Source organism: Pygocentrus nattereri, chromosome 2 (assembly GCF_015220715.1).
Source record: "Pygocentrus nattereri isolate fPygNat1 chromosome 2, fPygNat1.pri, whole genome shotgun sequence".
NCBI classification, from domain to species: domain Eukaryota; kingdom Metazoa; phylum Chordata; class Actinopteri; order Characiformes; family Serrasalmidae; genus Pygocentrus; species Pygocentrus nattereri.
In genome coordinates, this window is record NC_051212.1 from 44,212,156 (window position 1) to 44,332,763 (window position 120,608).

At 38.5% G+C, this 120,608-nt stretch overlaps 1 protein-coding gene, 2 long non-coding RNA genes and 4 gene segments (V, D, J or C); all 7 read left to right on the plus strand.

The window, feature by feature from the left end:
- The first annotated feature begins 26,563 nt into the window (after positions 1 to 26,563).
- Positions 26,564 to 30,455, plus strand: LOC119262093. Its single transcript, XR_005129417.1, has 4 exons — positions 26,564 to 27,696; positions 27,930 to 28,082; positions 29,463 to 29,555; positions 29,837 to 30,455. It is a non-coding gene; the product is annotated as an uncharacterized LOC119262093 (long non-coding RNA).
- Positions 30,456 to 35,965: 5,510 nt separating this feature from the next.
- Positions 35,966 to 37,096, plus strand: LOC119264963. The segment is given in 3 exon segments: positions 35,966 to 36,044; positions 36,130 to 36,421; positions 37,093 to 37,096. Coding segments are annotated over 3 exon segments (351 nt in total).
- Positions 37,097 to 70,436: 33,340 nt separating this feature from the next.
- On the plus strand, positions 70,437 to 73,725 carry LOC119262030. Its single transcript, XM_037532838.1, has 4 exons — positions 70,437 to 71,039; positions 71,731 to 72,704; positions 72,793 to 73,109; positions 73,280 to 73,725. Exons 1-4 carry the CDS (start codon positions 70,797 to 70,799, stop codon positions 73,462 to 73,464), a joined length of 1,719 nt encoding a protein of 572 aa, XP_037388735.1. The 5' UTR covers positions 70,437 to 70,796; the 3' UTR covers positions 73,465 to 73,725.
- Positions 73,726 to 85,843: 12,118 nt separating this feature from the next.
- LOC108415442 lies at positions 85,844 to 102,456 on the plus strand. The segment is given in 3 exon segments: positions 85,844 to 85,928; positions 86,077 to 86,357; positions 102,385 to 102,456. Coding segments are annotated over 3 exon segments (393 nt in total).
- Positions 102,457 to 103,483: 1,027 nt separating this feature from the next.
- LOC108415847 lies at positions 103,484 to 103,987 on the plus strand (the record flags this gene model as incomplete). The annotated part of the segment is given in 2 exon segments: positions 103,484 to 103,532; positions 103,701 to 103,987. Coding segments are annotated over 2 exon segments (327 nt in total), but the record flags the coding sequence as incomplete, so codon positions are not given.
- Positions 103,988 to 112,353: 8,366 nt separating this feature from the next.
- LOC119262059 lies at positions 112,354 to 113,699 on the plus strand. The segment is given in 2 exon segments: positions 112,354 to 112,986; positions 113,236 to 113,699. Coding segments are annotated over 2 exon segments (417 nt in total).
- A 1,230-nt stretch (positions 113,700 to 114,929) lies between these two features.
- LOC108415440 lies at positions 114,930 to 119,646 on the plus strand. 2 transcript variants are annotated; one of them, XR_005129427.1, is made up of 3 exons: positions 114,930 to 114,964; positions 117,963 to 118,113; positions 119,561 to 119,646. It is a non-coding gene; the product is annotated as an uncharacterized LOC108415440 (long non-coding RNA). The 2 variants fall into 2 exon arrangements; XR_005129426.1 differs by lacking the exon at positions 114,930 to 114,964 and adding an exon at positions 117,695 to 117,865.
- The last annotated feature ends 962 nt before the right edge of the window (positions 119,647 to 120,608 follow it).

The window sequence follows — 120,608 nt, forward strand, 5'->3', positions numbered from 1 at the left end:
GGTTTGGAACACGAAAATAATATCCCAGCGGAAATGTCAGCCGTTTAGAGTTCAGCTATCGTTTGTCATCAGTACAAACACAAACCGAAAGAAATCAAGTCAGTAGACTCAAATACACTGATTAATGTGCTTTACACATTTAAAAAGTGCTTCAAAAATGTTTTTCTGTCTTTGCTGGATCGGTTTTGGCTTTATTATGTCATTATAAACCGCCACAGCACCGCTGAGTGAACTTGAAGTTGACAATCAGATTGGTGGTAGCGCGACTGTGACGTCATCGGAATACTATCTGTATGAAACTGCAGGCATTAGAATGTTGGGGTTTGCTGCAGAATGATTGGATAATACAAATAGTTATAGTGAATGGCGTCAGAATGGCCGTTTGTGACATCATTCGGAAAAACCTATATATTCGCCAGTAGAACATCAATTCTTGAGTACCTAACAAACTATCACAAGATAAAGAAATTAGGCATGACAGCAGCATATTGTAAATGAATGCATCAAGGAATTTAAAGAGCATAAAAAAGGCTGCTTCTACATCATATACCTGTATATGCATCACACTGATTATAACGATCACTCAGTTTGAAGTAAAGAAAAGAGTAAAATCAAAATGAAAATACACACATCATACCACTATATGCAGTTTATGCAAAGTGTAAACCAAACACATCAGTCTCTGCACCACAGTTGAGGCAACCCATGAAATGAGAGAAAAAGCAGGTTAACTTCTTTTTAGCCTTAAAAAAAAAAGAAAAGAAAAATACAATCTTAAAAATTAAGCTGCCAAAAAGGAGTTTTATATATTAAGGATACCCACGGTGGAATGAATAAAGATCACGAAAAGAATGAGCCACCTGCCCTGGCCGATCAAGAATAATGAGTAACTGAGTCCAGACTTGACCGAAGAGGGTGCTCATCATAGGATAGAGTCTCACACGGACATGATGTTGGATGATTACTGGAACTTAAAGTGTGCACTGCCTCCAGTTCTGCATGAGAACACATTGTCCATCAGGAGTTCACTAGGGACTTGCATGACCCTCTCTGTAGCCAGAAAACAAAAACAAAGTAAAAGTTAGATGCTTTGCTTGAGCATGATGCCCACACAAAGATAAACACAAGGCCTTCTGCTGTTAAACTGAGCAGTGTAGTAAATATATGAGAAATCAGCATTCAGCAACACAGTTCTGCAGGTCACTTTTTGGGAGTGAAACGTAAACAAGCACACATTTCAACACGACATCATCAGCAATTGTTCCACCTCTGTCGACTAGTAGACTAAATCCGCAGATGCCTCCAGTCAGTCACCTAAGCAACAACTTAGAATCATCCCAGCTGCCAATTGGTAAATCCTAGTATACACCCTAGCAACTGCCAACAAACACAGTAGTTCACCTTAACAGGCATAACAACCTGGCAGCCACCTTGTGCACCTAAACTGTAAAAAAAAAAAAAACCCTAATATCAATTAAACCCCTGGCTTTATCTTGTTCAGTCAACTTCCATAAATGACTGGCTTTACTGTCTGATATGTCAGCACTAAAATATTTATTTGAGCTAACATAAGAATATTTACTAGTTTATTTAGTACAACTAGTCTCAAGCAAAGAGGAGAAGAAGAAGTACAACACAGGTGAACACAGTTAATTCATATCAAAATCCAAATACAAAATAGAAAACATGAGTAAAGTGTCTTAAAAATCACAAATACATAATCAAGCTTCAAAATAGAAATGTAATGTCAAATATGAAGCAATTTATTTTATGTTTTAATTCGTCTTCCAAGTGAGACAAAGGTGCATGACACACTGGACATGTTAAGGTGGTACAAGTAGCAGCTAATGAATGCATGATTTACTCTCAGCTGTGTTGAACTGTTCAGGGCAAATTATGCTGTTTCACTATATCATTCAATAATTTAAATATACAATAATCATGAATTTATAAGACATCAAAACCTTTTGACAATCCAGAAACTGTATGTGTGTGTATGTGTCTGAGAGAGGGGGACTCTTTGTATTGCTGTGTCCAGCAAGCCACCGTGGCATCATCACATTCAACCGTCATACACAAACCTGCAGTTCTGAACAATAAACCTAAAAATGCACACATTTAGTATTAAGTCCTGCACACAAAGAGCTGACAAAAGCAGCAAATATATTCATGTCTTAATTTCATCTTTTATAGGAGTAAAAGTCGTATGCCATTTAATCAAAATATTGAACAGTTTGTTCTGTCATAGAAAATGTCCTGATTGAAAACCTGCAGTGCTGAATTAGTACTAAATTCCAACTGAAGACAACTTACAGAGCTCTGCAAGAGTTATTAAAAGCTGGTGATTCTGCTATGTGGTTACACCTGTTGGGGAATTCTGCAATTGTTAAAATTTGATTTTCTGCTTAGGTTCATTTACCTAATGTTTTGCTTCTGTTTTTATTTATATTTTAATTTTCCACAAAGACAGAAAGCTCAGTGAAGCAGTTTCCCAGAGCAGGAGTTTCCTGTTGTAGTTTCTCATAACTGCGCTCACTTCAGAGAGATTCACACTAACACTCAGATCAGCATTAGAGCACTGAGAGCTTAAACACACTACTGACTCCATCTGATCACATTCACAATGAAGAGAAACCTCCTCATCATCCTTATCATCACATCAGGTACTCACTGTGAAGATGTGCTCAAAACTTTAGCATAATGACATTTTATTTAAATCTATTTGTTAATTCTATTCCACTTTTAGGTGTGTTTGGTGCTGATGAAATTTGACCATCAGAAGATCAGAAGACTGATGTTTTTAGAAAAGAAGGAGAACCTGTTGCACTGAAATGCTCTTATAAAACAAGTAGACAGTATGTCTATCTCTACTGGTACAGACAGTATCCTAACAGAGCTCTACAGTATTTACTGTACAGAGGTGCTCGATCAGGCACTTGTGCTGGCAACACTGCAGACCATGGATTTGAGTCTACTGCAGAGGTGGACGAAGTACACAAATCATGTACTTGAGTTAGAGATACCAAGGTAAAATATTACTCCAGTAAAAGTAGAAGTCCTTACTCTAGACGTCAACTTGAGTAAAAGTACAAAAGTATTCAATGTACCTTCAAATGTACTTAATTATCGAAAGTAAAAGTACTAAAAGATTAATTATGGCTCTAATGTCCTGTTATCATTTTTATAACAAGACTCGCTTCATGAACTCATTTTAGGTGAAAATCCTCCAGTGTCTCTCTTGTTAAACCAGTCTTTTAATAGAATGTCATTAATTAGTGACGTTGACATCTATTAAAATGATCATAAGCACAAAACACTGAAGGCAAACAGTTTCCATCAGGGAGAACTGAGTGGCTCTGAAATCACTTCATACAAACAAGCAAAGTTTCAGTTTAAGATTACTTTGTAAATTAGTTACAAGCTGAATAAAACTGTCTTTAAACTCTTTTACGTTTACTGTATTGATGTATAGGTCTCTGTCTCTGAAAACAAAATGCCAGTCACAACTGCATATGTGTACATATTTCTATATTGTGCTCTATTTACACAAAGTTAGGTTAGGTCCATCATTTAGGTCGACGTATGTGCTCCCACATTTTTACGTTGCTGAACTGACATTGAACCGTGTGCTTGCACTTGAGAAAGTGACCACTGTGCCCTGATTAGTGTTCACTTTTTAATTTTGACATGTTACGTTTTTATACACACAAAAACCAAAAGGAACGACAGATTTCTCAAAATGTAGTGGAGTAAAACGTCAGATATTTGACTTTGAAATGTAATGGAGTGAAAGTAAAAAGTCACCCAAAATGGAAATACTTAAGTAAAGTACAGATACACAAAAAAACTACTTAAGTACAGTAACTAATTACATTTACTTAGTTACTGTCAACCAAGTTGAGGAATGCTCAAAAAACACCTGTTTGGAACATTCCACAGGTGAGTGTCATGACTGGGTACACAGGGAGCATCCCTGAAAAGCTCAGTCATTCACAAGCAAGGATGGGGTGAGGTTCACTACTTTGTGAAGAACTTTGTGAGCAAATAGTCCAACAGTTTAAGAACAACGTTTCTCGACGTGCACAACGATATTACCACATGGGCTCAGGAACACTTCAGAAAATCATTGTCTGTGAACACAGTTCGTCGCTCCATCTACAAGTGCAAGTTAAAACTGTGCCATGCAAAGGGAAAGCCATATATCAACAACACCCAGAAACACCGCCGGCTTCTCTGGGCCCAAGCTCATCTGAGATGGACTGACGCAAAGTGAAAGAGTGTCCTGTGGTCTAACGAGTCCACATTTCAAATGTTTTTTGGAAATCACGGACGTCATGTCCTCTGGGCCAAAGAAGAAAAGACTGTCCAGTGTGTGATGTAACACAGTGGTAAACATGCTCCTGTCTCAACTTCTTTGGAACGTGTTGCAGTCATCAAATTCAAAATGAGTGAAATTTTTACAAAAAACTACGAAGTTTATCCGTTTGAACATTAAATATCTTGTCTGTGTAGTGTGTTCAATTGAATATAGATTGAAAAGGATTTGTAAATCATCGTATTCTGTTTTTATTTCTGTTTTACACAACGTCCCAACTTCATTGGAATTGGGGTTGTAACTGTCCTGCATTTTGATCTTCCACAAAGACAGAAAGCTCAGTGGAGCAGCTTCACAGAGCAGGAGTTTCCTGTTGTAGTTTCTCTATAACTGCACTCACTTCAGAGAGACTCACACTAACACACAGATCAGCATTAGAGCACTGAGAGCTTAAACACACTACTGACTCCATCTGATCACATTCACAATGAAGAGGAACCTCCTCATCATCCTCATCATCACATCAGGTACTCACTGTGAAGATGTGCTTAGAAATATTTAAACAATGACATTTTATTATAATTTCAAGTAATCGTTCTACAATGTTCTACTTTTCTTTCAGGTGTGTTTGGTGCTGATCAAATTGAACTATCAAAAGATCAAAAGACTGATGTTTTTAAAAAAGAGGGAGAATCAGTTACACTGAAATGTTCTTATGACTCAAGTAGTGATTATGTCTCTCTCTACTGGTACAGACAGTATCCTAACAGAGCTCTACAGTATTTACTGTATAGAGGGGCTCGATCAAGGAGTAGTAGTAACACTGCAGACAGAAGATTTGAGTCTACTGCAACCAGAATATCCACTGAACTCAGAACAACAGAACTAAGACTGTCAGATACAGCTCTCTACTACTGTGCTCTTAGAGTTGGAGCCCAGTGATACAAAGTCTCAGAGACGCTTTACAAAAACTCACACACCATCTGTTTGCTTTGAACACAAGTAGATCAAAGTAACATTCAAACCACAATGTATTATCTGTTATTACACTCTCTCTGAAATGGCTGTGGTAAGAAAAACAAAAAAAATTAGCTGCTTTTTTGGTGGGACAAGGTTTCCCATTGTCAGCAGCTAAAAGAACAATACATATCTTGGCCGTGGAGTTCACAGACCTTTACAAGGCCAGGGGCTGTGTTGTTTGAAAAGAATAATAATAATATTCTAACAACAACAACAACAATAATAATAATTAGTATTATTATTATTAGTAGTAGTAGTAGTAGTATTTTCTGTAACAGGGAGCGAGGAGGCAGATGCATGTGCTGAGATAAGCAAGATTTTTTAAGAGTAAATCCAAAATCAGGGTCGAGACAGTCCAGGGTCATAGAGCCAACATGGATAGATCGGGGGGCAGACATGACATAAACCAGAATACAACAGAGCAAACAGAACATCCAACACAGCATATAACAACTAACAAAGACCAACACAAAGACCAGCGAAAACAAAGGGCAAACACAGGGCTTAAATATGACACCGGGAAGACGAGGGACAGGTGAAAACAATCAGGGGCGGGGTTACAAAACAAGGGGCAGGACTACGGATACCAAAACAATGAAGCACGTGGACTATACCAAAACACAAACACGTACAGGACTGGGAGGGGCCAATCATGACATTTTCAGTATTTGAAAATTAGAATATATTAAAATTATACTCAAAGTTACTCTGTTCTTCTAAGCAGATCTGTTATTCTGTAAGCAGATCAAATTCTAAATTGAATGTGAATGTTCGAGTAATTTTTCTTTTTGCAGGAATCAAGAAAAGACCTAATCCTAAAAATACCCTTTTAAATAAACAGTTAAAATGTAATATTAAAATTCCCAGGCTAATTACACACTAAGGCTTATTAATCAGCCTTCAACTACAACTACAGGGACTCCAATGCAAACTTGAAATATTTGTAAGGGGGAGCGAGGAGGCGGACGCACACGCTGAGATAAGCGAGATTTATTAGGGGCAAATCCAGGGTCGTGGTCAAAACAGTCCAGGGTCAATGAGCCGACACGTACAGATTTAGGGTATGACATGACACGGACCAGAACCAACACAAACAAAGACCAGGTACACAGATACAAAGACTGGCAAACGCAAGGGGCCAACACAGGGCTTAAATTACATGGAACAACGAGGGACAGGTGAAAACAATCAGGGGCGGAGTTACACAACCAAAACAGAGCACATGGACAGGACTGGGAGGGGCCAACCGTGACAATATTCTTATGTTATAAAAGTTTGTAATAAAACTGGCCTTTAAAGGGGTCAATTAGATTATAGCTTGCTTGTCATTCAACTATTATTATTAGAAAGTGATAAACACTGCCTTCATCTTTTCCGACTAGTTTTTGCAACCGTTTTGGAAATGGTACTGGAAAAAAAGGCAGTAAATATCAAAACTTTCTTGATACACCTATAGACTTGATAGTCATTATCCAAAGTCGAATCAAAGGTATGTGTTAAAGCTATAAAACTTATCTTTAAAAAACACAACACATGCACACACACATGCACACACCCTAGCAAACCCCTAGCAGTCTCTAGATACAACCTAGCAATGGTGTAGAAACATTTTAGCAATTACTTGCGTGACATGACTCTGTGTTGTACATGAAGTGAGAGGTTGTACAGGTTGAAATTTTATTTCCACTTTAAAAATGACTTACAGTAGGTCAGCATTAGACCAATATTGTGTCTCACTTAAATTTAGAAACAAGTCCTTAAACAGACTGTCTGAGTTATTTAGTTCTCCCCTTAGAGAACTGTGTTATATAACCTAAAGAGAATCATAAGCATTAGAGCCTGTTTAGTTCAGTGAGATTTGCCCAGTAATCATTGTACACCTGGAACAACGTGTCCCCTTAAATAACATATTGAAGTCATCAATTTTGAATATCACCCTGTGTTTCTAATATAGTCAGTCATAAGAAATGTATCACCCATATCACTGAGCCTAATTTCAAAGTCTGATTTGTGGACAAATGAGATGCCTGTTTATTAGCCAAATTACCTTGCGTGCTCATGTGTCTGAACAGCGTTTAAGTTTATAGATAAGTCTAAGACCTGAATATCACAGTTTAATAAATGTTCGCTAACGACACAAATACCAAACTCTACTAACAACCCACAGAAGACTCACACGTTATCAGTTGTATTTCAGAACCCACCACCCCATCATGTAGAGTGACAGATGGTCATCGTACCCACCCAGAGAGAGAGAGGCCAGTTGTGATCTCTTTCACTCCTGGTCACAGACAGCTGTAGTAATGCTACTTCTTTCAGTTTTAATAAAACAAGCTTTAATAATGCAAACTCTAACATCACTAGAGTGACATACAATGAAAGCTTTATTTAAACACAAGAATACGAACGTATCTGGATATTGATGCTACATTTGAAAAGGGTTAGTGTAAACCTGCCATATCTGCACTAAATCATGATCCAATATCCACAATAAGTAGCTGCATGCTGTATTTACACCATTACATTTACTTAGGTAACTCTCTGAATGAACTGTACTTAGACAAGTCATTTTAGATGATAATTTATATTCTTCAGTTTATGGCAGTTTCCTATTTGGGTTACTCTACTAAGTTGTATGTGTCATATTAAAGCTATATGGGTTTTTGCTTGTACGACTTCTGGATGTTATTGTAAAAAGCGAATCTGAAAATTTGAATCAATACAAAAACAACACTTTTTAGAAATTGAATTTTGAGAGACTGTAGATCATCATCTGTAAATTCTAGTTAGAGATTTAATATTACTTTATTGCAAACCCTAATTCAGTTTCAGTTCAGAATTCAGATTTTTTATTTCAAATTCAAATTTCTAATGAAATGAGTCTCAACTCCATCTCATTAGCTGTGGAAAATACCCAGCACTGAATCATATGCTGTTTTGATGTGAACGTTCTTTTCATTCACAGAGGCATAATTACAGGAATCTTCCAGCAGAGGGCAGATTTCTTTTAGAAATTCTTTAAGAACTGACAGATGTTGTCATGTGTTCCTGTTTTAGGGGAAACTGAAGTAACATGAAGCACACACAGCAAAACTGATCTATAATCAACTGCTGTTCAGTCATGGCATGCCTTGGTGGATGGTGGCTTCTTTTTCTCATGTTAGGTAAGATACATACAACTAATGCAGCACTTTTTATGCAAAAAAGTTACATCTCCAAACATACAGTGGAAAAAGGGTTTAATTTTCTAAATGAATCCTTAAACCTAATTTTTAAAAATCTTATTGATGATAGATGATTTATCTCTTCAGCAGGCAACACGTCTGGTGAGGGAATAAAACCAAGTTCTTCCACTGTTAATGTCCTAGAGGGAGATTCTATAACTTTGTCCTGCAAATACAATGGATCTACTGCAACTGATGAACTGCTGTGGTATCGTCAGTATTCCAGATCCAGACCTGAGTTCCTGATCTGGGTCAATGAAGCTAACTTTACACAAAAAGCTGTTCCTCCAGTTGCAGGAGTGTCTGCGAAAGTAAATGAACAGAAAAACCGTGTGGATCTGTTGATCTCCTCTGCTGCAGTATCAGATTCTGCACTCTACTACTGTGCTCTGAGGCCCACCATGACAGGAAACCATGAAACACTGTACAAAAACTCTTTGGCACTCAGAACTCAGAAGCATTTAAGAAGGTTTCTGTCTTGTTTAATCCCATGCCACATGTGTGCTCAATCCTGGTCCTGAAGATCTACCACCCTCACTCAAGCTTGCATGTACCATGTCACGTCCCACCTCAGTACACTATGGATCATATACAGCTCATCTTTAACCAAAATGTAGTGTAACTGACGTGTGACGTCTGGTGTCAAATTTAGCTCTTCAGATCAGATTTTCTTTATCTCTCAATGTAGTGTCATGTTTATGTTTTCTTTTTTAACACACAATGTGATTTTGGACAGTGTCATTTTGGTTAGTTATTTAGAAAGTAAGCCAACTTGCTTAATTTAGTAAACAATTAAGCTGCTCAGGGACTGAAATAGCCAGATCTTATTAAGTTCAGTCATTTGATCTGACTCACTGAGAAGAACTACAACAACCACATAGTCAGTATTTCCAGAATTTCCACTGATTTTCATAAACTCATAATTACACTCATAATGACGCGCATGCGTGGAGCAGCGTTTAGAGTAACCGTTACCATGACAGCGAACATCCCGTGAGGTCCAGTTGTGTTGAAGGGAATAAACCTTTCGCTATGACACGACGCGCATGCGCAGAACGTACTCACACATTCCGTTTGGAGTGTAATCGGATTCAGGCGTTTACATGACTAATATTCTTCTATTTAACGGGTTATTTTGAGGTTTACCCACCTCATTCAATCAGACAGAAATTGTATTCCGAATGGCCTCAATCGGACTAGACCATTCCGATTAAGGTGTTTACATGGACGTATTCTATTCCGATTGAGCTATTATTCGGATTATTAACGCATTATTAGGCTGCATGTAAACGTGGCTAATGAGTAGCCACGATTATATGCTGTTTACAATGCTTTAGCACTGTGGTATGACACTACATGTTTTTAATGAAGTCCAACTTTGTGTAATTTTTTTTGTTTGCGCAGGACTGTGAAGTCCTATAGGCTGTGACTGAATACAACTTCAGCACAATTGAAGTTTTATGTAGTTTTTATTTTCCTTTGTTACACATATCTGAGCTGAGACACAGTAGTATGTGACTACATGTCTTATATGTGAGACTACAGCTCCACAATCTATTACAAATCCAATTTTGTGTTTTGTAGGTTCAGTATTACTGCCTAGTATGTGAGTGAATAAAACTCCCTTACAGTTTTCTCTTGTCCCAGCAGTTTTTAATGTAAGTACATTTAGCATAAAATGAGTTCACCATTTCAATTGTAACATTTCACTTAAAAATCCTTATTTTCTACAACATTTACACAGATTTAAAAAAAAAAAAGTGAGATTAATCAAATTAAAATTTTTAATCATTTGACAGCCCTAATATATATATATATATATATATATATATATATATATACACGGAAAGAAACTTGAGAATATGGAATGAAATCTGACATCATCAAGGCACTTGCTGCACCGTCTTGTGTTTTCGATGTGTGAGATTCTTTACGGATGCAGCCAGAAAGTTGCTTTGAGTGAGTCAGCAGGAAATCTAGTAGCAGCAATCCTAAATAGTGAGGAGTTAATACCCTGGTGAATGCATGCGCAAGCCAAAATAGTACTGGTAACCATATTTAATACTGTTCAACTGATTAAGTTCAGTCACTGTTTTACTGTGAAAGGCTGAATGCAGTGAACTTTACAGGCCAGACAGTTAACATTAATCAGGCAAATGTTAACGCAGACAGAAAAAGCAAACATTCTTCATTTTTAAGGCGGGTTAATGTAAAGAGATTTTGAGATCATGAAATTTTCACACACTGTTCACCATGAAAAAGTATTCGCACCTGATTTCCTTTATTTTTGCTGGTTTGTCACATCAGATAAAGACAACATGATTAAACACAAGAAGCAGCTTTTAAATGATTAATCTATTCATTGAAGATAAAGATTTCAAAACCTGTATCACCCATATGAAAAAGTAACGATTGTGGCACCATTGTCGCACACACACACACACACACACACACACACACACACACACACACACACACACACACACACACATTTTCTAAGCCGCTTCTCCATCAGGGTTGCAGGGGGGTGCTGGAACCTATCCCAGCGGTCATCAAGCGGAAGGCAGGATAGACCCTGGACAGGTGCACTGAAGACATTGTACCAAAAATCAATGTCAGATCATTTCCCAACCAGAAACCCTGGATCAATGCTGAGGTTCAAGGCAAACTAAGAGCTCGGGCTGCCACCTACAACTCTGGTGATCCGGCTAGCTACAAGAATGCCAGATATGACCTTCGAAGAACCATCAAGCTGGCCAAAAGGAGCTACAGGGACAGAGTGTAATCCAGCTATCTTGGCTCTGATCTCAGACGTATGTGGAGTGGCCTGTGCACCATCGCTGACTACAAAGAAGGTGTGATCTGTGATAGGGGCTCTTCCTCCTCACTTGCAGATGAACTCAATGCTCATTATGCTCATTTTGAGGCAACTAACACCTCACCTGCTGAAGAACTCCCAGTAGATGAGGAGAGCTGTGCTCTAGCCATTCCCCTGTCTGTGGTGGTAAGATCCTTCAGGGCAGTTAACCCATGCAAGGCACCCGGTCCTGACGGCATCCACAGCCGGGTGCTTAAAGCATGTGCCAACCAGCTGGCTGAGGTTTTCACTGACATCTTTAACCTCTCCTTAGGACTGTCAGTGATTCCCAAGTGCTTTAAGGAAACCACAACTGTTCCAGTCCCCAAGAAATCATCTGTCCCCTGCCTGAATTACTGCCGCCCTGTTGCACTGACATCTACAGTTATGAAATGCTTTGAGCGTCTGGTCAAAGCTCACATCTGCTCAACGCCCTCCTGTACTCCCTGTATACACATGACTGTGTAGCCAAACACACTTCTAACATCATCTTCAAATTTGCTGATGACACCACCATCCTAGGCCTCATCACTGATGGAGATGAAACAGCCTACAGAGACAAGGTCAGCGCTCTGTCAGAGTGGTGCCATGACAACAATCTCTGTCTCAACATCAGCAAAACAAAGGAGATGAACGTGGACTACAGGAAGCTGCAGAGGGGTGGTCACTCTCCCCTGTCCATCAATGGATAGAGTCCAAGTGGAGAGAGTCAGCAGTGTGAAGTTTCTCGGCATACAACTCACTGATGACCTCACTTGGACCCACCACACAAACACTATTGTGATCTGCCCATCAGCGTCTCTTCTTCCTGCGTAGGCTTAGGAAGTTTGGTCTGCATCCTCAGATCCTCACTAACTTCTACAGGTGCACCATAGAGAGCATCCTCATGGGCTGCATTACTGTCTGGTATAGCAGCTGCACTGCCTGTGACCGCAAGGCCCTTAGAGGAGTGGTGAGGATGGCAGAAGCCATCATAGGCAACAGACTACCAGCCTTACCGCACATCTACCAGTTCCGCTGCCTCATCTACCAGTCTCGCTGCCTCAGGAAAATCAAAAAGATCCCGTCAGACAGCAGTCACCCAGCACACGGCCTGTTCACCATCCTGCCATCAGGCAGGAGATTCCACAGCATCCAGACTAGAACAACTCAGCTAATGAACAGTTTCTGCCCACAGGCTGTCAGGCTTCTGAATAAGCTGTGAAGCTGTGGCTCTGTCCCCAACTACCACTTCACTCAGTCACTCTGTCAGTATTATTATAGTATCATATCATCTCTGCTATGGACAATAACAGTTTAACACTAAGCCACTTTAAAGAACAATAGCACAGAGTCACTCAAGTCACTTTTAATGTACAGTATATTGTCTCTGTGTCCTGTGTGTATTGTGTCTATATTTAGTGAGTATTTTCTCTAGATATTGTGTAAATTTAATATATTTCTTTAACATATATTTTACTTTCTGTAGAGTGATTATCTGAGCCTCAACACAAGCATTTCAATGCATAAATGTTCTGACATATTGTGCAAATAAACTTTTGCCAGCAGCAACTGCAGTCAAACAATCGCGATAACTTGTAACGAGTCTTTTTTACATCATTGTGGAGGTATTTGGACTCTTTAATTTGGCTACGCTGGAGGCTTTTCAAGCACGAACTGGTTTAAGGTCTTAAGATGGGATTCAAGTCAGGACTTTGACGCGTTTGGTGAAGATCAGCTAGATTGTTGGGCTGGATCCGTATAACCTGAAACTCTCCAGACTTCAGAACATTCCAGTGTGTGATATTTTATAATAACTAATAAAAGTGGCTACCAAAGCTCATTAATAATAAAGCCATGCATAGAAATCAAGCTCAGCTCAGTTTCTCACTCGCCAGCTTCTCATTTGAATTTTCCGTTCCACCTTAAATGTTGCTGCAGTTACTCTGAGGTGCCTTAAATGTAGAATGAATTTAAAAGTTGGCGAATACGAAGCCACAGCAGCTCAATAAATACATCAGTTTACCTCAATAAATAATCCTTGATCAACAAATGACCTCAGACTTTTGCTCGGGGACGTTTACTGAGCAGTTAATGTGCAGCACAGCGAAGCTACAATCAGCCGTTCGAGCTGCTGATCGCGTCTCACTGGCTGATCTAACGCCAAACCACACACTGCTGTACTTCACCTACTACACTAAAGTGTATGGTATAGGCGATATGTTTGTACACTATTTAGGGTGCTAAGTGTGCGGTTTGGAACACGAAAATAATATCCCAGCGTTTAGATTACAGCTTTCGTTTGTCATCAGTACAACCACAAACCGAAAGAAATCAAGTCAGTAGACTCAAATACACTGAATAATATGCTTCACACATTTAAGTGTTGCAAAAATGTTTTTCTGTCTTTGCTGGGTCGGTTATGACTTTGTTATCTCATTACAAACCGCCGCAGCACCGCTGAATGAATTTGAAGGTGACAACCAAATTGGTGGCAGCGCGACTGTGACGTCATCGGAATATTATCTATAAGACACTTCAGGCATTAGAATGTTGGGGGTTGCTGCAGAATGACTGAGTAGGACAAAGTTCTATATGGAACTACGTCATAATGGCTGTTTGTGACATCAATTGGGAAAATCTATATGTTTGCCCGCTTCTCGTCCAGTAACAGTAAATATTTCTATCGAACAATAAGGAAGTTGTGGCTGATTTAACCCTGAGACTCAATACACGGAAATTTGTTCACAAGCAGATCTTGACCGCTCCAAAATGGCGGACGCGCAGCCGTATCGCACACCAGAACACCAGAGATTTCGACTTATGCAGAAAATATCTGGAAGTGAATGAAGTGAGTAAGTTTTGCTGGCTGGGCATGTTAATATCACGGGTACCCGGGTGTTAGTCGAGCATTTGGGCCAGAATTCGGCTTACATTCAAACCAAAGTCTCAGCCAATAAGGTTTGAGATCGGCGTGCAGTATTGGGCCGAGATGTGGCCAGAAGGAATTTTAGTATCTGCCAGTTTATAGTTTGAAAGGTAAGACATTGAATAAAAAAGCTGGGTCTATTACATTGCTGTTATCTGGATTCAGGTTACAAGAGTAACTATAAATTATCTTCTTATTCTGCAGTTGGCCTAGCAGCCTACTGTTCTTCAGATTTTTCTTCATTAATACTTTACACTCAAAAATCTGTAAACAAAACAATCTGTAAAACAATCTGATGTACAGTGTTCACACAGTGACTGTCCAAACTGTTTTTTTCTTAAATGAAATGAATGACAGACAGTTCAGAAAATCCAAATCTACCTGCCACAATGTCACAATGGACGACCCTCACAATGACCTTCATAGACATTACATGTGTGTGTGTGTGTGTGTGTGTGTGTGTGTGTGTGAGAGAGACTCTGCTGTGACCTGAGTCACTGTGACATCATCACAATCAACCCCACAAGCCCACAAATAAACCCATTAGCTTCATTTTACAATCAACGTACAATCCACATATTCAGTATTCAACCCTGCTTAAAATGTCTTCAATGTTGTTGTTTAAAAAATGCAGCACAATCCAGGATTTAAGATTCTATTTCTGTGATATGAATTAGTAAATATCTTTGTTTTCTTTTTAGCAAAATATGTCTGTCCTCTGTACTTTCTATAGTATTCCTTAGTCTCCCAGCCTCTGAGACCAGTAAGAGTTATAAAAACATGTATAATCAACATAAGCTGAGCAGTTAAACATTAAACTGAAACTCTATGCTGATCAAACTGCTGGTCTAACAAACGGCCAAACGGTCAACTGTACCTGCTTTTCATGTTTTGATGGGAAAATGTGCATCAGTTTTTACTGGTGATGCCAACACTAATGGATAAATGTAGGAAGCAATCAGTATTGTTTTGTAACAAGAGTCATTGTGTGTGTGTGTGTGTGTGTGTGTGTGTGTGTGTGTGTGTGTGTGTGTGTGTTTGTGTGTGTTCTTGTTATGCCCATTTTAGAAACTTGGGGCCTAAGGGTTTTAGAGCAGTCACCTCTATTGATCCTGTGTTAAATAAAAATCTTCAGAATTTTTGTCTACATGCAAATTTGATGTCACTAAGCTACACAAAACTAAGGTGGGCTGTAGCGGTGCTCTGACGAGCTGTGCTGTCTTATCAAAATGTTCTACTTTAGCACATTTACAGGTATACTAATAAATAAAAACTCTAGGTGGGATATTTTGTTAGGCTAAAACTCATTATCAAAAATACTACCCGCGTTAAAAACTACAAGGCTGAATTTAAGCTTTAATAATGAAACCTCCCCATATCACGCCTTTCAACCCTCCATGAAGCTGAAGTCAGCTTCTTTTTCGCCAGGTGCTTGTCATGTTCTGAACTGATGCGCAATTAAAGGTGGAACAGGAAAAGTCGAACAAAAAGCTGGAGAATGTCCTACCAGCATTAAAATAATAATTAGGATATTCTGAGAGCCTAAACCAGTTTATCAGTGGTGAGCAGTGATATTAAACTGGGACTTACTGGATCAGCCAGATGAAGGTATGTTTGAAGATCTTTTCAATTCAAACTAAAAGGAGAGATCTATCGTGTTTCAGTGAGCATCAGATGAAGAACAGAGAACTGCAGGGAAACCTCCTGATTTTGTTCTGACTTCTGTTCAGCTGCCCTCAGTCTGTACATGGAACTGTACGCTGCCAAAACCCACTTAAGGTGGCTGCCAGTCAAATGATGTGAATTCAGTGCACAGTAGCTTTAGCTCACATGTAGCAACATTCATATTTTATCTTTAATGACATCGTAATTCAGAAATAATTGAGAGAAGAATGTTCACAAGACAAAACGTATCAGGTTCTGAACATTTGTATTTAACAGGGGGCGATAGAGACAATTTTTTAAAAACCCTATGAATTCTGGCCATAGAGAAATGAAGCTTAGACCCAGAGTTCCTAATATGGGCATAAGAACATGGCACCAACTACAAAATGACAACACGACTACAGTGGTCTATTGGGTGCAAGAAAGGCACAACTACCATGAGTGCACAAAGGTCTGTAGTTGTTTGTGGTAGGGCTTTATGAGATCCTGTGTGGAAAAGGTCCAAGACAATTCAGAGCCAGGTGGAAAAGAATGTATATCTGAGTTCTTTCTGTACTTCTGAATGTATCTGAGTTCTTTCTGTACTCTGGCTGTAGCTTCCAGTAGAGAAAGGATTTTACTGAAACTCAAGATTTTCCAATTGAATCTCTGCTCCAGTTACCTTGCCAATACTGCCCCAAGTGTAATGTATTAGTGGTCCTCCAGTGTGGATAAAGACACCAGGATATCAGTGATGTTCCTCAGTGGGTCTAAAGTGTCCAGCATAGTTTTCTCTGCAAAAACATACCTGAACATGAACCAGCAGGTAATGATCAAGTTATTCATCAGATTCATTCTTATGCTAGCTAACATGTTCTTCAAAAATGTTAGCTAGCAAAGTTTCCTGTCTGAGGGTGAATTTAGTGATGCACAGTCAAACAAACACTGACACTGTTCATCACAAGATTTATATAGACCTGCTATTAACATGACATGAAAGGTAGTTTTAGTCCGTTGAATAATTGCATTTTCTTTTCTTTCTTTTTTGTCCTTGACTTATAAAGACTAATAGCAGCATTTTAAGAATCTACTTTACAACATTGTTAATTTAACATTCAGCCAAAACAGTCTAAAAGGCATCAAATGAAACTACAGCTACAAAAAGGCTTTAGTCTTTAATAAGGCTACAAGATGGCTTTGACCCCTGTGCATGTGGCCATAAAACCCATGGGATGATCCAGGCCTGACCCAAACACGTAAAAACAAAAGACATTCGTTTTTTATGACCTGAAAATAGAATATAATTTTCATATTCAGCAAACATATTATAAAATATAATATTCTGAAGTTATATTGTGTTTTTTCACCTCACATGTACTCAGCAGCTTATCATTCCCCTTTTTGAGCTCAGACTAAGAACTGAAGAAGTATATGATGTGCCAACAGAGGGAGCTATTTTAACATCTATCATACTTCTAGCCTTGAAAATGCTGCTCTAAAAGAATGTACCTCAGTAAAGAATAAACATAACAGCAGACAGACAGAGAGCAGCTTGCATGGTTTGCTGTTGATGGGTTTTCATGATGAACTGCTTTACCAGGACACATTTTCTGAGGACTCTGTTAATACTTCTTGCATGTTGTTTAGGTAATGTATGATCTCCATTAATAAAGTACTGCTTTACTGTTCATGTCAGACACTGCAGTTTTAGAAACACTAACATATTTCATCTTCACAGAATGTCGAGGAAAGGACACAGTTCTTCAGCCAAGAAGACAGCAGTGGGCATCTGAAAGAGAAACAGTGACTTTTGATTGTGAATACAACACCACAGACACAGGTCCAACTCTGCTGTGGTACCAACAGAAAGATCAACACTCTCCAAAATATATTTTACTGAAACGTACATTTGGGGCTGGAGATACAGCAGCAGAGTTCAGAGAGAGATTTCACTCCAAACTCAATTCCAGCACAAGAAGAGCTCCACTGATGATCCAGAAGCTGAGTGTGAGTGACTCTGCTGTGTATTACTGCGCTCTGCAGCCCCCAGTGACTACATAACACTCACAACTCCAACAAAAACATAATCAGCTCAGCTCACTCTGATGATAAGATACATGTAACATTCAAACCAGCAGTGTGTGTGGAACTCTCCAATAGGAAATAAATTATTATTCTTTATGTTTATGATATCAGAAATTACATTGATTATTCTTATTTTACTTTATATGTATTATTATTCATATCAGTTCTATCATCATTCCATTACAAAAATATGTAAATACCATTAATTTTTAATACAGGAATGACTTCACTATAAACACCTTAGAATGTCTAAGTGTGAATATTTGTGAAAGGGTGAAATGAAACCAGTAAAACTGACAGTTACAGTTACAGTAGAAAAGCACAAACTATGTTTAAGTTTGCTGAACTCAGTGTAGAGAATCTATACAGGGAGCAGAAAGACAGTAGCAGGGTAGCAGTCAGTACTGATCAGTGATGTTCGATACCAGCGATTTCCTTTCCGATCCGATACTGAGTAAAACTCAGGCTGGTATCGGCGATACCGATCCGATACCGATACCTTGTGCAACTACACTTAATGTGTCTCGTAAATCTAAAAAAAGTAGTGTATTTCAAGTCATAGCATCATAAAAGAAATACAAGATATAAGAGTTATTTATTTATTTTAAATAAAGTATATTGAGGTAGCAGCCTCATTTACAATATAACAGAACTAATTCAACAGAAAAAACAGAGAACCCTCACACAAATTGTTTTCAAACATGCAAAAAAAAATTAAATAAGTAAAATAATAAAACAATTAAAATAAATTAGTGTTTAATTATCTAGAACTCCTGAAATATTGCATTAACATGAACATACTGAATATCTAAATAACACTTAATTTACAGGTTTTTGTTGAGGAACAATATCATATTTACTGTTTTCCCCTTTAGTCTGTTCCGTTTTTTGCTCAGAACCTCTCCTGCCTTTGAAAAGACTCTCTCTGCTGGGACAGAAGTGGCAGTAATTCCCATGTATCTCACTGCTAGTTTGCTCAAGGCTGGGAAGGTTGGTTCATGTTCTTTCCACCAAACCAGTGCATCACTATCTCGGGGAATCACTTTCTCTTCTGAGTACCGACGTATTTCAATGAGTACATCACTGGCAGCTGACCTGTGATGTTGTCCTGACAAAACCTGCATGTCAAAATCAGTCCATATGCCTCCTTTTGATACAGCTGAACCTGAGGGGGCAGGACTCTGGTTTGGCTCTGAAGTAGAAGGCCCTGAAGTGGAAGTATATGGGGAAGAGCTAACAGTAGCTGTTGAGCTTGGGGCTAGAGTGGGAGCTGCCAGTCTTGTCTGATACACTTCCTGCATTTCTGAGAGGAGACGTTTTTTCATGACTTCCACATTGTCCTTGTCTCGAAATCCAAGATGTTTAAATCTAACATCCAGAAATGTACTGGCAGCTAGACAGTAAATGCTCTCAATACCCCTGAATCTGCGCTGACATTGCTGTGCCAGTTGTGCAGCAAGTGAGCTACCTTGACACTCACAGGCTGCTACAGCCCTGTGAATGAGTGATACAAGTGGAATAACTTTGGAGACTGAAACATACTTATCAGCCGAAACTTCCCGTGTCACTTCCTCAAATGGTCTTAATGCATCAACTGTTTGCTTGATGAGGGATAGTTCTCCCTGATTTAAGCACAGTGCATTCCTCCCTAAAAGGCAGATGGCAGTGCTCACAGCTTCATTTTGTTCACATATCCTCTCCAGCATGTAAAAAACTGAATTCCAGTGGGTATCTACTGACTGGATTAGCTTGTGCTCTGCCACTTTCAACTGTTGTTGAATACCCCTGAGCTTTTGTGTGGCCTGTGTGCTGTGGTCTCCAGCACTTTCACCACTTCTGGGACAGTTTTTATACTGTCCTTTACAACTAAATTTAGTGTATGTGCAAAACATGGATGATGCCTCCATCCAGCCTTGTGCACTGCAGCTACCATATTTGCACCATTGTCTGTCACAACTGCAACAACCTTGTCAGTTATGCCCCATTCATCTGTGATTCGTTTAAGTGTTAAACAGATATTATCTGCTGTATGCTGCCCTTGGAAAGTGTGGGTTTCCAAAACAAATTCCCTCATTTGCCAGTTTTCAATTAGATGACATGTTACAGTTAAATATGCCTCTGTGGAAACTGAAGTCCACATATCAGTGGTAATTACAACACTAGAAGCATTTTGCAAAGACGCCCTTACTTTGCCTTTGCATTCATCGAACATATTAACAAGATGAGTCTCTGTCAGTTTTTTTCTTCCTGGGAGATTATATTTAGGGTCAAGAGCTCTCACAAATGCTTGGAAACCTTGGTCTTCCACTATGGACAGAGGCTGGAGATCCTTCACAATCATCTGTCCCAGGCATCTTGTGAGTGTGGCTGCTCTTGGGGAATCATCTTCAAACAATATAAAATCACAGGGCAAAACAAATTAAATACTTGCTGTTTTAGAATACTGGGTAACTGAAATTGAAAGTAAAATATTTAGTTAAATAAATAAATGCCACAATAATTGCAGAAGGTTGACAATACCTACATTTTTATATGTTCATTTAACAGCAAATTAGCCTGACTGTACATAATAATAGATACATTTTAGGAAATGTTCACTGAAAGTTCACCATGGCTGTTTTATCACAATTACTATATCTTAGTGACACCTAGTATATGTAATCTACTTTAAATAATTTATAGTTATCAATTATAAATACTTATCAATTCGTTAGCAAACCTTACCTGAATAAATCACCCAGTGATGCACATATTTTTTACTCTAAGCTAAACTTATGCAGCTTTTTGTTGAATCATGTATTTATTTCGTTATTTACTTTATAACCATATTTATGGTATTGATTTGAACAACTCTTAACAGTAACAGCGCTTAGTGCTGCTTAAGGCTTCACATTTTCTCCCTCTGTACCTGGATAGTGTCTGCCTGCGGCACCGAAGCCGAAGGACTCTGCTAGAGATGTCTGTCTTGCCCTAGCATTAGCAGCATCTGACACAGTGCTCTCCTCTTCTGTCCGCCTAAGCATGAAAGCCTCATATTTGGCCTTATGGTTTACCCTAAGGTGTTTAACAAGGTTTGTTGTGTTGCCACAACTCCTTATAGTTTTTTTACACAAATCACAAACAGCATCTTGGCTGTTTGTGGAGCTGAAATAGCTCCACACATGACTTCTCTTGCGTTCCGCCATAGCGTACGTACAGCGCCGTAGACTGAGTGAGCGTCTGTGTGAGCGTGCCGCAGTACTTACGCATTATGCACTGACCCAGGCGGAAGAAAAAGTAGTTCCCACCAACCGCATATCATTTAGACAAGATCTCAATATTTTAGTTACTTCCACAGTGTTCCTGTTAGTGCTTTGCATTACCTCAAATGACTGAAGTATCAAAAGTATCGATATTTTGATTTGAAAATCGATTTTAGAACATAAAGACCTGGTATCGATGGAATCGATATTTCAGTATCGATCCGCGCATCACTACAGCACGGCAATTCGGTTTACTGGTATCATGGCAGACGGTCGCCCAGATGGACCACAGCTATATACACTGATATATATACAGGTATATACACTGATATATATATACAGGTATATACAAGCTGAGGAACTACTGATGACAAGTTGTAAGCCTTCTGTGCCGAACCATGTCTAGGTAGAAAGTGGTAAATCTGCACGTTCTGGTGTCTCCTTCTGCATCACACACACACTTGAACACAATAAAGGCTTCATGACCATCTAATTAGTTCGGGTGCTGACAAAACACCAACATGTGCAAGACAGGAGTACTCCAGGACCAGGATTGAGAACCACTGGCCTGATTCAGTAGACCAGTAGTTTTCAGCTCCAAGTGTGTGTGTGTGATGCAGAAGGAGACACCAGAACGTGCAGATTTACCACTTTCTACCTAGACATGGTTCATATATCAGTGTATATAGCTGTGGTCCAGCTGGGCGACCGTCTGCCATGATACCAGTAAACCGAATTGCCGTGCTGTGTAACGGTGGCTCCAACTGATGACGCGTAACGTTCACGACACGCCTTTCGATCTTGACCACGCCTATTTCCCCGCCCCCACACAGAGGGTAAAACCGGAGCAAAGAAAAGAGAGAAGCGCAAAAAAAATGAGGAACGTAAAATGCGAGACGCAAAGAAAAGCAGTGTGACGCGCAAACAAAAGAAAGAAACGCAAAAGGGAGAAAGTATTGCAAAAACAAGGAACGTAAAATGCAAAATGCTAATCTTATATTTGCTATATATTTTTTTTCTCGTCACCATTAAAGACCCTAATTTGACTCCATATTGAGGTGGCCCGAGTGACCAACGTTCAACTGAGCAGGAACAGCGTTTAGAGCCGCTTCTGGAAACTTCGTAAGGCTTCAAAACGCGTTTGGTGAAGATCAGCTAGATTGGTGGACTGGATCCGCATAACCTGCAACTCTCCAGAGTCCAGAACATTCCAGTGTGTGATATTTTATAATAACTAATAAAAGTGGCTACCAAAGCTCATAAATAATAAACCCATGCATAAAAATCAACCTCAGCTCAGTTTCTCACTCGCCAGCTTATCATTTGAGTTTTCCGTTCCACCTTAAATGTTGCTGCAGTTACACTGAGGTGAACGAATTTAAAAGTTGGCGAATACGAAGCCACAGCAGCTCAATAAATACATCAGTTTACCTCAATAAATAATCCTTGATCAACAAATGACCTCAGACTTTTGCTCGGAGACGTTTACTGAACAGTTAATGTGCAGCACAGCGAAGCTACAATCAGCCGTTGGAGCTGCTGATCTCATCTCACTGGCTGATCTAACGCTGCGTCCCAAACCACACACTGCTGTACTTCACCTACTACACTAATGAGTGGACTTCTAATGGTTTATGCGCTTTAGGGTGCTAGTGTGCGGTTTGGAACACGAAAATAATATCCCAGCGGGAAATGTCAGCCGTTTAGATTACAGCTTTCGTTTATAAGTAATAAAAGCGCGAATTGAAAGAAATCAAGTCAGTAGACTCAAATACACTGATTAATGTGCTTTACACATTTAAGTGTTTCATAAATGCATTTTACTCACTTTGCTCGATCGGTTATGGCTTTGTTTTCTCATTACAAACCGACACAGCATCGCTGAGTGAACTTGAAGTTGACAATCAAACTGGTGGCAGCGCGATTGAAACGCCATCGGAAAACTATCGATAGGAAACTGCAGGCATTAGAATGTTTGGGTTTGCTGTAGAATGATTGGACAGGACAAACTTGCACATATAATTACATCACAATGGCTGTTTGTTACATCATTTGCACTGTAAAAAGTGTATTTGAGCAGTAGTTGAAGTAATGTAATTTTTGAGTTAGTCTTATTCAGCTTCGTGCTTTAGTGATGGTAGTCTACTTTCGTGGATTGTATCAACTTAAAAATGACACCATGTTACCCCAACCTGCGATTCTTATTTCAGTAAAAGCTTGTCAATTAAGTTTCTTTTGTGCGTCTGACATGACGTTAATGTCATGACGTCTACGTCATTTCCAGAACGACGCAGCGAAGGAGAGTCCGAATACCAAAGCACACCAAACGCCGAGTCGCACGGCGGTTATTGCTCAGCTAAGCGTTACCCAGCCCAGTGATGCTGCGCCAGTGTGGTCTGTGTCAACTTAGTAGTAGTAGAGACTCTGTCTAACTTAAGAGGTTACTATGTGGGGTAATTAGCTGTGATAGCCATGAATAATATTGCTTAACACACACATGTAAAGCTCAATACTGAATAGACACATTTCCCATTCCTTTTATATTAATTTTAATGTAATTTAATTTTCTTAATTAAAAAATAAATCTTCTTGTGATTTTTTTTTTTTTTTTTCAGGACTGATCGTGGTTACTTCAGGCAGTGATTCAGTCCTCATTGTTTTACCTAAGGTAAGCTAGCTAGGTTGTACTCCTATAATAGAGTACTACACTGCTACAAGGCTCTAATATGGCTGTATATACAAGACGAAGTGTTATCAAATGTACAAAATGTTTGGATTAACTAACAGAACTAAAAGTATTTTCAACTGTTGTAAAGGTGAAGTTCAGGTGGTGCCATGGCTGCTTTAACTTCAGTTTTAACAGGTTTTGTTAATGTAGTATTAATTCATAAATTAATTGTATAGTGAAAAGAATTATATAGCAAATCACACAAATAGGTAACCCAAGCCAGCATGAACTGCCTGTAAATCAGACAAATCTGTTTTGTAAAGCTCATCAGTGCCATGAAATTATTTTTACCTTTTTTTTTTAATACTAATCTCTTGGTACTGTTCAGTCCTTGTATATTTTGTCTGCTTTTTATTCTTGAAGGATATATTACTATTTTTTCATATGTATGTTGAAAGCCATGTTCCTTGTAATTGTTTCTCTAGAACATACTGGCCACAAACATCAGCTTTAAAATCTATTTCAGTATAAAAAATGGGGTACAAATTCCATTTTTTTTTCTGTGCAAAAATGAATTCTACAGTTCAGCCAAAGCTAAGACTTTCATTCTGATTAAACTTCCTCTTTGTTACTGTACCTATGCCTGAGCAGTGAAAAACATTGGCGAAACAATAGATTTTATTAACTCAGACTGCTGTAATTTTGTTGTAAGTTTACCTGAACTTTTAAATTCAGATTTACACAGAACATGCATATTGTTCCCATCTGTTTTATATTGAAATCTTTCCTAAAGTATGGAGAGAAAAAACAATTACAATGACCAGTAACAATTTCACTGTACATTTGGGCATATGTGTATTGCTTTAAAGTGTGAACTTGTCCATTAATGTCTTTTCAAAGAGGGCTAGCTACACTTTGATAAGATGGAACTTTATTTAAACGACTGCATCCACTTTTCCCTCAAATTATTTATTAGAAGATATGCCATAGTACAGCCCACCTCTTTGTTTTTCCAGTGTTGTGCTGAATGTGGAGATGCAAAAGCTGTGGGAGAGCGTTTACAAGAAGATATGAACTGCTCAAGCACTACAGACTGATTCATAGGCATTATGGACGGGGCCATTCCTGTCCATGAGCTGTTCGTATACATTCAAGACCTGGAACACCTTACTGAGCCATTTGACAAGAAATCATCCTGCCCAAAGAACAGCCACCAAAGCCACGTTCAGATGTCATGTTTGTGGATATAATGAACTCTCCACAGAAAGGGAATATTTTCAACACATCTTTCAGCATCTTAAAAATAAGGAGACTGTAACGTGTGTTCCAAAACTTTGAATATAAAACCAACATCTATGAGAACTTCAAAAGTCATAAATACAGAAAACATTCTGGCACAGAGAATGTCTTTAAACCTGGGATAAATTCTGTTGAAGAATCTTGTGCCTGTTTTGTGATATTTCTGGTGGGGAAAGGGTAGAGAGCAATGTCAGTTTAGGTTCTACTTTTGGTGATGGGGATTCTGAAAACCTGGAGAAGGACATTGAACTTAAAATTGCTTCAGTCCTCCTCAAGTTAGAAAATATCTATCTTGTGTTTAATGCAGCTGTAGATGAACTTTTGCAGGAGTTAAACTATTTGATAGGTTCTCTTACTCTGCCAGTTACTCAAAAGACTATTAATCAAGTACTACAAAATTGTGGATCCCAGTTTGATCAGTCAGTTGTTGAAAGGCTAGCCAGTGCCCACTATGAGACAAACTCTCTTAAAAAAGCAATTGGAGATAAAGGTCCACTTTTCAATGCTTGGAGGCGAAAGGAATATCAGGTGCTTCAAAAAGTGCTCCTCTCTCTTTCAGAGAGGCATCAGTATCAGATTGCGTATCATTTGCATACATGTAGCTTTACCAGACCTCCATTGGAAGTGACAAATGTTTCCACTCTTCACATTGATGTTCTTAACAAGGAAGTCTCAAATGCTCTGAGACAGAAGTGTTCAAGTATAGAAACAGTGTGCCTGGCCAAATGTGTGACGTACAATGGAACTAAACTACAGATGTGGGATGATCTTGGTCCATGGCTCACTGGGAGGACTTCCAGAGTTTAGTGAAATCATTCAAATGGTGATTCTGCAAGACAAATTGATCTTCATTGTGAAGAAGCTTAGTGGATGGTATATTGGACACTACAGAGCTTACGATTTGAAAATATTACCTACAAATACAAAAGCTTGTCTGGTGAAAGCCTAACTGGCTTATGTTTTAATAACCTATCAGAGCTTTCAAATTTCAGCAGTCAAGTTCTTCCAGATTTATTCAAGTGTAACCACTATAGCTTTTGTTTATTTAATGGAACTCAAGGCTAAGGCATTATGTCAGGGTGTTATTATTGTTTGTTTATATAAATAAAATGTTTATGTGAATATTAACCTTATAAATTAAATGAATCGTTGCTACAGTTGCTTAACCCTACAAAATAACGTGTCTACTCAATTTCCAGTTTATTAGGTCCAGCTAAAACTAATGCAGTCTATTACCACAGTCCTACGTAAATTCTCTCTAAAATTATCTTGCTCCAGGGAAGTTAGAAATTTGACAGTGGTACTTCTAGAGAGGATTTGCCTGACATGTTGAACCTTACTAACTATGCTTCTGCTCTCTTCTCAGACTGCCATGGCTAGTTTGACATCTGCAAGACTGAAGGTGATTTTGGGGGAGGGCAACATCGAAAAATGGACTCTTCCGAATGGCGTACCAGAGTCATTAGATGACCTTCTCAGCAACATAAAGACTACTTTTGGGTTAAAGGGCTACATCAGACTGCAATACATGGACAGAGATTTTGGCAATGACTTCTTCAATCTGAATTCTACTGCTGAACTTCAGGATTTGGGGACAATCAAGGTGATTCACCAACAAATAAGTGCACCTTTGCTCAGTGCTACTGAGAGCACATCATCTAATTGGCTTTCACTTGAGTCTGATGACTGTGATTCATTGACTGAATTATTCTCTCTTCACCTGAGTCTGTATCATCTCAAACAGCAGTGGCCAAAGGATTTTCCAGTTCCCAAATTTTCATATGACACAGAGCTGCAACTATCCATCCATCCATCCATCCATCCATCCATCCATCCATCCATCCATCCATCCATCCATTTTCTAAGCCGCTTCACCATCAGGGTCGCGGGGGGGTGAGCTGCAACTAGAGAAGGGAAATTCTGAGTACCATGTGAGCCACAAAATGCTGACTCTCAGCTCCAGAATCAAGTCTGGTATCCTGAATAAACTAGCAGAACAAATTTACCAGTACAAGGCCTACCCAGAGGATGCACATTTCTTTATAGTTGCAGAAGCTTTAATCAAGAAGCACCCTTGTTTGAAAGAACTTGGCTCATTCAGGTAGCTATGGTTGGAAGCAGCAACTGAAGTACAAAATGGGAAAGTGCAGGGTTGTCCAGAGCTATCAGTAAATTCCCTGAAATCCAAAGCTGCTACAGATGCTTTCCCTGCTAAAAAAGTGAAGAGACCAAAACGAGCTGAAGCTAACTTTTATCCATCCTTCCCTGCTGGTGAGACTTTGGAGAAAGCCTTGAGAAACGGAGACTTGAACTTCTCACAGGGATCAGAATAAGGGCTCGCACATTTGCCTGCAGAAGACAGGAGGTGGTGAACCAAGAACCCAGCATTAAAGACTTCAAGGAAAGATGGCCTGCACTGTTCCAACAGAAAAAGGTAATAATGGAACTCAAATGAAGTCTGTATCTGTTTTGTTACAATGAACTTTCATTAATTGTTGATGATTTGGTGTAGAAGTTAACATTGTACTTGTAAACTGGCTTACGATTTCCATATTTGTTATACCTTTTGGTTGATTGACATTTTAGCCATTGTGCAGGCATGCTTAAGTGTTTACTCTGTCTTTTGATTCAAGATATCCACTGTCATTTGTTTTTTTTTTCTGTTAGATTAATGCAGAGTTCCAGAGGCTCATGGCCATTCATCAAGAGAAGTTCATGGCCCAGTTAGACATGCACTCAAGTGAGCTGATCAAAGTCATCCATGCCAAAGGAGGAGCAACACGGCAAAAGACAACTGACATCATGGATACTTTGGACAAGGTAGATCTGCATCATAAAAGGAGGCCTAGAGTTTCCTTGGTATTTGGCAGTGGTGTCAGTTTATCTCTATACTTATACATTAAAGGTGCCATAGAATGCATTTATTCAGCTTTTTAAATGGTTCTCTGATGTCTGTGTAGAAGGTTCGGATGATTAATGCCCAGATATGGTTTTACATGCCCTTTTATAATCCTTAATGTGGTCCTAGTATGAAACAAGCCGTTTTTCCTTTTATGGTGAACTCATAAATTTATTAACTCTCTTCTGATCTGCTGATTGACAGCGAGACATTGTGATGATCACACAGAATAAATATGTCGAAAAAACCATAAGCCGGAAAATCTGAACCCCAACAACACAAAATTAAAGTTGTTACTCACTATGATTAACTTTAAAGTTAAGGTCATCTGGCTTCAACAGTCAAAAAGGGGATAAAATCACACATCATGGCTGCTACCTACAGCTTGTGGCTGGGGTTGTGATGCTGATAAAGGAGAAACTACTCATCTCTTCAGTCTTTGATGTCAAACACTCAGCAAAGCCTGGTCAGTACTGTCTAAGGTCTGAGAATCTGCCTGGAGTGCAATGTGCACAGCAAACAAACAGTTGTCCAGGATGTTGTTAAAGATGTGGGAGCTGAAGTTGGATTCCTTTTCACCAGCTTGTTTTACAGATTTTCTGTAAACCACCTTGAATTTTAGTGCATTAAGTGGTAGCATTTAAGGTGGAATTGAGCATTTAGTTAAAAAGCTGGTGAATAGGGAGCCATCTTCAGCCTCATTTAAAAACACCACCTATCGTGCACTCTGATGTTTTTTTTGGGGAAAGGTATGAAAAGTATTGACATCCGCTTCATAGCCTGGACAGGTACATTTCTGTATGTATAGTCTGCCATTGCTGTTGTTCCATTGCCATAGTTTCTGCTAGGCTGGAATGTGAGCTGGCATATGTAAATTTTGGGGAGTTAAGACTTACATGACATGATTTTCAAAGGACTTTTACTGTCCTCTTTTGTAAATACAGGATATGTATATGAAGGAGGAGCCAACAGTGTTAGAGGTTCACAATGTATATCTTCAACTATGCCAATGTAAATGATGTAAATAGAGTTTTCCACTGTATGGCACCTTTAACATGGACATACCTATAGTGACTGTGTTTCTATATGTAGAGCATGGTTTCAGACAACTTAAAACTTACACCATTGAGCTCCTTTTATTGAGCTCTCATACTCCTTTTTTAGTGAAAATCTAGCACCATAATGTCCGCCTTTTTTTTTTTTTAAACAAAAGGAAATGTAGGAGTTTAGCTGTTATATTAATGATGTATGTCTTCAGTGGGTTTGGCAAAACAAAATTAATCAAGATTATGTTGTCCTAGACCGAAGACATTCATGTTCGGAGAGAGTGTGTCCTGAAGGCTCTCATCTTCTTCCTCTGAGAAAATGCAGATGACCTGATCAAGGAATATACTGTAAGTCTCAACTGTAATATTCACATCAGCACATCTTGTCAAAGGGACACACAGTAGCCTAATAGGGCTGATGAATAATTTTAGAATTTTATATTTAGAAATTTTTTATTTTATATTTAGAAATAATTTTATCAATATCACAATAATACTGATAACTGATTGTTTTGGTCACTGTAGTGGTTAAATTTTCATACTCTTTAATCTTTAGTGCACAGTTACTACATAATCGCACAAAGTGATGTCAGTGATGTTTTGTGTTTGTGTCATGCACCCTTCTGTAGGACGATTATGCTCAGAGGGACCTAGAGCAGCTAACCATGGCAGTGTGTGCCATTCGCAGGGAGGGGGAAGGGCTGCTGGAGCCACCTGAAGACATTGGCATTGTCATTGAGGGCGTGGAAGTGTTGCATGAACTGACCTCATTCGCCTCAGCTTGTGCCTTGCTTCTAGGTTTGATATATGTACTCAACCTAGCTTATCCCAAACCTCTTCGTTTCACTTTTGAAGTGCTTCAGAAAATCATCATGCAGCTTGACCAGCATAAGATGTCCCACAAAGTTCAAAATCTGTATGGCAGACTTCAAAGCTTGCAGTAACAACACAATGAGACAGTTTTTGTTTGAAGCATGTAGAAATTCAGCTGCTTTCAGATATTGGTCATTTGTATTCTTCAAGATACTTGAGTATAAACATGCTATATTCCTCAAACCACAATTTGCAATGATACACTGATTTGCAACAGTGTTTTTTGTAAGAGCAGCCATTTTTCCTTTGATGTGTTCCTAAAATCAGTTAGTGGTGGCAGAGTAGCATGGAAGATTAGGTAGCTTGATTTTCTACTGATCTTGATTACTCATTTAGTATGAAATATCAAATCATGATGAAACATTTCCATTCACATTTGAGAAGCTAAAATCATTTGGTTACAAATGGGTGGGGGTGGGTGTGGTTACATCAATATAAAATATTTTAAAGTAAAATTTGCTACTATTTGAGGATTAAACAGCTAACATCACTTTGCTTTGTTGACATGTTGGGTTAAAACCATGTTGGTTTCATTGCTTTGACTTTTCAGCATTACAGATATTATGTTCTTAAACTTGAATGGTAGTTAAGATCAGTCATATCCTAAAGTTTATAGATACTTATAGAGGGGAAGGGAGGAATGTTTCAAAGTTGAGATCAGATCAATTTTCTGACTTTAACATATTTTTAATTAATGGTTGTTTCAGCAATCCCAAGGCCTAGATCATCTTCATGACTTGATGTCTACTGTAAAATCTATGACTTTCAGAAAGGGCAGAAGGAGAATGAGCCAAAGAAATTTGTTTGGGTTGCATATGCAAAAATCTGTTACTTTTAAAAAAGAGTACATTTAAAACACATCACATCCACACAGGACAGGACATAATTAACAGATCTGTTTATATTTGTTTGTACACATATAAGCATATTTTATGTATCTTGTATTTTTACTATGTACATATTTACTGCACTGGATTCATAAAATAAAACTATAATGAAATCAAACATGAATAGCAGGCATAGCATGGCAGGCAATTTGTCTCTGCCCTTTTCTCCTTGTTGTCTTTGCATATATCCCCCAGCATGGTTTGCTCTGCTGCATGGAGATGCTTCAATCGATTGGAGAAAGAAATAAAAATGTTTGGTTTCTTTACTGACACAGAGAGAGGAAAGAAGGACAATTGCTGGCTCAAGTCAGCAGGAGCCATTACTAAATTACTTACCACCACAAAAGATAACAACAACAACAACAGTGTGGCACTCCATTTGCACGCTTCACAAACAAAGGCCACACCACTGGGAAGCTTAATGTTTTGTTTATTAAAAATAATGAGCAGGCAAAGAATTGCAAGACCTGTGTCTGTGTGCTTCTGTCTTAAACCAGGGCTTCATGTCTGTAGCCTTCTTTAGACACAGGCGGTCTGTCATAGCGATCTAATTAACACAGGCATCCAGTGCTAACGCTACTGTGCAAGCAAGGTTAGCTATACTTAACCTGATACTAGCTACCATTACATGTCAAGGTATTTGACAGAGCGTGGTTTAAATATATTGCTTTCACGGCTGAACCTGATGTCTCCAAATGTAATGTTTCCATTCAGCTTGAGTTCTACCTGCTGATTTTAAACGACAGTTGTGGGTGGGAGGAAGGCGACTGGTGCCTGTATCAAAGAGAACAACAGGGTAGAAGTCGCTCGTAGAAATAATCGTCATTATTTCATTCTCAAAATAGCAGCTAAGAAGAAATGGGCTCTGCAGTGGAATTATCTATGCATTGTTTGGCTTCACAATACCAGCAGTACAAAATGGGACTATTTACGGCCTAGCGCTGTTGGGGTTTTGCTATTTGGTAAGGCATTTTCTCCTAGCGAGCGAGCTCAGAGTGTGAATGAGGACAGAGGTTGAATCAGTTAGTTTGGTAGCTAATACATTAGTCTAGTGAGCTAAATGGCTAAACATTAGTGAGCTAACTCGTGTGGATGAGGATGATGGCTCATCCCTCAGTGTGTCCCAATTCAGGGGCTGGATCCTTTGAAGGATGCGGTCTATGAAGGTGTGTCCTTTGAAGGCTGCTTATATCCTCTAAAACTGATCCAAAATGAGATGGTCTGCCCTACAGCGTATTTTCTGTTTGCATCACAGCACCTCTGTTCCCACCCTTACCGTTACGCCCCCAAGCAACTCTCTTGTCAACCTCTTTTAATGTTCTGTAAAGATGGAACCAGAAACTTTGGTTTACTTTTTCTTCTTAGAACGGACAGCTAAATAGCACAAGAGCACAATTATTAAAGTAATAAAAGCTACTGAGAGCAGTCCATGCAACCTACACTAATCAGAGGTGGACGAAGTACACAAATCATGTACTTGAGTTAAAGTAAAGATACCCAAGGTAAAATATTACTCCAGTAAAAGTAGAAGTCCTTACTCTAGACCTCAACTTGAGCAAAAGTACAAAAGTATTTGCCTTCAAATGTACTTAAGTATTGAAAGTAAAGGTACTAAAAGATTAATAATGACTGTCATGTCCTGTTATCATTTTTATAACAAGACTAGCTTCCTGAACTCATTTTAGGTGAAAATACTCCAGTGTCACTAATAGTGATAAACCAGTCTTTTAATAGAATGTCATTAATTAGTGCCGCTGACGTCTATTAAAATGATCATAATCACAAAACACTGAAGGTAAACAGTTTCCATCAGGGAGAACCGAGTGGCTCTGAAATCACTTTTACACACAAGTAAAGTTTCAGTTTAAGATTACTTTGTAAATTAGTTAAAAGCTGAAAGAAAAACTTGCTTTAAGCTCAGGATCACAAAGTTTTCCTTTACTATATAGATCTGTAGGTCTCTGTTCATAAACTATGTCTAACTAAATCTACATCTAACTAACCAAAACTAATTTACTATAAAATGAAAGTGTTTGTATGAATTCAGAAAAAAAGAAACATGCCAGTCACGACTGCATATGTGTACATATTTCTATATTGTGGTCTATTTACACAAAGTTAGGTTAGTTCCATCATTTAGGTCGACGTATGTGCTCCCAAATTTTTTACGCTCCGGCACTGATGTTGAACCGTGTACTGCACTGGCTTGGTGTGACCAACAGGTCAAAACAAGCTCAGAACAAAGTGACCGCTGTGCCCTGATTGGTGTTCTGGCTTTGCACTTTTTGTTTTGACATGTTACATTTTTACACACACAAAAACCAAAAGGAACGACAGATTTCTCAAAATGTAGTGGAATAAAAAGTCAGATATTTGACTTTGAAATGTAGTGGAGTGAAAGTAAAAAGTCGCCCAAAATGGAAATACTTAAGTAAAGTACAGATACATGAAAAAACTACTTAAGTACAGTAACTAATTACATTTACTTAGTTACTGTCCACCACTGACACTAATATATGTCTAATGATTATAACAAAATAAATTTGATGAAAATAGGTTGAGCAATAAGGAAGTCATGGCTGATTTAACCCTGAGACTCATCTCTCAATACATGTGAATTTGTTTACAAGAGGATCTTGACTGCTCCAAAATTGCAGATGTGCAGACGTATCCCACCAGATAAAGAACAACAGGCAATGTGGCATCTAGATATGTATTTATAGTGTAGATGAGGATGGTGGTGTTTCAAATGTGGTTCTTTAGTTATTTCTTTAGGTACACAGTACATCTACGACATGCTGGAGTTGTGACAATGATTATTTGTCTAATTTCAAATGGACAAATGGTGAGAAACATATTTACTGATTAAAGCAAGTGCAAGTCGGGGAGCTTTCAGCATCCCAAAGTGATGTGGGATACTTGTTTAAATTAAATGTTAATTTTTCATACCAAAATACTTTATCTTCGTGTAATATAACATAATTATACTATAACACAATTTTAGTTTAACCTATCCTATGTAATTAATTACTAAATTATCATCATCATCATCATCGTCATCGTCGTCGTTAACTGCTCAGTCCAGATAGGGTCGCAGTAGCAGTTAAGAGAGCAGAGAATCCCAGACTACCCTGTCCCCTGCAACTTCCTCTAGGACGACCCCAGGGCCCTATCCCGGTAGGCCGTGCCCGGTACACCCCCACCAGGAGGCATCCAGGGGGCATCCGAATCAGATGCCTGAACCACCTCAGTTGGCTCCTCTCAATGCGGAGGAGTAGCGGCTCTACTTCAAGCTCCTCCCGGATGGCCGAGCTCCTCAATCTATCAAATAGTGTGTAGCCTGCCACCCTGTGAAGAAAACTCCTTTCCCGCCGCTTGTATTCGCAATCTCATTCTTTCGGTCATTACCCACAGCTCATGACCACAGGTGAGGATCGGGATGTAGACCAACCGGTAAACAGAGAGCTTTGCCTTATGGCTCAGCTCCCTCTTCACCATTACAGTCCAGTACAGTGACCGCATTATTGCTGCCACCTGTCCCAGCCTGCGCCCAATCTCACGATCCCTCTTCCCATCACTCCTGAACAAGACCCTAAGGTACTTAAACTCCTCCACCTGGGGCAAGTCCTTTCCAACTTATTTGGAGTGGGCATGCCATCCTTTTCCGGGCTAAGACCATGGACTCAGATTTGGAGGTGCTGATCTGCATACCAACCGCTTCACACTCAGCTGCAAACCACTCCAGTGAGCACTGGAGGCAACCATGTGATTCAACCAAAAGAACATCATCATCTGCAAACAGTAGAGATGCCACCCTCCAGCCTCCACACATAATGAACCTCCTGGCTGTGGTTTGTGTTTGGGGATTTAACCTTTAGTCTCCCACTGCTGACATATACGCAGTGAAATCTTCAGTGCTGAAGCCCATGTTTACAGAACATGTGTTGCTTTGATTGTACTACAACTTTTATAAGGTCTAGCACTTGTATGCATTTAAGAGTTGTTGGTTTTTGAGTTAATGAGTTGTTTCATTTTATATTGAGTTATTTTATTTGGCTACAAAGTTGCACTAAGTGTGAAACACAGGCCAAGTTGAGCTCAGTTATAGCGGAGTTTCGTTCACTTGTAGGCCGTGTGGAGCTCAGTGATGTGGCACTCAGTCTACAGCCTAAATAGTTGCTGGCGAAAGTGGCTAAAGTTCATTACTGAACCAGACTCACCAGACTCGTCTACCTGAGAGTGACCACAATAACAGCAGCATGATATTCCTCCCCTTCAACACTGCTAGATCTCATAGATTATTAATCCTACAAGTAATACTTTACTAAAGAAGAACAGCATCACACAATCTGTTTCATATAAGAAAGGAGAGAACACTGTGTGATAGACTGGTTCTCCTGTCAGGGAGAGGAGATGAGGAGGAGCTCATTCAAGCTATTTTTGTTTATCTGCTGACAATTTATTTTACTAGAACACGTCTAAAGCAACTAACAGAACTGCTGTACTGCTTTGTGACACAAGTATTTACAGTGATTTAGAGCTCAAAAACAGGTTAGTCCTCTAAGAGAAGTGAATCCACTGTAATCTGAAATAATAGAACTGGCTTCACCTTGAATTGAGTAATTCTATAACCTAAAAATAAGTCAGCTAGTTTGCACTGAAGTCTCAGCAGTGTGTCTGTTACTGAATAAAAAGCCTTAGTTTGTAATAAGTCTGGGATTTTAAGGGATTAAAGATGGAAGGAGAGAAGGAGGCTCTTCAGATGTGAACACACCCGTCTTCTTATTCTGTGCTCTCTGTTTTTCCTCTCAGCTACATCCAGTAAGTTAAATCACGGTTTCTCAGACATCATTAGTGTGTGTGATATGTAGTTCTAGTTACAGGGTCTCAAACACGTTGGAGGTGCAGCTTTCTCACAGCTGTGATAGATGTCAGATGGTAGACCTCAGAAGAGAGTCAGAAGGTGGAGCTGTGAGTTTAAGACATGAAAGTGTTACAGAAGACATCTTGCTGTCATTTAAGATGAAGATATCCAACATGTTCTTCTGTGCTTTCCTGATTCTCTCAGTATTAACAGGTAAGAGATGCTTTTAAGTCATGTTTGAATTCAATTCATCATCAGAAATTCTTGACATTCGCGTTTCCACTTTCTTTTCTAACAGGTGACTCTTTTGAAAATGTGATAACATCTCATGGGTCTGTTAAACAAGCCAGAGATGGTGAGACTGTTACTCTCTCCTGCAACTACAGTGTTTCTCCATTTGGCCTATTTTGGTATCGTCAATATTCCAGATCCAAACCAGAATTCCTCCTCTCCACCACTGAATCTGGAGGAACTGTTAAAGCTGATCCAACTGCACCGTTTTCTGCTACAGTTGATAAAAGTCAGAGCAACAAAATTCTGAGCCTGGAGATCTCCTCTGCTGCAGTATCAGACTCTGCACTCTACTACTGTGCCCTGCAGCCCACAGTGACAGGAAACCCAGCTACACTGTACAAAAACCTGTGTACATGTAGCAGTTCAGCTCAGATTACATGTAGTCTACAGACTACAAAAAAAGCTTGAATGCTTTAAAACAGAAGAAGAAGATACTAAGGACATACTGTTATTTATTAAACACTTTATCCCCAGTGAATAAAAAGTATTGTGAAAGTATATAGGAGATGTGCAGATAAGCCAGCCACCACAAGGTGGCAGCACTAAAATGTTTCTTCATCTCAATTCCTCTCCAGAACGCAGAACTTTAACATTCCTGCAGTGTCAGAATAAAAACAACCATGAAGAGGGAAGACGATTTTGGTTCTTTCTTATGCTGGAAACAATTTCAAATGAAACAACTCTTGGTAAGTTTCTTGGTAAGAACTGATCATTCTAATCATCCAGCAATGATGCTTTTAAGCTCACCCTGAACAGACTCCATGTTGGTGAAGGACATAATAAATCTGGTTCTAGCAGGAACAGATTTAAAGCACATTATGGTTCTTCAAAAAGCTTATCATCACTGATGATCCACAAGCTGCCTGTCTCTGTAGTGCAATACTGTGTGTAAACTCTGCTGTGAATGACAGTCAGACACACAAATGCTATTCACAAACCTCAAACTCTGAAACTCTCATGTCTACAGGTGAAGTAACTGATATTACTGAGAAAAAGAGTTTTAGTATCATTTAATCACATTTACTAAAGATCTTGGAATAAACAAATGAATTGGAACTACTTATTTTAAATTAAATACATTATTCTGTTTAATATTAGTCTCCATCACATTCTCATCATTATAGTGATTAAAACACTCAGCTATGAATGTGACTTCCTAATTCTTAAGATTACAATAAACCAAAATGACCTTTTAGGTCTTATAATAATAATAATAATAATAATAATAATAATAATACACACACATTTTCTAAATCACTGCCACTGAAGTAGACGCAGCAGTTTTGAACTGCAAGTACAGCACTGTTGATCAGTCACCGTATCTCTTCTGGTACAAACAACAGAGTAAAGCATCTCCTCAGTTTGTTCTGATGAATTTAACCTTTGGACAAGGACACACTGGACTGGAGTTTAAAGGCAGATTTAGTGCATATTTAGATTCAAATTGAAGTTTAGTTCCACTGACAATCCAGAACCTGCACATTTCTGACTCTGCTGTGTATCACTGTGCTTTGATGTCCACTGTGACAATAACACGTTCACCTCTCATACAATAATATCATACGAATGTCAGACAGCCTGTTGGTTGCAGAAGTTTTTTCTTGTTTGAAAGAACAATTTTCTTTATTATATTTTTCAGTTTCAGAACAACACATTATACTACAGCTATTTGAACAATACTGTCTCAGTTTTTTATTACAGTATACTTTATGTAAAAACAAACCATAAAACCATATAGTAATAATTTATAGTTGTCTTTTTAAGAACACAGTCTATATGCACTAAAAGCTGCGTTCATGGAGATGCATCATTCTGTCATGTTAATACGGCAGGTTCCTGAAAAAATCTGGAATTCTTCTCTATTGTGCCACTGGTTCAGTTTATAGACACAGATGCTGCTGAGTGAAGATCTGTGCTGTTATACTGCAACACAAGCACTTCCTGACTTACTTCCTCCACTGAGTTCAGCACATAAATCACCACTATTACACAGACAGACCTCACACAGCTCTGTTCCAAAATGCCTCAACTATACAGCTTACTGCACATGAGGAGATTCATACCACTGATTATCACTGTAGCATCAGGTAAACAACTGTGTTAATTACATTTGTTTATGTTTGCTACACATAAATTTACACAGCCACACACAGAAGCAACAGCGCACCTCAGATTCTATGCAGAATGCAACACTTAATTTAAAACTGTCCAACAATTTATAAAAACCCACTTTTGTCTCTGTATGACGGACACAGAGTTCATACGATCTGATGTTTGAACCAGTTACACACTGCAGTGCCCAGTCGAAAACATATTTAACATTTCTGTTTTTCTGATGAAGTCTGGGTTTGATTTTATTCAGAGATCTCGTTAGAGCAAAATGTATGAATAACCAAACACAACACACAAGACCAGTACTGCACACTGACAGTGTTGGGCAACTTTTAAAAGGTAGTGATGGCAGATACTTTCCAAAACATGAATTCAGTAATATATTCCATTACAATATACATAAAAAGCTAAGATATTCAGAATACATTTTGAATGCATTTAGAATCATATTGATATTGTGCACGGGAAAAACATTGTACATTTTTTTACCAATTCACACTGTTCCTCGCTGTGACTTGTTAGCAGTTTCCTTCCTGTAATCCTCATTAAAAAAAATATAATTTAAATGAAATTTTTTTTTCATATTACCTGGTTCAGTATACTACTCCCATAATCCCCTGCGAAGAAGTCTGATGCTAAGCTTATCACTTGCAAACATTTCCACATTTCCAGCTGTATGTCAGTGGAACTGACCATGGACTCTGGGTCAGCTGTGTCCATGCTTCCAAATCACACATGTAAAGAGTACTTTTAGAACTTTTCCACCCAATTGGATCCCAGTGTTGGAATGTTTTTCTGAATGATTCCTTAAGACTGACATGTTGGTCTCTAAGGGTCTCTGTGGTTATCACTGTGGTCCAGGCTGAAACTTTAGCTGCAAATTAAGGGCTGGTTAGGTCTGTAGAGTACTGCATGCACAACCTACAAGTCTTTCTGCTTTCCAGAAAATGTTGGCAGTTGTCATTTTATGACATCACTCATTGGAGTTACTTGTTGTAAATGAACAGTCAAGAGCTCAAAGACTACAAGAAAATATTGTAAGAGAATGTGGGAGCCTAAGAAATTAAAGCTGTAGAAAAACTCTTTCAACAGGACAACGATTCCAAGCTCAAGGCCAAAGCTTCTACCAAACTGCTTCTTATTTTAGCTTTAAAAATGTAGTTACATTTTTCAAATATTCGTTGCAAAATATGTGTGACTAGCATTTATGAAGAGCAGCATTTTACAAGGCACTGCAATTCTCTATTTCATGATTTTGATGTCTTCACTATTATTCCAGGATTAAACTCCATCTGTGGATGTCTCCATACTTTAGAACTAGTATTATGTATAAACAGTTGTTCTGTATTGAACTGATGGCTCAGTTAATAGGTACAGACTCTCAGAGCAGCCTGTCACATGATGTAATACTTCAGCACAAGCACTTCCTGGGTGGGTTTCCAAGAGTCTAATTTTCTCATGTAAAGAGCAAAGCACAGAGACCACTTTCATACACAGAGACCACTATGTCCCAAAATGGCTATAATCTTCATGCACATGGAGCAATACATAACACTTTATCTCATTGCAGCATCAGGTAAACTAATAATTAATTTAAATGTAGCTAGACATGTTACAATATGTAGTTTCAGTTTGTCATTAAATATGATTTTTTTGCAGGTGTTTTAGCTGATATGATTGGTCCAATGGAGGAAGATGCCAACCGTTTCAGTAAAGAAACAGACACTGTTACTCTGAAATGCTCTTATGATTCAACCAGCAGTGAAATCAGGCTTTACTGGTTCAGAGGGCGTGTTAATGAAGCTCCAGAGTATTTACTGTATAAAGGAGCAAAATGGTTCAGTAGTCAGAAGAGCACCCCCACTGACACTCGACTCGAAGCTAAAACAACTGATACATCTACTGAACTTATTATCAGTGGACTAAAGCTCACAGACTCTGCGCTCTACTACTGTGCTCTTAGAGTAGACCCAGTGATACAAAGTCCCTGAGAGGCTGTACAAAAAGTTATTTCCTTATTACACCATGACATCAGTGAACCACAAACCCAGATAAAGACACCACTAACACCTGCTGCTGGAACAAAAAAGAAAAGGAAACTTAAATGTGTTTCAAAACATGACAACTATACTTAAACCTCAAAACTGAAGTGCAATTAACATCTGAAGTTATTCCTTTTATAGTTTACTTAAAAAAAACTGTATAAGTCTGTATGAGTCTGTCTAAAACTAAGCACAGACACCACTAAATGTATGAAGGCATATTCTGTATTACAAAAGTAATTATTATTCTGTATTTCCTAAAGTATTCAGTCATCTGTCTTCACACACATATGAAATGAAGTGAGCTTTTGCTGACAATGTCTTTTTGAGGGAAGGCCTTGTTTATTTCAGTTGGACACTACCAACACATTATGCATTATTACGACAGTATGACTCTGCCAGTGGTAAACTGGCCAGCCTGTAGTGCAGACCTGTTACTCACTGAAAATATTTGGTGTATTATGAATCAAAAGAATACAGCAAAGGAGACCTCGAACTATTGGGAAGCTGAAATCCTATATCAAGCAAGAATGGGAAAACATTTCACTTTCAAAACTACAGCAGTGTCTCTTCAGTTCACAAATGCTTACCGAGTGTTGTTAAAAGAAGTGATGATGCAGCACAGTGGTAAACATCACCTGTTTTAAGTGTTACTGGCATCAAATTCAAGATTAGGCATATATGTAAATAAATACATACATACATACATGCATACATGCATGAATACCTTAAATTTCTCAGTATGACAGCTGTTATTGCCACACATTCAAATATTATTGAACAGTTTCTTGGTTTATACTCGTAGTTTTACATGTATTTATTCTTTAACCTTCTACAAAGACAGAAAGGTCAGTGGAGCTCCTCCCCAGAGCAGGAGTTTCCTGTTGTAGTTTCTCATAACTGCACTCACTTCAGAGAGACTCACACTAACACACAGATCAGCATTAGAGCACTGAGAGCTTAAACACACTACTGACTCCATCTGATCATATTCACAATGAAGAGAAACCTCCTCATCATCCTCATCATCACATCAGGTACTCACTGTGAAGATGTGCTTAAATATATTTGAAAAATTGCACAAATGTTAATTATTCTGTCTCTTCCACTTTTCTTTCAGGTGTGTTTGGTGCTGATCAAATTGGACCATCAGAAGATCAGGAGACTGATGTTTTTAGAAAAGAGGGAGAACCTGTCACACTGAAATGCTCTTATGAAATAAGTAGTGAATATGTCTTTCTCTACTGGTACAGACAGTATCCTAACAGAGCTCTACAGTATTTACTGTATAGAGGTGCTCGACTAAACAGTTACAGCCATACCTCAGACAGCAGATATTCATCAAGTACATCCAGATCATCAACTGAGCTCAGAGTTACAGAACTAAGACTGTCAGATACAGCTCTCTACTACTGTGCTCTACAAGTTGGAGCCCAGTGATACAAAGTCTCTGAGATGCTTTACAAAAACTCTCACACCTTCTGTTTGCTTTGAACACAGAGAGATCAAAGTAACATCCAAACCACAATCTATTATCTGCTGGTACACTCTCTCTGAACACAATAAACGTGGATGCACATGTGGCAGAAGCAAAATACATTAAATCATGGTTGCAAGACATTGCAGTATTCTTCAAATTAAAATGTATATAGTTTACATCCCAATCTAATCAACAATAAATCATGCAATAATAATGCAAACTCTGACTAACCTGACTAGAGTTACATAAAATTAAAGCAATATTTAATTACAAGAATACAAACATATCTGGACACGGATGCTACATTTGAAAACAGCCTGACATATCTGGACTAAATCATGATCTGATATCCACAACTGGATCACGGTGTTAATGCCAAGTGTAAACAGGACTTGAGTTGTGCAGATGTGATGCTATATTTACACCATTATATTTACTCAGGTCACCTTCTGAATGAACTGTAAATGGACAAGTCATTTTAGATTATACTTTATACTCTTTCTTGAGTTTGTGGTAATTTTCTATTTGGCTTACTCGGCTAAGTTGTATGCGTCATATTAAAGCTGTAGGCATTCGACTGTTTTTGCTCGTAAGACTTCTGGATGTTATTGTAAAAAGTGAGTCTGAAAATGTGAATAAATACAAAAACTGGACACTTTTTAGAAACTGACTTTCAAGAAACTGTACATCATCAACTGTACATTTTAGTTACAGATTTAATGTTACTCTATTGCAAACCTTAATTCAGTTTCAGTTCAGAATTCAGATTTTTGCGTTCAGATTCAAATTTCTAATGACATGAAGCTCAACTCCATTCATTAGCTGTGGAAAATACCCAGTACTGAATCATACGTTTACTCTAAGCGGTACTGCACGCATGCGCGACTGAGACTGAGGTGTTTATTCTCACTCTGCTCAACAATCTGATGAAAATCTTCGTTTACATGTCACTACAAGTAATCCGATGCAGAATGACGCGCATGCGTGGAGCAGCGCCGAGAGTGAACGTTACCATGACAGCGAACATCACGTGAGGTCCAGTCGGCGTGAGATGAGTTTCCATTTGGCGCGCTTGAGTATTTAATGGCTTTAAACTGACGTCAGACTCAGAAAAACGTCCTTCACATGCACTTATAAAGAAAGACGTCGTGCTCTGAGACACATAAGCTGGACGTCCGTCCCGCCGCCGTCTTTTGAAGCTCAGAGTATAAACCTCGTCTCCTCTGCAGACCAGTTTCTGCTCCGCCATGTTGGAAGGTATAAACTTTTCGCTATGACGCGCCGCGCATGCGCAGGACGTTCTTACACCTTCCGATTGGAGTGTAATCGGATTCGGGCGTTTACACGGATATTATTCTTCTATTTACCTCGTACAATCCGATAGAAATTGTATTCCGAATGGCCTCAATCGGATTAGTCTATTCCGGTTGAGGTGTTTACATGGACGTATTCTATTCCGATTGAGCTATTAGTCCGATTATTAACGGATTATCAGGCTGCATGTAAACGTGGCTAATGTCAGTTATAATTTTAAGTTCTGAACATTCCGCCATTCATTCTTATTGGAGGTTTTCAATTTTTAAACTTAATTTTATTAAAAACTACCAATCCGATCGACTCCAAAAATACATAGCACAAGTCACAGCGCCGAGGCCTTCGGTGGAGTTGGGGAGTTAGGGAAGACTGACTGTCTTTTGGGTCTTGTCTTTGTTTTCTCCTGTTTTTGGTGGAGTTGGGGAGTTAGGGAAGACTGACTGTCTTTTGGGTCTTGTCTTTGTTTTCTCCTGTTTTTGGTGGAGTTGGGGAGTTAGGGAAGACTGACTGTCTTTTGGGTCTTGTCTTTGTTTTCTCCTGTTTTTGCTGGAGTTGGGGAGTTAGGGAAGACTGACTGGCTTTTGGTTCTTGTCTTTGTTTTACATAGGTAAGTTAATTTTCTGAACCCCTGCTAGGCTGGTATTTGTATTTTTTTTTGTTTATTTGTATTTGTTTGCTGTTTTGGCGCATGCCCTCTATGAGGTTGTACTGTGTCATATATACAAAAGAGCAGCCAGAAGAAAATAACAGACTTGATCTGTTTCAATGTCATCTGGCTCTCTTGTCCTTTTTTTATGATCACAAATCCCTAGACAGGTCTTTTACACAATTACAGTCACTAATGTTGAAAACACAAACTCACAGGTTGAGACATTTGAACCCAATAATCCATCCATCCATCCATCCATTGTCTAAGCCGCTTCTCCGTCAGGGTCGCGGGTGATCCCAATAATAAACAGTAAAAAATTAAGAAGTAAAGAAAGTGTAAGATTTTTGTCTTTACATGATTAAAAAAATTTCACATGTCTGCTCATGATCTGTACCCTGGCATCATTTTGGTCCTTGGGTAAATAATCAGAAAAAGTTCATGAATTGTATCTGTTTTTCTTGGAAAAGATCCTTGAGACCACGGTTAGTTTATAATTTACACTTTATTTTTCAATGCCAGCTCTTTCCATTGAAAGATAAGTGTTGAAATATATTAAAATGGCACATAACATTTAAACAAAGACAAGTAGCCATGTTTGGCAAAAGTTTTGACTGCAAACAGAGAGAGCACAGTAGCTAAAGTAATTAGCTGAGTCAAATAGGTTGTGAACAGCTGTGAATCTGTATGAATTTAGTATGAAGCCTTAAAATAACTCACTAAGTGTTCAGTGCTGAAAGAGATCCAGGTTAACCTACTAAACATGGTTAATGTCCGTGACCTTCGATCCCTCAGGCGGCACTGCATTAAAAACCGACATCATTCTGTAATGGATATTCCCACATGGGCTCAGGAACACTTCAGAAAACCACTGTCAGTGAACACAGTTCGTCGCTCCATCTACAAGTGCAAGTTAAAACTCTGCCATGCAAAGCGAAAGCCACATAACAACACCCAGAAACACTGCCGGCTTCTCTGGGCCCAAGCTCATCTGAGATGGACTGAGGCAAAGTGGAAAAGAGTCCTGTGGTCTGACGAGTCCATATTTCAAATTGTTTTTGGAAATCATGGATGTTGTGTCCTCCGGGCCAAAGAGGAAAGGACTGTCCAGATTGTTATCACCACAAAGTTCAAAAGCCAGCATCTCTGATGGTGTGGGGGTGTGTTAGTGCCCATGGCATGGGTAACTTGCACATCTGTGAAGGGACCATTAATGCTGAAAGGTACATACAGGTTTTGGAGCAACATATGCTGCCATCCAAGCAACGTCTTTTTCAGGGACGTCCCTGCTTATTTCAGCAAGACAATGCCAAGCCTCATTCTGCTCGTGTTACAACAGCGTGGCTTCATAGTAAAAGAATGCGGGTACTAGACTGGCCTGCCTGCAATCCAGACCTCTCTCCCATTGAAAATGGCGCAAAATATGACAACGGAGACCCCAGACTGTTGAGCAATTGAAGTTGTACATCAAGCAAAATGGGAAAAAATTCCACCTACAAAGCTTCAACAATTAGTGTCCTCAGTTCCCAAACGCTTATTGAGTGATGTTAAAAGGAAAGGTGATGTAACACAGCGGTAAACATGCCCCTGTCCCAACTTCTTTGGAATGTATCCCAGGCATCAAATTCAAAATGAGTGAATATTTGCAAAAAACAACAAAGTTTATCCGTTTGAGCATTAAATATCTTGTCTTTGTAGTGTATTCAATTGAACATATGTTGAAAAGGATTTGCAAATCATCATATTTAATTTTCATGTTTTACACAATGTCCCAACTTCATTGGAATTGGGGTTGTATTTTATGTGTGTGTGTGTGTGTGTGTGTGTTGTGTGTGTGTGTGTGTGTGTGTGTGTGACTCTACTGTGTGAGCCACTATGACATCACAATCAACCATCATACACAAACATGCAGTTCTAAACAATAAGCCCACAAATCAACCTGTCAGCTTCATGTTACAATCAACTTACAAACCAGATATTCAGTATTCAACCCTAAACACAAACAAATGATTAAGACATCACAATATAAAAACACCAATGCAACATATTTCCTGTGTAATTTCAAGACCACCCTTAAACTGTTTTTAATATTGTTGTTTAAAAAACAGTAACATAAGCCTGGATTACGGATTCTAAATTGATAAAATTGTTCTTATATAATAATTTGTTTTATTTTTAGCAACATATTTCTGTCCTATGTATTTTCTATAGTATTAGTTCATCAAGCCACTGAGACTAGTAAGAGTTATAAAAGCATGTATAAGTTAGATTAATCTTAATAAGCTGGTAGAGCAGTTAAAGCATCAAACTGAAACTCTAAGCTGATAAAACAGCTGGTCTAACAAATGGTCAAATGGTCACCTGTACCTGGTTTTCATGTTATGACTGGAAAAAATGTGCTTTGTTTTTTTACTGGTGATGCTGACACTAATTGATCTATGAGGGTTCCTGCAGAGTGGAGGTTTGTGTTGTGAGGTGGTGAATGTAGGAAGCTGTCTGTATTTTTTTGTAACAATACTGCTGTTCTTTCAGTATTTATTGATCATTATCTTTTAGCTTATGCTTGTGGTTTTACTTCCATTTCTGCTTTGATCTTCCACAAAGACAGAAAGCTCAGTGGAGCAGCTCCCCAGAGCAGGAGTTTCCTGTTGTAGTCTCTCATAACTGCACTCACATCAGAGAGACTCACACTAACACACAGATCAGCATTAGAGCACTGAGAGCTTAAACACACTACTGACTCCATCTGATCATATTCACTATGAAGAGAAACCTCCTCATAATCCTCATCATCACATCAGGTAATCACTATATAGATGTGCTTAACAAGCAGTGAGAATTTACGATGTATTACAAATGTAAGTGTTATTTCTCATTTACTTTTCTTTTAGGTGTATTTGGTGCTGATGAAATTGTTTCTAAAAAAGGAGAATCTGTTACATTGAGTTGCTCTTTGGGAAGAAGTGAAGCTCTTCGCTGGTACAGACAGTATCCTAACAGAGCTCTAGAGTATTTACAGCGCCAGCGTGAGTTCACTATTACAGAACTAAAACTGTCAGATACAGCTCTCTACTACTGCGCTCTTAGAGTTGGAGCCCAGTGATACAAAGTCTCTGAGATGCTTTACAAAAACTCTCATACCTTCTATTTGCTTTGAACACACGGAGATCAAAGTAACATCCAAACCACAATGTATTATCTGTTATTACACTCTCTCTGAATTGACTGAATGTGGTAATAAAAAAAGTCTGTATGCACATGGAGCAGACAAAGTAACATCCAAACCACAGTGTGTTATCCGTTATAACACTCGCTGTATAATGACTGAATGTGGTAATAAAAAGGCGTTATGCACACCTGGCAGACAAAAGGAGACATTTAAGCTTGATGCACACTGCAGGACTTTATGGCCTCAATTGCCACTCCTGAAAAAAATTTCAACTCTCAATCTGGACTGACATTTGGAATGGATTGTTGTGGAGTTTGAGACCTCCCACAAATCATAAGCCTTTCATTCAGGCATTCAGAATCTTTCAAAACTTATATAAATCTTCCTTGGGTAAGATAACTACCACAAGCCATAAACACCATGAGTACACAGAGGTTCAAACCTTGACTATTTTTGAAGCGTTTTATGAGATTCTGTGTGGAAACAACATCAAGACCATTTAGAGCAAGGTTAAAAAAAGTATATATGTACCAAGTCCAGTTGTGAAATTTTCTCGCTACTTAATATTACCTAAGTACTTATTATAACAACATGGAAGCGACTGGGAATGACAGTAACTCAGCCACGAAATGGTAGGCCACATAAAATGACAGAGCAGGGTTGGCAGATGCTGAGGCGCATAGTGCGCAGAGGTTACCAACTTTCTGCAGAGTCAATCACTACAGCCCTCCAAACTTCATGTGATCTTCTGACTGCACTGACAGCTTAAATACTACTAACTCCATCTGATTATATTCACAATGAAGAGAAACCTCCTCATCATCCTCATCATCACATCAGGTGCTCACTGTGAAGATGTGCTTAAAAATATTTGAAAATTTCTCTTTTATTCTACATTTGACATTTCTTTCTACTTTTCTTTCAGGTGTGTTTGGGGCTGATCAAATTGGACCAAATGATCAGGAGACTGATGTTTTTAGAAAAGAAGGAGAATCTGTTATACTGAAATGCTCTTATGAAACATGTAGTGAGAATGCTGTGCTGTACTGGTCCAGAGAGTCTCCTAACAGTCCAATTGAAGACTCTGGGTTTGGCGGTTGCCAGGAACAGTACTTGTCTGACTGCACTGTGCCAAATGTGAAGTTTGGTGGAGGGGGGATTATGGTGTGGGGTCGTTTTTCAGGAGTTGGGCTTGGCCCCTTAGTTCCACTGAAAGCAACTCTTATTGCTTCAGCAGACCGAGAGATTTTGGACAATTTCATGCTCCCAACTTTGTGGGAACAGTTTGGGAACGGCTCCTTCCTGTTCCAACATGACTGCGCACCAGTGCACAAAGCAAGATCCATAAAGACATGAGTGAGTTTGGTGTGGAGAAACTTGACTGGCATTCACAGAGTCCTGACCTCAACCCGATAGAACATCTTTGGAATGAATTAGAGCGGAGACGGTGAGTCAGTCCAACATCAGTGTCTGACCTCACAAATGTGCTTCTGGAAGAATGGTCAAAAATTCAAATAAACACATTCTTAACTCTTCCTTTGACATATATATATATATATATATATATATATATATATATATATATATATATATATATATATATATATATGTATATATATATATATCGAACTTTTATATATATTGAATGAACATTGATATACATGGAGCGAACATTGACAAACGAATGAATAATATAATTCATAAAATGTTTTGATCAGACACAGAGGGACTTTAGGGGTTGTGTGTGTTCTAGCCTTGGACCTCCCCCACCCAGTAAACAGACTGTTTATGTTGTTGTTCTTCAGTTACTGTGTGTGTGTGTGTGTGTGTGTGTGTGTGTGTGTGTGTGTGTGTGTGTGTGTGTGTGTGTGTGTTTACTGTGTGATTTTGAGTCCAGCTCGGGGTTAGTTAAGAGTGTGTTTGTGTTTGCTGACCATCAGAAGAAAGAGTAGGGCTAGGAGTGACCTACCTCAATTTTCAGTTGCTTTTCAAGTGGCATTGTTTTCCCTTGCTCTCAATAAAAGAGCATTTTTCAAAAAGAAATCATGGCTTCATCTGACTCTTCTTCTGCACCATGTCAAATTATGTACATATTGAAGCTCCACCCATCTGTAGCTTCACATCATATATCAGCCACTATCAGATCACTCTGGATAATCTCAGGATCACTGTGTATATATACTGGTCACTTTATCAGAATTCCCTTCCTTTAAGCTCCACCTGCAGTTTGTTAATGGCCATTTATTGATGCACAGTTTTTGTTGTCCATCCTCAACCCTTCATTCAATATAAAGTTCATTCCATAAATATCAAAGTTCATTCAACATATATGTGTAGCAATTGAATTTCATTCATGAAATGCATTCACATACTTATAGACTAAGTACTTGGTTAATAGTTATTGGAAATAAATGGAACTTTAATTTGCCACTAGGCACTGCTTTGGTCAACATAGCTGAGTCCTCTGCTAAAAGACGCGAATTTGCTTATCAGTCATGGCAGAAAGAGCTCGGGAGTTGGTGGCATCGCTTCTCAACGACAGGAGGTTTATAGACACTATTGCAAATGCGTGTAGTAGTAGTGCTCCTAACGCACAGGTGTCATTTGTTTATGTAGAAGATGAAGTTCGTTTGTTTTCCAATGCCTGGTCCAAATGCATGTAGCGTTATTCACACCACCAGTGATTTCAACCTACACCTGAGTGGCATGTCCTGCCCACCACGCCTGCCCAGTCGTATAATTTAAGGCGTCTGCCGAGGGTTAAGGTCGGAAAACAAACAAGGTAAGCTATCTGTGTTACAAGACACGACACTGACACTTGATTTATGCACCTATTAAAGGAAAAAAAGGTCCTATTCTGCCAAAGTTATGCTAGCTAGGTTAGCACACTTGCTATTCAGCTTGCTTCATGTCAATAAACTGTCAACGAAATTGTAATTGTAGAAATAGCAATCGACATGTCAACATAACTATTTTGGTCTGAACGTTGTGGTCATATAGTGCTTGATAACTGTAACCTGCCCTGCCCTCAAAGCGTTTATAGCCTTATAATGCATTGGTAAGCGTTTTATATCATCAGGGGTTTGTGAACTGACCGTGTCGAAAGCATTTTTAAGGAATAACTTACTGTAAATCACTGAGGCGAAGTGAGAAGAGTAAGAGTAAATTATTCAGGATTAACTAATGCATCTGCCTGCATAAGAATGTAATAACGAAGGCCTTTTCAGCTACCGTTCATGTTTTACTATGCATGATAAAAGTTAATAAGTGTAGGGCTACTAAAGCTGATCCACTGATTTATGTTCACGCAGTTCATAGTTACTTATGTAGCCTGTAAGCTAATGCCAATGTAAGTTGTTTATTTGTGAGAAAATGGGGGAATATCACAAAGCAGAATTCCCCAGTTTGCTAGCTAAGTTCGCTTAGATAACTTAAGACCAAATATTAGGTTTGTCCAAGAGGAATGTTCCTCAGCTCTTTTCCTGATGGACAGGCTTGATGTTGGGCTTAAATTGTCTGTGTAAACTGAGAAAGCCTACTTTGTGAAATACACCCTATTACTCTAACACAATCAACATTGTTCAGACATGTACCGCTATTCTTTCTCACCAGTAGGTGGCAGAATTCACAACAGCATATATCAAATAGCCACAGAGTCTCCCATGATTCTGTTAATGTCAATACAGCTTGAATACTGAATACTGGGACATCAATTGGTCTTAATAAATTAAGTTGTTCCTGCTTATTGACTCATTACTTTCCATAAGATCAATAATTGTTGGTTAAAATACCTTCACTAGAAAGTGTAAACAGCAAAACATTTCCATAAGACCCATTTTGTCTCTTGGTGAGCAATTTTTGCCTCTCCTTTTGTGAATTGTATTTGCTTAATCCAAGTTTATAAGCTAATGGACCCTTTTTTTCCAATGTCAGTCTAATTCGATTACCGTATGCTGATGTTACAATAAAGTAAAATGCTATGAAACTGTGAGGGTTAAAACTTGTAATCAGTTTGCTTTCTCATGCAATACATCAAGCGGTTTTCTGTGCCAGTGTAATGCAGTGCTGCATTGTGCTAACAGGTCATTTTTTCCTCTGAATTTTTATTTATTTATTTTTTTACTGCTTTTTTGAAAAATAGAAATGTTCAAGGACCTTCTCAGCTCAAGACTTTTACAATGGAGGTTGTGCTTCTTCCAGACAACACCACTATCCCTTGTGCCACAACGAGCAAATAAAGCCTGGTTATTTGATAATGGCCATGTGAAATCTGCAGTAGAATTTAACATTCAGTGGAGTGAGTCAGAGGTGATGTCTACAATTCGGAGGCCTTTTTAGCCACAGGTCGATGGCTGTAGGTGAGTGTGTAAAATGTTAACTTACTTAAACCATGAATAAAATCTCACTGCTTGCTGTATATTTGTCACTAACTTTAATATCTGGTTGTGTTATTGCAAATTTTCTCATTAATCTGAGTGTGTAGTTTGCAGTTACTAAAGTGTTGCCACAGCAAACTTGTGAAACCATCTCTAGCACCCCATCAAGAAATGAGTGGGCTTATGTTAAAGTAGGTTTTCAACCAACGCTCAGTATATGTGCAGCCTGACAAAGTACTGCTTGTATCTGTGAGTTGGCCATTATTTCAGTATGTTTATTTATCAATGCTGCCTTGTATAGTTAATTAAACTATCCATTTATTAATTTCATTCTGACATTTAATTTCATTCATGTCAGATTTAGACAAAGAGACAACTAGATCAAATCAAATCAAATCATATTTATTTGTACAGCGCTTTTTACAACGGATGTTGTCACAAAGCAGCTTTACAGAATTTCGGAAAAGACAAAGTTTTAACAGGACTGTAAGAATGTACAACATTTTCTCCTTTCATCAGGCGAAGTTCCATCAACTTTCAAGACTGCAAGAAAACTTCCCATCTTGAAGAAACCCATGCTTGACAGCTCTGATGTCAACAACTACAGACTGGTATCACTTCTTTCTTTCCTTTCAAAAATTCTTGAATGTGCAGTCTATAATCAACTTTCTCTCTTTCTCACACAGAACCAGCTCCACGACTCCAACCAGTCTGGCTTCAAATCAGCACACTTAACAGAAACTGCCCTCTTAGCAGTGACTGAGAAACTATGCCAAACTATCATCTGTCCTGATCCTTCTTGATCTCTCAGCAGCTTTTGACACAGGCAACCATATGATCCTTCTGGACATCCTCACCAACCTTGGAATCACTGGCTATGCGTGGAAGTGGTTCAAGTCCTATCTGGAGGATCGCTCTGATCAGGTAACATGGAGACTTTCACATCCTCTCCATGCAGGCTCTCTACTGGTGTCCCACAAGGCTCGGTGCTCAGTCCACTAGGACTCTTGGGGATGTAATATTCTCATGGCTTCTCTTATCATTGTTATGCTGATGACACTCAACTAATGTTTTCTTTCTCACCCTCTGACACACAGGTTTCCAGTCGCATCTCAGCATGTCTGTCTGACATCTCTTCATGGATGGCAGCTCACCGCCTGAAGCTCAATCCTAGCAAGGCTGAGCTGATATCATGATCCTCATCTGATCCTTCCTCACCCAAGAGGCTGCCCAGGTGCTAGTGCAGTCTCTTGTCATGTCATGGATTGACTACTGCAACTCGCTCTTGGCTGGTCTTCCCATGCAGTCCATCAAGCCTCTGCAACTCATCCAGAATGTGGCAGCACAGCACGTCTTCAATCTGCCCAAGTTCAGCCACGTCACCCCACTGCTGCGCTCCCTTCACTGGCTTCCTGTAGCTGCACGCATCAGATTTAAAAATCTAATGCTTGCCTACAAAGCCACAAATGGACCAGCCCCTACCTACTTGATGGCAATGGTGAAATCCCGAACTGTACCACGAGCCCTTTGAGCTTCGAGTACAGCTTGGCTTGACCCGCCATCCTTCAAGGCACGTGGAAGACAAGCGTCGAGCGTTCTCTGTACTGGCCCCCAAGTGGTGGAATGAACTCCCCCTGGCTGTCCGAACAGCAGAGTCTCTTGCTGTCTTCAAACGCAGACTGAAGACTCATCTCTCTACACAGCACTTAAATGAGCATTGAATTAAGTATTGTTTGCAATATATTGTGCTCCACTTGTATATCATATTTTATTGTATTGCACTGTTTTGTAGTTTACTTTATTGTTGAAGGCACTGTGTATTGTAGTTTATTGTGTTGCATTGCATGGTGCTGCATGGCACAGAGTTCTGTGCTCAACTGTATTCCTTTTTCTGGGTATCTACACTAACTTTTGTATCTAGCAGTACCTGAGCTCAGCACTGTCTTTTTCTGTAACCTATTGGTAACTAGCAACGATACTTTCTCTAGATAGACAAAGCACTTCTTATAAGTCGCTCTGGATAAAATGTAAATAAAAATCCATGCAATGAAATAAATGAAAATATTGTTCCTGTCAAACTGAATAATATTTTAAAGCATACAAATAATAACAATTCTGATTGAACTGGGACGTATTTAACCTTAAGGAATATATGTATGATCTCTGTATTATGCATACATGTCCATTATATGATGTTTACATGTGTGTACACAAATGTATGAGCCTCCGTTTCTGCCTTTGTCTGCTCTGTGTGTGGCTTTTTGTTTTTCTAACACATGAAGTCGTTTCTAACTCATGAGCTCCCAGGATGAAGGTCCAAACCCTGGACTTCCACAAGGTTCCAGCTCCGGCAAACGCGACTGAGTGATTTACAGGCAACGCTCGCCATTTGTACCCGCCGCAACTGTGACGTCACAGCCAACTGGACGCCCCGCCAACATTTCGTCACCATGGTGACGGGTGCAGCGATGTAAACAGACCAGCAGCGTCAGGTTGTTTACTGTAAATTAATGATTTCCCGGACACGATCAGCCGCTGGATGCGCGCTGGGTCGACGGTAAACGGCCCACATCAACTCCAGCGAACAACAACGATGCTGATTCTTCATGTATTCGGGGCTGCGGCCTTCGAAAGTCCCACTTTCCTGAGAAATGTTCTTTCAGAGGAGCTCTGAGGAGCCTCCTCAGACCCGAGCTGCCAGGAGCCTTTGCTGCCTCGTTATATCAAACTAATACAGGCCTCTTTAAGACTAAAAGCCATTAAAGCTGTTAAAGCACTTCTGGGTGAAACGCCCAACGCTCAGAGACACATTACCCTTTTACAACACAGTAGGGTTAGGGTTATTCATTTATTTATTTTTTTAATTAAGTTATATTTTAAAATAAAGCAATAAGTTAACAGTTACACCTTCTTGAGCTGTTAATTTAACAATATTGGTTTTTAAATCGATTATCTAGAACTCCAAACACCACAGAAGAGCTTGTCCCCACAGTCATGTGTAAGGGGTGACGCCGTATTTTGAAGATTAAAAAACACATTTTTCTGCATTTATAACGGCAATAATCTAAACATGGCTGTGGAATATAGAAATTAAATGACATTGAAGAAAACATGATGAATAAACATGATAAAATATGCAATGAAAGACGTTTCTCAACGTGCAATTGCAAAGAATTTAGGGGTTTCATCATCTACAGTCCATAATATCATCAGAGAAATCTCTGCAAGTAAGCGGCAAGGCAGAAAACCTACATTGAATGCCCGTGACCTTCCATCCCTCAGGCGGCACTGCATTAAAAACCGACATCATTCTGTAACGGATATTATCACATGGGCTCAGGAACACTTCAGAAAACCACTGTCAGTGAACACAGTTCGTCGCTCCATCTACAAGTGCAAGTTAAAACTCTGCCATGCAAAGCGAAAGCCATATATCAACCATACCCAGAAACGCCACAGGCTTCTCTGGGCCCAAGCTCATCTGAGATGGACTGACGCAAAGTAGAAGAGTGTCCTGTGGTCTGACGAGTCCACATTTCAAATGTTTTTTGGAAATCACGGACGTCATGTCCTCTGGGCCAAAGAAGAAAAGACTGTCCAGATTGTTATCAGCGCAAAGTTCAAAAGCCAGCCTCTCTGATGGTATGGGGGTATGTAAGTGCCCATGGCATGGGTAACTTGCACATCTGTGAAGGCACCATTAATGCTGAAAGGTACATACAGGTTTTGGAGCAACATATGCTGCCATCCAAGCAACGTCTTTTTTAGGGATGTCCCTGCTTATTTCAGCAAGACAATGCCAAGCCACATTCTGCATGTGTTACAACAGGGTGGCTTCGTAGTTAAAGAGTGCGGGTACTAGACTGGCCTGCCTGCAGTCCAGACCTGTCTCCCATTTAAAATGTGTGGAGCATTATGAAGTGCAAAATACGACAACGGAGACCCCGGACAGTTGAGCTACTGAAGTTGTACATCAAGCGAGAATGGGAAAGAATTCCACCTCCAAAGATTCAACAATTAGTGTCCTCAGTTCCCAAATGCTTATTGAGTGTTATGTAAACACGGTAAACATGCTCCTGTCTCAATTTCTTTAGAACGTGTTGCAGTCATCAAATTCAAAATGAGTGAAAATTTACAAAAAACTATGAAGTTTATCCGTTTGAACATTAAATATCTTGTCTTTGTAGTGTGTTCAATTGAATATAGATTGAAAAGGATTTGCAAATCATCGTATTCTGTTTTTATTTCTGTTTTACACAACATCCCAACTTCATTGGAATTGGGGTTGTAACTGTCCTGCATTTTGATCTTCCACAAAGACAGAAAGCTCAGTGGAGCAGCTCCCCAGAGCAGGAGTTTCCTGTTGTAGTTTTTCTATAACCGCACTCACTTCAGAGAGACTCACACTAACACACAGATCAGCATTAGAGCACTGAGAGCTTAAACACATTACTGACCCCATCTGATCATATTCACAATGAAGAGGAACCTCCTCATCATCCTCATCATCACATCAGGTACTGACTGTGAAGATGTGCTTAGAAATATTTAAACAATGACATTTTATTACAATTTCAAGTAATCGTTCTGTTCTACTTTTCTTTCAGGTGTGTTTGGTGCTGATCAAATTGAACTATCAAAAGATCAAAAGACTGATGTTTTTAAAAAAGAGGGAGAATCAGTTACACTGAAATGCTCTTATGACTCAAGTAGTGAATATGTCTATCTCTACTGGTACAGACAGTATCCTAACAGAGCTCTACAGTATTTACTGTATAGAGGGGCTCGATCAAGCAGTAGTTATAGAAACACTGCAGACAGAAGATTTGAGTCTACTGCAACCAGAATATCCACTGAACTCAGAACAACAGAACTAAGACTGTCAGATACAGCTCTCTACTACTGTGCTCTTAGAGTTGGAGCCCAGTGATACAAAGTCTCAGAGACGCTTTACAAAAACTCACACACCTTCTGTTTGCTTTGAACACAAGTAGATCAAAGTAACATTCAAACCACAATGTATTATCTGTCATTGCACTCTCTCTGAAATGGCTGTAGTAAGAAAAACAAAAAAAATTAGCTGCTTTTTTGGTGGGACAAGGTTTCCCATTGTCAGCAGCTAAAAGAACAATACATATCTTGGCCGTGGAGTTCACAGACCTTTACAAGGCCAGGGGCTGTGTTGTTTGAAAAGAATAATAATAATATTCTAACAACAACAACAACAACAATAATAATAATTAGTATTATTATTAGTAATAGTAGTAGTAGTATTTTCTGTAACAGGGAGCGAGGAGGCAGATGCATGTGCTGAGATAAGCAAGATTTTTTAAGAGTAAATCCAAAATCAGGGTCGAGACAGTCCAGGGTCATAGAGCCAACATGGATAGATCGGGGGGCAGACATGACATAAACCAGAATACAACAGAGCAAACAGAACATCCAACACAGCATATAACAACTAACAAAGATCAACACAAAGACCAGCGAAAACAAAGGGCAAACACAGGGCTTAAATACGACACCGGGAAGACGAGGGACAGGTGAAAACAATCAGGGGCGGGGTTACAAAACAAGGGGCAGGACTACGGATACCAAAACAATGAAGCACGTACAGGACTGGGAGGGGCCAATCATGACATTTTCAGTATTTGAAAATTAGAATATATTAAAATTATAGTCAAAGTTACTCTGTTATTCTAAGCAGATCTGTTATTCTGTAAGCAGATCAAATTCTAAATTGAATGTGAATGTTCGAGTAATTTTTCTTTTTGCAGGAATCAAGAAAAGACCTAATCCTAAAAATACCCTTTTAAATAAACAGTTAAAATGTAATATTAAAATTCCCAGGCTAATTACACACTAAGGCTTATTAATCAGCCTTCAACTACAACTACAGGGACTCCAATGCAAACTTGAGATATTTGTAAGGGGGAGCGAGGAGGCGGACGCACACGCTGAGATAAGCGAGATTTATTAGGGGCAAATCCAGGGTCGTGGTCAAAACAGTCCAGGGTTAATGAGCCGACACGTACAGATTTAGGGTATGACATGACACGGACCAGAACCAACACAAACAAAGACCAGGTACACAGATACAAAGACTGGCAAACGCAAGGGGCCAACACAGGGCTTAAATTACATGGAACAACGAGGGACAGGTGAAAACAATCAGGGGCGGAGTTACACAACCAAAACAGAGCACATGGACAGGACTGGGAGGGGTCAACCGTGACAATATTCTTATGTTATAAAAGTTTGTAATAAAACTGGCCTTTAAAGGGGTCAATTAGATTATAGCTTGCTTGTCATTCAACTATTATTATTAGAAAGTGATAAACACTGCCTTCATCTTTTCCGACTAGTTTTTGCAACCGTTTTGGAAAAGGTACTGGAAAAAAAGGCAGTAAATATCAAAACTTTCTTGATACACCTATAGACTTGATAGTCGTTATCCAAAGTCGAATCAAAGGTATGTGTTAAAGCTATAAAACTTATCTTTAAAAAACACAACACATGCACACACACATGCACACACCCTAGCAAACCCCTAGCACTCTCTAGATACAACCTAGCAATGGTGTAGAAACATTTTAGCAATTACTTGCGTGACATGACTCTGTGTTGTACTTGAAGTGAGAGGTTGTACAGGTTGAAATTTTATTTCCACTTTAAAAATGACTTACAGTAGGTCAGCATTAGACCAATATTGTGTCTCACTTAAATTTAGAAACAAGTCCTTAAACAGACTGTCTGAGTTATTTAGTTCTCCCCTTAGAGAACTGTGTTATATAACCTAAGGAGAATCATAAGCATTAGAGCCTGTTTAGTTCAGTGAGATTTGCCCAGTAATCATTGTACGCCTGGAACAACGTGTCCCCTTAAATAACATATTGAAGTCATCAATTTTGAATATCACCCTGTGTTTCTAATATAGTCAGTCATAAGAAATTTATCACCCATATCACTGAGCCTAATTTCAAAGTCTGAATTGTGGACAAATGAGATGCCTGTTTATTAGCCAAATTACCTTGCGTGCTCATGTGTCTGAACAGCGTTTAAGTTTATAGATAAGTCTAAGACCTGAATATCACAGTTTAATAAATGTTCGCTAACGACACAAATACCAAACTCTACTAACAACCCACAGATGACTCACACGTTATCAGTTGTATTTCAGAACCCACCACCCCATCATGTAGAGTGACAGATGGTCATCGTACCCACCCAGAGAGAGAGAGGCCAGTTGTGATCTCTTTCACTCCTGGTCACAGACAGCTGTAGTAATGCTACTTCTTTCAGTTTTAATAAAACAAGCTTTAATAATGCAAACTCTAACATCACTAGAGTGACATACAATGAAAGCTTTATTTAAACACAAGAATACGAACGTATCTGGATATTGATGCTACATTTGAAAAGGGTTAGTGTAAACCTGCCATATCTGCACTAAATCATGATCCAATATCCACAATAAGTAGCTGCATGCTGTATTTACACCATTACATTTACTTAGGTAACTCTCTGAATGAACTGTACTTAGACAAGTCATTTTAGATGATAATTTATATTCTTCAGTTTATGGCAGTTTCCTATTTGGGTTACTCTACTAAGTTGTATGTGTCATATTAAAGCTATATGGGTTTTTGCTTGTACGACTTCTGGATGTTATTGTAAAAAGCGAATCTGAAAATTTGAATCAATACAAAAACAACACTTTTTAGAAATTGAATTTTGAGAGACTGTAGATCATCATCTGTACATTTTAGTTAGAGATTTAATATTACTTTATTGCAAACCCTAATTCAGTTTCAGTTCAGAATTCAGATTTTTTATTTCAAATTCAAATTTCTAATGAAATGAATCTCAACTCCATCTCATTAGCTGTGGAAAATACCCAGCACTGAATCATATGCTGTTTTGATGTGAACGTTCTTTTCATTCACAGAGGCATAATTACAGGAATCTTCCAGCAGAGGGCAGATTTATTTAAGAAATTCTTTAAGAACTGACAGATGTTGTCATGTGTTCCTGTTTTAGGGGAAACTGAAGTAACATGAAGCACACACAGCAAAACTGAGCTATAATCAACTGCTGTTCAGACATGGCATGCCTTGGTGGATGGTGGCTTCTTTTTCTCATGTTAGGTAAGATACATACAACTAATGCAGCACTTTTTATGCAAAAAAGTTACATCTCCAAACATACAGTGGAAAAAGGGTTTAATTTTCTAAATGAATCCTTAAACCTAATTTTTAAAAATCTTATTGATGATATATGATTTATCTCTTCAGCAGGCAACACGTCTGGTGAGGGAATAAAACCAAGTTCTTCCACTGTTAATGTCCTAGAGGGAGATTCTATAACTTTGTCCTACAAATACAATGGATCTACAACAAATGATGATCTGCTGTGGTATCGTCAGTATTCCAGATACAGACCTGAGTTCCTGATCTTGGTCAATGAAGCTAACTTTACACAAAAAGCTGTTCCTCCAGTTGCAGGAGTGTCTGCGAAAGTAAATGAACAGAAAAACCATGTGGATCTGTTGATCTCCTCTGCTGCAGTATCAGATTCTGCACTCTACTACTGCGCTCTGAGGCCCACCGTGACAGGAAACCATGAAACACTGTACAAAAACTCTTTGGCACTCAGAACTCAGAAGCATTTAAGAAGGTTTCTGTCTTGTTTAATCCCATGCCGCATGTGTGCTCAATCCTGGTCCTGAAGATCTACCACCCTCACTCAAGCTTGCATGTACCATGTCACGTCCCACCTCAGTACACTATGGATCATATACAGCTCATCTTTAACCAAAATGTAGTGTAACTGACGTGTGACGTCTGGTGTCAAATTTAGCTCTTCAGATCAGATTTTCTTTATCTCTCAATGTAGTGTCATGTTTTTGTTTTCTTTTTTAACACACAATGTGATTTTGGACAGTGTCATTTTGGCTAGTTATTTAGAAAGTAAGCCGACTTGCTTGATTTAGTAAACAATTAAGCTGCTCAGGGACTGAAATAGCCAGATCTTATTAAGTTCAGTCATTTGATCTGACTCACTGAGAAGAACTACAACAACCACATAGTCAGTATTTCCAGAATTTCCACTGATTTTCATAAACTCATAATTACACTCATAATGACGCGCATGCGTGGAGCAGCGTTTAGAGTAACCGTTACCATGACAGCGAACATCCCGTGAGGTCCAGTCGTGTTGAACGGAATAAACCTTTCGCTATGATGCAACGCGCATGCGCAGAACGTACTCACACATTCCGTTTGGAGTGTAATCGGATTCAGGCGTTTCCAGGACTAATATTCTTCTATTTAACGGGTTATTTTGAGGTTTACCCACCTCGTTCAATCAGACAGAAATTGTATTCCGAATGGCCTCAATCGGACTAGACCATTCCGTTTAAGGTGTTTACATGGACGTATTCTATTCCGATTGAGCTATTATTCGGATTATTAACGCATTATTAGGCTGCATGTAAACGTGGCTAATGAGTAGCCACGTTTACATGCTGTTTACAATGCTGTAGCACTGTGGTATGACACTACATGTCTTTAATGAAGTCCAACTTTGTGTAATTTATTTTTGTTTGCGCAGGACTGTGAAGTCCTATAGGCTGTGACTGAATACAACCTCAGCACAATTGAAGTTTTATGTAGTTTTTATTTTCCTTTGTTACACACATCTGAGCTGAGACACAGTAGTATGTGACTACATGTCTTATATGTGAGACTACAGCTCCCCAGTCTATTACAAATCCAATTTTGTGTTTTGTAGGTTCAGTATTACTGCCTAGTATGTGAGTGAATAAAACTCCCTTACAGTTTTCTCTTGTCCCAGCAGTTTTTAATGTAAGTACATTTAGCATAAAATGAGTTCACCATTTCAATTGTAACATTTCACTTAAAAATCCTTATTTTCTACAACATTTACACAGATTTTAAAAAAATGTGATTAATCGTGATTAACTATATGAAATTCTGAGATTAATCAAATAAAATTTTTTAATCATTTGACAGCCCTAATATATATATATATATATATATATATATATATATATATATATATATATATATATATATATGGAAAGAAACTTGAGAATATGGAATGAAATCTGACATCATCAAGGCACTTGCTGCACCGTCTTGTGTTTTCGATGTGTGAGATTCTTTACGGATGCAGCCAGACAGTTGCTTCGAGTGAGTCAGCAGGAAATCTAGTAGCAGCAATCCTAAATAGTGAGGAGTTAATACCCTGGTGAATGCATGCGCAAGCCAAAATAGTACTGGTAACCATATTTAATACTGTTCTACTGATTAAGTTCAGTCACTGTTTTACTGTGAAAGGCAGAATGCAGTGAACTTTACAGGCCAGACAGTTAACATTAATCAGGCAAATGTTAACACAGACAGAAAAAGCAAACATTCTTCATTTTTAAGGCAGGTTAATGTAAAGAGATTTTGAGATCATGAAATTTTCACACACTGTGCACCATGAAAAAGTATTCGCACCTGATTTCCTTTATTTTTGCTGGTTTGTCACATCAGATAAAGATAAAGACAACATGATTAAACACAAGAAGCAGCTTTTAAATGATTAATCTATTCATTGAAGATAAAGATTTCAAAACCTGTATCACCCATATGAAAAAGTAATGGTTGTGGCACCATTGTCGCGCACACACACACACACACACACACACACACACACACACACACACACACACACACACACACACACACACATTTTCTAAGCCGCTTCTCCCTCACAGTTGCAGGGGGGTGCTGGAACCTATCCCAGCGGTCATCAAGCGGAAGGCAGGATAGACCCTGGACAGGTGCACTGAAGACATTGTACCAAAAATCAATGTCAGATCATTTCCCAACCAGAAACCCTGGATTAATGCTGAGGTTCAAGGCAAACTAAGAGCTCGGGCTGCCACCTACAACTCTGGTGATCCGGCTAGCTACAAGAAGGCCAGATATGACCTTCAAAGAACCATCAAGCTGGCCAAAAGGAGCTACAGGGACAGAGTGGAATCCAGCTATCTTGGCTCTGATCTCAGACATATGTGGAGTGGCCTGTGCACCATCGCTGACTACAAAGAAGGTGTGATCTGTGATAGGGGCTCTTCCTCCTCACTTGCAGATGAACTCAATGCTCATTATGCTCATTTTGAGGCAACTAACACCTCACCTGCTGAAGAACTCCCAGTAGATGAGGAGAGCTGCACTCTAGCCATTCCCCTGTCTGTGGTGGTAAGATCCTTCAGGGCAGTTAACCCATGCAAGGCACCCGGTCCTGACGGCATCCACAGCCGGGTGCTTAAAGCATGTGCCAACCAGCTGGCTGAGGTTTTCACCGACATCTTTAACCTCTCCTTAAGACTGTCAGTGATTCCCAAGTGCTTTAAGGAAACCACAACTGTTCCAGTCCCCAAGAAATCATCTGTCACCTGCCTGAATTACTGCCGCCCTGTTGCACTGACATCTACAGTTATGAAATGCTTTGAGCGACTTGGACCCACCACACAAACACTACTGTGATCTGCCCGTCAGCGTCTCTTCTTCCTGCGTAGGCTTAGGAAGTTTAGTCTGCATCCTCAGATCCTCACTAACTTCTACAGGTGCACCATAGAGAGCATCCTCATGGGCTGCATTACTGTCTGGTATAGCAGCTGCACTGCCTGTGACCGCAAGGCCCTTAGAGGAGTGGTGAGGATGGCAGAAGCCATCATAGGCAACAGACTACCAGCCTTACCGCACATCTACCAGTTCCGCTGCCTCATCTACCAGTCTCGCTGCCTCAGGAAAATCAAAAAGATCCCGTCAGACAGCAGCCACCCAGCACACGGCCTGTTCACCATCCTGCCATCAGGCAGGAGATTCCACAGCATCCAGGCTAGAACAACCCGGCTAATGAACAGTTTCTGCCCACAGGCTGTCAGGCTTCTGAATAAGCTGTGAAGCTGTGGCTCTGTCCCCAACTACCACTTCACTCAGTCACTCTGTCAGTATTATTATAGTATCATATCATCTCTGCTATGGACAATAACAGTTTAACACTAAGCCACTTTAAAGAACAATAGCACAGAGTCACTCAAGTCACTTTTAATGTACAGTATATTGTCTTGTGTGTATTGTGTCTATATTTAGTGAGTAATTTCTCTAGATATTGTGTAAATTTAATATATTTATTTTTTTAACATATATTTTCCTTTCTGTAGAGTGATTATCTGAGCCTCAACAAAAGCATTTCAATGCATAAATGTTCTGACATGTTGTGCAAATGACAAATAAACTTTTGCCAGCAGCAACTGCAGTCAAACAATCGCGATAACTTGTAACGAGTCTTTTTTACATCATTGTGGAGGTATTTGGACTCTTTAATTTGGCTACACTGGAGGCTTTTCAAGCACGAACTGGTTTAAGGTCTTAAGATGGGATTCAAGTCAGGACTTTGACTGGGTTTGGCGAAGATCAGCTAGATTGGTAGATTGGTAGACCGCATAACCTGCAACTCTGCAACTTTACTGAGCAGTTAATGTGCAGCACAGCGAAGCTACAATCAGCCGTTGGAGCTGCTGATCTCGTCTCACTGGCTGATCTAACGCTGCGTCCCAAACCACACACTGCTGTACTTCACCTACTACACTAAAGAGTGCACTTCTGTTGGTATAGGCGATATGTTTGTACACTATTTAGGGTGCTAAGTGTGCGGTTTGGAACACGAAAACTATATCCCAGCGTTTAGGTTATAGCTTTCGTTGGTCATCTGTACAACCACAAACCGAAAGAAATCAAGTCAGTAGACTCAAATACTATAAGACACTTCAGGCATTAGAATGTTGGTATTTGCTGCAGAATGACTGAGTAGGACAAAGTTCTATATGGAACTACGTCATAATGGCTGTTTGTGACATCAATTGGGAAAATCTATATGTTTGCCCGCTTCTCGTCCAGTTACAGTAAATATTTCTATCGAACAATAAGGAAGTTGTGGCTGATTTAACCCTGAGACTCAATACACGGAAATTTGTTCACAAGCAGATCTTGACCGCTCCAAAATGGCGGACGCGCAGACGTATCGCACACCAGAACACCAGAAATTTCGACTTATGCAGAAAATATCTGGAAGTGAATGAAGTGAGTATGTTTTGCTGGCTGGGCATGTTAATATCACGTGAGTCGAGCATTTGGGCCAGAATCCGGCCTAGATTCAAACCAAAGTCTCAGCCAATAAGGTTTGAGATCAGGGTGCAGTATTGGGCCGAGATGTGGCCAGAAGGAATTTTAGTATCTGCGAGTTTATAGGTTGAAGGGTGAGACATTGAATTAACAAGCTGGGTCTATTACATTGCTGTTATCTGGAATTTGGTTACAAGAGTAATGTTGTACTTAATTTCTATACATTTGTCACTTCATGCATAAGTGTTTATTCATATTTTATCATTGAATCTGCACAAATTCTTACTTATTAACATTTCAGTATATTTCTAATAGTGTTTTCTTCTTCTCCTTTTGAAATGGGTGCCTTACAGCTTTGGAGCATTTCAAACTCACTATTTAAATTTACCATGCAATCTTTGCTCTGGTAACGTTGACAATACTGCCCCCAAGTGGACAATGTGTTCCTCCAGTCTGAATAAATTAGAGAATACTGGGCATCACAATCATGAACGGAGAATTACAAATTAGTTCAAAAAGAACTAAAACGTCTGAATCTGGAAATTTTCTACCTTGCAAAGAAAGATTCTGCTCTCTACTACTGCGCACTGGTGACCACAGTGACAGGGAAACCAAGTACACTGTATAAAAACTTCCTGAATGCATTTGCCAAACATCTGTATTAAATAATGCTTTCTTTGCTAACGTTGGGCCTCATTCACCAACCGTTCTTAAGAAGAAAATTCTTAACACTCGCTGAGTTTTTACAAAGACTCACCCGTGTTCTCTTATTTGGGATTTGTTCTTAGATAAGAACAGAATCTACATGAATTCAAGAGCACAAAGGTGAGAACATTTCTGCGGTTTAAGAACACATCATGAATCTGATATTACTTGATTTTTTTTGGGGGACCTTTCTCAGGAACACATGTTGGAAGATGCTGAATGCAGCCCATTAAGAGTTTGTAAAAAAAAAAGTTCAACTTACAGAAGCGTGCAGTGACATTTTTGCTTGCTTTAAGTGCCTAAAAAAGGTTCCATTTCAGTTCCTCACATCATTTCTATGAGTTTTACTTAGAGGACAATTCATTGCAGTTACTGAAAAAGTCTGGAGTTTTAAATGGTTTTTAATAATGACACTAAATTTACAATCCCATGCTCTGAAACACAGACCCCCCAAGTCCTTTGATGAGATTGTTTCCTTCCATTAACACCCAACTGCAAAATTGTTCAACAGCGCAGTTTCGTTCATGATATTCACTTCGCTCATGCTACTCAGGCACTGCTGAATCATCTTTACAGTTGTTAAGAGACTTCAACAGCAACAAAAATATCCAGATCAGCAAGAATGCAGCACTTTCTTGCTGACTACTTAAAATACACAGTTCAGTACAGTTAGTTGCTTTTCCTGCTCAACTTTGACCAGACCTGGACAATTCAAATGAACTTCTTAGAGCCCAAAATTCTCATAATTGTGAAGAATCTGGAAAAAACAACACTTAAAGGATACCAAATGCTGTTACAGACATTGAGGTAAGATATTTGACTTTCCCTCCTTAAATTCCCATGAAATTATTTCCATCAAATATCAAACCTACATTTTCTGACTACTGAACAACAATGAACTGTAATTAAATATATTTCAAAATTTCTCTGAAAATGATGTTTCAGGAAGGCAGATGACTGATGTTTGAGTCATTAAGGAACCGTCTATACAGCGCAGAACATATTTCCAACATATTTAGCTAAAAGAATTCAAGTTCACATCATATCAACTGCAGTAAATAGATTTGTAGTAGGGTTAAAGGAAGCCACTCTCTTTACAACACATGGTTTTTTAACAAATACATGGGAAATAAAACTTCATAGATGGTCCTTTAATGACTAAAGTGCTAATGATCTGTGTGAACTGTTTTGTTTACTATACATTTCTGAAATATATATATTTTTATTTTTTTGTCACTGCAGTCTCACTGCAGTGCCACAGAGAGCCATAAAAATTTTGCAATCTCAGGTTTAGCTCAACTTTTTCAGTTGTGTATTAAATGCCAGATTAATCTGAATGTGGTCGTGTTCAGTTAGTCTGTAAAACATTTTACAACCCATTCTTTTAATTTCTGATCAATTCCAGTTTGTTTAGTTGTTCTACCATCGCACATATTTTGGCTGCAAAGCAATCGTTCCTTAGCATCAGATGCTTAATGGAGTGATAAAGTTATTGTGGGGAAAAAAAGCTTCTCAAAATCTTCTTCAGAGTCTGGCCAAACGGACTGCAGGTCATATGTCATTTATTTTTTCAGTTTCTCATTTTGTAGAAGCACAAATACATCTTACTATAAATTATCTTCTTATTCTGCAGTTGGCTTAGCAGCCTACTGTTCTTCAGATTTTTCTTCATTAATACTTTACACTCAAAAATCTGTAAACAAAACAATCTGTAAAACAATCTGATGTACAGTGTTCACACAGTGACTGTCCAAACTGTTTTTTTCTTAAATGAAATGAATGACAGACAGTTCAGAAAATCCCAATCTACCTGCCACAATGTCACAATGGACGACCCTCATAATGACCTTCATAGACATTACATGTATGTGTGTGTGTGTGTGTGTGTGTGTGTGTGTGTGTATGTGTGTGAGAGAGAGACTCTGCTGTGACCTGAGTCACTGTGACATCATCACAATCAACCCCACAAGCCCACAAATAAACCCGTAGGCTTCATGTTACAATCAACGTACAATCCACATATTCAGTATTCAACCCTGCTTAAAATGTCTTCAATGTTGTTGTTTAAAAAATGCAGCACAATCCGGGATTTAAGATTCTATTTTTGTGATATGAATTAATAAATATCTTTGCTTTCTTTTTAGCAATATATGTCTGTCCTCTGTACTTTCTATAGTATTCCTTAGTCTCCCAGCCTCTGAGACTAGTAAGAGTTATAAAAACATGTATAATCAACATAAGCTGGTAGAGCAGTTAAACATTAAACTGAAACTCTATGCTGATCAAACTGCTGGTCTAACAAATGGCCAAATGGTCAACTGTACCTGCTTTTCATGTTTTGATGGGAAAATGTGCATCAGTTTTTACTGGTGATGCCAACACCAATTGAGTAATGTAGGAAGCAATCAGTATTGTTTTGTAACAAGAGTCATTGTGTGTGTGTGTGTGTGTGTGTGTTTGTGTGTGTGTGTGTGTGTGTATGTTCTTGTTATGCCCATTTTAGAAACTTGGGGTCTAAGGGTTTTAGAGCAGTCGCCTCTATTGATCCTGTGTTAAATAAAAATCTCCAGAATTTTTGTCTACATGCAAATTTGATGTCACTAAGCTACACAAAACTAAGGTGGGCTGTAGCGGTGCTCTGACGAGCTGTGCTGTCTTATCAAAATGTTCTACTTTAGCGCATTTACAGGTATACTAATAAATAAAACCTCTAGGTGGGATATTTTGTTAGGCTAAAACTCATTATCAAAAATACTTCCAGTGTTAAAAACTACGAGGCTGAATTTAAGCTTTAATAATGAAACCTCCCCATATCACGCCTTTCAACCCTCCATGAAGCTGAAGTCAGCTTCTTTTTCGCCAGGTGCTTGTTGTCATGTTCTGAACTGATGCGCAATTAAAGGTGGAACAGGAAAAGTCGAACAAAAAGCTGGCAAACGTCCTGAGAAAATGTCCTCAGAAAAATGTTACCAGCATTAAAATAATAATTAGGATAATCTGAGAGCCTAAATCAGTTTATCAGCGGTGAGCAGTGATATTAAACTGGGTCTTACTGGATCAGCCAGATGAAGGCATGTTTGAAGATCTTTTCAATTCAAACTAAAAGGAGAGATCTATCGTGTTTCAGTGAGCATCAGATGAAGAACAGAGAACTGCAGGGAAACCTCCTGATTTTGTTCTGACTTCTGTTCAGCTGCCCTCAGTCTGTACATGGAAATTTACGCTGCCAAAACCCACTTAATGTGGCTGCCAGTCAAATGATGTGAATTCAGTGCACAGTAGCTTTAGCTCACATGTAGCAATATTCATATTTTAACTTTAATGACATCGTAATTCAGAGATAATTGAGAGAAAAATGTTCACAAGACAAAACGTATCAGGTTCTGAACATCTGTATTTAACACAGGGGGCGATAGAGACGATTTTTAAAAAACCCTATGAATTCTGGCCATAGAGAAATGAAGCTTAGACCCAGAGTTCCTAATATGGGCATAAGAACATGGCACCAACTACAAAATGACAACACGACTACAGTGGTCTATTGGGTGCAAGAAAGGCACAACTACCATGAGTGCACAAAGGTCTGTAGCTGTTTGTGGTAGGGCTTTATGAGATCCTGTGTGGAAAAGGTCCAAGACAATTCAGAGCCAGGTGGAAAAGAATGTTCTTTCTGTACTTCTGAATGTATATCTGAGTTATTTCTGTACTCTGGCTGTAGCTTCCAGTAGAGAAAGGATTTTAGTCAAGATTTTCCAATTGAATCTCTGCTCCAGTTACCTTGCCAATACTGTCCCCAAGTGTAATGTATTAGTGGTCCTCCAGTGTGGATAAAGACACCAGGATATCAGTGATGTTCCTCAGTGGGTCTAAAGTGTCCAGCATAGTTTTCTCTGCAAAAACATACCTGAACCTGAACCAGCAGGTAATTATCAAGTTATTCATCAGATTCATTCTTATGCTAGCTAACATGTTCTTCAAAAATGTTAGCTAGAAAAGTTTCCTGTCTGAGGGTGAATTTAGTGATGCACAGAGTCAAACAAACACTGACACTGTTCATCACAAGATTTATATAGACCTGCTATTAACATGACATGAAAGGTAGTTTTAGTCCGTTGAATAATTGCATTTTCTTTTTTTTTCTTTTTTGTCCTTGACTTATAAAGACTAATAGCAGCATTTTAAGAATCTACTTTACAACATTGTTAATTTAACATTCAGCCAAAACAGTCTAAAAGGCATCAAATGAAACTACAGCTACAAAAAGGCTTTAGTCTGTATTTAATAAGGCTACAAGGTGGCTTTGACCCCTGTGCATGTGGCCATAAAACCCATGGGATGATCCAGGCCTGACCCAAACACGTAAAAACAAAAGACATTCATTTTTATGACCTGAAAATAGAATATAATTTTCATATTCAGCAAACATATTGTAAAATATAATATTATGAAGTTATATTGTGTTTTTTTTCACCTCACATGTACTCAGCAGCTTATCTTTCCCCTTTTTGAGCTCAGACTAAAAACTTGAGAAGTATACGTTGCACCAACAGAGGGAGCTATTTTAACATCTATCATACTTCTAGCCTTGAAAATACTGCTCTAAAAGAATGTACCTCAGTAAAGAATAAACATAACGTCAGACAGACAGAGAAGCTTGGATAGTTTGCTGTTGATGGGTTTTCATGATGAACTGCTTTACCAGGACACATTTTCTGAGGACTCTGTTAATACTTCTTGCATGTTGTTTAGGTAATGTATGATCTCCATTAATAAAGTACTGCTTTACTGTTCATGTCAGATACTGCAGTTTTAGAAACACTAACATATTTCATCTTCACAGAATGTCGAGGAAAGGATACAGTTCTTCAGCCAAGAAGACAGCAGTGGGCATCTGAAAGAGAAACAGTGACTTTAGATTGTGAATACAACACTACAAGCTCAAATCCAACTCTGCTGTGGTACCAACAGAAAGATCAACACTCTCCAAAATATATTTTACTGACAAATTCATATGGAGCTGGAGATACAGCAGCAGAGTTCAAAGAGAGATTTCACTCCAATCTTAGCACAAGAACAGCTCCACTGATGATCCAGAAGCTGAGTGTGAGTGACTCTGCTGTGTATTACTGCGCTCTGCAGCCCACAGTGACTACATAACACTCACAACTCCATCAAAAACCTACTCAGCTCAGCTCACTCTGATGATAAGATACATGTAACATTCAAACCAGCAGTGTGTGTGGTGCAAATACTTCGTTACCTTACTTAAGTAGAAATTTTGGTTATTTTTACTTTACTGGAGTAATTATTTTTTAGATGACTTTTTACTTCTACTCCTTACATTTTCACTCCATTATCTGTACTTTCTACTCCTTACATTTTAAAAATAGCCTCGTTACTGCCATTTCATTTGGACTTGTTTTCATTCCGGCGTGTCATCGTTTAAAAAACTCTATCCTGACTAATCGCGCCATCCGGATAGAGTGAATTTGATTGTGGTTGGATGAGAAGTATAAACATAAAATATTCCGACATCCTATTGGTTTGTACGTGATCCATCGCACCTGCACAGGTCACGTCACACTCCAGCGAGGACGTAACAGACGTACGTAGCTTAGTATAAAGATGTCCGTGGCAGAGACTCAAGAGAATTCGAGCGAAGTGTCCCAACTAAGCACCAGCGAGGAGGTTGGTAGCAAGGAAGACCAACCAACCCTTGTACATCCCTGGCCGTACCTGGAAGAATTTTTCGAAATGGTTGGATGCAAAAACAACTCCTTTCGAATGCGCTGCAAGCTCTGCGCACCCAAGTACCACGAGCTAATGGCTTTCAAAAACTCGCCGTCTAATTTGAAAAAGCATATTGAGGTAAGTTGAAAGTTTATCAGTCGATTATTGACAAAATATTGTAGTAACCTAGTGACGTACTAATGGTAAGTTTGCTATTTTTGCTATAGCTAGATTCATGCCAACACATGCTATAGTTGCTTGCTAGCAGTAGGCTATAATTCAACATTGCAAGTTCGTTTGTTGGGCTCTTTGTGAGATTTGAAATTCGTCTTCAGCCAAATGTTATCTGAGCTTATATTATTGCTATTTGCAATATTTGTAAGTTAATTGTGCAAAGCTATAGTCTACAGCTGGTTGATAAAGCATGTACTAAGGATAGGCATGATCCTGTCTGTGTATGAGAGCGCGTGCGCCTGTTTGGGGCAGGCCCCATGGCTTCTTGTAAACAGGTAATAGGCCCAACTGCCAACTATCAGTCAAATGCAGTTTAAAATGAATTAAATTTGGACTATGTAATCAATAATGCTACTTTTCAGCCATGCCAGCAGTTGCTTGTAGTCCTAAAACAGCTTTTAGTGGCAATATTATGGTCTGCTCAACATAATTGCATAGACCAGTGAAACTGCTCCCTAACTTGGTAGTCTGATCTTCATTCATGATCTTCAAGCATGACATTTAATACAGAGGAAGTCCTAGATAGTCTGAGCTTGTAGTTTGAGATAAAAAATACGAATCTCAATCTGTGTCTGTGCATTCGTTTTCTCCGCAGAAGAAACACCCCACTCGTCTAGAGAGATGCACGCAACTTACTTCAGCATCCCTCAAAAGGAAGTCATCCACTGAAGGTTCTTTGGCCCCACCCTCCAAACAAACCAAGCTGTGGGAGACTCAAAGAGTGTCCCAGGCAAGTGTGGATAAAGTTGTCCTCAAGTTCATTGTCCAAGGCTTGCACCCGCCACACGTTGTCCAGCAACAGGGCTTCATTGATCTTGTGCAACATCTTCGGCCAAATACAAGTGTCATGACACGCAATACTGTTGTAAACAAAGTCACAAAGGCCTCTATTGAAATGAGAAGAAAACTGAAAGCTGCCCTTAGTGAAATTGAGTTCATAGCAACAACAACAGACTGCTGGACGGCACACCGTCGCAGTTTCATTGGTGTCACTGCACACTGGTTTAACCCCCAGACCTTGCAGAGATCTTGTGCTGCCCTGGCATGCAAGCAACTTAAAGGATCACATACCTTTTCTGCCCTGGCTGGTGCCCTTAATGATATTCACACAGAATTCAATATCAGAGAGAAGATCGTTCGCACTACAACTGACAATGGATCAAACTTCCTGAAAGCCTTCAGAATTTATGGGCAGACTGATGAGAACAACAATCCTGAACCTGTAGGAGAGAGTGATGGAGAAGAGGATGATGGTGGCCAAAATGACAATGACGATGAAGAGGAAAGCGTTGAGGGTGTTGAATTTGTTGATGCCGGAGCCCTGTTGGATGAGGATGACTACTTGGAATACCAGCTACCTAAGCACCATCGCTGCGCCTGCCACCTTCTCAATTTAGTGTCCACAGTTGATGCTTTGAAAGCAGAGGTCAACCCATTGTACAAGCGTGTGTCAAGGTCCACATTTGCCAAATGCTCTAGCCTGTGGAACAAAAGTTCAAGATCAACCACTGCATCTGAATTAATTGAAGACCACTGCAAACTCCAATTCTTAAGGCCTGTTGCTACAAGGTGGAATTCACTCTTCTCAGCCGTAGAAAGAATAGTGAGAGTCATGTAGGCTAAGTATTCCATGTTGTTTGTCTTCTTCTTTGTACAGGTTTACTCCAGTGGAACTTGCATTTCTTGCAGAATATGCGAAGACAATGAGCCCAGTTGCAAAGGCACTTGATGTTCTTCAAGGTGAAACCAGTGTGCAGATGGGATGGTTGGTCCCCACCATAACTCTACTAAGGACCAAGCTCCAGCAACTTAACATTGCCTCCAAGTTCTGTGAGCCTTTGATTGCTGCACTTCTTTCAGGCCTAGAAAAACGCTTCGGAGAGATGCTTACAGATCCAGAGCTGATAGCCGCAGCCATTTTAGTTCCCAAATTTAAGACCTGCTGGACAAGTGACGAGAATATCCTCAAACTTGGTAAGTGTCTCACTTCTCGACTTCCCCTTAATATGTATAATTTCTATGGAGACAGTGAAATGAGTTTGAAATGTCATTTAATCTCACACACCCCACTATCCAATACATAATTACATACATAATTATATTGTCATATAATGCAAGTTGTACTGATTGTTTTAATTCCACAGGCCTTGACTATATCAGAAGCCACTTGGGCTGTCAGGCCGAGAATCACATCAGTGAGGGCTCCCAATCATCTGAGGAAGAGGACTTCTTTTCCTCCTTGAAGAAGACCAGCCCTCTTGAAACGACCCAGCAGTTGGATGCGTACCTGGGGTGCCCAAGAGACACAGCAGTGCCAGTTATCACTTAAGCTTAATACGGCACTCCCTGCTTCAGCAGCCTGTGAAAGACTGTTTACTGTTGCAGGGCTGATCTTCAGGCCAAAAAGAGCACACACTGGCTCAAAGAACTTTGAGAACCAGCTGCTTTTGCGGCTGAACAAAGCCTATTGGTAACTTTTTGTTGCACATTCTGTGCTTGACTGATGTAGATGCTGATGTTGAAAGTTGGACCTTGTTGCCATTAGCTATAGAATTGAGCATAATACATATGAGGAAGGCATCAATCAGGATTGAGGTTTTTATATATATATATATATATATATATATATATTTTTTTTTTTTTTTTTTTTTAAATTAATCACTAAGATTAATCGTTCATCTTGACAGCACTAACGTCTACTGTATATAGACAACCATATAATTTTTACCAAACCTGCCCTGGGTACACCAATTTTCTTGTCTTAGTTTTGTTATCAGTTGCCCTCACAGATTCCTGCAACGAAGCTTGGATGTACATTTACATTCCAATAAAGGTTATTGATAACATGCCTTTGAAGTTTGACTGCATCATTGCAATACTTATAGGCAACTAGTCATCATATTTTCCGCTCCATGAACACATGTTAATTATCAGTAGTATACATACTGTATATGGTTCTTTAATATTTGCATTGTACTAAAGTACATTCATTTTCAATGGGCATATGTGCCCATTTTTCAACATTAACATTTTAATATAACATTATAGTTGTTATGGCTTTTAGAAGAATGGGGTTTTTGGGGAGGTGGGCTAGTGCACTATAGACCCCTGTGGTGCGACCTAAGCTTTTGTCCTTAATGGCTTTTTTTTTTTTTTTTTTTTTTTTTTTTTTTCCTTCCTTACATTACTTTTATACTTTAAGTAGTTTTGAAAGCAGTACTTTTACACTTTTACTTGAGTAAAAAGCTTGAGTTGATACTTCAACTTCTACAGAAGTATTTTTAAACCCTAGTATCTATACTTCTACCTGAGTAATGAATGTGAATACTTCTGACACCTTTGCATTATATTGATTATTCTTATTTTACTTGATATGTATTATTATTCATATCAGTTCTATCATCATTCCATTACAAAAATATGTAAATACCATACATTTTTAATACAGGAATGACTTCACTATAAACACCTCAGAATGTCTAAGTGTGAATATTTGTGAAATGGTGAAATGAAACCAGTAAAACTGACACACTGACAGTTACAGTAGAAAAGCACAAACTATGTTTAGGTTTGCTGAACTCAGTGTAGAGAATCTATACAGGGAGCAGAAAGACAGACTTGACCACATTCAACATACAGAAAACCAGGTGTACATCAGTCTGAGTGCATCAATGTATTCCATAATCAGACCAACTCAGAAAAGAAGCTATTACAGAGTCGGATTGTGGTGGAACAGATCTCCTGCACTAAGAGGGGTGAAAAGGGTCGTCCACAATGCCGGTTGCCTTGCAGAAGTGGTAGGATGTGTCGATGGTGGGTAGAGACTCCCTGATGATCTTCACAGCTCACAGTCCTCTGGTTAGGATGCTCTCTATTCTTCCCCAGCAGAATGTAGTGAGGATTCAAGGGAGGACCCTCGGTTGGCGTTGAGGGTCAAGGTCATCGATGAAATGACACCAAGGATCTTGGAGCGTTTGAGTCTCTCTACAGTTTAACCCTTGATGTACAGTAGGAGAGGATGATGATGATGATGATGATGATGATGATGATAGTTGTTTTTGAAGCCATCTTATACAACTGCCTGGCTCAGAGATATGTTGAAGATGTTCAGTTAGGACATCTCCAGGATGGTCTGAACATTTACAGAGCACTCAACAAGATATGTTGTAAGGGCTGATAGCCTTCTGAGGGACAACTATGGAAAGGGTAGCCCTAACAGGAGTGGTCTTCATCAAACCACATGTTGAAATCTTTCAGTGCTTCTGGGAGTGAGGCATGACTACCACAACCATGTGAATCTGTTGTTCTCCTCTGCTGCAATATCAGACTACTCTCCTACTGTGCCCTGAGGCCCACAGTGACATGAAACCCAGCTACACTGTACAAAAAGCCTTATTTAAACCCTTAGCTTGTTACATTTGTGGTTATTGTCAGACATCTTTGAAGCATCTCTTACTACCATTATCCTGTTTACTCCACCAACATCATACATATCACCACACATGAAGAACTCTGAAGAAGGCCCAGTTTTTTTTAAAGCTGGCTGGTTCTTATGACGCTGTAGTAAAAATTTCCTCTTTGTTCTGTATGTTTGTCATGGGATCAACTCCTGGAACTCTTTTCTGGCTCTGCTCCTTCATTATCGTTATCCCTGCACCTGTTGCTTGCTGTGTTAGTATGTATTTGGTATTTTTCCTGTAATTCCAGACTTCCTTTATACTTCTTGGATTTCTCCTAATAAAACGCTTTCAAGTTTGTCTTTTACCTGGCTTAGTAAACAGTCAGTATTGATCAGATTCAGTGCATTTTAAACACAATGTAGTGTAAGTGCTTATCAACAACTGACTAATCAACTACAGCCACATTTAGCTCTACAAGCCAGATTTATTTTTTGTTCTCTTTCTGTAGCGTCTATGTAGTTTCACATCTATTTAAATTGGTTTTATTTATTTATTTTTTAAGAAATACAATGTAACTTCAGATAATTAATTAACTAATAATAACTAATAATTAGTTAACAAACAAATAATTTGGAAAGTAGCAAAAAACATGTCTGCATGGTACAGACATCAGGCTTCAATGGTACAAACATAAACATCACTCTCTATATCTGTGTATTAGATGTATTAAAATATATCCTACACTTGACAAGGTGGCCTGAAGTGAACAAATGAGTAAGCCTCTATGGCTGTGAAATGTGAGATCTGCTTATAAATCAGTAATTCATCAAATAGGACAAACATCCAATATGGATGCTGCATACAGAGCTCTGCTTAATTATTTAAAAAGTGCACAGGAACATCATAAACAATGCACGTCGGGCAGAATCAGGCCAGTTTCCATTGGCTACCCAAAGAGGAAACACTGTGCCTACACTGCTGGCAGAATAAGACTAAGAAAGAGCTGCAGTACAATATTTGTCATACCAATAATGAAAATATTATAACCATAAAGTTAAACTAAAATAAACAGCATAGTTAAAAAAGACAGGTACATCCAGAGCTGAGTCCAGCAAAGAGATATAGAATGGGGGCAGGGCCTGGATCGGCAATTGACATAGAAATGGATAGGACTGTGGGAGTGAGTGGGACTGTATGCAACTGAATACGACCTGGATCTGGACGAGAGACAGGACAGATCCTGGCTCAGGGTCAGGGATGGAGCCAATGTCTGGGTTAAGCCTAGAGTGACAGCAGATCCCAGGTTGAAAACCTGCTAAGTAGCAAAAGCCACAGGTGCTGTTTCAGTGGCAGATGATGGAGACACTGGTTCAGTGGTGGAGGCTGGTTGAGCACAGTAGCTGCATGAGGAACTGGCAGAGGAGCTCTACAAGAGACAGGAATTGGAGTGGTATAGCCCACTCCAAAATGTTCTTTGGGTTTTTCTTCCACGACTTCTCCAGAGAGCGCATTCACCTGCAGAGAATGTCCTGCAACTGGGCCAGCAATCAGTTGCTGACACACGCACCCCATTCCATCACACTTCATCACATTATGCAGCATTCTACCAGAAGGTGGAGCTCTAGGCTTCTTTTTAATAAAGCACATGAGCCTTGGTGGGATCAACACATTGGCATCCTTGAAGGGTAAATTCACTACTGCAGTCATTTTGTCTGTCTGAAGATCAGTCATGATGTTACTCTGTGTCTTACTGATCTTTACTCAGTTTGAAGGTGAGTAATTCAGCTGTGTTTTTATGCTCATGAGGTGTTTCTAAATTCAGCCTCAAAACACGTGATAGTTGATACATCTCACACATAACCATGACATTTAATTAGAAAAGATTCACAGTGTTTCTTTTTCTTTCTCAGTAAATACTGCTGCAGATGGAATAAACTCACTCTCCTCTGAAAAGCATGTTTTGGAGGGAGCAGATGTCACTTTCTCCTATAACTACAGTGCAACTACAGTACAAGGCTTGCAGTGGTATCGTCAGTATCCTGGATCCAGACCAGAATTCCTCCTTTTTCTTAATGAGTACAATAACATATCTGAACCTGCTCTCCGTCTAACAGCATGGGCAAACAGACAGATGAAACATGTGGATCTGAAGATCTCTCATACTGTAGTGTCAGACTCTGCACTGTACTACTGTGCTCTGCAACCCACAGTTACAGGAAACTCAACTACACTGTACAAAAACACACAGAGCAAAAGGCCTATTTGTGGCTAAATATGTTCTTACAACCCTATAAAAAGTATTTTATATAACAAAGCAAACGTTTTGACAGTACAAAGACAGGTGGACTATAAGAGAATCAAGTTTGTCAGCAATATATCAACAAAACTGAACTGGTTTGATGTTGTTGTTAAATATCTTATTTGGGAAAATGACTGTCAGAGTGTCATATGCATCAGCTGTGCTGTGATCAAGTCGGGGCATGAATTAAACATTTAAAGAACAGGAAAAAACTTTTAGAAATGCTCTTATTGTAATTTCACTGTTCTTAAAGTTACTGCATGTAACTAAATACACAATTCAAAGACATTGATGTTATTGCAAAATGAGCACAAATTCTAAAAACAAATCTTTCTGAGGCTCTAGGAAAAGTTTCTTCATCCATGCAAAAACCTAGAACCTTTTCCAGTTATCACCACATGTAACACCTACAGCACTCCCATTACTACGTTCATCTGTCTTATATAGTTATTTTACAAAATCTTAGGGGTGGCATTCATGCATTTTGCACTCAGAACAGCCTAAATGTGTCAAGACCTGATAATGTGTTGAAAGGACCTCAGGTGTAATTCAGCGGTTGTGTTTAGTTCTGTTTACTTCAGATGGAGATCAGGTGACTGGAAATATTGATGCATTCAGTGAAATTCACTGTCAAGTCATGTGGACAACTTTGGACTTCTGACTGTGCATCAGATTGACAATAAGGTTCCCATGTAATGCATTGCTCAAATGTCATTCCAAAGAATCAGGAAAGACGTGTGTGTGCCAGGAAAATATACCCCATACCATCATGCCACCACTAACAGACTGACAGAGGCACAAATTCATGTGTTTTCTTCATACTTAAATAAGCAACAGTTGGTAATGCTAAATATTATAACGTGTTGTTTACTTCATTGTACCCACATATACAACCTTTTAGAGTCAAAGATAGAAATAGATGAAAAATCTGAGAGATAATATTTAGCATTTATGTGATCTCACAGAGTGGTGGAGTTACACACATTTCTACTGAAACCTCTAAAAATAAAATGTTCTCCAAGCTCTCTATTGATTGGCCTGTACTGGTCAGTGAAAGTTTTCTAATACTGTGCAACAAAAAAGGTCCTTTCTCATGGATGAACTGTAGTTTAGCATAATTTAGTAAACAGGCCTATTATCTAACATTTATCTATACAAACTGTTAAACTGAAGATCAGATACCGAAGTTTTTTTTTGTTTTTTTTAACTGAGTTTTGTGTATTCTGGTCAACAAACAACAGTTTTTTAACATTTTTTTTTCTCTACTGCATTTTGACTGAGGCTTAGCAAATGTTTCTGATATAGTTTTGTCTTGTAACCTGTATGTTAACCCAAGAATCATAGAGGCCACACACACGTATAAACTCCACTTGGCATTTTGCAATATGTAGTAAACTATCTACCCACCAGTTCTCAGATTATTGTGCTGCAGTGATATAAAAAAGGGAATTGAGAAAAAAATGCTGGAATGAAAGAGATGAACTATGCTTGCTATGCTAAGATACCTTGCTGATGGCAGATTAGCTAACTTAATCAGTCACTTGGCCACTTTTGTGTGAAAATGTGTTTAACTTTCTCCAGAAAAATATTAACTCACATTATCGACTCACCTGGCTCTGCATCAATGCCCTTGGTCAAAGTGCCATAAGCGCCACTACTGTTTTTATTTGTACATCTCTATTAACATTTATATTGGTCATAATTTGAAAATGTTTGATTCTCATATTTTTCATTATTAAGGAAAACCTTTTTCCACTTTCCACTGTTTTTATGACTTAAAGTGACATTGCTGACCCTCCACAAACTACTGCTTCCCCTGAGTATAGTCCCATGGACCACAGGTTGAGAAACCCTGGTGTGAAGCTCACCAGCGCTGTACAGTGAAGCGAACTGAGGGAACAAACTGTCATATGATTTGTACAGAGAACCGCTGGTGTTATGTAGGAGGAGCTGTTTGCCTTTTTTCAATGAGACATTTTCAGCCCACTGACTATAATAGCAGTTCTCTGTGAAAGCCCATATCTTTTCTCACCCTGTAAAGCATTTTGTAATGTTTTTCTGAGGTTTGTGTTAGTTTTTCATCCCTGAGTCTAATTAGTGGGTACATAAAAGAATATCCCTGGAACCATCTCCTGACATCAGATTCATCCATTATGAGACAAACCGCTTAACATGCTGAACTCCTGGAAGCCATGTCCACTAATGCCCTTAGTCTTTAGTGAAATTTTGTAAATTTGGTGAAGTGTTTTCTTTGAGTGTACATTGTGAATAGACTTCTGATTCTGCCTGATATGCAGGGCAAGTAAAATAAAACAAGATCATACTTTGTTCTATAGAAACAAATGGACATTCTAATCACAGTAATTGTAGTTAGAACAGAGATGTTAAAAATTCTGCCATAAAATGTAAATGTTACAACAATCTCATTTATTTATTTATTTATTTAATTAATTATAGGATGACCACTACTGAAACATCTTATCCAGTTTATTACTGTAATCAGGAATCACATCAACTGACTTCCAGTGTTTACATTTTAACATTTATTTAATGCTTAAATCAAGGTGCAAAACACAGAGGATGGAGTTCTGGGACCCTGTGAGAGCTAAAACTTATTTTCTTAACTAGAACTAGGTTGGTCAGCTAACAGCTAGCAAAGGTGCTAAACAACTCCATCACTGATTTCACAGGTTTGAATTTAAGTAGTTATGATTCACTGTAAGTCTAAAGATAATCACTTGGTTAGTTTACTTCCATCAAATGTCTGTGTTTCAGTCAGATGTATCATCCAATCCAGGCTAAATCTCAAATGGCTCCCCCCAGCCTAAACAGTGAGTTATGTAAGTTTTGACTATTATCACCTCTATATATCATGTCTCTCAGATCTCAGTGCATTGTATTCATTAAATTGGACTGACAAATCCAACTTACTTTTCTTTGTTATCCTCTTCTTATTTTGCAGTTGGTAAACAATTTAAAGCCCATTATGTTTGAGGTACAACTATAAAGTTTAAAACAGAAATTCATCATATACGGGAATAGCATGCTTGTTTTTTAGACTGATCCAACATATGATCATACAGTGACTGTCCAAAGCTATTTTCTGTTGTATGAAATGAACGGTAGAATGTTCAGAAAATCCAAATCTATCTGCCACAAATAATGTCACAATGGACGACCCTCACAGTGACCAACATAGACATTACGTGTGTGTTTGAGAGAAAAAGAGAGAGATAGTAATTATAGTAATTATACTCAGAGAGGGTCCATCAATGTCCACTGCAGCCAGATATGTGTACGAGTGCCATACACTCAGGGACAGTGAATGACCACCAAACCACAGGCTGTACTCACAGTTATATATGTATATATGTAATATAGATGTCCTTTTTTCATTCTATTCTTTCCCTGCTTAATCACATAAATATATTTCATAATTAACTATTTTTCCTTTAAAACCTTTATATTATTAATTGATAATTAACACTTTCTCCTCTTAATTATTATTAAGTTATTATTATAAATTATTATTATTATATTATTATAAATTATTATTAAGTTACTTAATTATTATCATTATCATATATAAATCTTGTTTTTTATTATATATATATATATATACATATATATATATATATATATATATATATATATATATATATATATATATATATGTATGTGTGTGTGTGTGTGTGTGTGTGTGTGTGTGTGTGTGTGTGTGTGTGTGTACAGAGAGAGAGGGAGAGAGACTACTGTGTCCTCAGAGTCACTGTGACATCACAATCAACCATCATACACAACCATGAACATTTGAAAAAAAACTAAGCAGTGAACCCACAAATAAACCTGTCAGCTTCATATTATCACTGTCATGAAAACTACACATTCAGTATTCAACCCTAAACACAAACAAATGATGGAAAAAGTTTTTTAGCAGGCTTGGATAGTCCCTTCATACAATTTTCTGTTTTCTTTCAAATTGAAGTTTGAAAGAATGTTTTAGCTTATGCTTGTGGTTTACTGTTATTTTTGCTTTGATCTTCCACAAAGACAGAAAGCTCAGTGGAGCAGCTCCCCAGAGCAGGAGTTTCCTGTTGTAGTGTCTCATAACTGCACTCACTTCAGAGAGACTCACACTAACACACAGATCAGCATTAGAACACTGAGAGCTTAAACACACTACTGACTCCATCTGATCATATTCACAATGAAGAGAAACCTCCTCATCATCCTCATCATCACATCAGGTACTCACTGTGAAGATGAGCTTAGAAATAATTGAAAAATGATACTTTATTAACATATCTAATATTATTTCTCTGCTATTTTTCTTTCAGGTGTGTTTGGTGCTGATGAAATCAGACCATCAGAAGATCAGGAGACTGATGTTTCTGGAAAAGAAGGAAAACCTGTTACACTGAAATGCTCTTATGACTCAAATAGTCAATATGTTATACTCTACTGGTACAGACAGTATCCTAACAGAGCTCTACAGTATCTACTGCTGAGAGGTGCTCGTCAGCGGGGTGATAGTAATACTGCCGACCGCAGATTTTCATCAACTGCATCCATCTCTTCCACTAAACTCACTCTTAGAGAACCAAGACTGGCAGATACAGCTCTCTACTACTGTGCTCTTAGAGTTGGAGCCCAGTGATACAAAGTCTCTGAGACGCTTTACAAAAACTCTCACACCTTCTGTTTGCTTTGAACACAAGGAGATCAAAGTAACATCCAAACCACAGTGTATTATCTGTTATTACACTCACTCTGACAGAAATAGGTGAATGCACATGTTGCAGGAAAAGGAGACACTTAAGCTTAGGTTGTTTTTCAATTTTACGTAGAGTAACCTTGAACTCTCACACTATCACTGTTTCCTCCTGCATTTGCTTAGGAACGACAGCAAAATTACCGGAAGAAGTGTGCACAAACTGATGGAAATCAAGAAATGGCACACAATTATATTTTTTAAATTATATTTATACATTCTTACAAAAATTTTCATCTGTGACAATTAATTGTTTCATTATTTTGCTCCTAGTATAACTTACCAGTTTAACAGATGAACTGATGGAACTGATAAACACTATAATCTACAAGCTCCATTAGCTACCTAGCTCAGTCAAAATGTCTGCTTTTGAGTGGTTTTAACACAAGTCAGATGGCAAAACATTACAATAAACATCACCTGCAGGCCTACACTATGAACTACTGTTTGATGTAGCAGCTACCTCATCTGTGCATATTAGCAATTAGCTGTGTACACTCAGCTATCAGATACCAATGTGACAGAATGTTTTAGAATTACTCACAATTGAATGTGACAAACAATGTCAAGTAATCTCTAACTATTTAAAAATTAAGGCATAATGTATGTAGGAAATCAAAATAGCATCAAACAGCAGGAAGAATATATCACTGTTGTCAGAACAAAACCTTGTATCTCCAAAATGGTAACTTTACAGGAAAAGGAAAAAATGTACATTAACTTCAATATAAGTTAATTGAACCAGACCTTTTTACCAAGGTATTGTGGGACATTTCTTTTGGTCCGACAAAAATGGAGATTGGTTTTGTTCCGACAGCAGCGGTATGTACTTACATGTTTGTGAAAATCAGTAAGACTGAAATACCTGCATGAGGGTGGGAGGGATGTAGGTGCAACTATTTAAATGGTGTCTGTTCATATGTTTTAATCATGTTGAACATTTAAATGGTTTTACAAAGTTTGTTTTGATAAAGATCTGTTTGTCAGTACCAGATCTCATCTCTGTCACCTGAACCAGGTGAGCTCCAGCCCAGTTTAACCTCTGTAATTGTGCAAAAGGCTATAGTTCATATCTGTTTAGGATACATTGTCTGTTTACTCTGATTAATGCATTAATATTTGGTTACTTCATTACATGGAGAAGTCCATTCCACCAGGTACAGAGGAATCACCTAATACATATATTTTTTTCTCATTCTCGAAACTTTTTTGCTTCTACCTGGTGGGAATGGGTACTAATAATAAGGGAAATACCTAACACACACACACGCACACGCACACACACACACACACACCTTCTAAGCCGATTCTCCTTCTGGGTCGCAGGGGGTGCTGGAGCCTATCCCAGCTGTCATTCAGCAAAAGGCAGACAGACGCATTCACTCCAAGGGGCAATTTAGCATGTCCAAATGGCCTAACTGCATGTCTTTGGACTGTGGGAAGAAATACACCCAGACACAGAGAGGACCGTGGTCGCCCGGCCAGGGACTCAAACCCAGGCCCTCCTTGCTATGAGGCAACAGCGCTACCCACCACGCCACCTTGCCACGTGTATCTAAAACAAGAGGAGCTCATTTTTCTCATTTCTGCACTATAAATCTGACATTTCACTCTATTCCTCCCTGCAGTTCTGCTATTTAGCTTGCAGTCACTGCACTGTAATACTGTTAACTTTAGTCCTATACATGTGTTACTGCACACGTGTGTTAATTCATATTGTAAACTGCACTTTCTTATTTATTCACATTTAGTATTTTATTATGTTCAGTGTTTCTCTGCATACGATAGAAATACAAAATCAAAAACTAAACACTGCCTTCAGTTGGTGAAACCCAACAGCCACCTTTTTTGGAATCAGCCAACCAGCACTGGTCATATTTCTCTCTTTTCCATCTGTTTCCCCTCAAGGCTCAGGCTGCAGCTTATAGAGCTGGAATTTAACAAGCAATCTCCATTAACCTTGCCAACACTGCCCCCAAGTGGACAACATGTTCGTCCAGTCTGAATAAAGACCCTCAGATGTTACTGATTTTCCTCAGTGTTCCTAAGATCCAGTCCTTGGGATCCACTGTCCTGATCTTCATCAAGTAATAATGAAGTTCTTCTTCAGCTGGATCGAGTATTTTGGGACAGGAAATTCTTTAGTACTGTGGGTCCTCAGAACTGAAGCTCAGAGCCACTGATGTACTGTTGTTTATTCTCAGTTGTGTAGGTGGGGAGACGAAAGCTCTGTTGACACTATCTGGATTTAAACATGAACAACTTTATTTCAAATTAACAAGATAGTGTTAAAGCCCTGTGAGAGTCCCGAAGGCCGAATGTGGGACCCCCCTCTTGTAAAAGCTGTCTCTGCTTTATATATGGTGAATGGCCGCAGAAACACACACACATCCATACATTCCCATAAGGAAACATCTGGAAAAGCTTAAATCTCTCATACGATTGAAATGCTTATTCTATACATTAGCTCCCTCTCTTGAGGGAGGGGGCGAGAGAGGACTTCAACAGAGCACACACGCATTAACAGAGGAAAAGAGAGCTTAACATTACATAACGATAACAGATATAAAAATATAAAGAAAAACATGAATATAACAATATAACAAATACAAGATGAGTGTAAAGACACCTCAGTATACAAACACAATCTGTGTGAACATGTGTCCTAGAACCTCACTGATGAAAGCTTGGGACAAAAACATGGTGTGTGTGTGTGTACGAGTGTCTTGCCTTTGATGCAATGTTCAGTCTTAGCAATTACGTCATTAACAGTTTTTGCTTTTCTGTTTGAAGGTTGAACTGTGCACCCCCTGTCTGTGGATGGTCATGTGGATGACTTTGGACATTTGACTGTGCATTTGATTGGCAGGCAGGTTCATACTGTGTTGTTTAAATGTCATTTCAGAATGACATGAGAAACAATTGCGTACCATGACAACACACCACCCCATCAGTAACAGACTGACAGATTCATCAACTCATGTGGGATTTTCTCTATGCTAAAATTAACATTCCTAGCTATTTAGAACTGTTTACTACTTTATGCATTTACCTTTCAGAACCACAGACTGAAACTAACTAAATAAATAAAGATAAAAATAAAGTTGTGTATCGATGTGCTCTGATTCACATGTTGATGGATTTGGACATATCAGTACTGAACCTTTAACATATTTTTTTTCTCCAAGCTACATTATGGGTGGAGCTGTGTATCTCAGTAGAGAGCTACACTGATCCCATTCAGCTCTGATTCTGCTCTCAGTCACTTCACATCTCTATCAACATGCTGCTCTCTATCCTTTCTCTCCTAGCACTGGTGTCAGGTAAGAGAACTTTAATGACCCCTTTTTCAGAACTGCCTTGAGAAAAAAAGAAAATCTAAAAAACAAAGTAGAAATTCTAATAGCAGATTTATTTAAATGTTATTTGAGAGATTCCAATTTAATTTCTTCAATAAACGTCTGTTTCTAGGAGAAACTTCAGCACAGACAATTGCTGCACTTACAGAAGAAGTGCATGTTTTAGAGGGTGATAATGTTACTCTCTCCTGCAACTACAGTACCACTACTGATGCTCTTCAGTGGTATCGTCAATTTCCCAGATCCAGACCAGAGTTTCTCCTGTACATTTACCCTCATGGGACTAAGAGTGATCCTCTTCCTCCTCGTATGTCTGCTGAAGTTAAAGAGAATAATCGTGTGGACCTGTTGATCTCCTCTGCTGCAGTATCAGACTCAGCACTCTACTACTGTGCCATGAGGCCCACAGTGACAGGAAACCGAGCTACACTGTACAAAAACCCTCTACTAAACAAAACTTAAAGCACTGGATGCTGTACAATCCTGAGAATGAATAATAATATCTCTTTCAGAATCTATTTATTGTATAAAGATTTAAACTTGAAGATCACACATTTGACATTTATTTTGGCATTATACACCTGATGTCAAACTGAAGAGATCCTAAAATACATTTTTAACTGTCAATTTGTAATTATGTTTCTGTGGAATATTGTTAACATTCATATATTAATTTAAGGAACATGATTAAGATCTAATTGATTGCTCATATATACAGTCTCAGGTTGAATAAAGTTGTATTGACATACAGCATGCAGTGAGTGAAACTTTCCACAGGAGGGGAGACTTCATCTAGATTTGACTGAAAACAAGTCAAAATGAGGCTCAGTATTGTGTGTGGCCTCCATGTGCCTGTATGACCTCCCTACAACGCCTGGGCATGCTCCTGATGAGGTGGCGGATGGTCTCCTGAGGGATCTCCTGGAGTAAAGCATCCACCAACTCCTGGACAGTCTGTGGTGCCACGTGGTGTTGGTGGATAGAGCGAGACATGATGTCCCAGATGTGCTCAATCGGATTAAGGTCTGGGGAACAGGCAGGCCAGTCCATAGCTTCAATGCCTTCATCTTGCAGGAACTGCTGACACACTCCAGCCACATGAGGTCTAGCATTGACCTGCATTAGGAGGAACCCAGGGCCAACCGCACCAACATATGGTCTGAGGATCTCATCTCGGTACCTAACGGCAGTCAGAGCACATGGAGGGCTGTGCGGCCCTCCAAAGAAATGCCACCCCACACCATTACTGACCCACTGCCAAACCGGTTATGCTGAAGGATGTTGCAGGCAGCAGATCGCTCTCCACGGCATCTCCAGACCCTGTCACGTCTGACACATGTGGTCAGTGTGAACATGCTTTCATCTGTGAAGAGCACAGGGCGCCAGTGGCGTTCTCTGGCGTTCTCTGGCAAATGCCAAGCGTCCTGCACGGTGTTGGGCTGTGAGCACAACCCCCATCTGTGGACGTCGGGCCCTCATACCATCCTCATGGAGTTGGTTTCTAACCGTTTGTGCAGACACATGCACATTTGTGGCCTGCTGGAGGTCATTTTGCAGGGCTCTGGCAGTGCTGCTCCTGTTCCTCCTTGCACAAAGGCGGAGGTAGCGGTCCTGCTGCTGGGTTGTTGCCCTCCTACGGCCTCCTCCACGTCTCCTGGTGTACTGGTCTGTCTCCTGGTAGCGCCTCCAGCCTCTGGACACTACGCTGACAGACACAGCAAACCTTCTTGCCACAGCTCGCATTGATGTGCCGTCCTGGATGAGCTGCACTACCTGAGCCACTTGTGTGGGTTGTAGAGTCCGTCTCATGCTACCACGAGTGTGAAAGCACCACCAACATTCAAAAGTGACCAAAACATCAGCCAGAAAGCAGAAAGGTACTGAGAAGTGGTCTGTGGTCCCCACCTGCAGAACCACTACTTTATTGAGTGTGTCTTGCTAATTGCCAATAATTTCCACCTGTTGTCTAATCCATTTGCACAACAGCTGTGAAATTGATTGTCAATAAGTGTTGCTTTCTAAGTGGACATTTTGATTTCACAGAAGTTTGATTTACTTGGAGTTATATTGTGTTGTTTAAGTGTTCCCTTTATTTTTTTGAGCAGTGTAGATTGTTTGTCTTGTGCTGTCTTGTCATGTAAACTGCACATTGTTGTCCTTCATTGTTTTCCTTAAATTGCAGTAATAGTTGAAGTGTTAATATATATGTAATGTTTATTCTGTCTATGCACCAAATGTCTGAAGAATGTCATTTCATCTCCACTGTGTACTGTAACTCTAAATAATGAGACGACAACTCAGCTTCAACTTTTTAGGATTAAAACCTCCACAAAGGTTCTTTACATCATTTGCAGATTTACAACATTTACATTATGTGAAAAGTCTTTGAAACTTTAAAAGGTACTTCATATTCACACTGTCTGTCACATTCTGTCTTCATGAATGGTTGTAAAGGGAACCACAAGCGGTTAATTTATGGCATCATTCAAGTAACCATTTTGTGGCACATTTGTATTTTAAAAGTGTTTCAATAACACAATCAACCAGAAAACTTTAAGTTGGCAGCTGGTTGCTAAGGTGTTGCTATGATGTTGCTTTAGTAACTCTGATGGTTACTAAGGTATCTTAAATTATTTTGGATCATCTATTTTACATTATGTTTCTCTGGAATCTTGATAACATCAATCAAAATATTCATTTAAGGAACATAATTATGATCTGAACCAATGCTGATGTATGCTTAATCTCAGGGTGAAACAATCTTGCATGTATCTAGAATTAATCTAGTTTTAACTGTCAAGTCAAGCTTTTTACAATGATGTTGTCACAAAGCAGCTTTAAAGAAGTTTGAAAACATACAATTACAACATATATCCCCCAGTGAGCAAGCCAGAGGCAATGGTGGCAAAGGAAACTCCCTCAGACAGGAGGAAGAAACCTTGGGAGGAACTAAGACTCACAGGGAGAGACCATCCTCCTCTGGTCAAATAGTATTTACATTTAATAAGTTAAATACAAAATAAAAGCTAAGAGGATCTGTGTTTGAAATCTGGATGGTAAAAATTTTGAAACTGCACTGGTAGAGGCAGTCTCTGACTGAGGCACTCTCTGACTGAGTCTTCATGAAAAGTGGAAGTGAGCTGAAACAGTCTCATCCTATCTCAGTGCTGGTACATCTGAATGGCACAGTGATGTAATTGAAGGTGTTGCAGTTGGCACAAAATAATAGGAGAGTGTTGGTGATAGGTGAGGAGGAGGCCCTGATGGTCAGTCTTCCAACAGCGTTCAGCAGGAAGGGAGGGCAGACACTATCTCAGAATTAGTTCTGCTCAGAAGTATGTAATAAATATGATTTCCCCCAGAGTGCGGCTGTTGACTCTGGCAGATCTAACTATAACAGCATAAACTAAAAGGAGAGAACCAGAAGGTAGGATAGATATGAGAGTACCCTGACACACTGGGATCCCCCACTCCACCGTCAACAAGCCTGTGTGATCGCGTGAAGTGGTGGGTCAACAGTACCAACATCTCAGTTTACCATAAGCCTCTGTGTCCATGAACCCCTGGATCTCCTGCCTTTAAAAGGGAAGGCTAATGATCAAAAGCTAAACTAAACAAGTATGTTTTCAGTCTAAACTTAAAGGTTGAGACTGTGTCAGAGTCCCGAACATTAACTGGTAGATTATTCCACAATTTGGGGACTTTGCAAGAAAAAGCTCTTCGCCCCATTGAAGTCTTCTGAATTTTAGGAACCAGTAGAAAACCAGCATCCTGGGATCTGAGTAAGCGAGGCGGTTCATAATGGGAGATAAGATCTTGCAAGTCTGGGCTTTATACATCTAAATAATTTTCATAGACGATATGGAATTTGACAGGAAGCCAATGTAATGCTGATAAAATTGGGCTGATGTGATCAAATTTTCTGGTTTTAGTCAGTACTCTAGCTGCAGAATTCTGAACTAATTGAAGTTTATTTAGGTTCCTGCTGGAGCATCCTGACATTTTAGGGATGACATGTAGGGATGACGTCCTTGTAATATTACGTATGTGTTGATTCAACGTCAAATCTGAATCAATTGTCACACAAATATTTTTTGCTACTGAACAAGGTACTACAGAGAATTCAGCAAGATTTAATGTTAAATCTGAACATTTATTCCTAGCAGCCTTTGGACCAAAAAGGAGAACTTCTGTTTTATCTGGGTTTAAAAGAAGGAAGTTCTGCAGCATCCAGTGTCTTATATCTTTTATACAATTTATCATCTGGTGTGGCTGACATTTACAACTGTGAATCATCAGCATAGCAGTGGAAACTAATTCCGTGTTTATTTATAACTAAGCCTAATGGCAACATGTATAATGTGAATAACAGAGGACCTAAAACAGATCCTTGTGGAACTCCATATTTCACTTTTGTATAATTAGACGATGCATTATTTATTTGTATGAACAGAAACTGGTCAGTGAGGGAGGATGTGAACCAGGATAACGCTATTCTTCTAATTCCAACCATGTTTTGTAGTCTTTCTAAGAGAATAGAGTGATTGATAGTGTCAAAAGCTGCACTTAGATCGAGAGTATATATATATATATATATATATATATATATATATATATATATATATATATATATATATAGACTGTATTGCAAGAGCTTTATACATACTGTAGACAAATGCATAGTGTTGAACTTAGATGATTTTGTTGACGAGAACATTGTGTTTAATGTAGTGAGTTTCAGTGTCTGGATGTAAAAACAACAGCAAAAACGAATGTGACATTTTTTTTTACTTTAATAGTAGTTTTAACTCTTTTTAACAGTGGAGCAACTCCCCAGAGCAGGAGTTTCCTGTTGTAGTTTCTCATAACTGCACTCACTTCAGAGATTCACACAGAATCTGTAACACACGGATCGGTACTCATTGTGAAGATGTCCTTGAAATTAATTGAAAAGGCACTTTATTAAAATAAAAATCAACTTTTTTAAATAATTTGTCTTTTTTCAGGTGTGTTTGGTGCAGATCAGATTGAACTTTCAAGAGATCAGGAGACTGATGTTTTTAGAAAAGAGGGAGAACCTGTTACACTGAAATGCTCTTATGACAAAAGTAGTGAAGATGTTGTGCTCTTCTGGTACAGACAGTATCCTAACAGAGCTCTACAGTACCTACTGCAGAAAGATACCAGCCATACTTCAGAGCATAGATTTGTGTCTACCACATCAAGGTATTCTACTGAGCTCACTGTTAGAGAACTAAGACTGGCAGATACAGCTCTCTACTACTGTGCTCTTAGACTTGGAGTCCAGTGATACAAAGTCTCTGAGACGCTTTAAAAAAACTCACACACCTTCTGTTTGCTTTGAACACATGGAGATGAAAGTAACATCCAAACCACAATGAGTTTGTTTATCTGTTATTACACATTCTTAAAAAAAATAATAAATAAACACACATGGCAGACAGAAAATACAATTTCTGTGTGCAGGTGGTGGGTGGGGTGTTATTGTGAGATAATGATGATGATTGACTCTTAAAACATGCTAGTGTTAAATTAATATGCAGTTTTAATTATTCTTTATATTATAAACAGATGCAAAAAGAGTTTTGGAAAAAGTAATTCAAACTCCAGACCGACATGACATGAGGGCATTATCCCAATCAGACAAATATTATATCTGATCATTAACTGTAATCAATCAAATGAAACTACTATAAGAAGTTGTAAGGAACCAGGCAGTTAAGCATGAGGAGTAGAAAAGTTAGATTCAACCCATCCTAAGAATAATAAAGTAAATTAAAAATATAATCAGTGAAATCTTTCATGGACCCAGATTTACATTAAAGGAAGCAGAGTAATATTATCTGGACTGTGCAGAATAAACTGACCAAATGATATAAGGACACCTCAGTCATCTGCTGTCAGCTCTGGGGATCAAACCGGCGACCTTCTGGTCACAAGGCTGGTTCCCTAACCTCCAGCCCACGACTGCCCCCATAAAAACCTTCAAATTAATAAAAGCACTGCATTTTAGTCTAAGACTAAGCTTTATCCACATCATTGAAACCAGATGCATCTATGTTAGTTTTATACTTTTTATAATCTCTGAAAGCTTTACCTTTAAGAGCTGAGAGCATCAGTACAGTGAAAATGATCATGGTGATCTGCACTGACTGGGAGAAGAACACATACTGAGTTTGAGCTCCTCAGCATGTCAGTGTGCCGATCATCTCAACTCTCTACACACACTCAGCTCCTCCCCCTGACTGAAGAACTCATCTTACTCATCTGATCTTGCTTTTATAAGATGGAGCATTTTTTCCACAAAATGTATGCATGAAACAAGTTCATTATTAAGTTGGATTGTCAAAGCAAGCTTAATGTTCTGCATATATTCTATGCTCAGAACTTTTAGGCACCCATAAAATCACCACTAAACTTTGCACAAATATAAGAGAAAAGTGTGTTTTATGGGCTGATCTGACATATTTCTGTTAAAGTAACAGATCAGAAGATCGACCACTCTCAGCTGTAAAAACTGCTGTGTGTGATACACTCGTACCATCACCACACACACTACCATAACATGTCAGTGTCACTGCTGTGCTGGCAATGCTTCACCATTTGCATATTTGGTCAGCAAAAGTCCTGTGGTGGTATCTGTCCACTTATAGACCCAACCACTGTGGACAGCAGTGAAGAATGCATGTGAAGCTGCTTCTTTAGATGACTTAACAGACATCATCAAAGCATGAAAAATTAATGTGACTTTATAAATTCTAGAAGATCAAGGAGGAGTTACAAAATACTGATAAACACTCTTGTGTCTGTGTCCTTCATTTTATGGTGTTTCCCTGTAATCATTAAATCAGGAAATGTTTAAGCAATTCTCGTTTAATGTGTAACTGATAGTTTATTATATGATTTAGAGAACATGCCCTATGATGAAAATATGAATTGCACTGTCAGCTACAGTAATAATAACTATACATTCAGGTTACCCTGTGTGTAACCCTTAATTAATTAATTAATTAAGTGACCCTTATTAGTCCCAAAACAGGGAAATTTCACCTCTGCATTTAACCCATCGGTGAAGTGAACCACCACATACACACTAGGGGGCAGTGAGCACACTTGCCTGGAGTGGTGGGCAGCCCAATCTGCAGTGCCCAGGGAGCAGTTTGGGATTAGGTGTCTTGCTCAAGGACACCTCAGTCATGTGCTGTCGGCTCTGGGGATCGAACTGGCGACCTTCCGGTCACGAGGCTGGACCCCTAACCTCCAGCCCATGACTGCCCCTTCAGTATTCAGTAAAGACACTCCTTTTCAGTAATACAGACTATTTCACCAAATTTCATTAAAGAAACAGTTCACTGGATGTTGAACAGATATTTGATCCATTCAAGCTGAAATGCCACTAAATCGGGGTATAATCCTAATGTTTTACATGAATGGGAGTGACATGTTGTGATGAAATAATGACTAATAATTATATGAAAGAAAATTTTACATCATATTCAGATTAATGTCTGATGCCATCAACATAAATGACGTATTCCCTTTTGGAGAGTTTCACACACACTGCTTCTGTAAATTCATCTCTTGTCATCAGAGTGAGCTGAGCTGAGTAGGTTTTTGTTGGAGCTGTGAGTGTTATGTAGTCACTGTGGGCTGCAGAGCGCAGTAATACACAGCAGAGTCCCTCACACTCAGCTTCTGGATCATCAGTGGAGCTGTTCTTGTGCTGGAATTGAGATTGGAGTGAAATCTCTCTCTGAACTCTGCTGCTGTATCTCCAGCCCCAAATTTAGATTTTAGCAAAATATATTTTGGAGAGTGATGATCTTTCTGTTGGTACCACAGCAGAGTTGGATCTGTACGTGTGGTGTTGTATTCACAATCTAAAGTTACTGTTTCTCTTTCGGATGCCCACTGCTGTCTTCTTGGCTGGAAAACTGCATCCTTTCCTCGACATTCTGTGAAGATACTGAAATGTGTCAGCATTTTTTGCTTACAAAACTACATTACTGAACAGTATCTGACATGAACAGTAAAGCAGTACTTTATTAATGGAGATCATACATTACCTAAACAACATGCAAGAAGTATTAACAGAGTCCTCAGAAAATGTGTCCTGGTAAAGCAGTTCATCATGCAAACCCATCAACAGCAAACCATGCAAGTTGCTCTCTGTCTGTCTGCCTTCAAGGTTCGTCTTTACAGGGATACAGATTTTTTTTTTTTTTTGCTTAAAGGATGGAGCAGCAATTTTACAACTAGAACTATAAAATATGTTATGTCTCCCACTGTTGGTGTAATGACAGTACTTCTTTGTTTTTTGACTGATTAAACTCAAAAATAGAAATGATATGCTACTGAGTAGAAAGTCTAACACTGTAATGATGCTATCGTACATTTGAATGTATAAATTCAATGCTTGTCAATAAATTCAATGCTTGTTCACAGCGTAGGTGTTCTGTTAGTAGATTAGTCCACTGTGGTACAGAAATGTTTTTTTTTTGTCTTTCCAATTTAGCAGTATTCTTTTTTTTTCTGTAGTTAATGCTAGAAGTAATGGAACTGTATCTTTGACTGATGATTCTACTTCTGAAAGATCTCCTAGGAGGCATAGGGAGGGTGACATTGGAATGCTGTTCCCCAAATATAGAGATAATTTTGAGATTATATTTTCCCAAAAACATTGGACTGGTGTGCAAATCCAAATGCATGAAAATAGTTATCTGTTTTATTAGTTATACATTGTGTACATACACTTGAATTGCTGAGTCCCATTTTAAACAATTTGTACGGTGTATTATGTGTCCTATGAATGATTTTATATTGAATTAATTGGATGTTTGTGTTTTTACTCATAATGAAGACATTTTTACAGATTTGTGTCCAGAACTGTGCATCAGTGCTAATATCTAAATCCTTTTCCCACTGATTAGTTGGCGTTGATATGGTTTAATTTAAAGTACTTATGAGAACATATCATTTTGATAAGATTTTCTTAGGGCTGATGATTTGGTTTATATTTTCAGTAATGGGGGTGGACTGAGATTGTTTTGAAAGATATTCATTTTGGCTTTAAGTATACTTTTTATTTGATAGTATTTTAGATATTGATTTTCCTCTAAGTCAAATGTTTCAGTTAGTTCTTGGAAGCTTTTAATTGTGTTATTTGTAAAGAGATGTTGTAAATGTGTTATGCCTTTTTCTTTCCACTTCTTGTATATAAGAGGTCGTTTGTTCATTATAAAGTCTGGATTGTGCCATATGGGTGTGTAACTATTAATCTATTAAACTATTAATCAGTTTAATAGTCTCCTTTATTGATGAAGTGGGATCTTGGAGAAATAATAGCACATGATCTGCATTGAGCCTTATTTTATGAGCAACACTGTGGGTTGAAATGCCTGTGATTTTATCATTCTGACGTATTTCTGCGGCCAGTGGTTCTACGAAGATTGTGAATAGGTTTGCCATTGTGCTGGAAGGTGATATTGTCCTGAATGACTTTTCGTATTTGGCTGGTGCTTTTCTCATGTTAGTTGGTTTAATGTATGCGTTAAACATCAGCTATCCAAAAGAACTGACCCACACCTTCAACTTCATTTAGAAAGTCCTCATGGGCTTGGGTGACTTTAAACCACTAGCTCCCAGGCTGCTAAATCTAAAATATGATCTGCTAGGGAGGGTGTAATTGGCAATGATTCAGTCCCTCTTGATGGGACCTTTGTAGGTCTTGCATTTTGTAAATGTCTGTTGATTCATCACCTTTCTGTGCTCCTGTTTGTTAAACCTGCTGTTGTGTTAAGTTTGTTTTTGTTGTGTTGGAGATTCACAAATATGTTCAGAAAATGAGCCAGTTTGTGCTGTTGAAAGTATTTATTTATTTATTTATTTATTTATTTATTTATTCATTCATTTATTTATTCATTTGTTTGTTTGTTGCAGTGGAACAGGCCATTGGACACAGAACTGTTGCTGCACCAGTGCTTGTTTACTAAGGGCTTACCCAAACAGGCTTAACATATTTTTGTTTAATACTTTTTCTTTATTTTATTTTGTTTTGTTTCATGGAAATACTTTTTTCCCTTTCTTGTACTCAGAGCATCCCTATTAATACAGGGCTAGGCCTGTTGTGATTATTATATTTTATTGGACAATATACTGCCCCAAAGATTATTGCAATAGTTGATAGTCATTTTAAGGCTAATTTATGCAAGTGAAAATGTAATAGCATGATAATGCAATTAAACTCTTTTTGAAGAGCAAGTACTTTTAATAATTACTAATATTAAGAAATTGTGAGTGAAATATAAATGAATAAACAAATCTAATTATACACAAGTAAAGCAAATAAAATAAAACCAAAAAAAGGTGACATACTGGCTCATTCTCATGTGCTCTATTCATTAAACCCAATGGGCAATATTGAAGCCTGCAAAAATTGAGGTCATGATTTTTTAGATTTTTTATTTATTACTTTTTTGTACCATTAGTCAATAATGTGATTATTGTGACAAGCCTATACAAAACCATACATTTTATTTATTTATTTTTGTTAAAAGTGTTTACACTTTAAATGTGTTTTAACTTCAGCGAGAATTTTTATTGTACCTAAGCAGGTGTTTTATATATTTGTTGAAATGACTGTTTATGGGGTATTGTGTAAATGTACCCAATAGCTTGCATTTGTTAAAATAAAACGTTAATTTGAGCAGATTCAGGTTTCCTTGTTTTATATTTATTTTTTGTTCAGTGCACATAAAGAGTTTATAGTCTTTGCACGTGAAACAAAAGAGTTTGTCTACTTAAATAGTTTGTTGTAATCAGTTTCCTCAAAAATTTTGAGTTAACTGAACTTATTCGGGTTTACAGTGTACCCTGAGAGAGATGCGGCTTAGGAAATGTGTGTGTGTGTGTGTGTGTGTGTGTGTGTGTGTGTGTGTGTGTGTGTGTGTGTGTGTATTGACTCCACACCCCTTCTCGCCTCCAGGCTTTTCATGTTATTGTTCTGTTTTAAAACACACACTTTTCCTTCACTGGGAAAACCTTATTTAAGGTACACAATTGGACCATAAAACCGCTGTTGTACCTTTAAGACAACATTTCCATTGTTTGTACCTTCATAAATTAAAAATGTACTGGCAAAGATATTTTTTTATTTCTAACAGTGTACTATCAACATGTTTGCTTCAAAGGATTTCAAAGTCATGTTTTTCCCTCAAGTGAACATAGAATAGGTTAACAAGGACTTGTTAAAAGGATCAATTTCAAAAGAAAATACAACTTAATAAATATAAATTAGTCAGCAGCATTTCATTGTAAAGGATGTTTATTTTTTAACTGATTCTGAGTGAACAACAAATGAAAATGTTCTGTATTTTAAAAACACACCAAAGTTCCTTGGTCACTGAATATAAATAGGAACAAAATCTGCTTAAAGCTAAATCACTAAATCACCTCAGGGAATCACATACAAAGTTAAGAGGCTATTAAGATGTGTTGAGAAACACATGATCTGCCTCTCATTGTGTGACAGGTGGATTTGTGTGTCCCACCTACATTTTGTATAAAACTGACCAATGGACACTCAGGAGATGACCAACTCAAGTCATCTCTAATGAAATGAATATTGTGTTTAATATAGTGAATTAAAGTTACATCGCTGGACTTGGACTTTTTTTAGCTACAAATTATCTATGTATCTATTTATCAATCAATCTGGTTGTTTGTTTGTTTTACGTGTAATCATTCAACTATTAAAGATTCATTTGTTTTAGCTTATGCTTGTTTAACTTTTATCTAAGCTTTGATCTCATGCAAAGACAGAAAACACAGTGGAGCAGCTCCCCAGAGCAGAAGATTCCTATTGTAGTTTCTCATAACCGCACTCACTTCAGAGAGACTCACACTAACACACAGATCAGCATTAGAGCACTGAGAGCTTAAACACACTACTGACTCCATCTGATCACATTCACAATGAAGAGAAACCTCCTCATCATCCTCATCATCACATCAGGTACTCACTGTGAAGATGAGCTTTGAAAACATTAATAAGCTAAATTATACTTTATTAAAACATTTTAAATTCTTTCTCCACTATTTTTCTTTCAGGTGTATTTGGTGCTGATCAAATTAGGCCAAATGATCAGGAGACTGATGTTTCTGGAAAAGAGGGAGAGTCTGTTACACTGAAATGTTCTTATGAAACAAGTAGTTTGGGGCGTCGGCTCTACTGGTACAGACAGTATCCTAACAGAGCTCTACAGTATTTACTGTGGGAAAATGCTGGATCATGGAGTGGTAGTGATACTTCAGACCAAAGATTTGAGTCTACTGTATCCAGTTCATCCACTGAGCTCACTGTCAGAGAACTAAGACTGTCAGATACAGCTCTCTACTACTGTGCTCTTAGAGTTGGAGCCCAGTGATACAAAGTCTCTGAGACGCTTTACAAAAACTCACACACCTTCTGTTTGCTTTGAACACACAGAGATCAAAGTAACACTCAAGCCACAATGTATTATCTGTTATTACACGCTCTCTGGAATAACTGTAAACCAACAAACCACCAAATGGGGGTTATATTTCCTCATGTATTACATATGTTTTGTGCCTGTAAGTATAATTAGTATTTAGAACCATTTGTCACTGTGTTTGCACACTGTGAAATTAGACCTCTGCATTTAACCCATCCGTGCAGTGAAACACCCACATACATACCCACTAGTGAACACACACACTAGGGGGCAGTGAGCACACTTGTTCGGAGTGGTGGGCAGCCCTATCTATGGCGCCCAAAGAGCAACTGTGGGCTAGGTGCCTTGCTCAAGGGTACTTCAGTCATGGACTGTCAGCTGGAGGGATCGAACCGGCAACCTTCCGGTCACAGGGCTGGTTCCCTAACCTCCAGCATTGTGGATGAATACTCATTGTGAAAGTATAAAATCAGTATTTATGTAAACTGCTTATAAAATATCTATGTGAAATGAAGTTGCTAAAGTATGGTGTGTTTGCATGTTTCAGATCATTATGAAACAGATTAATGATTACCTTATTTCTTTGCTTTTACCTGAGATCAAGTAGATCAATGAAATATAAAGCATTTAGCTCTTATGCTTTACCTCATGCTCTTGGGCTCCACATTTGACTAGCCACAAAGGGTGATTAAGTCCCATGTCTTTTTAGAGATGCACTAAAATCTGTTAGAAAAATTAAGCTGCTTTCTCCCTTTGGCACAACTGCATATTTCAGATTGTATTAACATGTATGTTGCATCTTGTAGACCCAGAACATGCTTCATAGGAGAACACTGACAGCAGACGAAACTCAGTACAAGTTAGTGTAGTATAGTGTAGTATTTAGTGGGGGAACAAACAGGGCAATCCATAATCCTGTCTTCTCTGAAGATTTTTCAAAGAGGTGTTGGATGCTCTGAAGCATGTGACGAAGCTTCCACTAACATCCCTTGGGTAGTGAACACAGCTTCATTTTCAACCTAGGTGAGAAATGTTTCAAACTGTTCAGAGTTTATTTTGACTCCATCATCAACAAGAAAGGCTTCTGTGAGGTCATATTTCACATTTAACACCACAGCCTCACTTCCTCAAATAGCAGATGTACTTCCTGTTTATATCCTACCACAAGGCCTTAGAACTATCTGAAGTAGCTCACATTGCTTCAGACTATACAGCTAAAGTCAGTTATTATTAAAGGTTCTAATGCATTTGACACCAGACAGAGTCAGGGGCATCACTAGGCCAGCTTTAGCTTTAGCTAACATTTCAGAAGTCTGACCAATGAACCTGACTGTAGCAAGAGCTTCTCTTCATACATGGTGGTGTACACAGATCCTCCAGTAGAGGGCAAATTTCTTCTAAAATTCATGCCTCACTGTTTTAGGGAAAACATAAAGCACGGTTTCAAACAGCGTAGAACAAACTGAGCTAGAGACGCTGTTCAGTCATGGCATGTCTGAGTTGTTGGTGGCTTTTTCTCATGTTAGGTAAGATACATACAATAAACGCAGAGCTGTTTCAAACAGAAAATATCTCCTCCTCTTAAACATGCAGTAGGAGAAAATTGATTTGTAAAGCATTTTTCTGATACAATTTTAAAACAAAATCTCATTTGTACATTTATAATAATTCTTTTCAGCAGGTTACACGTCTGGTGAGGGAATAGAACCAAGTTCCTCCACTGTCAGTGTTCTGCAGGGAGATTCTGTTACTCTGTCCTGCAATTACAATGGATCTGCTGTAGTTGATTCTCTGCTGTGGTATCGTCAGTATTCCAGATCCAGACCTGAGTTCCTGATTTTATTCAGTGAATCTAAATTTCAACAAAATGCTGATCCTCCAGTTGCTGGAGTGTCTGCAAGTATAAATGATAAGCAAAACTGTGTGAATCTCTTGATCTCCTCTGCTGCAGTATCAGACTCTGCACTCTACTACTGTGCCCTGCAGCCCACAGTGACAGGAAACCCAGCTACACGGTACAAAAATGTATTGGCAGTTAGAAGTGAGTAGCACTTCCTTAGATTTCTGCCTTATTTAACTCTCTGGGGTCCATGAACTTGCCTGCACATCAAAATCATTGTTTTTATATATGTTTCTCTATATTTGTGATAAAAACAGGACAGAACTGGACTCTGTCCTTTAAATGCCATCACATCAGGTACTCACTGTGAAGATGTGCTTAACAATGTTTCGATAATGACACTTTATTAAAATTTCAACAACTATTTATGTTTTATCTCCCCTTTCAGGTATGTTTACTGATGACCAAAAAGGACCAAATGTTTTTAGAAAAAGGGAGAATCCGTTACATTGAAATGCTCCTATGACTCAAGAAGGTCATCGGTTCGCTCTACTGGTATAGACAGTATCCTAACAGAGCTCTATAGTATTTACTGTTTAAAGACACTTGCGCATGGAGTAGCAGTGGTACTGAAGACCACAGATTTTCATCAAATACATCCTGACATCAGATTGTTAATGTTCGTCCATTATGAGACAAACAGCTTAATGTGCTAAACTCCTGGAAGCCATATCCACTAATGCCCTTAGGCTTTAGTGAAATTTAGTAAATTTGGTGGTGTTCTCTTTGGATGTACATGGTGAACAGATGCAGGGCAGATAAAATAAAATAAGGTCATACTTTGTTCTATATAAACAAACAGGCATTCTAATCACAATAACTGTCAGAAAAGAGATGTAAAAAAAAAATCCTGCCCTAAAATGTAAACATTACAGCAACTTTACTTTCCCAGCAAAGATCATTGAGCTCCACATGCCTTATTAATTAATTAATGAATGAATGAATGGCCTTTTATAATGTCTACTAAAAGGCATCTTATCCAGTTTATTATTTTAATCAGGAATCACAGCAACTGAATTCCAGTGTTTACATATTAACATTCATTTAATGCTTATAAGCAAGGTGTGAAACAAAGGGGATCCATAGAGCTCCGGGACCCTCTGATTAACCCAAAAAGGGTACTCATGAAGACCTGTCCAGGGTTTATTCTGCCTTTCACCCAATGACCGCTGGGATTGGCTCAGGCACCCCCCATGACCCTGAGGGAGAAGCAGCTTAGAAAATGTGTGTGTGTGTGTGTGTGTGTACTCATGAAGTAAGAACCTGTTTTTTCTTTAAACTGATGGGCTGAAGATTTCTTAAGTAGAACTAGGCTGGTCAGCTAAAAGAGACACTCTACTGTGTCTTGAGAGCCACTGTGACATCACATTTAACCATCACACACAAACATGCAGTTCTAAACAATAATCTTACAAATGAACCTGTCAGCTTCGTATTACAATCATCTTAAAAACCACATATTCAGTATTCAACCCAAAACACAAACAAATGATATACAAAAATAAAATAAAATCACTGTGGATTTCAGAATCTAATGTGGTATAAATGAGTAAATATTTATTTTCTTTTTAGCCACACGTTTTTGTTCTCTGTACTTTCTATAGTATTGGTTAGTCATGCCTGTGAGACGAGTAAGAGTTGTAAAAACATGTATAATCATCATAACGTGGTAGAGCAGTTAAAACATCAAACTAAAATTAAATCTCAAGGAGATCAAAGTAACATCCAAACCACAATACATTTTCTGTTATTACACTCCCTCTGAGACCACCGAGGATACATTTCTGATTCTCAGCAAAAAATGCAGCACAAGACTAAATGTACACAGTATCCATCATTCAGTCATGAAATCCATTCACATGAGGTCACTGGAGATGCATTTGGGATGCATGGAAATACCATCTGTAAATGACTTCACATCACACTGTCCACTTATAATCAGATCGATGTTAACCTTAAATGTGAACTGGGGGATGATGTTGAGTATTCAGTGATTTAACTCACAGGTTGAGATATTTGAACACAGTTGAACACAGTGACCAGTGAAGAATATGACAGTGCTTTCAAACTCATTGACCACATCCTGACAGTGGAGTGATGAGGGTCATCATCAGCTGGCCAGTCTATGAAGAGATGAACAGAATTTTGTTCCCCAGGCTGTGAATGATTTCGGCTGTATTGGTCAGTACACGTTCTCTTAACTAGTGTATCATGAATTTATCCTGTTCCAAGACAAACCAATATCACTGCTAAAATACAGGTTGATATGCAACAAAATGAGAGTCAGGATTTAGCATAAATTAGCATCTTAGGGAATATATTACAGTTTATCCAAGCTTATGTGTTTCAATTTGGGAAAACAAATCGAAGTACAGAAGATGAAAAAACTCAGGGAATGTAAGGCAAAAATAATAATCCAAATGGATAGAAAAATTCTTAATCCATTTAAAATAATAAAAAAGTACAAGTACACAGTGGAAATTAAAATTAAAATTAAAATTAAGTAAAATTACGTTCCTCCAAGGAAAAACACGGTGCAACGGTGGAACAGAATAAGCAGTACAAAGTGCAACGTTCAGACGTAAATGTGCAAAAAATTAAATAAATAAATAAAACAGACATTAGACACAGTAATCCGACACGGCACTCATTCTAAGCATGAGGTAGGGCTGTGAAATGAGATGCAAAGATTATTAAACATGCTGTGACGTGAGAATAGATGAGCACAGCAGTTCCTGAGGTAGGATATAAGCGCTACTTGAGTAAACAAAGTGTAAACACTGTATTAGCAGCAGGTTCCAGAGCATCAGAGGAGGAGAGTGTGTGAGTTTAGAATATGTGTATGAGTGGGGCTTTCAGTTCAGTCAATGTGAGTTCAAAAACCTGATGGCACGGATGCTCCGGTACCTTCTGCCAGACAGAAGCAGTGAGAATCATGATGCATGTTTTAATACCTAACCCCTTAAATTACAGTTAGGATAAACCAGAGAAGGTCAGAAGAGAAAGAAAACAGCAGTACACTGTGACTGAGTGTACGAGCTGCATTATGGGTGGAGCTGTGTATCTCAGCAGAGAGCTACACTGATCCCATTCAGCTCTGATTCTGCTCTCAGTCACTTCACATCTCTATCAACATGCTGCTCTCTATACTTTCTCTCCTAGCACTGCTTTTAGGTAAGAAAACTTTAATGACATTTCCTAAATGTCAAGAGAAAAAAATAAGAAATATGTGAAAACATTTTATATTTTTAAATATAATAGCAGGGTTAGGGTTAGGGTTACTTTTAATTGTTGTGTGAGAGATTCCAGGGTTTTATATCTTCAATATTGTTCTGTTTCCAGGGGAAACATCAGCGCAGACAATTGAGCCTCTTGTAAGAGAAGTGCATGTTTCAGAGGGTGATCATGTTACTCTGTCCTGCAACTACAGTAGCACTACTTACCCTCTTCAGTGGTATCGTCAGTTTCCCAGATCCAAACCAGAGTTTCTCCTTTACATTTACCCGCAAGGGGGTACGAGCCAATCTGTTCCTCCTCGTATGTCTGCTGAAGTTGAAGGAAATAAGCGTGTGGATCTGATAATCTCCTCTGCTGCAGTATCAGACTCTGCACTCTACTACTGTGCCCTGCAGCCCACAGTGACAGGAAACCCAGCTACACTGTACAAAAACCTCCCATTATAGAGACTGAATATGAAGCTCTACTTCTGCAAATCCATCCATTTAGTGTTGCAATTACATGAAACATAGAAGGACGTGTCAGAGCAAAGAGGCTAATTTCTGAAAATGTAATTTTATTACCTATTTAATATGATTTCTGCTCTCTGCCCAGTAACGCATGTTATTTTATAGTTTTGTCATCTTAAAGAGATTAGAATCAATATTTCGATAATGTAAAAACAATAGAAAACTATTTAGTGTCAAATTGATTTATAAAGTAGTATTGTAAAATATGTGATTTAAATAATTAGTAGGAAGTGTCCAGGCAATAAACAAGCTAATCTAGTAAAAATCTGGTCCATCATTATATTCTGTTTTACTGAAAATCCACACATCTAGTCAGCTACATCCAATTTGTACTGCTGTGTCCTGAGGCCCACTGCAGTGACACCACATTTACATTCATTAATCTCAAAAGCAAAGTGCATTGTATTGATAGGAAATATACTCATTCATTAAAATAAATGTATGAGAAAAATAAAATTAAACTCAAACAACTGATACCGTAATTATTATATTTATGTTAAACCTCTGTAAAGCCAGAAGGGGGAGGCACACATTAAACAGTCAGATGTTTTACTTTAGTCAGTTTGTTTGCTCTTGTTCATTGAATCATGAAACACTGGCTGAAACATCTGCTCTTCACTTCACTTTAACAGTTCTGTTGTTCTGTTTTCACAGATTGCAGAGTAGAAGAGAGAGAGAGACAGTCAGAGATGTGACTCAACTCAAAAGAAAATCAGTGATAATAAAATGCAATTATCAAACAGCTTCAACCCACCCAGAGCTGTTTTTTTGTTGCTACATCCAGATATGGTTATGACTCTTCCAGAAGAGATGAAAACTTATTTTGAGATAATGACAGAGTTTGAGTTTGAGAATGTATTCTGTAATCAAGTCATCAACATCAGTTCCACTAACAGTCCAGAAGCTGTGTGTGTGTGTGTGTGTGTGTGTGTTTGTGCACAAACATGCAGTTCTAAACAATAATCCTACAAATGCACCTGTTAGCTTTGTGTTACATCCATCTTACTCATGACACATTCAGTATTAAATGCCAAATACAAAAAGCTGATGTGTTTAATCAGTTTAAAAATATTCAATATTCATGCATATCTTTATTTAAAGATTGCCTGATATATGCCTTTTTTAGCATAAAGAAATATTTTGCAATACATGCTATCAGAAATAATCTGAAATTTACTTTTATAATATTTTTATAAAGAACAGTTTAACAGGTTTTAAGGCTCTATGTTCCTCTCAGGATCAGTGTTTTGTATCAGATTGCATTACAGTTCATTCTCTCTCTCTCTCTCTCTCTCTCTCTCTCTCTCTATATATATATATATATATATTGCTCAAAAAAATAAAGGGAACACTTAAACAACACAATATAACTCCATGTAAATCAAACTTCTGTGAAATCAAACTGTCCACTTAGGAAGCAACATTGATTGACAATCAATTTCACAGCTGTTGTGCAAATGGAATAGACAACAGGTGGAAATTATTGGCAATTAGCAAGACACACTCAATAAAGTAGTGGTTCTGCAGGTGGGGACCACAGACCACTTCTCAGTACCTTTGCTTTCTGGCTGATGTTTTGGTCACTTTTGAATGCTGGTGATGCTTTCACACTCGTGGTAGCACGAGACGGACTCTACAACCCACACGAGTGGCTCAGGTAGTGCAGGTCATCCAGGATGGGACATCAGTGCGAGCTGTGGCAACAAGGTTTGCTGTGTCTGTCAGCATAGTGTCCAGACGCTTGGCATTTGCCAGAGAACACCAGGATTGGCAAACTCGCCACATGTGCTCTTCACAGATGAAAGCAGGTTCACACTGAGCACATGTGACAGACGTGACAGAGTCTGGAGACGCCGTGGAGAGCGATCTGCTGCCTGCAACATCCTTCGGCATGACTGGTTTGGCAGTGGGTCAGTAATGGTGTGGGGTGGCATTTCTTTGGAGGGCCGCACAGCCCACCATGTGCTCGCCAGACGTAGCCTTACTGCCATTAGGTACCGAGATGAGATCCTCAGACCCCTTGTGAGACCATATGCTGGTGCGGTTGGCCCTGGGTTCCTCCTAATGCAGGACAATGCTAGACCTTATGTGGCTGGAGTGTGTCAGCAGTTCCTGCAAGATGAAGGCATTGAAGCTATGGACTGGCCCGCCCGTTCCCCAGACCTGAATCCGATTGAGCACATCTGGGCCATCATGTCTCGCTCCATCCACCAACGTCACGTTGCACCACAGACTGTCCAGGAGTTGGCGGATGCTTTAGTCCAGGTCTGGGAGGAGATCCCTTAGGAGACCATCTGCCACCTCATCAGAAGCATGCCAGGCATTTTAGGGAGGTCATACAGGCCTGTGGAGGCCACACACAATACTGAGCCTCATTTTGACTTGTTTTAAGGACATTACATCAAAGTTGGATCAGCCTATAGTGTGTTTTTCCACTTTAATTTTGTGTGTGACTCCAAATCCAGGCCTCCATTGGTTAATAAATTTGATTTCTATTGATGAATTTTGTGTGATTTTGTTCTCAGCACATTCGACTTTGTACAGAACAAAGTATTCAATGAGAATATTTCATTCATTCAGATCTAGGATGTGTTATTTGAGCGTTCCCTTTATTTTTTTGAGCAGTGTATATCATTGTCCATTGTATATATACATATATCGCTGCTGTTGGAAGAAAACCTTGTATTTATTTTATTCTGTTTATTTTATTATGTTTATTTTAGTCTGTTCATCTCGAAATTTACATACAACACAGGGCTTATATTCACAGGGAAAACGAGGGACAGGTGGAAAACAGGTGGAGACAATCAGGGGCGGAGTCATGAAAGGAGGGGGCTAAACCAAAACAAACGCACATGGAAGATTAAAACAAAAAGCACATGGAGTGGGAGGAGCCAATCATGACAAGTGGAGGGATACATGAAAAACTACTTAACGAATACATTTACTTAGTTACTGCATACTATATTTACTTAGTTACTGTCCACCACTGTTATTAAATCATCTAAAGAAGCAGCTTCACATGCATTCTTCACTGCTGTCCACACAACATCCACAGTGGTTGGAACTGTAAGTGGACAGAGACCATCATACGACCACCACTGACCAGATATGATCTGGGTGGTAAAGCATTGCCAGTACATTAGTGACACTAACATGATATGGTAGTGTGTGTGGTGTTGATACGATTGCATCATGTACAGCAGTGTTTCTACGGTTTTTACACTCTTCAACATCACTGCTAGGTCAAGAGTTACAGTCTCTAACTGCACACCAGCATGTGGAGCTACAATGGAAGCGTTTATGTGTTTGACACTCTGATCAAGTCACTGTAACTGATTTCACACATTGAGCTCCTGACTGGAAGAAATGTTCAGATAATGCTGTGGGGTTGAAACGTTTATCTGGAAAGCCATGAAAACACACAATTGTAACACCCCTACCAGAGTGATAGATGCATAAACTTGTATTTTCTCCTTTCTATGCTTAGTCGTTTTAATTGCTAAAATCACCGTCTGCCCATGTTTTTTTCTCTTTCTCACAAACACAAATCACACACACCCACACACACAGACACATACACACACACACACACACACACACCCACCCACACACACACACACACACAGAGTGACATTTTCTAAGCCACTTATCCTCCCGGGTCACTGGAGTCTATCTCAGCACTCATTGGGCATTAGGCAGGAAACACTCTGGACAGGTCACCTGTCCTTCGCAGGGCAAATCCTAAACAACATTTTTTTGTTTGTTTTTCATTTTATTTTATGTTTCATATTTTTAATAAAAAACAAGATGAAAAGACATTAAGCATGGCAGCAGCACACTGTGATTGAGTGTATGAGCTGCATTATGGGTGGAGCTGTGTATCTCAGCAGAGAGCTACACTGATCCCATTCAGCTCTGACTCTGCTCTCAGTCACTTCACATCTCTATCAACATGCTGCTCTCTATCCTTTCTCTCCTAGCCCTGCTTTTAGGTAAGAGAACATTTATGAGCAAAAAATCTGAAAAAGTACTAAATTTAAGTTTTAATAGCAGATTAATTGAAATGTTGTGTGAGAGGTTCCAATTTAATTTCTTCAGTATTGTTCTGTTTCTAGGAGACACATCAGCACAGACAGTTGTGCCTCTGGAAGGAGAAATCCATGTTTCAGAGGGTGATAATGTTACTCTCTCCTGCAACTACACTAGTAGTTTTGTTGGTGATGTTCTTCAGTGGTATCGTCAGTTTCCCAGATCCAGACCAGAGTTTCTCCTGTCTATTAACCTATATGCGTCTAAGAGTGATCCTCCTCCCCGGATGTCTGTTGAACTTTACCAAGACAACAAGCGTGTGGATCTGATAATCTCCTCTGCTACAATATCAGACTCTGCACTCTACTACTGTGCCCTGCAGCCCACAGTGACAGGAAACCCAGCTACACTGTACAAAAAGCCCTTATATAGAACTTTTTATTTAACACTACATGTAATACTGAAGAGATATTAAATTCAAACTGGTGAACTTACATTTCTCTGGAGTTCTGATAACACAGATTAACATATTTAATTCTTTACCTTTTTATGAACAGAATTCTGACCTAAATTAAAGCCTGTATATTTAGTTTGAGGGTGAGATAATGTTCTGACAAAGATGCAATGAGGGAAACTGTCCACAGGAGGGTAAACCTCATCTAGTCTTCACTGAACACTGAAACAGTTTTGTTCAGTCTAAAATGGAAGGAAAGAGAAGAAGTTTCAAACATATTCAAGAACCAAATGATACTTCAGTCTAGATTTTTTAAAATTCATGTAACAATTACTAAAGACAGTTTAAAGACCTTCACGTTAGATTTTATTTATAGGTGAATGAGGATACAGTTTTGTTTCATAAGCAATATTAACCCTTTATGTCAAAAATATTTATTTTTCAACAGAAGAAAAAAGTGACTAAATACTGAGGAAGGACATTTGATGAGATATTTATATAAATATATACAGGAAATTAATAATTACTTAATAGTCACATATTTTATGTAATGATTGGAAGATCTCAAATCTAAAATAATAATAGATAATAGACCCTTCAAACACAACTATGTTTAGACATGAATGTTTAGATAGCTCTTCACTGAACTAAGACAAAAAATGGGATGAAGAATCGGAGGAAGACAGAAACACACAAAAATTTAGAGAGACTAAGCATCTCATTGAAACGGAGACAGCCATGAAAAGAGCAGGAAGAGTACTGGATTAGGACAGTGACAGTACAGTCATGTTGAATCAACCTGTAAATATTTACAAAACATTACAAGCTCTGGTCATTAGTGTATGAACATTTTAGACAATGAAGGCAAAAACATTGGAGGTGATGACCGTGTCTTGATAGCTTCTGAAAGTGTCACTTTAAAAGGACACGAAGTAACAAGAACGTAAAAAGTCACTGTGATGAGGAAATACTTCCAATCTCAGAAAAAAATGAATTTAGCAGATAAACACAAAATCCTGATCAAACTTCACAGACATTTTGCTCATGTTTCTGCTCACAGACTGCAGAGGCCTCTGACAGGCTCAGGCAATAAAGATCCAGAATGTAGCATCATTATGCAGAGAAATGTTAGTGAATGAGAAACATGTCAGATATACATTAAGACCAAACCAAAGCCTGCTGTTGGCCTATCACTGGCATTTCAGTACAATGAAACGGTGTAGTAGGCTACAGTCCTCATCAGTTCATGTTTGGCCAGAATCCTAACCTGGGACCGGGAGTTGTCATTGGTCAGGATGGTGCAGTGCCATTTGTCAGATATGGAGGAACCGGCATTAGGGTACATCACCTCAGGCAGAGAAAAGTGAATACAGAGAGCGCAGACCAAGCGCTGGATCAAGGATTGGAACAAGACTCATCACTCTGTGGGGAGGAAAGGGACCAGCTCAGGTCCAAGGTAGGCCAGATTCTCTGGGTTACAAGACAGAGCAGGCCAGATGTCATGTTTGATGTTAGCAACTTGGCATCAAGCATCAAAAATGCAACTATGCAGACAATCCATGAAGCAAACAGAATAGCCTGCAAACTGAAGCCCATGAATGTAGTTCTGAACTATCAACACTTGGGCAGAGACAGTGCTCCTAAAATGGTTGTGTTCAGTGATGCATCATTTAGAAGTCTTTCAGATGGAGGCACTCAAGGAGGACACTGGATTGTTCTATTGGGAGAAAATTAAAAGTTCTGACTCCTTTTTTGGCAGTCAAAGAGAATCAAAAGGATTACTGTCAAAACACTGGCAGTGTTCGGTGGCATTGATAATGATATTTTGTGGCTACGCTGTTCTCTGAACGAACCACTGGTGTTGCCGAACATGTTCTACCAAAGCGTCACAGGCAGTCATTTACTTGCTGATGCACAGTGTCTGGGAAAAGACTCTGGCTCGAGATTAGCAGCCTCTGTGTCATTCTGTGACAGAGAAGGTTGAGAACCAGTTGCAGACTGCCTTACCAAAAAGTGGGAATCAGCTTACCAGTTCCTTAAGGCACTGAATGTAGTACAATGGGAGTCATACCCAATACTAACTTAATACTAGAGTGCTGTTATAATATAAGGGTGTATTAGGTTGTTGTGTTCTGTTGATTAATTGTTTAATATTATATTAATATCAGACCAAAAGGAAGATTTTATTCTGAAGGGATAGGAATTTTGTTTTTCTCTTTCATACTCTCGTTTCTTCTGTTTTAAATGGTATAATGGTGGTATTTCAGAAGGGACCTCAGGGTCGTAGCGTGCAGAGCTACACTGCACATGCCTCCCCTTCATTAAAAGGACATCTGTTGTTGTTGTTGTAAATGTTGTTAATGTTGTTGTTGTTATTTGCTAGTTTAAGGTTGTGTTTATGTGCTGATTGTGTTTAATGTTGTTAGGCTGTGGGTTGGTTAGGGTGAGTTTTCTTGCCGTTACTCAGTGGACTTTTCTGATTTGTTCAATAAAATAGCATTTCCTTGAGCAGACACAATAGCTTCTTCTGGTTGTTCTTCACTGTCAACACTTCAGTATTCTGAATAAGTTACTTCTTGTGCATTATAACCCAATACACTACTGAATATATTAAGTGCAGTGTATTCAGTATTCAACCATCTCTACTTAACTCTGAGTGTACATGATACATAGATTTTCAGAATCATACAATAATGATGATGATGTTCAAAATGAGGTCTGACTGAGGAATTTTATTTTCAGATTCAGAAGCTGTGCGACTGTGTTCTGAGGCCCACTGTAACAAAACCACATTCACAGAAGTACATGCATGTCTCTACTGTTCTAGTGATCTTATTATTATAGCTTTTATATTTATATATAATTTTCAAACAGATAACTTTTAACAAAGTGTGCAACAAAGCTGTAGAAGTTGCATAAATACATACATGCATGGTGTATTAAAAAAGAACATATGAGGTTAGATCAACTGTTTCTCTTGCATTTTAGAAAATATGCATATGTCTACCAAATAAGGGGCTGGTGGACTGAATGGATTTTAAGGTAAGATTATCATCTGATGGTTGACTGAGTGATAGTGTACGAGTACAATGTGCAATGACAATAAAGTTCATTCATTCATTCATTTTAAGGTAAGATTATCATCTGATGAACACATATTTAAGTGTTAAAGTGTTGAACTGTTCAAGGCCTCACACTGTTTATGACATACAATGACACAATTATGTTAATGTGTGTGAGTCTATTGTATTATTGTGTCCCAAGAGCCACTGTGACATCATCACATTTAACATCATATGCAAATATGCTGTTCAAAACAATAAGCCTACAAATGCACCAGTTTACATTGTTAGAATCTTCTTACAAATCACATATTCAGAATTGAATCCTGAACTAACCAAGAATTGCTGACATGCTCATGTCTTAATACTTTTATCTCTTTTGATGGTGAAGCACATGTGTTAAATTTAATTAGTTTAATTAGTGTTAAATTTGATAGAACTGCATTGGATTACAATGATTTAATTTTGTCTCCCACAACGTTGCATTCATGTCGTTGTTTTGCTTGTCAGCTATATATAACATCCATCCATCCATCCATCCATCCATCCATCCATCCATCCATCCATCCATTTTCTAAGCCGCTTCTCCGTCAGGGTCGCGGGGGGTGCTGGAGCCTATTCCAGCAGTCTTCGGGCGGAAGGCAGGATACACCCTGGACAGGTCGCCAGTCCATCGCAGGGCTATATATAACATTAATAGCTTAAATGAAGGAATAAAATCAGCTCTTCTTGTGTTCTCTGTGTTACAGTTCAAAGTTCTTGCATGTAACTAAAACACAAAACTCTTACTGATGTTTATGTAAAATTAATACAATATCTAAGAAAAAATCTTTGAGACCCAAGAAAAGTGAATTTTTTCATCTCTTGTGTAGTATCATTACTTCATATCATCACCTCACCATTAACAAATGATAGATTCGTCATACCATATGGCATTTTCTCTATGCTGCAATTAACATTCCCAGCTATTTAGAGCTGAGTATTACTTCATACACATCCAGAACCACAGACAGAAACAAAATAAATAAATAACGAGACATTATGAATCTCACAGGCTGGTGGATTTGGACATATCAGTACTGAACCTGTTAATAGGACTTTCTTCTCCAAGCTTGTTTAATGCATACATCTTGTCACATGGTTGTAACAGACTCAGCAGAGTAATAGTGTATGATGAGTTCTTCAGTCAGGAGGAGGAGCTGAGTGTGTGTAGAGAGCAGAGATGATCCGCACACTGACATGCTGACGAGCTCTAACTCAGTGTGTGTTCTTCTCTCAGTAAGTGCTGTTCACCATGATCATCTTCACTGTACTGTTGCTCTCAGCTCTTAAAGGTAAATCTTTCAGATATTATATGAAAAGTAGAAAACTAACTTCGATGCATTTGTTGTTCTAGGATATGGTTTAAGCTTAATCTTAGACTAAATTGCAGGGCCTTTTGGTGATTTGCCATTTGAAAATATTTATAGTCTTCGATTAGGCTTAATCTGGGTCTGAGAAACTACCATAGCGAAGGCTAGATTTATTTATTCATTGGTTTAGACGGAGTGAACATTATTAAAATGATCTTTCAACTGTTGTAGGTAACAGAGCTGAGGACGTCATCACTCCAAGCAGAGACGTTGTTTTTGCTGTTGAAAGTCAAAATGTTACACTTTACTGTAACTACAATGGAACTGCTTATGGTCTTCACTGGTATCGGCAGTATTCAGGTTCACCTCCACAGTTCCTCATACTGGACTATAATGGAGTTATTACTAAAGCTCAACCTCCAGTTCCTGGAATATCAATTAACCATGTAAAAGAAATGAATAAAGTGGATCTGATCATCTCCTCTGCTGCAGTATCAGACTCTGCACTCTACTACTGTGCCCTGCAGCCCACAGTGACAGGAAACCCAGCTACACTGTACAAAAACACCCCTATTATACCCTTTACTATACACAACTTAAAGTGTTAGATACTGTACAAAGCCTAGAAATCAATAATGATATTTCTTTTCAGAATCTACTGTATGAAGATTTAAACTTGAAGACTGAACACACTACATTACACTACTATACACTACATTTCAAACTGAAGAGATTCTAAAATGCCTTTGGGATTGTCAATTTGACACTATGATTTTGTAGAATCTTGCCAGTATTAATCAATATATTCAATTTAGGAACATAATTCTGATCTAAATGACCTCTTATGTGTTTGTAGTCTCAGGGTGCACAGAGATGTAATGAGGGAAACTGTCCACAGGAGGGAAGACTTCATGTAGATTTAACTGAACACTGAAACAGTTTTGTTCTTGTGTCTTATGTGGTAGTTGAAGTAAAGAGAAGGACTGTTTAAATATGCTGAAGATAAAATAGCAGGTTCTGAGACAAATAATACTTAATTTATGCCTTTCTTTCCTGTTTTGTTCTATGGATTCTTTTTCTTTTCTTTTTTTTTTAGGTAACTCATATTATTAATATGTATGCTTAAACAAATTTTAAACATGATGTATTTTACCTCAAGTGATCATAGAATAGGTTCATATGGAGCCGTTTAAAAGAATCAACTGAAAATAAAATAAAACAATTAATTAAATGTCATAGTAGTTATTCAGGAAATATATATTTATTTTTAACTGACTCAGAGTTGAACTGATTCATGATCTTGATCAGCGAGCATAAATATGAACAAAACGCTGTATAAAAGATCCAAATCAATAATTTAACCGTATAAAACAAATGTTATGGCAAATATACTCACACATTGATTCTAATCCTAAGCAACTATGCAACAACAACAGTGCCCTATACACTAACTGCTCTGTGGTTTGTGGAATTATTTTTGTTTGTTTTTTTAACTAAATATTTGACTTAAACAGATTGAAACTTCTCTTTCAAAATAAAGCATTATGTGTAACTTTAAACAAATGTATAAACATCATTTGAATGTTTATAACAATAATATAAAATTATATAATATAAAATTTTAACAAATGTATAAAAACCAAAGTTTCGCTTCACCAGAGGAGCACAATCTCTTGTGCAATACTATATACATATATGGACGAATGTAAAGAGCTCAACACATACACAGACACACACATATTCTGTGTTCAGCTATTCCTTCTTCTGGGTTACAGGGTGTGCTGGAGCCTATCCCAGTGGTCATCGGGCGGAAGGTTGGAAACACCCTGGACAGACACATTCACTCACAGAGTACCCACAGGAAACCCATGCAGACACAGGGAGAACATGCAAACTCCACACAGAAAGAACCCTGGTCACCCAGCTGGGGAAATCAAACCTGGGCCCTACTTGCTGTGAGGTGACAGCACTACCCACCACACCACCGTGCCACGCTCAACATATACAGAATACTTTTAATTCCTGTCATACTTTTTTGTAAAGGATATTTAGACAAGAATCTTGTTTTTTTTTTCATATATGATATATGGCCAAACGTATGTGGACACTCCCTCTAATTACTGAGTTTAAATATTCAAGCAACACTGTTTGCTAACAAGTGTAAAATCAAGCACATAACCATGCATTCTGCATAGACAAACACTGGCCATATAATGAGTCACAATAAAGAGCTCATTGTCTTTAAAAGAGGCCAGTCTGCAATATGTCACAAGTCAGTTTATGACATTTCCGACCTGCTAGATCTGCCCCGGTCAACTGTAAGTGCTATTGTGAAATGGAAGCATTTCAGAGCAACATCTCATCCACAAAATCCATTCAAACTGTCAGTAGATGCTGGCACAGCATAAAAATCACTTATCCTCTGATGGATCCCTCACTACAGAGATCCAAACTGCATCTGGAAGAAATGAAAGCACAAGAACTGTGTCAATAGCTTTATGAAATGTGTTTCTACAAACAAGCCCAAGATCACTATATGCAATGTCCAGCTAAAATGATGTAAAACAGGGGACTTTAACCTTTTTCCCAAGGCCCACCTGTTTATAAGTTTCCATTCATCCATCCATCCATCCATCCATCCATCCATCCATCCATCCATCCATCCATCCATCCATCCACTTTTAAAATACATTTTTTTCCCTATGTGCTGGGACTGAAAACCTGAGAATTAGGGCCTGAAAAAGATCAGACCAGTTCAATCTCTCACACTCACACACACACACACACACACACACACACACACACACACACACACACACACACACACACACACACACACACACACACACACACACACACAGATGAAGGGTCAATTAAACCAAGGTTAATTTAGAAGCAGAGAGAGCCCTGCAAGTTTTTGCTGGACAGGTTCTGCTTTCTGTTGCAGACCTGAATACGGGTGAAGTGTTTGCATATTTAAAAACTGAGCAAATGAAAGAAAAAGTGTGATAGATCTGCACCGAACAAGGCAGGTGTGAAAGCGCCCTTTGGAACTTTTCCATCTCTTGCCAATTGTCTGCATCTCATGCCACTCAGCTGTGTTTTCTCAAACTGATGATGTTTATTTAGTCTGTTCCACCAGTGTTTTTATTTGTATCTCTCCATTCATATTTATATAGGTTATAATTTGAACATGTTTGGTTCTAATATTTTTAATTATTAAGGTAATTATTTTTCCATTTATTTTTAATGACAAAGTGATGTTACCTAAAAACTACCACCTTCCCATGAGTATAGGCCCATGGACTACTAGAGGTTCTTAATGCTCATCAATTTTGAGACAAACAGCTTAACATTCTGAACTCCTTTGTTCTGTATAAACAAAGGGACATTCTAATCACAGTAACAGTCAGAAAAGACATGTCAAAAAAATCCTGCCCTGAAATGTAAACATTACAGTAACTTCGCTTTCCCGGCTAAGATCATTGAGCTCCATGTTGCTTATTAATTAAGTCATTAATTACCTTTTAGAATGCTAATCAGGAATCACAGCAACTGAATTCCAGTGTTTACATATTAACAATTATTTAATGCTTACAAGTAAAATGTGAAATACAGGGGATCCATGGAGCTCCGGGACCCTCTGAGCAAGAGTACTGATGAAGTAAGAACCTGTATGTTGTTTAAACTGAGGGGCTGAAAACGATTTTTCTTTACTAGAACTACAGATAACAGCTAGCAAACATGCAGAATGTTCAGAAAACCCAAATCTGTCTGCTACAAATGATGTCAAATTGGATGACCCTTACAGTGATTAGCATAGACATTATATGTGTGTGTGTATGGATGTGTGCGTGAGAGAGAGAGAGAGACAGAGAGAGAGAGAGAGAGAGAGAGAGACTCTACTGTGTCCTCAGAACCAATGTGACATCATCACATTCAGCTCTAAACAATAATCTTACAAATGAACCTGTCAGCTTCATTTTACCATCATCTTACAAACCACATATTCAGTATTCAACCCTAAACGCAAACAAATGATTAAAAATGTATCACAGCATAAAAACACCAATGCAGCAAATTTTCTGTTTAGTTTCAAGACCATCCTTTAATTGTCTTTAATGTTGTTACTTAAAAAACTGGTAATATAATCCTGGATTTCAGATTCTAATGTGGTATAAATGAGTAAATACTTATTTTGTTTTTAGCCACATATTTTTGTTCTCTGTGCTTTCTATAGTATTAGTTAGTCGTGTCTGTGAGACTGGTGAAGCTGACTGTATTTGATGAGTTTTGTGCTGTGTGGTGCTGAATGTAGGAAGCAATCAGTGTTGTTTTGTAACAGGAATTGGTGTGTGTGTGTGTGTGTATGTGTGTGTGTGTGTGTGTGTGTGTGTGGTTTGTATTTGAGGATATAAAATAAGTTTCTATTACTGAATTATAAATAATTATGGAATTAACACTTCAGTTCAACAGAGCACATATTTATTTATCGAAAGTTAAACACGAGATTTCCTGTAGGGGCACATTAAACTATTTTGAGTATAATAAGATCCATATAAACAATTATTTTTAGCAAGCTTGGAAAGTCTTTGAAAAGTATTTTTTCATGTTACATGATTACTTTGAGTATTTATTGATCTTTTTTTTCTGCTTCGATCTTCCACAAAGACAGAAAGCTCAGTGGAGCAGCTCCCAGAGCAGGAGTTTCCTGTTGTAGTTTCTCATAACTGCACTCACTTCAGAGAGATTCACACTAACATTAGCTTTAGCGCACTGAGAGCTTAAACACACTACTGACTCCGTCTGATCATATTTACAATGAAGAGAAACCTCCTCATCATCCTCATCATCACATCAGGTACTCACTGTGAAGATGTGCTCAGAAATAATTGAAGATTGAAGAATGCTACTTTATTAAAATATCTAATCTTATTTCTCTGCTACTTTTCTTTCAGGTGTGTTTGGTGCTGATCAAATTGGATCATCAGAAGATCAGGAGACTGATGTTCTTAGAAAAGAGGGAGAACCTGTTACAGAAGGTGGAGCTGTGTGCTTAATACATGAAGAAACCTTCACAGAAGACAGACCTCATTTCTGTTTTAACTGGTAAAACTTTCATCTGACTGGCCTTCAGTGGAGCTGCTCCCTCTTAATTTCCATACACAGGTTGAGGAATTGTGGGATATAAAAGTGTGTTATGATGACCTTTTCTCACAAAGCTCAAGTCAGCTTCTTTTCTCATTCCACCTTCAATGCTTCAGCAGTTACATTCTGGTGCCTCGCATCGGCAAACTGACAACTTACTGTAAACAACAATATAAGACAAATACTGGTTTACAAATACTGGAGAAATCTAAAAACAAAGAACATAAAGAGCTGTTCATAACTTTATTTCTATCTCTCTTACTCTGTCACACTCTCACACTCACTTCACAGTGAGGTTAAACTAGTTGGCTTGTCAGCTAGTTAGCCAATGTTTTTGAGTTAATCTCTTTTCCTTACCTCATTTAAACCCAGTTACATAAAGTTAACAAGAGTTAACGAGCAACCAAAAACAGATATCCAGCTATACTGAACACAATTTGCCATGAATCCATATTGTAGATGGACAAATATTCAAATTCTATCTTGAGCTTTGTTACAAATTACTTTGCAGAACATAACCAGAGACCCCCCAGGTCTGATATGATTGGCTTACAAAATATGAAGTCTGATTGGCTGAATGCTACGTTAGTCCATCTCTGGTAGCAAACACAGAGCCTCCCCCAGGTCACACTCTGCTATTACAGTATATTGTGAATGAGAATAAACTGATGATTTTGCCTAGTAATGTCCAAATCGACTTTAAAGCTGTTTAAATCTAAAAAAAATGAAAGAGCAAAACCATGTGATTAAAACTAGATATGGATATGTACATAATGTGTGGTATGTACATAATATATAATATACATCTTTATTTCTAATAAGTGCACATCATCTCTCCCTTAATAAAGCTTAGTAATCTATTAAAAATGCACTGTCTTGCTTTAGTTAAGTCATTTCTCATTAAATATTCAAAGAGCCCATTTCCATATATGCATGAATGTACACAGAGCAGCCCAATGGTCTACATAAACTAATTATCATAATTTTATTTAACAAGCTAGAACATTCTTGTAAACATCTCCTTAAAAGTAAATCTTCATATACTTCTGAAAAGTTATATCACAACTCTTTACCAGAAGGTGGAGCTCTAGTAAAATGTAAAAAGTCTAACTGAGCCTCTGTCAGATCAACACTTTGAAGAATGAACTCAGTACTGACTCTTCCAGTCATTTTGTCTGTCTGAAGATCAGTCATGATGTTGCTCTGTGTCTTGTTGATCTTTACTCAGTTTGAAGGTGAGTCATTCAGCAGTGCATTTTTCTCAAAAAGGATTTTAGCGAATTTAACCAAAAACCTTCTGATTGTAGATACACCTCACACTCAGCTATAAAATTCACTTTCTTTCTCTCTCTCTCTCTCTCTCTCTCTCTCTCTCTCTCTCTCTCTCTCTCTCATTCTTTCTTTCTAGACAACACTGCTGCAGTTGGAATACAGCCACTCTTCTTTGAAAAGCATGTATTGGAGGGAGAAGATGTCACTCTATCATGTAACTACAGCGCAGCTACAGGAGACACCTTCCAGTGGTATCGCCAGTATCCTGGATCCAGATCAGAATTCCTCCTTTATCTGACAGAGTTTAATATCGCATCTGATTCTGCTCTTCGTCTGACAGCAGAGGTTAAGAAACAGTTTGAGCGTGTGGATCTGAACATCTCTCATACTGTAGCGTCAGACTCTGCACTGTACTACTGTGCTCTGCAGCCCACAGTTACAGGAAACTCAGCTACACTGTACAAAAACACACTTCACTCACACATTTTCTATAATAAAAGTCTCCTTTAGTAAGTGTAAACGGAACATTCTGGAGGACTGTCTCTGGCACACTTTCTTACAACTGAACAAAAGGCCTCATTGCCAAGGCTTCTGCAGTGGAGACAGTGACACTTTGCCTAAGAGGATTTTATGAGAGGAAGATTTATTGAGTTATTCCGATGTCAAATGTGACTGTGACTATTGAAAAGAGAACTACACTGTGTGTGTGTGTGTGTGTGTGTGTGTGTCTGGTGTCTGGATTCTTTTTGACAAGTTAAACACAGGGTTGGGATGTATAATAAAACACAAGTATTGATAGTATTGATAATATATACTCAGAATTCAAAAGTTACGTATTTGTTTTCCAGAAAATACATTTAGAATACTCACCCACTAAATTAAAAGAAACACTATAAACACTTGTTTATGAACACGAATCATTGCATGGCATGTAAAAACATGCTTAGTCATGATGAAGAACTGTAAAGAGTAACAAAGAGCTCCTTAACAAACAATGAGCTTCCTGCGAAAGCCTGAGTAGACGGATAAACCAGTAATGACACAGTTATTTATCTCAGTGTTACTTCATAAAATTGATAGTACTGGTCGCATTTGAGGCCATTGTAAAATAAATGATATACACACACTGACCATCTCATAACAACTGAGCTCTGTATTATTGCACAATGTCATGAAAAATTATG

What these genes read in the sequence shown, in the direction of transcription:
- LOC119262030 (XM_037532838.1), top strand. Translation starts at nt 70,797, where the DNA reads ATGTCCGTGGCAGAGACTCAAGAGAATTCGAGCGAAGTGTCCCAACTA. An exon ending in TTAAGGCCTGTTGCTACAAG is followed by an intron (nt 72,705 to 72,792) that starts GTGGAATTCACT and finishes TTCTTTGTACAG; the next exon opens with GTTTACTCCAGTGGAACTTG. An exon ending in CGAGAATATCCTCAAACTTG is followed by an intron (nt 73,110 to 73,279) that starts GTAAGTGTCTCA and finishes TTAATTCCACAG; the next exon opens with GCCTTGACTATATCAGAAGC.